This window comes from Indicator indicator, chromosome 12, assembly GCF_027791375.1.
Source record: "Indicator indicator isolate 239-I01 chromosome 12, UM_Iind_1.1, whole genome shotgun sequence".
NCBI lineage: Eukaryota > Metazoa > Chordata > Aves > Piciformes > Indicatoridae > Indicator > Indicator indicator.
In genome coordinates this window covers 3,820,454-3,960,902 of record NC_072021.1, presented here as the reverse complement: position 1 = coordinate 3,960,902, position 140,449 = coordinate 3,820,454, and the positions used below count along the sequence as shown (strand labels likewise).

General features: G+C 48.6%; 1 protein-coding gene across 1 annotated transcript; it reads left to right on the top strand.

The window, feature by feature from the left end:
- Window positions 1-27,130: 27,130 nt before the first annotated feature.
- On the top strand, window positions 27,131-112,532 carry CPQ (carboxypeptidase Q). Its single transcript, XM_054385595.1, has 7 exons — window positions 27,131-27,585; window positions 33,737-33,944; window positions 45,394-45,601; window positions 86,317-86,428; window positions 88,773-88,864; window positions 94,389-94,590; window positions 112,372-112,532. Exons 1-7 carry the CDS (start codon window positions 27,159-27,161, stop codon window positions 112,530-112,532), a joined length of 1,410 nt encoding a protein of 469 aa, XP_054241570.1. The 5' UTR covers window positions 27,131-27,158.
- The last annotated feature ends 27,917 nt before the right edge of the window (window positions 112,533-140,449 follow it).

Genomic DNA, 140,449 nt, shown 5'->3' with positions numbered 1-140,449 from the left:
GGTTGGAAGGGACCTCAAGGATCATCCAGTTCCAACTCCCCTCCTCTAGTTCGGATCCATTCCCCCCAGTCCTGTCACTACCCGACACCATCAAAAGTCCCTCCCCAGCTTTCTTGTAGCCCCCTTCAGATACTGCAAGGCCACAAGAAGGTCTCCCCAGAGCCAAGCACCACCTAAATTTCTCTTCTCTTGCTTTTAATATTAAGAAGCTGACCTCTCTCTGTATACCTAATGTACAGAACATTCTATCCAACACAGACAGCCACTGCAATCCTGCAGGCTACCAGATGCTTCTCTGCTTCCTCCTGCATCTGCTTACAAGCAGAAGCAATGTGAAGCTTCAGCTCTGTTTCACCACTCACCCTTTCCCCCCACCCTCCACATCCAAATGTGCAGAAGGGGTTTAATGCTTCAGCTCTGACCACTGACTTACAGCACCCTCCATGACAACAACCTGAAGCTTCTTCAGCGTGCAGTAGGCATGACAGCAGCATTTAGCACCTTGCAATCTCTTTGCTTTTCTCTTTGCAGTGCCAAACTGTGCCATTAAGGAAAGATTCTAACAGAGCTATCACCTTGATTATAAAATCAGTGTTCACCAGGCTGCTGCAGACCCATGGCTTCCAGCAGCTCTCTTGAGAAGAACTCAGCAGCTGAATGTACATCTCCCACTCTGAGGCTTCCTAGCACAAGTTGGTCTTTGGTTTTGCTTCCCTTTTGTTTTCTGCCCTTCCTGGATGTGTTTCTAGCAATACTCTGGCTGCTCGTGGATGTTGCTGGGCAGCTGGGAGTCCCTGTGCCAAGCTGTGGATGCTGTGCTGCCTGCCTGCAGCTAGCAGTGGTAGCAGGAGCTCTGGGATGGCTTTTCCTAGAGATCCATGGCTCTGCTCTTCTGGAGCCACTGGAGCAGCTCTGAAATTCCTCAGCAACCTGATAGGGCATCCCCATGTGATTGCTAGGCTTCAGTGTTTATCAAAATGCCATTTTGCTTTGATTTTCCCCTGGTTGCTTCCTCTTAGATTCTTTGCAAGTAATGTAAAGCTTATGTGGAAAGCAGCCTCTTGCTTTATTCATGGAAAAATCACTTCAGAAGTCAGGTTCCTGCTTCCTTTGCTTGCCAGCTTTACGAATTCAATTGTGTGGCTCATGTTTGCAGCCTGCAGAGCTGGCTGCTCCTTCCCTTCCAGCATTGCACTTCGTTGAAGCAGGGTAAATTCAAACCAAAATGGTTCTCTTCCCCCCAAGAGGAGAACAGCAGCAGACTTTGCAGCTTTGGCTGCTCGTCGCTCCTCGTTGTTTTTTTGTTTGCTTGTTTGTTTTCCCTCGGAGCTGTGCATTGAAATGGTGGTGGAGTGCAGCCTGAAATGACAGATGCGATTTTTAAGCAACATATGGAATACAGGAAACTTTGGGAATGAGGGAAGTATCCAGATAGACATCAAACAAACAAACAAAAAAACCCAAACCAAACCTTTTCGTGTGAGGGAGATGATGATAGCCTGCTGAGTGTTGTATTCTTTGCTCAAGTAAGCCAAAGGAGGAGAAGGGAAAAGGAACCAGAGGGGAAAAGCCCTCTGAGGAGATGATGGTTCTTACAGATAGCAGTAATAGAGCAAACCTTTTAAAGCTTGCAATCAGTTACTTTTGTTACTCAGCGCTTGCTAACCCAGCCTGGGGCATCATTTCCCTTAAGCACTTTGCAACCTTGTTGTCCATTTTAATGAGTTGTAGTCCCAGCGTCCTTGCACTGAAGCTCTTTTCTTCGACTCCCAGCTCTGAACCTTGGCGTGAAAACTCGGTGCTGTGAACTTCCAGAGCCTTGCCTTGCCAAAACTTGGATCCCCATGTGGAGGAAGCAGGACTTTGCTGTACAGCGTGCCTGAGAAAAGCTGCAGCCTGCGTCTCCCTCCCCGACACGTCTGCCGGGCCTGGGAGGGTTTGTGGCTGGAGCAGAGGAGTGGTTTTGCTGGGGAGCTGGAGCAGGGGATGCTGACCATGTGCATTTCATTTCCTCCCGGCTCTTGAGCTGCCCAGGCGCTGGGTTCAGCTGCGTGGGTGGGAAGGGGGAGCTGAAACCCAACCCTGCCAGTGGAAAAGAGGTTTCTGCCCCCGTGAAGGAAGTTGCCTACTTTTTATTTTTTCCGTTTGAAAACAAACAAATGATAAAACTTCAGCTGAGTAGAGCTGGGAATGGAAATGGGGGCTCCTGCCCTGGCCCCTGTGAACCAATTTCACGTGTCCATGGGGTGTGCAGTGGATGGAAGTCTGGCAAGCACTCGGTGTGTTTGCAGCATCCTGAGCTCAGTCTAGCAGGGATGGGGTGAGGGAAAGGGAGAGGGCCTGTGTAGGACTAATGACATTAATTTGGGGTTGTGGAAAGAAGGCAGGAAGAGAAACTCTCCTGGCAGCCCACGTTCCCCACTGGAAGTTCCAAGGTATTTTGTTTCCTGGAGTTGTTGCTGCCACACAGAATTTGCTCTGAACAGGGGAATTCTGTCGGTAGGAGAGTGGGCAGGTGTTGGTGTCATGCTCTGAGAGATGCTCATGGTTGCACACAGCTTCCTGGCACAGCAGAGATCTCTGCCACCTGTTGTAGATGCTGCCAGCCAGGCTGGCTGCTGGCCCTGCGGATCTGCGGAGGAGCTGCTGCAGCAAAACAGGTGGAGGTCCCATGGGGCTGGCCCTGCACAGCTGCTGCTGCCCACAGGAGATGCTGGCAGGGTGGAAGGAGGCAGTGACTACAGCGCTGCATTGCACTTGGAATCACAGAATCATTCAGGTTGGAAAAGACCTTTAAGGTCACCAGGTCCAACCATTAACCCTGCTCTACTGAGTTCACCACTAAACCATATCCCCAAGCACCACATTGAAGTGACCTTTAAACACTTCCAGGGATGGTGACTCCACCACCTCCTTGGGCAGCCTGGTCAAACACCTGACCTCTCATTCAGTGAATAAATTTTTCCTAATGTCCAGTCTAAATCTACTCTGGATCCCAGGATGTTAGGGGTTGGAAGGGACCTCTGGAGATCTTCCAGTCCAACCCCCCCTGCCAGAGCAGGACCACAGAATCCAGCACATGTCATAGAGGAATGCATCCAGACAGGGCTGGAAAGGCTCCAGAGAAGGAGACTCCACAACCTCTCTGGGCAGTCTGTTCCAGTGCTCTGGGACCCTCACAGTGAAGAAGTTCTTCTTCATGCTGAGGTGGAACCTCCTGTGCTGCAGTTTCCATCCATTGCCCCTTGTCCTATCCCAGGGCACAACTGAGCAGAGCCTGTCCCTGTCCCTTCCTTCCTGACCCCCAGCCCCAAGATATTGATAGACATTGATCAGATCACCTCTCAGTCTTCTCCTCTCCGGACTAAACTGCCCTGGTGCAGCTTGAGACCATTCCCTCTTGTTCTATCACTGTGAGAATGCTCTGGGTTGTCTTTTGTCCATGAGAGGTGGGAAGAAATGGCTGAGACATGCAACTGAGGCTTTGCAGCTGAGCTGTAGTGTTGCATATTGAAGGAACTTTCCATTCCTGTTCCATGTTTGGGAGAAGTCAGGCTTTCATGGAATCATAGAATGGTCTGGGTTGGGACTTCTGAAGGTCATCCAGTCCAACCCCCTCTGCAGTCAGCAGGGACATCCTCAACTAGATCAGATTGCCCAGAGCCCTTTGACTGCTCCTAAATCCTTCAATGTGTGGTTATGGTGCAGCTTGCAGAGCTCTTGAGGTGTTTTTTTAATTCACATTGCAGCTTAAAAACTGTGCTGGGTTTGGGCTGGGGCTGAGGGCCACTCTCTCACAGCTGAAGGTCAGATCCAAAGAATTCCTCCAGCCTGGCAGTTCAGCCCCAGCCTGGAATGAGAGGAAGCAGGAATGCTTGTGAAAAACTTCCCTGAAAATATTGCAAACTCTGTCACAGTTTGTCACAAATAAACAGAGCCCCAAGTTCTCTGCAGGGGGTGACTTTAATTAATGAGAGATTTCTTCTGGGGCATTATGCAATATTTTTTTTTCCCATGGATCTTTTGTTGTTTGCTTGAATGCAGAGGAAGCTTCTGATTTTCTTTTTTTCCTATTTTTAATCCAAGTGCTGACGTATAAGGAGCAACAATTTCACCCAGACAAGCTACTTGAAGGTTATCTAGTGGTGGGAAACTAAGCTAAGTGAAGGAAAAAGCTCCATGTCCTAGTTACCCACCCACCTTCTCTGGCCAGATGGAGTCCTGGAGTCTAAACAAAGTTTGGTGTCCATTTTCCTCAGCTCCTGCGGTGGGCCAGGAGCCTTCTCTAAACACTGCAGCTCCCCAGAGGCTACCAAAGAGAAATGGGAACAGACTTCGGGATGTTTTTGTGTCATAACCCATAATACCAATGCTCATCTCCTTCCTCCTCCCCTCCCTAAGTATAGGGGAGAAGTCAACAGCCATCACAGCAAACAGGAATGCAAAGCAGTCCAAAGCTCAGCTTCCATCCTCCAGCCCTGTAATTTTTGTTACCACAGAGCTAGCAGAAGGGTCTCTTGTGAAGGGAAGCGAAGCAGAACGGCTCCTGCCTCCTGCCCCAGCCCAAGGGCCAGCTGAGGTACTGCTGACCTCAGCAAAATCCTCTTCTTGGAGAGGAGCAGCTCCCAGGGACAAGGCTCAGAGCGCTGAGGGCACAACTTCACTCCTGCTCAGACTGAAAGGCTTGAAGGAAGGAGAATGTCCTGACCTGAAGGGATCCTGCAGGAAGGCTGCAGAGGGACTTTTCCTGAGGGTGTCTAGAGACAGGACAAGGGGGAATGGTTTGAAGCTGAGGGAGAGCAGGGTGAGACTGGAGCTGAGGAAGAAGTTCCTCAGTGTGAGGGTGGTGAGACTCTGGAACAGATTACCCAAGCAGGCTGTGGATGGCCCCTCCCTGGAGGTGTTTAATGAAGAGGGTGGATGAGGCCTTGGGCAACCAAGGCTAGTTGAGAGGTGTCCCTGCCCATGGCAGGGGGTCTCAGAGATCATCTATTCCATCCTCCCTGCCATGGGAGAATAGATGATCTCTGAGATCCTTTCCAACCTGAGCCATTCCATGATTCCATGAGACTGGAGCTGGAGAAGAAGTTCTTCAGTAGGAGGGTGGTGAGACTCTGGAATAGGCTGTGGCTGCTTCCTTCTTGGGGGTGTTGAAGGCCTTGAGCAGCTGAGTCTAGCTGAGAGGTGTCCCTGCCCATGGTGGGGAGGATGGAGAGGATGATCTTCAGTGCCATGGTCTGGTTGATGTGCTGGTGTCTAGGTCATAAGCTGGACTTGATGAGCTCAGAGGTCTATTCCAGCCTCAATAAATCTGCGGTTCTGTCATCTCTGAGGTCCCTTCCAGCCTGAGCCATTCTATGACCTGGTGCCTCACTGCCTCGTGCTGCTGAGGGAAGCCTGCAGGAACAGTTCAGAGATGCAAGGAATGGTTTGGGTTGGAAGGGAACCTTAAAGATCACCTAATTGCAACCCCCCTGCCAAGGGCAGTGAGGTCAAGTTCCAAGCAATCTTAAATCATCAGAGCTCCATCCTGAAGGAAAACTTTCCCTGAGAATCAGAGTCAGGCAATAGTTGCAAATAAAAACTAATAAAAATAATAAACATTATGGTTCTGGTCCTGCCATCTTCTACAGCTCTACTGCAGAGGCTCAGAGAAGGAGTTTGGAACTTCAGCTAGCTTTGATGGGATCACATGGACTCTCTTGCAATGTGCTCTGGTGGCCAAGAAGGCCAAGGGCATCCTGGGGGGGATTAGAAGGGCTGTGGTCAGTAGGTCAAGAGAGGTTCTCCTGCCCCTCTGCTCTGTCCTGCTGAGGCCACCTCTGGAATATTGTGTCCAGTTCTGGGCTCCTCAGTTCAGGAAGGACCTCAAGGAACTGCTTGAGAGAGTCCAGCACAGAGCCACAAAGATGATGAAGGGAGTGGAAGATCTTCCTTATGAGGAGAGCCTGAGGGAGCTGAGGGCTCTGTAGCTTGGAGAGGAGGAGCCTGAGGGTGACCTCATTGCTGTTGATAAAGATGTGCAGGGGGAGTGCCCAGAGGCTGGAGCCAGGCTCTGCTGGGTGATGCCCAATGCCAGCACAAGGGGCAGTGGTGGAAGTTGAGGCATAGGAAGTTCCATGGAAACAGGAGGAAGAATGTTTTCACTGTGAGGGTGACAGAGCCCTGGAACAGGCTGCCCAGGGTGGGTTGTGGAGTCTCCCTCTCTGGAGATACTCAAGACCTGCCTGGATGTGTTCCTGTGTGACCTGCCCTGGGTGATGCTGCTCTGGCAGGGGGGTTGGACTGGATGATCTCTGGAGGTCCCTTCCAACCCCTGTCACTGTGTGATGCTGTGTGATAGCAGCAGGGAAGCTGGCAGAATGGTGCAGAACAATGCATGGCTTGAAGTGCCTGCTGGTTTCCTTTCACCTTTCCCTCCATTTTCTCTGCTGCCAGGCTGTGTCAAGGGCAATACACAAAGCAGAGCCAAGCTTGAAGACTTCTTCCCAGGAAAAACTGCAAACCAGTACTTCTGGGAAGCTAAGGACTATTTCTCTTCAGCTCCTTTAATTGGGGGAAAAATAAAGGCAGAGGAAATGAAAGCTGAAGTCTGCATTCATTAGCAGGCTGCCCTTACCTGCCCAGGGTGCAAAGCAAAGCTTTAAATGAAGAAAACACCTTTGAGTGGTACTGAAATCCAGGGTGGGCCTCCAGAAGGCTTTAGGGAGGCTGAGGCAAAAAATAGAAAATGCTTTGGTAAATATATACAGGTCACCAAAATGAGAATTGAGGGAATGCTTCTACACAAAGGGTAGCTGGTGTGCAGGTAATCCCTGCAGGCTGCGCTTGTGTGCTCCCACTTCAAACACCTTTTGTGTTTGGACCTGTGCTGGCAGAGTCTCAAAGGCATCTCAACCTTCCTTCCCTCCCCCTTCCCACTTTGCATAACAATTACTCTGGGAATATGCTGCTGATTTCTTATTATCATTTTAATACAGTCACATCTGAGAGACTTCAGTAATGTCTGGAGCTCCACCAAAGCAGTCCTTGATGCTGAGGGAGCTGGGGGTGTTCAGCCTGGAGAAGAGAAGGCTCCAGGGGGACCTTAGAGCTTCCTTCCAATAGCTGAAGGGATCCTCCAGGAAGGCTGCAGAGGGACTTTTCCTGAGGGTGTCTAGAGACAGGACAAGGGGGAATGGACTGGAGCTGAGGAAGAAGTTCTTCAGTGTGAGGGTGGTGAGACTGTGGAATAGGTTGTGGCTGCCTTCTGCGTGTTCAAAGCCAGGTTGGATGAGGCCTTGGGCAGCTGAGTGTAGTTGAGAGGTGTCCCTGCCCATGGTGGGGAGGTTGGAGTAGATGAGCTCTGAGGTCCCTTCCAACCTGAGCCATTCTGTGATCCTATGATGAAAACCCATGCAGCCTAAACAGACTGGAAAAACAAAGCAGAGGGATAACATCACCTATCACCCCCATTGTGTGCAAGGAGAGGTGTGGTACCAAACAAGTGTCCTGCCAGGAGAGATTCAGGATCTGTTCAGGCAGTGTCCTGTGCCTGCCTGCACACCCACCATTTGCTTTATGCACTGTGTAAGAGAAGGTAAAAGATGCCCAGCAGCCAGAAGCCTCATCTGTCCTCACACACTTCATTTCATTCTCTTTCCCAGGAGTCAGATCCTGGTTTATTCCCTGCAGCACCAAGCTATAATCAGATAATTCTGACTGGTTTTGAACATTAAGTTCTTGAATGTTAAGTTCTGAACTCTGACACTTTTCCTAGCAATGTAATTCATAGATTTACAGAATGGTTGATGTTGGAAGGGACCTTCAAGGTCATCCAGTTCCAACCCCCCTGCCATGGGCAGGGACACCTCCCACCAGCCCAGGTTGCTCAAGGCCTCATCCAGCCTGGCCTTGAACCCCTCCAGGGAGGAGGCATCCACAACCTCCATGGGCAACCTGTTCCAGTGTCTCACCACCTTCACTGTCAAGAATTTTTTTCCTAATCTCCAGTCTCAATCTGCCCTCCTCTAGCTTCAATCCATTCCCTCTCCTCCTATCACTCCCAGCCCTTGTCAAAAGTCCCTTCCCATCTCTCCTGTAGCCCCCTTCAGGAACTGGAAGGCTGCTCTAAGGTCTCCCTGGAGCCTTCTCTTCTCCAGGCTGAACCTCCCCAACTCTCTCAGCCTGTCCCCACAGGGGAGGTTCTCCAGCCTCAGATGGTCTCCACAATCACAGCAACGTTGAGGTATATCCACACAGAGACCTTCAGGCACCTGCACAGTTCCACGGAGTTCAGAAATATGCAAAGTGGAGCACAGAGGCGATTCCTGCAGGGGAGGATCAGGGTTTTGCCCAACACTGCAGCTTGTAAAGTCTGGGAAACTGAGTACAGGTCTCCTCAGTTCCAGCCTCTCCCTGCTTTACAATTGTAATGCTAAGGAGGAACAGCAATCTGTAAGTCCTGAAGCTGCAAAGGAAAGAGAACCCAAAGTATGCATTTGGTGAATGATGCAAAATATGAGAAAGCAATGCAGGAGCTGGGTGTGCTGGAAATACCTTTCCCCAGGCTAAGTGCATGTTGATGTGTTTCAAACCCCTAAACAGATCTGTGCATGTGCTGGCAGCAGAGGCTTGGGGTGGAGCTTTGGGGTTTGTTGTTACGGCTTTTTACTTGCTCTTAGTGCTTCTCAGGAAAGGGTAGATTTAGGCTGGACACCAGGAGGAAGTCCTGCACAGTGAGAGTGGTGAAACACTGGAACAGGCTGCCCAGGGAGGTGGTTGAGGCCCTGTCCCTGGAGACATTCAAGCTCAGACTGGATGTGACCCTGTGCAGCCTGCTGTAGTTGGAGGTGTCCCTGCTGAGTGCAGGGGGATTGGCCAAGATGACCTTTGAGGCTCCCTTTCAAACCAATGAAGTCTGTGAATCTGTGAAAGACACAAACAATGGGGTCTCTTCCTTCTGACCTTGGATTAACATCAGCCATGCCAAGATATCTCCATCCTTCTGACTGTTTGATGATAGGGAAAAAAGATGGCTTGTTATCACCCACCCTTCTGCCTCCCTGGCCAGGGAAGGATTAACAAAGGAACCCAACTCAAGAAAAAATAATGGGAAACCAGGTTTTGGGAAGTGATTTAATTCTAGAGGGATGAAACAAAGAGAGGAGAAATCAACCAAAATCCTAAAGTCAAATACTGCAAGTCCAATTTTACATGAGCTTGTCCATGTCTTCTGTCTCCCACTGGAAGCAAAGAGGAAAGCCATGCATTGGTGGTTAAGTTCAGGGTGCTGGTGGGTGCCACAGCCAACCTTTGATGGAGTATTTTCTTGCATGACTTACAGTGACACATTGATAATTACTCAGTGACTGTGTAGAATCTCTTTCCAGCTGCAGGGGGACACTCAGGGCATCGTGTGAAGAACAGACTGGATGCACATGAAAAAGACAGATGGACAGGCAGACATCTAACAGCCACTTACTTCTGTAACTTTGTTTTATTTTGCTACCATCCATGGAACAGAATCTTAAGGACTGTGACAGTTTGAAAGAAATGTATTGCTGCACACTACCGGCATGCTCCCATGATCCAAACAGCAGAGGACACAGCCCCAGCTCCAAAAATCATAGAATCACAGAATGGTTTGGGTTGGAAAGGACCTCCAAACGTCATCCAGTCCAACCTCCTTGCAGTCAGCATGGACATCCTCCACTAGATCAGGTTGCCCAGAGCCTTGTCCAGTCTGACATTGAAGATCTCCAGGGATAGGGCCTCAACTAACTCCCTGGGCAACCTGTTGCAGTGTTCCAGCACCCTCACGGTGCAGAATTTGTTCCTAACATCCAATCTAATTCTCCTCTCCTCTAATTCCCCCTCATTCTATCACTGCAGGCCTTTGCAAACTGTTCCTCTGCAGCCTTCTTGCAGCCCCCTTCAGGTACTGGCAGGCTGCTATTAGGTCTGCCCAGAGCCTTCTCTTCTCCAGGCTGAACAGCCCCAGCTCCCTCAGCCTGTCCTCTTAGCAGAGGTGCTCCAATCCCCTGATCATTTTCATGGCCCTCCTCCATCATGTCCATGTCCCCACTGTGTTGAGGGCTCAAGAGCTGGATGCAGTACTCCAGGAGGTGTCTTACCAGAGCAAAGTGGCAGAAAGGTACCCTCCAGAGCGTGCAGTGAAAAATACAAGTGAAAAATCAGAAATGAGTCACCTCAAACAAACGGGTGGAGAGTCAGGCTGGCAGGGACAGCTGTTATCTTCTAATAACATGTGTTTCAAATGCCTTCTCAAGATACACCCCCATGAAGCTCATTAGGTTTAGTCTTTTTACCTAGGCAGAAAGTTCATGAATATTGGCGTATCATGTTGAACATTAGAGGGAAATTCTTCACTGTCTTCCTCCTGCAGCAGCCTTTTGGCACTGCACCAAGGGCTTTGATCCTAAAAACGCTTTCCCTCTAACCACCTGGGTAGCCCTGTTGACTTAAACAGAACCAATCAAGAGCTTCAGTTCATGTGTTTGCAGATTAAGACTAGTGTTTGTATTTTCAGATCATATCTACAGAAGAAATTGCACTGATTTACCTAAGTGTTTTCAGAAACACACCTTTATTGAAACGAGTGTGATGTTACCCGGGCAGGAGGCTGCCAGCCGTGCGGGGTGCACTGGCCCTGCCCGGGTGCCCAGCAGTGCGACGGCAGCAGTGGCTCTCAGCGTGCTGGAGGCCACCAGCAAACAACATGGGAAAAAAGAAAGGAAAAACCTTTTCCCTGTGAGGGTGGCAGAGCCCTGGAGCAGGCTGCCCAGAGAGGTTGTGGAGTCTCTTTCTCTGGAGACTTTCCAAACCTGCCTGGATGCGTTCCTGCGTGATCCTGCTCTGGCAGGGGCGTTGGACTGGATGACTTTTCGATGTCACTTCCAACTCCTAACACTCTGTGATGGCATTGCCATGCTCTGCAGTACCCAGGGAGAATGCCTCTGCCCGCACGCAGCAGCTGGAAATCCTCCCCGCGTTCAGCTGCTTGCTCTTAAGCCCGCGCAGCACTAAGGCAGCGCGCTCCTGTTGTGCCTGTCAAGGGCCGGTGATGGTGCATGGATGCCGCTTTGTAGGCCTCCTCCTCGACAGAGCAAGCTCAGGTGGCAGCGCCCGGGCCTGGCTGTCTCGCCTCCCCTCAGCAAGGCCGAGGAAGCTCCGCGGCCCAACCCGCCCGGCCTCGGTCCGTGAGGCAGCTTCCGCTCAGCTCTCAGTACAAGGATCACCAACCAGACCCGGCGCCCCCCTGCTCCTCTTCCATCTCCTCTGCCGCCGGCTCCTCCTTCCCGCGTCCCCAGGCGGCCGGGCGCAGGCGGGGGCTGTGCTGGTGCGGCGCGGCCGGATCTGCGCGGGGCAGGTGCGTGTTTGCTGGGCTCCCCTCCTCCTCCTCCTCCTCCTCCTCCTCACAGGGAACCGGGCTCACAGGGGCTGCTGCGCGGGAAGCGCTCGCCCGGCTGCCGGCCACGACCGGAGCGGGGTTGGCGGCGCCCCTCCGCCGGGCTGCAGCGCTCGCCTCGGGTCGCGCTTCCGGCGGGGGGGTCCCGGCTCCAGCTGCAGCTCCGCCGCCGGGGCAAGGGCAAGCACGCAGGCTGCCGTCACCGGGGCCTCGGCCGGGCTCAGCGCCGTCTCTTCCTCTTGCCAAGGCCTTGCTTTCAAGGGCTGCAACGTGTGCTGAGGTCGCTCCTGTAATGGGGCCTTGCTAGGCCGCAGACTTGGATGGTGCCCTGCCCTGCCTCGGGGGCTGGAGCCTGCCGGCCTGGCAGTGGGACATGGGCTGTACCTTGCGCCCATCTTCTCGCCCTTGTCAGGAGTGGGACAGGCTCCAGCTCGGTCGCCCATCAGCCACATGGGCATGCCATGGTGTGACCAGAAATGCTTGCTTACCCCATCAGCTCTCTCAGCTTCAAACCAGGTCGAGCCTCGGTTGTATCTGGCTGCCGTGCACAGGCTTGGGGGACGCATGGTCAGCACCAGGTGAGGCTGCTGCCATTCATAAATTCAAAGAATAGTTTGGGTTAGAAGGAACCTTGAAGATCAGGGGGTTCCAACCCCCTGCCATGGGCAGGGACACCTCCCACCAGCCCAGGTTGCTCAGAGCCTCATCCAGCCTGGCCTTGAACACCTCCAGGGAGGAGGCATCCACAGCCTCCCTGGGCAACCCGTGCCAGTGTCTCACCACCCTCACTGCAAAGAATTTCTTCCTAATCTCCAGTCTCAACCTGCCCTCCTCAAGCTTCAATCCATTCCCTCTCCTCCTATCACTCCCAGCCCTTGTCAAAAGTCCCTTCCTGGCTTCCTCGTAGCCAATTCAGGTACTGGAAGGCTGCTGTAGGGTGTCCCTGGAGCCTTCTCTCCAGGCTGAACAGCCTCAGCTGTGACTGGCTGAAGGCTGTGCCACTGCAAGTGGAGCAACCTCCTCAACACCAGATGGGTGCATTAGATGTTTCGTTATGTTTTATGGCACACTTCATAGTGAAGAGGTCCCAGCATGTAAAGTGGTTTAGTTCTTCTAAGTAGGAAATTCTAGTTTCTGCTACCCATGAGATTTGTTTTGATGGGACTTTTTTTCTTCAAAGACTTTCATCTTTTTTTCAAATTGGTGCCAAGAGGGAGAAGTGTATAAGAAGAGAGGCATTTTTGTGTGTATGCAAGTTTGGTATATGTGTGTATGTGCATATACATATTTAATAAAAGTACTGAAATATATATGAGGGACAGGAAAGTAAGATACCAAAAACCCCATGAAAAGCTACAAGTTCTGCAAGCTGAATCAGATTTTACTAAGGAAACAGATGGGGTGAAGCCTTTTGAATCTAGTGGTTGTATGACAAGTTCCATGCCTGCTCAGAAATACTGGAAAGAAAGTTCAAGATAAAAATCCTGCAGTTCTTCTTGATATTTTTTTTTCCCTTTCAAACTGCAGATATTTTTTGGTACCTGACTTTCCAAAGTGCTGCATGAACACCCTAAAGTGCCTTAGGGAGGGCCACACCGGAAATCCTAATTCTGTGGTTTGTGAGCCTTATTTCTTTCAATTCTGCCTATCTGTGGTTTTCGTTCTGTTCAAAATTAGATTAATTTTTTACAGTTTCTGGAGACAGCTCCACATCTGCTGGCCCTTTGGTACCAAAAGCCTGTTGTAATCTGTGGATGGAAGGGAAGCCTGTGGGTGTTTCATAAAGCAATCCTTGGTATGGCTGTAGAACAGATTCCCTGTGTGGGAATGAAAGAACTGCTTCCATCTACATCTGTCTAGAATGCTATCAATCTATTTTAGCTTAAGAAATTAGTAAGATTTAAGCTAAGCTGACAACAGTTGGCCTTGGTTTTGCTCTGAGAATTGTTCTGCAAGGATAAAAGTTTTTTATCACTTAAAAATCACTTTCCAGTCTTGTCTGGTGTTCCCTCTGTTTGACTATTAATGTGAATAAACCTCAAACAATTATTTCCTGAGAGAAACCCTACAAAACCTGCCAGATGCATGGGAGTTCTTACATCCCTTGTTTTCATCCTTGTAAATATTAATTCATTTTTCAGACATATCCTCTCTATTTTCATAGAATCATACAATCACAGAATCATAGAATGGCTCAGGTTGGAAGGGACCTCAGAGCTCATCTACTCCAACCTCCCCACCATGGGCAGGGACACCTCCCAGCTAGACTTAGCTGCCCAAGACCTCATCCAGCCTGGCCTGGAACACCTCCAGGGAGGAAGCAGCCACAGCCTCCCTGGGCAGCCTGTTCCAGATTCTCACCACCCTCATACTGAAGAATTTCTTCCTCAGCTCCAGTCTAACCCTGCTCTCCCTCAGCTTCAAACCATTCCCCCTTGTCCTGTCTCTAGACACTCTTAGGAGAAGTCCCTCTGCAGCCTTCCTGCAGGATCCCTTCAGCTATTGGAAGGCAGCTCTAAAATGCCCCTGGAATCTTCTGTTCTCCAGGCTGAACACCCCCAGCTCCCTCAGCCTGTCCTCATAGCAGAAGTGCTGCAGCCCTTGGATCATCTCTGTGCCCCCCTTTGGACTCACTCCAGCAGCTCTGTGTCCTTATGCTGGAGACACCAGAACTGGATGTGGTACTCAAGGTGGGGTCTCTTCCTGCTGAGGTGTGGAGTACTTTAATGTTTGAAAACTGAGCACTTTGTCCTGTCATTTCTTCCTTCCATTCCAGTTGTGGGAGGATGAAGATTCAGGATGACAGTACATCTAGGAGACAGCAGCTGCAGGGGGGAAATATTTTGCTTTAAAAAGTACTTTGTGTGTAGGAATGTACGAAATGATTACAGTCTTGAAGCTCCACAGCTCTTTCTGTTCTGTCACAAGTGGCATTGCAGGGAGCTTTCACATTTGCTTACCAAATGCCTGCAGCAATCCCAAAGCAGTGAAATAAAGGTGAGGTCTTTCTTCAGCTGACCCCCAGACACTGTCACATTGCCACTGCAATGGCAACAGTGAATTTTTAGTTCTGATTTCTGATCTCCTAAATGCCAATTACTTCATCAAGTCACTTTTCTGACAGGATCTGTCGAGAATGCTCTTTTTTGGCTCAGTTTCACAAGAGAAGAGGAAAAAAAAACCCAAACATGTCAGCTTGAGAAAAATATTAACTGTGTTAGCCTGTAGTTTAAAAAAATTGGTAATTTCATAGAACCATAGAATGGCTGAGGTTGGAGGGGTCCTGAGAGATCATCTACTTCAACTTCTTCCTAAGTTCCAGACTAAATCTCCATTCAGCTTCAAACCATTCCCCCTGGTCCTGTCTCTAGACACCCTTATGAAGAGTCCCTTTACAGCCTTCCTGTAGGGTTCTGTAGGATCCCTTCAGGTAGCTCTGAGCTTCCACCCAGAATCTTCTCTTCTCCATGCTGAACACCCCCAGCTCCCTCAGCCTCTCCTCACAGCAGAGCTGCTCCAGCCCTTGGATCATCCTTGTGGCCTCCTCTGGACTCACTCCAGCAGCTCTGTGTCCTTCTTCTGCTGGGGACACCAGAACTGGAGGCAGGATTGGAGGTGAGGTCTCAGCAGAGCAGGGTCAAGGGGCAGAATCCCCTCTTGCCCTGCTGACTCAATCTTTCTAGAGGCCTGAGTTCTGTTTTTTGAGACAGAATGGACCCATGCTGGGGGAGGTTGTTTTCTAAAATGTAACTAATTTTTTTTTTATGGTCAGTGTTCAGATACCCAGTACGTTTGCATTCCTTTTTTATTTCATCTTGATATTAATAATAGTAATATTTTGTTGGAGGCTAAGAGAACGCTTCAGGCAGACCTTAGACTTACATTCCAATTCCAGAGTCTCACTACCCTTGACCTTAAGAACTTCTTCCTAAGATCCAGTCTAGCCCTGCTCTCCCTCAGCTCCCAACCATTCCCCCTTGTCCAGTCTCTAGAAACCCTCAGGAGAAGTCCCTCTGCAGCCTTCCTGTAGGATCCCTTATGTCTGAGTTGTTGTGCTTCTGAAAACCCTCTAGAGATTACTTACCCAACAATTACTTCAAGACAACCAAACTGAACAAGTGATTACAATCAAGCTGAGTTTGTTTGCCTTCTAGGGCATCTCACAGTGCAGCACAAAGGTAGAAATTGTTTGCTCTGTGATTTTGGGGCAGCACTGAATATCTTACCCATGATTAGTAATGCACTTTTCTGACTTGCCTAGTTGTCAGAGGAGAAAATATTAGTAGCCCACTGCAGTAGATGATCAATCTGCGGGAAATTAGCAGCTTACAATTCTTTCTGCTTCCAAAGCAATCAAGAATTCCATTAAGCTCCAGCTCCAAGAAGTGCTTTCACAGTCTGCCACAGAAGAGCACTCGTGTTTTGTATAGGAGAACACGACCAGGGAGCACTAGGAGGTGAGCCCTGTGATTCAGAACAGCAAAAAGCAACAAGATCAGAGACACTAATCTCAAAATCTGTGAAGAGCAGAGGGAAGAAACCATTACAGATAAATCAAATTTGTTCTTTGGTCTTCAAAAGTTACAGATAAAAAAAAAAGAAAAGTGAATGCTTTCCCTGGAGTCTCTTGGCTCAGATCTCATTTTAAGGCCTCAGAAAAGCACATTTCTTTCTCAAATGTCTGCTGGCACACACATCACATTAGACAAGCCTCTTTTGTGGGGGCTACTTAAAACATAGAATTCCTTCTGATTCCCTTTCTTACCTAAATTCACAGTCAAGTGCCTTCTCTGGAAAAAAAAAACAACACTAAAATTAAAGGCACAGATCTCAATATACATGGAACAGCTGGAAGGTGGACAAATTGGGGGAGAGCAGAGGACTTCTCATTGCCTTTCATGCAGAGTGTTCCAGCAGTGCATTTAAGGAGAGGATCATGCAGCATAACCAGCAGCTTGCAGGAAAAAAAATCCAGAGAAAACAACACACAGACTTAATCCCAGAAGTGTTTTCTCAATCAGGCTTCACAAGGGTGAAAACAATTCTCAGCTGCACAAGATGCTACTTCTGTGGGGGTCACTAAACAGGTCTGGGCAAATCCTGAGCTGGTGGAAACTGTCAATATTGTAACAGAATGCAGGGTGATCAGTCAGGCAAGTCTGAAAAAAGCTTAGTTGTTTGTATTTCCTGATGACCTGAGATTAACCTCCTCTCACTACAACATGAAGAGCATTGATTTAAAATTTATCTTAGAGAACTGAGATGAATTTGACTGGAATTTTTCTTTTCTAAAACAAGTTTATCATCTTTTGAAGTCAGGTTTCAGGACCACAGGTCTTTTATCATAACCTCTGGTTGCAATGGGTTACAGGGGAAAATTTTGCCCAAGTATATAAATAACTTGTTAGAGCTTTAATCCATATGTCTGTGCATTAGATACTTCTAACAAATCCCTTTTGGCAGCAACAGCACCAAAGGGATTTTCATGTTTTGCTCTCACTCACTGTGGAGCAAAGTCATCAGACAGATCTCTGTTAATTACAGATTCACAGCTTCACAGATTGCATTGGGTTGGAAGGGACCCTCCAAGGGCATTTTGGCCAAAGACCCTGCAGTCAGCAGGGACACCTCCAACTAGAGCAGACTGCCCAGGGCCACATCCAGTCTGAGCTTGAATGTCTCCAGGGATGGGGCCTCAACTACCTCCCTGGGCAGCCTGTTCAGTATTTCACCACTCTCACTTCTTAGGAAGAAGTTCTTCATTGTGAGGTGGTGAGACTCTGGAACAGGCTGCCCAGGGAGGTTGTGGCTGCCTCACTCCCTGGGGGTGTTCAAGGCCAGGTTGGATGAGGCCTTGAGCAGCTGAGTCTAGTTGAGAGGTGTCCCTGCTCATGGTGGGGAGGTTGGAGTAGATGATCTCTGAGATCCTTTCCAACCTGAGCCATTCTATGATTTTAAAGGATGAATTTCATATTTTTTTTTCCCTAAAGCCCTGATTCCAGCAGGATCAGTGTTGAGAGAAGGGAGTTTCATAATTCATTAAACCACTTTCCTTCTCACAAATACTTTTTTTTTGCCATCTCAGAAAGCTCCCCCATGTAGCTCCTGAAGGTGTTTTGTCATTTGGACTCTTCTCATGTATTCTGAAGCTGCTGGTGGTGTTTGTGCCTGTTTGTTCCATGGTATCTCTGCAAGTGCAGCTGTGCAACAACAAAGCATTTGTTTCCACTTGGACAACATCATCTAAAATCTATTCTGATATTTTTCTAAAGAGTTTCCCTGATGAAAATCTTCTTTAAAGCCCATCTTTGTGGAAACTGTTGGTTTGAAAACTCTTGAAAGATGCAGATCAAGACCAATGGCTGATTGAACCTGAAAACTCTACTGTAGGCATATTCTACCTTTAGCTTTATAGATAATTCACTGGGTAAGTATCTTACTCATGCTGCGTTTCCTGGTGTTCAGTCTGCGTATTGAGAAGCCAACACGGGCCTCTAAAAGATGTTTTAGACTTGATTCTGCTTTGAACATTCCCTGGGATTTACTCTGTCACTTCTTGGCTGCTTCAGAGAGAGAGATTTCTTCTGTTCAGGCATCTGCTTAGAATGGTATTGTGTAGATTCATAGAATGGTTTAGCTTGGAAGGGACCTTAAAGATCATCTCCTTCCAAACCCCTGCCATGGAAGGGACACCTTCTGCTAGCCCAGGTTGCTTGAGACCTCATCCAGCCTGTCCTTGAACACCTCCAGGGAGGGGACATTCCTCACTTCCCTGGCCAACCTGTTCCAGTGTCTCACCACCCTCACTGCAAAGAATTTCTTCCTCATCTCCAGTCTCAATCTGCCCTCCTCAAGCTTCAATCCATTCCCTCTCATCCTATCACTACAAGCCCTTGTAAAAAATACACTTCCCAGCTTTCTTGTAGCCCCCTTCAGGTACTGGAAGGTTGCTCTAAGGTTGCTCCAGAGCCTTGTATTCTCCAGCCTGAACAGCCCCAACTCTCAGCCTGTCTCCATAGGGGAGGTTCTCCAGCCCTCTGATCATCTTTATAGCCTCCTTCGGACCTGCTCCAGCAGCTCCATGTCCCTCTTATGCTGGGGGCATCAGAACTGGAGGCAGTGCTGCAGGTGAGGGCTCAGCAGAGCAGAGGGGCAGAATCCCCTCCCTGTGCTGCTGCTCTCCCTGCTTTGGATGCAGCTCAGCACACAGCTGCCTGCTGGGCCACACAGGGTAGAAATCCCCCACACAGAGCATAAATCAGCTGTGAACTTTATCTTTTGCTGAACGGGGAGCTCTGCCTGCAGTGTTCATTGGGCACATTAGGAGTTCTGTTTGAATCCTTACCTTTCTATAAAAATTTCACTTCTTGTTCTGTCCATGTACGTCAGCAGTACTGCCCTGGACTTACGTGGCCAGCCCCTGCTAGGACACACTTAGGATTTAGAAGGGTTTAGATTCATAGAATGGTCTGGGTTGGAAGGGACCTCTGAAGGTCTCCAGTCCAACCCCCTCTGCAGTCATCAGAGGCATCCTCAACTAGATCAGGTTGCCCAGAGCCCTATTAAGCCTCACTTTAAATATCTCTAGGGATGGGGCCTCAACCACCTCCCTGGGCAACCTGTTGGCAGCATTCCACCACACTCATGATGCAGAACTTGTTCCTAACATCCAGTCTAAATCTGCTCTTCTCTAGTTTGGCATATTTGCAGTTGTAGCAAGTCAAGGCAGTTCTTCTGAAGTCGATAGACAGCTCAGGTGTTTTAGACGTTTTGGTCCAAGTAATCTGATTTAGTTTGTATTCAAAATCTTGTATCCATATCATGTTGTACTCTTCCTACTCTTAGCTGTAAACTCAAAAAGGCTCCTTTTAAGCACTTCATAATTTAAATGAGAGAGGTTGTGGAGTCTCCTTCTCTGGAGACTTTCAAAACCCACCTGGATGTGTTCCTGTGTGACCTGCTCTGGGTGATCCTCCTCTGGCAGGGGGCTTGAACTGGATGATCTCTGGAGGTCCCTTCCAACCCCTAACATTCTGTGGTTCTGAGACTGTTCCCAAAGCCAAGATTTTCCTCCTGATTAAAACATTCTCCCACATGAGGCATCTTGACAACTATGGAAAAGCAGGCTCTGAGGAATGTCTGCTTCACTATGCAAGATCATAAAGCTTTCCCCCCTGCCCCTGTATCTTTCTAAGGGATGGAAGAACTTCATGACTTTATTTTTAGGCAGAAATCTCCTCCTCATTGTGCAAGTCCACCTAGCCTTCCAGCCATCCTACTCCGCAGCTGTCACAACAAAGTTGCTTTCAGACGCTGTTAAGTGTATCAGACATCACTCTGCAGCCTGTGAGTTTGCTGCCCTGGGGCTTTTCAGTCTATTCTCATGTTATCAAGCCCACCATGTGATTCCAACATTTTTCTACATTCCTTGGAGGAAAATCAAGTGATACATGGTTAGGAAATGCATAGATACTCTGCAGATTTAGCAGATCTCGAGCAATTAAGTGGTTAATGTCCTGGGTTTATTGTTTTTTTTTCCTCATTTCCCATAACCATCACTCTCTGTGAACTCTCTATCCTTTTGTCTGTATTTTCAACTGGGATTTGGGGAAAGCTTTGCCACACTGGAGAAGAAGCATTGCCTTAGTTTTGTTTATCCTATTTCTGTTCTCTCAGCTCCTCTTTCAGTTATCCAATTGCTGCTGACACTGTTCTCATCTGAGACCTTTTTTTCTTTTTCTAATCCTCTTTCTCCCATGATTTTGCATCTGTTGCATTTAAGTAATTTGTATTATAAGGATTTTGATGGTGGCAGCACCACTTAGCCTGGTTATAGACTGGGTGTGCTAAAGCTCTTTTATGTAAGAGCATGGTGATACCAAACTGGGAGGCTTGGCTGAGACACCTGAAGGCTGTGAGGCCATTCAGAGACTTGGACAGACTGAGAGCTGGGCACAGAGGAACCTACTGAGGGTCAACAAGGAGAAGTGCAGAGTCCTGCACCTGGGGAGGAAGAATAAACTGCAGCAGGACAGGTTGGGAGGGGATCTGCTGGAGAGCAGCCCCAAGGAGAAGGACCTGGGAGTGCTGGGGGACAACAAGTTCTGCATGGGACAGCAATGTGCCCTGGGGGCCAAGAAGGCCAATGGGGTCCTGGGGTGCATTCAGAGGAGTGTGTCCAGCAGAGCCAGGGAGGTTCTCCTCCCCCTCTACTCTGCCCTGCTGAGACCTCACCTGGAATATTGCATCCAGTTCTGGGCTGCCCAGTTCAAGAGGGACAGGGATCTGCTGGAGAGAGTCCAAGGGAGGGCTGCAAGGATGCTGGAGGGACTGGAGCACTGCCTGGGGAGGAGAGGCTGAGAGCCCTGGGGGTGTTTAGTCTGGAGAGGAGAAGACTGAGAGGGGATCTGATCAATGTCCATCAATAGCTGAGGGCTGGGGGTCAAGAGGGAGGGGACAGGCTCCCTGGGATAGGACAAGGGGCAGTGGATATAAACTCCAGCACAGGAGGTTCCACCTCACCAGGAGAAGGAACTTCTTTACTAGAACTGGCTGCCCAGAGAGGTTGTGGAGTCTCCTTCTCTGGAGACTTTCAAGCCCCATCTGGATGTGTTCCTGTGTGACCTGCACTAAATTCTATGGTCTTGCTCTAGCAGGGGTTGGACTAGAAGATCTCCTGAGGTCCCTACTGGCCCCTAATATCCTCTGATTATAGGCGATGAAGATCCTAACGATCTTGCCCTTTGATGTTAAAGACAGTAGTTAGCTACAGACAAATGGATCAGGCAGTAGGTGGAAGCATCCCTAAAGTAGCTTCTTGGCTAACATGAAACACACCTTATGACCCTGCACTGCCAAAGTGGCATCAAGCTGTACATTGCATTATTTTTCATACTCCTTGGAGCTGGAAAAGACTCATTTCCTGCCTTTATTTTCTGTTTCCCTTCTGTACATCCAAAACCTTTCTCCCTTGATTTTTAAAATCCTTCCAGCTTGTATTAATGGCTTCTTTCACATTTGGAGTCACAAGTTCAGATTGGAAGGCATCTTTTGAGCTCAGTCAGGGTCAACTGCAGCAGGTTACCCAGGCCTGTACCCAGTCAGGTTTAGAATATCTCTCATATGGACACTTCACAACCCTGCTAGGTGACCTGTTCCAGTGTTTGACCACCCTGACAGTAAACAAGTGCATTCTTCTGTTCAGATGGAGTTGCAGGTGTTTCAGTTTGTGCCCATTGCCTCCTGTGCTGTTGGTGGGCACCACTGAAAAGAGCCTGGCTCTGTCTTCTTTGTCTATAGCTGTTGATGAAAACCCTCCTGGGTCTTTTCTTCTTTCCCCAAGGAGATGTATTCTTTGAAATATTCTGCTAGGATTTTTGTGGGGAGAGATCTCTGTCTTCTGTGGACTGTGTCCAGACCACATCCTTCCTTTGTGTATGGCTCTAGCTCCTGCCATGGCTGGATGCCCCCTGCCCTAAAGCTAAAAGAAGTGTCAGCATTTTGCATTGCTGCCTTTTAGCTTTGTCCTTATCTTGCACCATAGTGTTTCCATGGTTCCTAAGTGCAGTCTTTTCATGCTGGAAAACTAGGAGCCTGCCTAACTCTTTAAGTTGGGGATGATCAAGCCCTTGCACCTTGCAGAAGCTTCGGGGGAGACCAAATTCCTCTGACATAACCACATGTGTCTGATATGTGAGTGGCTTCCAGTTCTGCACAGAATAGGAAGAGGAACAGTGGTGGCTCCCACTTTTTCTTGTTGTGTCAATGATTAGAAGTCAGTTTGAAGAAGTGAAAGGTTGTAGGTTTTATGTGGTCTTGGCAGCTTCAGGTTTTAGGAGAAAAGCCTAAAGGCTGAGGCTGCAGGCAAAGCAGGAGTGGGACCGTTCTGTGTCCTTGCCACAGAGAAATGGAGTAGAGGGATTGTAGCCCTCTAATGAGCATCCTTGCTTCACGAAAGGGTAGGGAGACTCCCAGAGGCCTATTCCTACTTTAAAAAAATCTTTGTTTTGTACTAAAGAGCTATGGAATGAGGTGCACCACTAGGGCTGGGAGAATCATAGAATTGTTTCAGTTGGAAAAGTCCTCTAAGACTATTCAGTCCAACCGTCAACCCAACACCACCAGGGCCGTGAAACCATGTCCTGAATTGCCATGCCCACACATTTCTTGAACACCTCCAGGCATGGTGACTCCACCACCTCCCTGGGCAGCCTGTTCCAATTCCTGACCACTCTTCCAGCAAAGAAATTTTTCTCCAACCTAACTGTTCCCTGGCACCATTTCAGGCCATTTCCTCTTGTTCTATCACCTGACACTAGGGAGAAGAGACCAACCTCCTCCTCACTGCAGCCTCCTTTCAGGGAGCTGTAGAGAGCAATGAGGTCTCCCTTCAGCCTCCTCTTCTCCAGACTGAACAACCCCAGATCCCTCAGCTGCTCCTCACCAGACCTGTTCTCCACCAGCTTTGTTGCCCTTCTCTGGACCTCCTCTACTTCCTCAATGTTCATCTTGGAGTGAGGGGCACAAATCTGACCCTGGGATTTGAAGTGTGGCTTCTCCAGTGCCTGTTGGGAAGAGTGGACTGTGCTTCTGAAAGGGTGTTTGCAGTGAATAATCAAATGGATCCAATCATTGGGAGTGTCCAGTTTTTATATATTTTATTTTAATTTTTCATTTGGGAAAGTGAAACATCTCCCTGTGAGGACAGGCTGAGGGAGCTGGGGCTCTTGAGCTTGAAGCAGAGGAGCCTGAGGGCTGCCCTCATTGCTGGTGATAAAGATGTGCAGGGCAGTGTGGGGAGGATGGAGCCAGGCTCTGCTCAGGGATGTCCAAGGACAGCACAAGGGGCACTGGGGGCAAGCTGGAGCAGAGGAGGTGCCATGGGAACAGAAGGGAAAACTTTTTCCCTGTGAGGGTGGCAGAGGCCTGGAGCAGGCTGCCCAGAGAGGTTGTGGAGTCTCCTTCTCTGGAGACATTCAGAACCCAGCTGGATGTGTTCCTGTGTGACCTGCCCTGGGTGATGCTGCTCTGGCAGGGGGGTTGGACTGGATGATCTCTGGAGGTCCCTTCCAAAACCCCTAACATCCGTGATTCTGTGTCTGTCACTGTGAAGTTCATTTGCTGAGTCTTAACTGGTGAGATGTACAAAAACCAGTAGCCTCTGAGTTGATTCACTGGGGTGATCGTGTTGCAGAGCCTGGGAAAAGAAATGTGCTAATCTTTCCCTCTGTTAGCAGTGCAGTCCAAGTGTCTATGATGTTACTTTACCTACCAGGGAATGAATTCTGAATGGTACCAACTTTTGGACAGATTTTGGACATGTTTATTTGAGGAAGAGACAAAAAATGGCATCCAAATTCTTGTGTCTTCGCCCAGGCTTTGAATTCAGTGCTCCTCTTCCAAGGCAGTGCAGGGAGAGAGCCACAGTGTGTGGCAGGGCTGTGTTACAGCCACAGACGCTGGGGAAACATCCCTGGTGTTCAGGGGGCACCTCGAGTGTTGTGTCCAGTTTGGGGCAGCATAATCCAAGAGAGATGTGGAGGTGCTGGAGCCAGGGCAGAGGAGGGCAAGGAAGCTGGGAAGGGCCTGGAGAAGAAATCTGATGAGGAGCAACTGAAGGAGCTGGGGATGGTTAGTGTGAAAGAGAGGAGGCTGAGGGGAGACCTCATTGCAGTATACAACTCCCTGAAAGGACCTTGTGGAGAGGTTGGTGCTGGTCTCTTCTCACAGGGGATTAGTGACAGAACAAGAGGGAATGGTCTCAACCAGGGAAGGTTTAGACTGGACAGTAGGAAACATTTTTTTCTCATCAAGAGTGTTCAGGCACTGGAATGAGCTGCCCAGGGAGGTGGTGGAGTCCCCAAGCCTGGATGTGTTTAAAGGTGGTTTGGATGTGGTGCTTGGGGATGTGGTTTAGGGGTGAGCCTTGTGGAGCAGGGTTAATGGTTGGACTTGGTGATCCTGAGGGACTTTTCCAGCCTGAACATTTCTGTGATTCTGGGGCAGTTCCTGGAAAAGGTGCAGCTCTTCAATGCAGCTCCTCTGGAGGAGCCTTTGGAGTGAGGGTGCTGCTGGTTCAGAATGAGGCCAGGGAGCACAAGGGAAGCATTAAGAGAAATGTGCTAGCTGTGGTTCAATTCTCCATTGAAAACCATACATGAAGCTGGTGCCTGGGGGCTCTTGGAGGTGACCAGTGCTGGTTAAACAATCCTCATGGGTTTCCTGCTTAACAGCTAAGCTGTCAGCTTTGCAAACCCTTAAACAAACAAAGCTCCAACCAAACCTGTAGTTTTTGAAATTCACTCTACAAAAGCTGTCATCTTTGAATTTGTCTTGTGGCAGAAATCAGGTTACCTTGCTTGCTTCTGTGTGGATGATGAGCTTGGCAAAAACCCAGGGACCAAGCATGGTCATCCTTGAGCAAATGCCTGGTGTCTCTAGAAGAGGAGGTCTAGAAGCATGTAATTAACTGGTCCAAAAGGAAAGAGCATGGGAAAGGTACAGAGCAGAGCAGTAAAAATACACCAATGCCCTCTGTAGTGTAACCACAAACAGCAGCTCAGACTGTAAGAGGCATTTTGCAGTTCTCTGGCAGTGTCCTCAGATCACCCAAGTCTTCTGCTGCTGGTTGGGTGAGACCTTTGCCCTGTGTGTCTCTGTGTGATAGATGTGTTCTTCAGAGATGAAATCACAGATGAGTTTTGTCATTCTCTTGGGAACGTGGCACTTCACTGTGTGTAGAATTTGTTACTGCCTTGATCTCCAGTTCAGGGGGCATTTCTCCTCCCCCTCTGCTCTGCCCTGGTGAGACCACGTCTGAAATACTGTGTCCAGTTTGGGGCTCTCCAAGAGAGACAGAGACCTGCTGGAGAGAGTCTGATGGAGAGCTACAAGGATGATTAGGGGACTTGAACATCTCTGCTATGAAGGAAGACTGAGAGCCCTGGGGCTGTTTAGTCTGGAGAAGAGATCAATGGCTATCAATAGCTGAGGGGTGGGTGTCAGGATGAAGGTGATGGTCTCCTTTCCATGGTGCCCAGTGATAGGACAAGGAACAACAGGCACAAGCACAGGAGGTTCCACCTCAACATGAAGAGAAATTTCTTTATGGTGAGGGTGCCAGAGCCCTGGAGCAAGCTGCCCAGAGAGGTTGTGGAGTCTCCTTCTGTGGATGTGTTCCTGTGTGACCTGCCCTGGGTGATCCTGCTCTGGCAGGAGGGTTGGACTGATTTAAATTCAAAGGAAAGTGAAACAATTACACTTCATTTTGTGTGTGGCAATAAAGAAATTGATCTTTTGGCTTTGGATAACCATACTTCCTGTGTTAGAACACAGCATTGCAACTACTCCAGCTGATTCCAGAAGGGTGTTATTGTCAGTTTTTATTAATAGTGTAGCCAAGCTGGGGAGAAAAATTGATCAATGAAAACTTTTAATAAGGTGAATAAACTGTTAACAAAGGTAAACTCTTGGTGTTGAGCACATGGCCAATACCCCTGGCACTGCCCTTTTCTACAGTCCTTAAGAGATACACCAGTCAGTGGGAGATTGTGGGGACATTGCATCCAAAAGGGATAAGGAACTGTGGGAATATTGCATCCAAATGGAATAAGGAACTGTGGGGACATTGTATCCAAATGAGATAAGGAATTGTGGGGACATTGCATCCAAATGGATAAGGAACTGTGGGGACATTGTATCCAAATGAGATAAGGAACTGTGGGAATATTGCATCCAAATGGAATAAGGAACTGTGGGGACATTGTATCCAAATGAGATAAGGAACTGTGGGGTCATTGCATCCAAATGGATAAGGAACTGTGGGGACATTGCATCCAAATGGGAGAAGGAACTGTGGGGTCATTGCATCCAAATGGGAGAAGGAACTGTGGGGACATTGCATCCAAATGGATAAGGAACTGTGAGGACATTGTATCCAAATGGGAGAAGGAACTGTGGGGACATTGCATCCAAATGGGAGAAGGAACTGTGGGGACATTGCATCCAAATGGATAAGGAACTGTGGGGACATTGTATCCAAATGGGAGAAGGAACTGTGGGGACATTGCATCCAAATGGAATAAGGAACTGTGGGAATATTGCATCCAAATGGAATAAGGAGCTGTGGGGACATTGCATCCAAATGGAATAAGGAGCTGTGGGGACATTGCATCCAAATGGAATAAGGAACTGTGAGGGCTTTGCATCTAAATTCCTCCAACATCTTTCTTGTGCAATGAAAAGTGCTTCCCTGGTTATGGAGATAGGGATTAAGAAGGCCTTTTATTCATGAAAGGTTTAAGAAATGGTTTTTTGGATGTATTTTGTGTGAAGACATTTGATTTGGCAATTCTGGCAAGTCTTGCTCCTAACAGAAACTCCTTCTGGATGGCCACAGGCCTGGGTTTTGCTGCAGTGAAGGATGTGGTTATTTAAAGAGAGGCAGCATTCCAAGGATGTTTCTGAAGAACCACAACAAAGACTGTGTCCAGTGCTCTGAGTATCTTACTCATTTGCTTTCAATAATTGTGTCTCTGAGTTTACTTTCCTGCCAGTTCTGATCAAAGTGTTTTCATGATAAGCTGATTTCATTTCATTTTGCTCTGCCTGCCAATCCAAATAACAAGAAGCATTGCTGATAGCTGTATGATTTTTATTATTTTCTTTTAAATAATTATGTTGGGTTGGTTTTTTTAATTCTTTTTGTGTCTCCAGCAGGCCCTCTGTGGAAAAGAAACAGAAGGAAAAAATGAAGTACATATTGCTGATATGTTTCATGACTTTCTTACCACACTGTGCTGGGAAGCCTGTGAGAAGAGGTGTCAGTTACCCAAAGACATTTGAAGACATAAAAAAGGAGATAGCTGGCTACAGAGATATTGCTAAAGCTATTATTGACCTTGCTGTCCATGGAAAAGCTCAGAACAGATCCTATGAAAGACTGGCAGTTTTTGCTGATACCATAGGGCCTAGACTCAGCGGTTCGAAAAATCTAGAGGCAGCCATCAAGTACATGGTCAGTGCCCTGCAGGAGGACAGGCTGGAGAATGTGCACCTGGAGCCTGTGAAAGTGCCACACTGGGAAAGAGGAGAAGAGTTTGCAGTGATGCTCAAACCAAGGAATCACAGCATTGCTGTTCTGGGACTTGGGAGCAGTGTTGCTACTCCTCCAGAAGGTAACTCTTTGTTTTGGAATGAAGTGTCTCTTGCCTTTGAATCACAGAATGTTGGGGGTTGGAAGGGACCTCCAGAGATCATCCAGTCCACCCCCCCTGCTAGAGCAGGGTCACCCAGGGCAGGTCACACAGGAACACATCCAGACAGGGCTTGAAAGTCTCCAGAGAAGGAGACTCCACAGCCTCTCTGGGCAGCCTGCTCCAGGGCTCTGCCACCCTCACAGGGAAAAAGTTTTCCCTGCTGTTCCCATGGTACCTCCTCTGCTCCAGCTTGCCCCCAGGGGCCCAGAATTGGACACAATATTCCAAATGTGGCCTCGCCAGGGCAGAGTGCAAGGGCAGGAGAACCTCTCTCAACCTCCTAACCACAGCCCTTCTAATCCACCCCAGGATGCCCTTGGCCTTATTGGCATCAAGGGCACATTACTGGCTCATGGGCATCCTTCTCTCCTCCAGGACCCCCAGATCTTTTTCCCCTTTACTCCTCTCCAAGAGATCAGCCCCCAGCCTATTCTGATCCAGGAGGTTGTTCTTTCCCAGAATAATTGTTAGGTAGGCTCAGCAAAATTAATGCTTTCTTTATATCTCAAAATCTTAGTTTAATTGCAAATCACAGGATGGCTTAGGTTGGGAGGGACCTCAGAGCTCATCTAATCCAACCTCCTCACCATGGACAGAGACTCAGCTGCTCAAGGCCTCATCCAGCCTGGCCTTAAACACCCCAAGGGAGGAGGGAGCCACAACCTCCCTGGGCAACCTATTGCAGAGTCTCATCACCCTTGTGCTGAAGAACTTCTTCCTAAGATCCAGTCTAAATGTCATGATTTATAAGATTCTCTTTTAGTAGATACTGACGTGGGGCTATTCAAAGCCCAGATGGCAACCTTCTTCTGTGACTGCTCTCCATAAAGAGCTATAGGCTTAGCCCTAAGCTGCTTCAAAGGAATTCTTATTCCTTTATGAGGAAATAAATTTAGCTTAGGAAATAAAATGTCACACAATACTCAGCGTTTCCCCCTGAGTTGTAAATTTGTGTGGCAGTGAACTTTCTGTTGGAAGTGAGACAAATGGTGTACAAAAACTGCTTTGGCTGGAAAGATTCATACAGCCCTTCAAAACACAACCAAGTCACAGTGGGGCGTTTCAGATACATTTGGAATAAATCTTCCTTGCTTTGGGAAGCTGCTCCTGTACATTTTGTCAGGTATTTCTGTCACATTGAGGTAAACACATGTCTGAAATGCAAACCAGCTGAAACTGAAGTTCTTCCCCATGAGGGTGGTGAGACACTGGCACAGGTTGCCCAGGGAGGTGGTGGAAGCCTCATCCCTGGAAGTTTTCAAGGCCAGGCTGGATGTGTCTGTGAGCAACCTGCTGTAGTGTGAGGTGTCCCTGCCCATGGCAGGGGGGTTGGAACTGGCTGATCCTTGAGGTCCCTTCCAACCCTGAAAATTGTGTAATTCTGTTTATCCAGCACTGATTTATCCTGAGTCATATTAAAACCCCACTTTATTCTTCCTCACCTTTTTGCTTTCCCTGATTCCTGGCATGTTTCTGAAGAGGTTTCTGTGCTGGTGCTGGAAGGCTGCCTGGCAGTGAGATCCCTCCCAGAAGAGCAGACTGTTCCTTACACTCACTGCAATCATTCTGATTCAATGCCTTGCCTTCTGACTTTATCCTGCAGTTTCTGCTGGGCTCATCTTGCTCTGTGCAAGCTGTGACAGGTGGTTGTGTTGAGGAGGTTATGTAGGGTAGCTGGTCCCTGGTGAGCTCTTGGCTCTCCTTCTTCCCGTGGCTGGAGCTGCTGCCTGCCTGCCGGAAATGCCTGGGGAGGGCTGCTGCTTGCCAGCCTCTCCAGACCACCAAGCTGCAAGGTGTGCTGCTCACAAAAGCACCTGTCCTGAAGCCAGCACTCACCCCAAGCACAGAACACAGAGTTGTGCTGCTTTCCAGGCAGGGGGAGTGGTGGGCTGCTGAACTGGCCTCCAGCCACCCGCCAGACCCTGCTGCCAAGGGGCTCCTTGGCCTGGCCTGGCACAGGGAAGGCCTTGCTGCAGGAGGCAGAAGGTCTCTGTTCAGCAAGGCTGGGGCCCATCTCTCTGCTCCCCTACTCCCACCTATGGGCTCTTTTGGGGGTGGTGGACTGTGCTGGGCCTCAGTGAGAGAGAGGCAATCCATAGGCCACCGTCAGTGCCTGGAAGGAGCTTCTCTGGCATCTGTGTCTTTGCAGTATGGGCTGAGCTGCCCACCAGTGCTTCCCTAGAGAGCTTCAAAACCTGCCTGGATGTGTTCCTGTGTGACCTCCCCTTAGTGATCCTGCTTTGGCAAGGGGGCCTTGACTCAATGATCTCTGGAGGTCTCTTCCAACCCCTAACACTCTATGATTCTATGCCTATTGAAATCACCACCTCCTCACTTTTGAGGAATTCCTTCCCAGCTCCACTGCCTCTGCTCTGAGCAGCAGTTGTCACCATGCCCTGTTCTTGCATGGAGAGGTGGCTGCCCTGAATCACATTGGAACCAGCTGAACAGCCTCCCTCAGTAAGGGACTATCAGCAGCTCTGATGTGTCCTGTTTGGCCAAGGAGCTGTGGGAATGTGAGTCATCCTGTGGTTAAAATGAAGCAGCTAAATATGAGATGCTGGATGCTGATTCTCCTGGCATTGTGCTGCTGTTGCTGCATGGGATCAAACCAGAGACATCTGCTGCTGCTGGGCTGAGCTTTGCCAGAGGAATGCATGAAAGGCCAAGGACTGGCTTTCAGGTGTCTCCTCCATGATCTGGCCCTTGGTGCCTGCATTCTGCCAGAACCTTCAGAGCTGCCTCTGGAGTGGGCTGTGCAATTGATCCCTGCAGGTGTTCAATACTAGCTTGATATATATTGTGTGGTTTAAAGCAGTGTTCCCAGCAAGGTGTGTTTCAGACACCTTGGTTTGCAAACCACTTCTCTGTACAGCCCTGACAGATCCCTTTCTTGGCACCACTGATGCCTGCTTAGAGCCAGAGGACAGCACTGCCTGGACATTTTGTCTTTTAAGGTATGAGAATGAGATGAAAGAAGGTGACTCCTCTGTCCCAGCAGGAGGTACCTGAGACCATTTATTGCTTTCTCATCCTCTCAGTTATGCCCTGTGTTCCTCCCTTCCCATTACCTTGTTCCCCCAAGCCTGGGATGTGATGAAGGCTGCAGAGGGATTGTTTCCGGAGGCCTGCAGTGGTAGGATGAGGAGCAATGGTTTGAAATGAGAGAAGAACAGGTTTAGGTTGGATGTTAGAAACAAGTTCTGCACCATGAGGGTGCTGGAACACTGCAACAGGTTGCCCAGGGAGGTGGTTAGAGCCCCATCCCTGGGAGATATTCAGGGTCAGGCTGGACAAGGCTCTGTGCAGCTTCATCTAGTGGAGGATGTCCCTGCTGACTGCAGGGGGGTTGGACTGGATGAGCTTTGGAGGTCCCTTCCAAGCCAAACCATTCCATGATTCTGTGAAGAGTGACCTGGATTTCCAGAAGTCAGCAAATTGAAAATGGTCCCCTCCTCGAGGAAGAGGATTCCAAGGCAACAACCAGGGCTGAATGGGCTCAGTGTAGGGAGCTGACAGACTGAAGGTTTACCATATTTAGTATCCTTCTCTCATTTCCAGTGGCTCAACACTGCCAGACTTCAGAGCTCTGTAGAGAGCCTGTGTTGGTTTTGGGTAGGACTGATTATATCCCCAAACTCTGAGGGAAATAGATATAATTGTTGCTTTGGCAACCCCATAATTGAAAGAAAGTGGCACTTTAACAGATGTTTGACCATAAAGTATCAAAGAAGTCATTTTTTGCATCTGTTTTAAATTTCACTCTTGGGTTTTTTTTCTCCTGGTGGGTGACCCTGCCCTTTCATTTTAAAGGAATAGTGACAAGTAGAACCAATTCCACAGTGCAGCCTTCCTGAGATGACTCCTGGGCAAAGGAACAGTCTCTGGTTCCTGTGTGCTGTGTCTTGCAGCAAAGCTGAAGGAATATAAATATGAAGATGATGTTCTAGCAGACTTGTCCTTAGTTTTTGTGTTTGACTCGTGGGTTTTTTGTTGAACTGGCAATGAAATTTGCTCCAGGCTTAGACTCATAGAATCATGGAATGGTCTGGGTTGGAAGAGACCACCAAAGGTCATCTAGTCCAATCCCCTCTGCAGTAAGCTGGGCTGGACTGGAGGTCTTGCTGGTGTGAAGCTGGTGGGAGTTTTGCCATGTAGCTAATCATAGCACCATAGAATGGCTTCATTTGGAAGGGACCTCAGAGCTCATCTACTTCAACCTCCCCACCATGCCCAGGGACACCTCTCAACTAAACTCAGCTGCTCAAGGCCTCATCCAGCCTGGCCTGGAACACCCCCAGGGAAGAGGCAGCCACAACCTCCCTGGGCAGCCTGTTCCAGAGTCTCACCACCCTGCTACTGAAAAACTTCTTCCTCAGCTCCAGTCTCACCCTGCTCTCCCTCAGCTTCAAACCATTCCCCCTTGTCCTGTCTCTAGACACCCTCAGGAAAAGTCCCTCTGCAGCCTTCCTGCAGGATCCCTTCAGCTATTGGCAGGCAGCTCTAAGGTCCCTCTGGAGTCTTCTCTTCTCCATGCTGAACACCCCCAGCTCCCTCAGCCTGTCCTCACAGCAGAGCTGCTCCAGCCCTTGGATCATCTTTGTGGCCTCCTCTGGACTCACTCCAGCAGCTCTGTGTCCTTCTTCTGCTGGGGAACACCAGAACTGGAGGCAGGATTGGAGGTGAGGTCTCAGCAGAGCAGAGTCAAGGGGCAGAATCCCCTCTCTTGCCCTGCTGCCCACACTCCTCTGGCTGCAGCCCAGCACACAGCTGCCTGCTGGGCTGCAGGAGGGCACTGCTGGCTCCTGGGGAGCTGCTCAGCAACCAACATCCCTAAGTAGTTTTTTTTCTTCAGAGCTGCTCTCAGTGCCCTCTGCACCCAGCCTGGATTTGTGCCTGGGGTTGGCCTGACCCAGCTGCAGGACCTTGCTTTTTGACTCGTTGAACCTCTTGCAGTTGGCACTGGCACACTTCTTTTGGGCGGTTTGGGATTTTTGGGTTTTGTTTTGTTTGTTTGCTTGGGGTTTTTTTGTACTGTAAAATTCGTCGAAACTGCAGAGATTTAATTTCTTTTCATTTATGGATTAACTCTTTCTGTAAGCATTTCGGTCTAAAAATCTGTATTTCCAGTTGTCTTATGTTAAGCTAAGTTGTTTAGCAACATATCAAAACAATTCCATGAAAAGATTCCTCTCTGTTTTATTAATCCCATAGGCAGCTTTTGCAAATGTTTTTGTACTTGAGATGAGTGCAGTGAGGCATTCAGGCACTGGCAGAGAATCCTTGTAGCCTTCTTGCCCTTCAAGTTATGTTTTAATACAGACCTGTCTCCTCCAATCCTGCCTCCAGTTCTGGTGTCCCCAGCAGAAGAAGGACACAGAGCTGCTGGAGTGAGTCCAGAGGAGGCCACAAAGATGATCCAAGGGCTGGAGCAGCTCTGCTGTGAGGACAGGCTGAGGGAGCTGGGGATGTTCAGCATGGAGAAGACTCCAGAGGGACCTTAGAGCTGCCTGCCAATAGCTGAAGGGATCCTGCAGGAAGGCTGCAGAGAGACTTTTCCTGAGGGTGTCTAGAGACAGGACAAGGGGGAATGGTTTGAAGCTGAGGGAGAGCAGGGTGAGACTGGAGCTGAGGAAGAAGTTCCTCAGTGTGAGGGTGGTGAGACTCTGGAACAGATTACCCAAGCAGGCTGTGGATGGCCCCTCCCTGGAGGTGTTTAATGAAGAGGGTGGATGAGGCCTTGGGCAACCAAGGCTAGTTGAGAGGTGTCCCTGCCCATGGCAGGGGGTCTCAGAGATCATCTATTCCAACCTCCCTGCCATGGGAGAATAGATGATCTCTGAGATCCTTTCCAACCTGAGCCATTCCATGATGATTTACAGAACTGTGTTCTTGGCTCAAGGTGCCATTACAGCTGTGCAGTGCCAATCTTGATGAAGCATTTCATGTACTCTTCCTTTCCAAGTCTTGAATTAAATCTGGTTTCCTGTGTTCTTCCCAGTCCATTCCTGGCTGCCTGTGAAAGACTGCAGCAGAGAGTGGTGAAGCCACTGGGGATGCTTTCTTTCAGGAATTACAGCAGAGGTCATTGTGGTCACCTCCTTTGATGAACTACACAGAAGAGCTCAGGAGGCCAAGGGGAAGATTGTTGTCTACAATGAACCTTTCATCAGTTATGGTGAAACTGTGAGATACAGATCGCAGGGAGCGGTGGAAGCTGCTAAGGTGGGAGCTGTGGCATCCCTCGTTAGATCTGTTGCTGCCTTCTCTATAGACAGGTGAGCAGTTTTCTCTTTCCTCCCTTGGACTTGCATTTATGATGGGAAGGTGTCCTCATCATAAGAAGGGCACAGAGCTGTTGAAGGAGGCCACAAAGATGATCCCAGTGGTGCGGCACCTCTGCAAGGAGGACAGGCTGTGGGAGCTGGAGGTGTTCAGCCTGGAGAAGACTCCAGGGGCACCTCAGAGCTGCCTTCCAGTAGCTGAAGGGATCCTCCAAGAAGGCTGCAGAGGGACTTTTCCTGAGGGTGTCTAGAGACAGGACAAGGGGGAAGAAGTTCTTCATTCTGAGGGTGATGAGACACTGGAACAGGCTGCCCAGGGAGGCTGTGGCTGCCTCCTCCCTGGAGGTGTTCCAGACTGCATGAGGCCTTGAGAGGTGTTCCTGCTCCTGGCAGGGAGGTTGGAGTAGATGATCTCTGAGGTCCCTTCCAACCTGAGCCATTCTATGATTCCCTGATTTCAGCCTTTAGTTCACATGTCAGTGTTGTTCTCTATGACTTAAGACTTGCCACCTACAAGGGGGTGTTTGGTTTTGAAACCATTGGCTGCACAAAAAGTTCTTTTCCTGTGTGCTTTGTCATTCTTTCCCAAAGTTTTCATTTTTTCTTGTTACTGCTCCAAATTTTGTATAATATTTTTTTGTAAAGAACTTCCTGCATTCTCCAGGCTGCCAGAAATATTGTAAGATCAACCCAAATCAAATGTGTTTGTGAGAACATGTAGTGTGGATCAGTGTGGATAGGAGCTGGTCAGTCTGTATGGTTGACTAGAATGTTGATTGTACAAGGGGCTTTTTATTGATCATTTTGCTAGCACAAGGCTGACTTGTACTAGATGAAGGAGCAGTCTGCTTTGGATAGGATTATTAGCAGCAGGCTTTGTGATTCATAGAATCATAGAATGGTTTGGGTTACAAAGGACCTTTAAGATCATCCAGTTCCAAACCCGTGCCATGGGCAGGGACACCTCCCACCAGCCCAGGTTGCTCAAGGCCTCATCCAGGCTGGCCTTGAACACCTCCAGGGAGGAGGCATCCACAGCCTCCCTGGGCAGCCTGTGCCAGTGTCTCACCATCCTCACTGGGAAGAATTTCTTTTAATCTCCAGTCTAAATCTGCCCTCCTCAAGCTTCAATCTATTCCCTCTCCTATCACTACAAGCCCTTGGCAAAAGGCTTCATGGCGTTCTCTGGACCCACTCCAGCAGCTCCATGTCCCTCTTATGCTGGGGACACCAGAACTGGAGGCAGTGCTGCAGGTGGGGTCTCAGCAGAGCAGAGGGGCAGAATCCCCTCCCTGTGCTGCTGCTCTCCCTGCTTTGGATGCAGCTCAGCACACAGCTGCCTGCTGGGCTGCCAGGGACCACTGCTGGCTCCTGGGGAGTTTGTCACCAACTGACACCCCCAAGGCCTTCTCCTCCAGGCTGCTCTCCAGCCACTCCTCACCCAGCCTGGATTTGTGCTTGGGATTGCCCTGAGCCAGCTGCAGGACCTTGCACTTGGCCTTGTGGAACTTCCTGAGGTTGGCTTGGGCCCAGCTCTACAGCCTGTCCAGGTCCCTCAGGATGGATCCCTTCCCTCCAGCCTGCCATCTGCACCACACAACTTGGTGCCATCAGCAAACTTGCTGAGGGTGCCTCAGTGCCACTCTGTCACTGACAAAGATGTCAAAGAGCCTTGGTCCCAGCACCAACCCCTGTGGGACACCACTCGTCACTGGTCTCCATTTGGACATTGAGCTGCAACTCTCTGGCTGTGGCTATCCAGCCAATTCCTTGTCCAGCCAGTGGCCACTCCTCAAGTCCATACTTTCCCAATTTTCCAATACTTGCTGGCAATGCTGAAAATCAGGAGTTTGCCTCCATTGTGTGGGTCTGATGCTTTCACTGAGAGCTTTCTTGGCTCATTATCTCCCACTGACAGATTGCCTCTTCTGCCTGTGCCTTCTTGTGGTTTTTAAGTGTTTTTTTTCCTCCCTAGCATGTGAGTTTTAGGCACAGAAGGTGAAGTGGTGACTGTGTGTGTTGAAGAGTTGTTTTCTTTCACTGGGGAGAAGAATGCAGTTGTGGTCAGACTAGTTTAGAATAGATCTCTGAGGGAATTGGAAGACTGCTGAACCTCATTCTGCTCTTCTTGATCCTGTGTGTGCTTCCTCTTGACACTGCAGAATTGTCTGCCCTGGGTGATCCTGCTTTTGGCAGAGGGGTTGGACTGGGTGATCTCTGAAGGTCCCTTCCAACCTCTAACATTCTGTGATTCTGTGTTGTAAAAATAGGCTCCTTCTGAGCAGGCAGCACCTTCTTGCTGCTTTGTGGAGGCTTGGGGAATGTGTGAGCCATTAAAGGAGCAGGAATCTGGATGATAAACTCTAGAGATGGAATGGTAATGCTGTAACCTGACTGGAGGGATCAGGACTGGGGAGGGACTTTTTAGGCTGTCAGGTGGTGATAGGACTGGGTGGAATGGAATAAAGCTGGAGGTGAGGAGATTCAGGCTGGATGTGAGGAAGAAGTTCTTCCCCATGAGAGTGGTGAGAGCCTGGAATGGGTTGTCCAGGGAGGTGGTTGAGGCCCCATCCCTGGAGGTGTTTGCAGCCAGGCTGGATGAGGCTCTGGCCAGCCTGCTGTAGTGTGAGGTGTCCCTGTCCATGGCAGGGGGGTTGGAACTGGATGAGCCTTGTGGTCCCTTCCAACCCTGACTGATTCTATGAAGAATCACAAACTGATAGTTTGTGAACATTTTTTACTTGTGGGATGGGTATGGTGGCAGGAATTGCTCACAGGAAAACATCTTCAGGCATGGGGCCTCAACTATCTCCCTCCCAACATCTCAGTGGGAGCCTGTGCTAAGGCAATGTCCTGTGGCAGTAGGGTACAGCCAGATTGTCCTCTGTTCCACTGAGTGACCAGGCAGCAAAGGTGGTATGAGAAGAAGAAATGAGAGCAGACCATGTCTTCTAAGGCTCTGGTGAGCTCAGGAAAGAGTCGAGCTGTGTTTCATGGTGCTGTGCATGTTGTCTTGCTGCCCTCAGAGAGCTGAAGTGGTGCTGTGCTGTGAGATTTAGTTAGGGGCTTTCCCTCCAGGAGGTGTGGGTTCATTGTGGGCTGGCAATTCAGTGATTGTGACTTTGCTCCCTGTGTTCCCTGAAGGCCAACACGCCAGACTGCATTCTGCTGTGCAGCCTTTGTGCTCACTTTGGGGCAAATCCTAGCTGTCAGCAAGGGTACTTGGATGGCCTTGGAAGAAGTGGAGCCTGTGCTTTAGGAGTTGGTTGCACTGTACTGTGGGCTCTTGCTGTTTGAGCAGTGCTTAAGGAGTCCAATTTCAGGTAACTGTAAGAGTGAGAAATCTGGAGATGATTTCTATGTCTCATGGGATTTTTCTTTCTTTTTCTTTTTTTGGCCTCCCTGTTCTGAACTGCCTAACTCTTTGTTTCCAGTAGATAAGACTTGGTATCTGAAACCTCTGGGTGATTTCCTTCATCTGGTATATTTGCTTTCTTACAAAGCCAGTAAAATGCTGATGAGACTGACAAGAGCTTTCTCTACCTTCTCCTAGTGGTGGCTGCTCCTGTTGGGGAGTTGGTTCATGTAACTGGGAAGACTTTCATCTGTTTAGTGGCAGTAATGTAAGCAACGTCCTGGAACTTTAGTAGAGGTGGGAAAAGGGCTAGGAAAACAGATTCTGTTATCCAGAGAGATGCTGTGGGGATAATGGTCCTTTGGAAATCCTTGGTTCCTCACCAGCAGCTACCCAAGGCAAACTTTTAACACTTCAGTATTCAAGTGGTGCTGTTTTTTCTCTTCTGGCTCACCCACTCTCCTAACATAACTGACTCAGGGGATTTGTTGGTGGCTAGATGGCCACCCATGTCATGGACAACATGGGTTCTCTGATTCGGGTACCATGAGCACCACTGCTTAGGTTTGGTAACATTCTGGAGTTCATAAGGGCTAAAGGAAAAGTTTTGGTCTGCCTTTGCCTTTCTGGTTCGGGAGTATAAAGATGCTGAGCACATCAAACTGCCAAGCTTTGAGTTTCCTGTGCTGATCTTTAAGGAGTTACAGCTGTGCTTGCTGTGGGCTGAGCACTGGGAACTTTAGCAGTTTTCTGTGATTTCCTGTTTCTCCCTAATCAGCTTTGCCTTTCTTCAGTGCTCACAGTCCCTCCTGAGTCTGAATGAGCTGCTGTGCCTGTGAAAGCCCTGGCAGCAAGTTCAGAACCATCTGACATGATTGTGATGTCCTCATCAACTGCAGAATCTGTTTTAGTGCTCTCACAAGTGTCAGGGTAATCAAGGAAACTGAGTGAGTGTCTCACTAGTACATGGTGACCATTAAATGTAGAGGATTGAAGGAAAAGCAGATAACAAAATGCAGATAAAGATTACAGACACAGAGATTGCATTGGGATGGAAGGGACCCTCAAAAGTCATCTTGTCCAACCCCCCTGCACTCAGCAGGGTCACCTCCAACTAGAGCAGGCTGCACAGGGACACATCCAGTCTGAGCTTGAATGGAGCCTCAACCACCTCCCTGGGCAGCCTGTTCCAGTGTTTCACCACTCTCACTGTGCAGAACTTCCTCCTGATGTCCAACCTGAATCTGCCCTGCTCCAGTTTCAAACCATTGCCCCTTGTCCTGTCTTCAAAAGTCTTTCTAAACAGTCCCTCCCCAGCCTTCCTGTAGGTCCCCTTCAGATACTGAAATGTAGCTCCCTGGAGCCTTCTCCTCTCCAGAAGGATCTGAGTAATAACAATGGCAGCGAATTCTTTTCACAAGGGGTGTATTTATTTTCAACTGCTGATAAGGTCTGAGAAGTCTGTAGGCTGTAATTTCATGTCTCTGTAATTCTCTGTGTGTGGGTTTGGGGGTTTTTTTTTTTGGTATAAATGCAGCACTAAGAGCCTCATCTGGAGCATTCATCTCCAGAGCACACGAGCATGTGGCTCTGCACAACCAGAATGGTTGTGCCAGAATGGCACAGCATTGGTGGTTGGGGTACCCTAGCATAGTACTCTGCTTTTTCAATGAACAAAAAAACCCCAAACCAAACATAAAAGAGAGTCAAGGGTCTGTTTCTTGGATGTGTTCTGGAATTAACTCCATTGATATGGAGTTACACAACAAATCCTTGATTCAACCTGTAGCACACCTGTCAGTTCTGGTACCCCAGCATAAGAGGGACAGGGAGGAACTGGAGCAGGTCCAGAGGAGGCCATGAAGATGATCAGGGGGCTGGAGAACCTCCCCTGTGGGGACAGGCTGAGAGAGTTGGGGCTGTTCAGCCTGGAGAAGAGAAGGCTCCAAGCAGATCTTAGAGCATCCTTCCAGTACCTGAAGGGGGCTACAGGAGAGATGGGAAGGGACTTTTGACAAGGGCTGGGAGTGATAGGAAGAGAGGGAATGGATTGAAGCTTGAGGAGGGCAGATTGAGACTGGAGATTAGGAAGAAATTCTTTCCAGTGAGGATGGTGGAACACTGGAACAGGTTGCCCTGGGAGGCTGTGGATGTCCCCTCCCTGGAGGTGTTCAAGGCCAGGTTGGATGAGGCCTTGAGCAGCCTGGGCTGGTGGGAGGTGTCCCTGCCCGTGGCAGGGGGTTGGAATTTCAATGTCCCTTCCAACCCAAACCATTCTATGACTCCATGAATCTGCTCTGCTGAAGCACCTTGTACAGAGGTCTGCTGTATAGATTCCCCTGGCAGTCAAATTTATTAATTTAATGTTTTCTAATTGCCTTTCCGGTTTCTGCTTCCCACTGCCTGGTTTTTCCTACTTCCTGGATTACTCAGGATACCTTCTCTGAATCTTTGGTATTGTTCTTAGCCTGATGATATTACTAAAACTCTTCTGTACCATGAATAGAATGTTTGGCAGGTAGCTATTAAAGTTTTATTTCTGAAGCCTGCTCTATCTGCTGTAAAACATCTGAACTATTCTTTTTTGAAGCTTTGCTGCTGATTTCCAGAAGTGAACAAGAAGGCCAATGAGATCCTGGGGTGCAGCAAGAAAAGTGTGGCCAGCAGAGCCAGGGAGGTTCTTCTCCCCTCTGCTCTGCCCTGCTGAGACCTCACCTGGAATATTGCATCCAGTTCTGGGCTCCCCAGTTCAAGAGGGACAGGGATCTGCTGGAGAGAGTCCAAGGGAGGGCTGCAAGGCTGCTGAAGGGACTGGAGCACTGCCTGGGGAGGAGAGGCTGAGAGCCCTGGGGGTGTTTAGTGTGGAGAGGAGAAGGCTGAGAGGGGATCTGATCAATGTCTATCAATAGCTGAGGGCTGGGGGTCAGGAAGGAAGGGACAGGGACAGCCTCTGCTCAGTTGCACCCTGGGATAGGACAAGGAGCAATGGATGGAAACTCCAGCACAGGAGGTTCCACTTCAACGTGAGGAGGAACTTCTTCACTGTGAGGGTCCCAGAGCCCTGGAACAGGCTGCCCAGAGAGGTTGTGGAGTCTCCTCTGGAGCCTTTCCAGCCCTGTTCCTGTGTGATCTGTGCTGGATTCTATGGTCCTGCTCTGGCAGGTCCTCCTGGCAGGGACCTCTCCAGAGGTCCCTTCCAACCCCTACCATCCTGTGAACACAGGTTTGTGGAGGGACTCTGGCTGCATTTGGGTGCTTCAGTGCCTGCCTCACGCATACAAGAAATAGTTTTGATGTCTGTCCTTATGTCATAGAAAACAAACAGGCAGAGCAATGGAGGAACCACATGGAAAATATCTTTAATGTGCTAGTCCACTGTTAATATCAAGAGAGGATCTGGAAATGCCAAAGCTTCCTCTTGTTTACCTTGTTAGCTGAGCAAACATGGATGGTTTGCTCCAACCTGCTGTGATTTTTCTTCACGAGAACACTCGTGTTCTTTTTCCTGTTTTTTTCTCCACTTCCCACAGTCTTGCTCGTGGCTTATCCATATGGCAGAGTATTTCTGTGATTTCATTAAACGTTGTCTTCACAGGGGCTGGCCTCTCCCTGCTGTGCTAGCTCTGTGTCAGGTATTGAAGTGTGATGAGCTGGAGCTGTTTGTGTACTGAAAGCCTTTCCTTTGGCACACAGATTTTGACTTGCCCTTTTGGGAAGTCAGAGCAAACGATTCCACAGTTGGTGTTTAGAATTGGTTTGTAAGTGTAGCCTGCTGTGGAAGGCCAACAGCAATAACAGGCTTTGCCCTGCAGAAGAGGTATCTTGTGCCTTCTAAGTGTAACCTTTTCAATTAATAGTTATCTCCACCTTTGTATTCCCCTTCAAATCCAATCAGTCACCTGAGCCTCTCTCATGTCCATCTTGTTGCATCAAACACTAATCCTTGGTCTTGCCTGCAGGGTAGAGCTAAGTGGTGAAATCCTTCTCCATCTGGTTTATTAAATGAGAGGTGCCAACTGCTGTCTCTGCTCTGGCAGTAATGCCAGCTTTGATTACTTGCCTCTTCTCCTTTCCTTCAGGCACCTTGCTTTCTCTCATTTTGCTCCTCTCTTTAGGAGGATGGTGCAAATCTAAAGCTGTAACTTTCTGCCAGCTTTCCTTTCTAAACCTGACCTATGATTTGGTATTTATAGACCATTTCCATATGTTGGTAGCTGGGTAGATGAGCAGGGTCTGTGGCTTCTGCTAAACTGTGTCCCCATTACCTTCCTTTGCTAATCACTGTCCACAGTATTCCTGCACTGGCTGTCTAATGGGAGCACTGCAGATACTCTGAGACAGGAGATTAACCAGCCCCAGGGCTCTCAGCCTCTCCTCCCCAGGCAGTGCTCCAGTCCCTTCAGCAGCCTTGCAGCCCTCCCTTGGACTCTCTCCAGCAGATCCCTGTCCCTCTTGAACTGGGGAGCCCAGAACTGGATGCAATATTCCAGGTGAGGTCTCAGCAGGGCAGAGCAGAGGGGGAGGAGAACCTCCCTGGCTCTGCTGGCCACAATTTTCTTGCTGCACCCCAGGACCCCATTGGCCTTCTTGGCCACCAGGGCACATTGCTGTCCCATGCAGAACTTGTTGTCCCCCAGCACTCCCAGGTCCTTCTCCTTGGGACTGCTCTCCAGCAGATCCCCTCCCAACCTGTCCTGCTGCAGTTTATTCTTCCTCCCCAGGTGCAGGACTCTGCACTCATCCTTGTTGAGCCTCAGTAGGTTCCTCTGTGCCCAGCTCTCAGTCTGTCCAAGTCTCTGAATGGCCTCACAGCCTTCAGGTGTCTCAGCCAAGCCTCCCAGTTTGGTATCATCAGCAAACTTGGTGAGCAGACACTGTCTGTCTGTCTGTCCCTCATCAATGTCATTGATGAAAGTGGGCTGCTGAGTTGATCTGAGAGACCATCCAAGGCTATAACCCCCCAAACCCATGAAGGTTTTTTCCCCCTTCCTTTATTTACTTTTTAATCTCTCAATCCAGGAAAACAGAAATGGTTTCCTGCAGTGTCTGAGGGAATTCTAACATTTCAATATGGCCAAAAATACAGAGTGAATGAGCACACCCCTGAGAAAACTTTAGCAGAGCTACTTGGAATAATTAGTGCAGCTGCAATTTAGCATTTTAGAAGCACAACTCTATTTCAGTGCCTAAAATTAGGTTTCAGTCATGTAAACCTTTGTAGGGTACTTCTGAGTGGCAGTCAGTGATGGATTGCCATCCATCCAACCCTTTCCCATATAGCACAGCACCTTTTATTCCTTGCCTCTGTCAGTGGTACTTAGTGGAATGACTTAAAAGTTAATGAAAAGAAGGCAGAAACCAGATAAGTGTAAAAAGATGGCAGGTAACTGGAAACACCATCATCCTGCTGAGAAAGGAGAAGAGAATGCAGCTTGCTCCTCTAAGGGTCTCCCCCAGACCCTTAATGGAAATGGAAATAACAGTGACATTGAAGCACCCTCAGCAAGTTTGTGGTGACACCAAGCTGTGTGGCCTGTTTGACAGGCTGGAGGGAAGGGATCCATCCAGAGGGACTTGGACAGGCTGGAGGGCTGGGCCCAAGCCAACCTCATGAGGTTCAGTGAGGCTAAGTTCCAGATCCTGAAGCTGGGTCAGGGCAGTCCCAAGCACAAATCCAGGCTGGGCAAGGAGTGGCTGGAGAGCAGTGTCAAGGAAAAGGACTTGGGGGTGTCAGCTGATGACAGCCTCAAGTCTCACTATCCTTGTAGTGAAGAACTTCTTCCTCAGACCCAGTCCAACCCTGCTCTCCCTCAGCTTCAAACCATTCCCCCTTGTCCTGTCTCTAGACACCCTCAGGAAAAGTCTCTCTGCAGCCTTCCTGTAGGATCCCTTCAGCTATTGGCAGGCAGCTCTAAGGTCCTCCTGGAGTCTTCCCCAGGCTGAACACCCCCAGCTCCCTCAGCCTGTCCTCACAGCAGAGCTGCTCCAGCCCTTGGATCATCTTTGTGGCCTCCTCTGGACTCTCTCCAGCAGCTCTGTGTCCTTCTTCTGCTGGGGACACCAGAGCTGGAGGCAGGATTGGAGGTGAGGTCTGAGCAGAGCAGAGTCAAGGGGCAGAATCCCCTCTCCTGCCCTGCTGTCCACACTCCTCTGGCTGCAGCCCAGCACACAGCTGCCTGCTGGGCTGCAGGAGGGCACTGCTGGCTCCTGGGGAGCTGCTCAGCAACCAACATCCCTAACTCTTTTTCTTCAGAGCTGCTCTCAATGCCCTCTGCACCCAGCCTGGATTTGTGCCTGGGGTTGGCCTGACCCAGCTGCAGGACCTTGCTTTTTGACTTGTTGAACCTCCTGCAGTTGGCACTGGCACACTTCCTAAGCCAATCAAGATCCTTCTGGATGGCCTCCCTGCCCTCCATTACCTTGTGGCTTGCTAACCCTGTGATACATTTTTGTCCTATTCTCTGCTTTCCAAATAAAGAAGGTCTGGGGTGGGTTTTTTTTTTTTTGGGGGGGTTGTTTTGTTTTGTTTTGGGTTTTTTTTTTTTGTTGGTTTGGGTTTTTTGTTTGGATTTATTTATATCCTTGCTACAGGCATACAATAGAACAGCTGTTAGCAGTGAGGGTTTTTTAATGTGCCCTGTGTGCTCACTAGTCTCTGGTGATGGAGGGGTCACTGAAGTTACAAATACAATTTGTACTCAAAGCTGAGAAGCCAAGAGATCAACAATAAAAAACCCACCCCATGAAGGCAGAAGCTTTGCAGCTGCTGGCAGTCAGGGTTGTCACTGGGGTCCCTCCAGGAGCTCTGGGCTAACAGACCTCTGGTGGTGTGCAGCCAGCAGCTGTGCTCTCCCAGGACAGGGATGTGAACACAGGAGGAGGGAGCTTGGTTCTTCACTAGGAGCAGAAGGAGGCCAAACAGGTGGAGGCAAGAAATGGTTCCCTCAAGGTATTGTCAGCTGCTGGAGAATCATCCTCGAGTCTGTTAGATGCAGAGAGTTCCTTTTCCAGTTGTAGAGCAGCTGAGCAAAGCTCCATTTCCTACAGGTGCTTGAAAAGGATGCTGCAAGCTTTTGTGCTTTCCTAGCAGTTGGATAGTCCCAGGGTGGAGTTCATTGGACTTGCTTCATTTGATCATTTTCCCATTCACAGTTGTTTTCTGCTGCTTGCTTGACAAGCCATGGCTCATCTGCACTTAGCTTTTAAATACTTCTGTGGTTGTAGGATTCCCTTGGTGTGTGTGGCACTGAATGTTACAGTGAGACCTGAACACGTCTGTGAGAGCTGCCCTCTGTGCCCTGGCACAGAGCTAATGACCTCAAAGCTGCTTTGCTTCTTTGGTAAGGCCTGATTTTAATGAGTGCCAAGAGCTGATGAGGTGCAGGTTTCTGAATGGTAAATGGAGTCCATGTGGTTACAGAGTAATCACAGAATCATGCAAACACAGAATGGCTCAGGTTAGAAGGGACCTCAGAGATCATCTACTGCAACCTCCCTGCCATGGGCAGGGACACCTTTCAACTAGAGTCAGCTGCTCAAGGTCTCATCCAGCCTGGCCTCTCCTCAGGGAGGAGGCATCCACAGCCCCCCTGGGCAGCCTGTTCCAGAGTCTCACCACCCTCACACTGAAGAACTTCTTCCTCAGCTCCAGTCTAACCCTGCTCTGCCTCAGCTTCAAACCATTCCCCCTTGTCCTGTCTCTAGACACCCTCAGGAAAAGTCCCTCTGCAGCCTTCCTGGAGGATCCCTTCAGGTACTGCAAGGCAGCTCTGAGGTCCCCTCAGAGTCTTCTCTGAGCTGAACACCCCCAGCCTGTCCTCATAGCAGAGCTGCTCCAACCCTTGGATCATCTTTTTAGCCCTCTGGACCTGCTCCATCATGTCCAATGTCTCTCCTGTATAGGGGCCCTCTTAGGTGGACACAGCACTGCAGGTGAGGTCTCAGCAGAACATTATATATATAAATATATATATATATATATATCTTATTTGAGAGTGTACTGGGGACAGTATTAAAAGTATTTTTTCCAATTCTCTAATGGTAACAAGTTCAGGAGTTCAGTGGTTGGCAGTGTTTGTGTTTCCTCAGCCCACACACAGGGTGGCAGAGTTACCAGCCTGCTGTGCCCCAGATTCCCACTGCTTGCATCTCCGTGGAAGATGCTGAAATGATGTCACGAATGTCTCTGAGGGGCTCCAAGATCATTGTGCACCTGAAGATGGGGGCAAAGACCTATCCAGACTCTCCTTCCTTTAACACTGTGGCAGAGATAGTTGGAAGCAAGTACCCAGAGCAGGTGAGTGAGAAGCTGAAAATGAATAAATGTGTTTTGTTCTTTAAAAGCAGGAAAAAGATGACCCCAAGGAACAGCCCTTCCTGGGAAGTCCCTCAGAGTAGTAACTCTTACCCACCCACTCTTCTACATTTCAGACGTCCCTGCTCTTGGATCTTTTTCAGGTAGCAGATTTGAACCCACGAGGATGAGTTCTACCTTAGCAGGATGTATTTTAGAGAACTGAAAGAATGTCTGTGTTCTAAGAACAGAAACTCGACCAAGCTGCACACATCTGAACCTCCTCCTTTTTGTTTCCCCATCTTAAAGCTCATTTTAAATAGCCCCACAGGCATAGACTAACAAAACCAGACTGTATATAAGCAGAGGTGCTTAGATATCTTAGCACTCAAAGAAAGGCACTTGTTGGTTTAAATAGAATCATAGAATCCTAAAGTGGTCTGGGTTGAAAGGGACCACCCAAGGTCATCCAGTTCAACCCCACTGCAGTCAGCAGGGACATCTTCCACTGGATCAGGGTGCCCAGAGCCCTATTGAGCCCGAGCTTGAATATCTCCAGGGTTGGAGCCTCAACTACCTCCCTGGGCAATCTGCAGTGTTCCAGCACCCTCACGGTGCAGAACCTGTTCCTGACATCAAATCTAACTCTGCTCTTCTCTCATTTCAAACCATTGTCCCTCATCCTGTCCCTGCAGGCCTTTGCAAACAGTCCCTCTGCAGCCTTCTGGTACTGACAGGGGGATCCTCAGTGCTTGCATGAACATGTGGGTTTGGAACCTTGATCAGTGGGCAGGGAGAAAATAACAACCCTCATGGTTGGTTTACATCATAGAATCACAGAATGGTCTGGGTTGGAAGGGACCTCAAGGATCATCCAGTTCCAACCCCCCTGCCATGGCCAGGGACACCTCACACTACAGCAGGTTGCTCACAGCCACATCCAGCCTGGCTGCAAAAACCTCCAGGGATGAGGCTTCCACCACCTCCCTGGGCAACCTGTGCCAGTGTCTCACCACCCTCATGGGGAAGAATTTCTTCCTAGCATCCAATCTGAATCTACCTATTCCTAGTTTTGCTCCATTCCCCCCAGTCCTATCACTACCTGACACCTTAAAACATCCCTCCCCAGCCTTTTTGTAGCCCACTTCAGATACTGGAAGGCCACAGGAAAGTCTCCTCAGAGCCTTCTCTTCTCCAGACTGAACAACCCCAACTCTCTCAGTCTGTCCTCATAGTAGAGCAGCTCCAGCCCTCTGCTCATCCTCCTGGCCCTTCTCTGGACACCTTCCATCCCCTCCAGATCTTTCCTGTACTAGGGGCTCCAGAACTGGACACAGAGCTCCAGGTGGGGTCTCACCTACAAGTCTAGCTTCATGAAACACATTTATCAAGCCAAAGACCATAATGCCCCAACTTTGGAGTCAGAGTGCAGTTAATTTGGTTTGACCATCTGAATCTCCAGCCATGCTTCCAATCAGCTCATAGAATTATGCTGATGGCATAACTCAGGCTATCTTTGCTGAATTAGCCTTGCTGTATTGCAAAATTTGACATCTAAGTTCAGGTTACGAAGTGTCCAAATGTAACTGCCAAAGATCATAGAATCAGAGAATGGCTCAGGTTGGAAGGGACCTCAGAGGTCATCTACTCCAGCCTCCCCACCGTGGACAGGGATGCCTCTCAACTGGCTGCTTGTCTGTGCTTCAGTTTTCTCTTTGCTGTCTGTTTCTTTAAGTAAAGAAATGGGCTGGAATCTCTTCCCTTCTTCCAGTGAGAAGCTCAGTTTTGGAACACTGAATAAAGAGTTCTTGACAAGCCCCCTGCTGATGTTAATGCAAGTGGTAGTGGACACACTTTGAAAATGTAACCAAGAAACAGAAAAATACAACAAGTGAATGTTTGGATTTTTGTAGTACTCAGCTCCTCTTGGAGCTTTCATGGGTGCTTGACCACACTCATTCCTCTGTGTTCCTCTGCTAAAAATGGGAACCATCTCACTCTTAGAGCAATAAAATGCATTGCAGACCCAAACTCTTACAATGCCCTTTTAGCCAAAGTGTTTCCAAATGCAGGGGAGGAGAAAGGTGCCATTTCCACCAGCCAACAGTTGTCAATTCAGAGTTGTGAAGTGAAACAAAAGGTAATTTGGATCTCTGAACTCTGGGGGAGAAATCAGCAGTGGGTGGAATTTCTGTTGCAAAGCTCTAAAGCAAACCAGTTTGAAATTAGGCTGAAGGCTGTGAAATGTAACTGGTCACAGGTACTGCAGCAAGTGACAGCATTTGAAAATGGAACTTAAATCACAGAGTCACAGAACGTTAGGGCTTGGAAGATCATCCAGTCCAACCCCCTGCCAGAGCAGGTCACACAGGAACACATCCAGACAGGGCTTGAAAGTCTCCAGAGAAGGAGACTCCACAACCTCTCTGGGCAGCCTGCTCCAGGCCTCTGCCACCCTCACAGGGAAAAATTCTTCTGTTCTGTTCCTGTGGCACCTCCTCTGCTCCAGCTTGCCCCCAGTGCCCCTTGTGCTGTCCTTGGACATCCCTGAGCAGAGCCTGGCTCCATCCTCCCCACACTGCCCTGCACATCTTTATCCCCAGCAATGAGGGCAGCCCTCAGGCTCCTCTGCTCCAAGCCCCAGCTCCCTCAGCCTGTCCTCACAGGGAGATGTTCCACTGCCTGCAGCAGCTTTGTGGCTCTGTGCTGGACTCTCTCAAGCAGTTCTCTGAGGTCCTTCTTGAAGTGAGGACCCAGAACTGGACACAATATTCCAGATGTGGCCTCAGCAGGGCAGAATAGAGGGAGAGGAGAACCTCTCTTGACCTACTAACCTTTAGGGTTGCTGAAGGATCCTGAAGCAGTCTGGTGAGAAGTGATACAGTTCAGGGTGTAACTGCACAGTAGGCATGTCTGTGCTTATCTGTATATTGACCAGAATTTACTTATAAATAATTCATTCATTCCTCCCCTGAGACTTCAGTGTATTTATTAAAAATAATCACCCAGAAAACTTTCTGTCTGAAAATTTTATCTCTTCCAAGCAATGCTGAATATTAATATTAAAATCCTTTGAAGAAAAAAGAACAATTTCTGGGGGTTGATTTTGGTTTTTTTTTCTTTCAGTTTGTTTTTATTGTCGCTGGGGTTTTTTGGGTTTTTTATTTGGTTGGGTTTTGGTTTGGTTTTGTTCAGTTGGGTTAGGTTTGGTTTGGTTTGGTTTGGTTTTAACCTGGGTCTTTTTTTTTTTTTGGTGCTTTTTCTTTTGGTCTTGCTTTATTTCACCAGTCTTGCCATATGTCCAGTTCACTTTTAAAGTAGTTTATTTCAAGTGATGTCACATATAGCAGTGGTGAAAGAAGAAAAGGAAAGCTAGAAAAATGTTAAGGAAATTTACAGATTCATAGAATGGCTCAGGTTGGAGAGGACCTCAGAGGTCATCTACTCCAACTCCCTCTGCCATGGGCAGGGACACCTCTCAGCTAGACTCAGCTGCTCAAGGCCTCATCCAGCCTGACCTTGAACACCCCCAAGGAGGAGGCAGCCACAGCCTCCCTGGGCAGCCTGTTCCAGAGTCTCATCATCCTCATACTGAAGATCTTCCTCAGCTCCAGTCTCACCCTGCTCTGCCTCAGCTTCAAACCATTCCCCCTTGTCCTGTCTCTAGACACCCTCAGGAAAAGTCCCTCTGCAGCCTTCCTGCAGGATCCCTTCAGGTACTGGAAGGCAGCTCTGAGGTCCCCTTGGAGTCTTCTCTTCTCCAGGCTGAACACCCCCAGCTCCCTCAGCCTGTCCTCACAGCAGAGCTGCTCCAGCCCTTGGATCATCTTTGTGGCCTCCTCTGGACTCACTCCAGCAGCTCTGTGTCCTTCTTCTGCTGGGGACAGCAGAACTGGATGCATTGTTGGAGGTGAGGTCTCAGCAGAACAGACTCAAGGGGCAGAATTCCCTCTCTTGCCCTTCTGGCCACACTCCTCTTGATGCAGCAGGAAAAAAAAAGGGAGTTAAAATACTTCTGAGATATTTTCCTACAGGCCTTCTATATTTTAGACTCAGTGTTCTAAAAGCCTTTTCAATACATGCTTTGTTTTTCAAAATTGCTCCTCAGAACCGTCTGACTTGCAAGCCTTTGTTTGGGCACCTGTGCTTAGCTTCAAAACATTGATCTGCCAAACTTACAGCAGTCAAAGAGTTGTCATTACTGCTCTTTGAGGCATCCAGCTGCTGGGGATGCATTCTTTTCCAGAAGCAATGATGTGTTCAGGAGGTGTCGGGATGTGGCACTTTGTCTTAGTGGTGTTGGCTTGATGGTTGGACTCAGTGTTCTCAGAGGTCTTTTCTATGATTCTGTGATTTTTTTCCCCACTGTAATCTTTCAAATATCCATTGGTTGCTCTTTGTGTTGATTAACTATACCTAAGTTAATAGTTGGACTCAATGACCTTTAAGATGTCTTCCAAACACAATGATTCTATGATTCTGTGATGCTGTTTATTTTATTGGCCTCAGTGGAGCCAAGACCTACCCCCAAGCAACAGAATTTGATCTGCTGCCTGGGTCCTCAATACAAATTTGCAGCATTGTGTTAATCTCTGGGGCCTCCAGCACAGGAGAGACATGGACCTATTGGAGCAGGACCAGAGGAGGCCACAGTAATGATAGGAGGGCTGGAAGTCCTCTGCTGTGAGGCCAGGCTTTGAGAGAGTTTGGGTTGTTCAACCTGGAGAAGAGAAGGCTCCAGAAAGACCTTCTGGTAGCCTTTCAGTGCTTAAAGGAGCTGATCAGAAGGCTGGGGACAGACTTTTGAGCAGGGCGTGTTGTGACAAGACAAGGGGTGATGGTTTGAACTGAAAGAGGGAGAAGGAAGCAGTTTTTGTCCCTGGAGGTGGTGAGACCCTGGTCCAAGTTGTCTAGAGAGATGGTAGATGCCCCATCCCTGGCAACATTCCAGGTCAGGTTGTCTGGGGCTCTGGGCAGCCTGCTGTAGTTGTCCCTGCTGAGTGCAGGGGGGGTTGGACTGGGTGACCTTGAAGGATCCCTTCCAACCCCAACCCATTCTGTGATGCTGTGACGTGAGTGCAGATGTCCTGTTGCTTTAGGAGGCATCTCTGCACCCAGGGTGTGCAGGTACTTTTGCAAAACTGACCCACTGATATTTCAGTTTCCTGTTCTGCTTTGTGCTTCTGTTTGGCCAGCCAGTAGCAGTCAGCAAATGCTGTAGCCTTGATTGCTCCGAGTAAGAAAAATGCACTTTGAAACCTCCCCTAGGTTGGAAGTTTGCACTGCCAAGGTTTTGAGTCATGTAGAAAGTGTCTGAACAGAACAAGAGGTTTGTCATGGCTGTCAGTAAAGTTCAGTGCCTCACCAATGTCTCTCTTCTCCTTGCCTTTCCATTATCCCTTCTAAGTTAGGGCAGGACTGCTCTCCACAGACAGGCTGGTTGTATGAAGTTCACCAAGGCCAAGTACCAGCTCCTCCACCTGGGTCACAGCAGCCCCATGGCAAGCTACAGACTTGGGGATGTGTGGTAGGAAAGCTGAGGCTTGGAGAGGGACCTGGGGGTGTTGGTTGACAGTCGACTGACCATGAGCCAGCAGTGCCCAGGTGGCCAAGAAAGCCAAAGGCATCCTGGCTTGGGTCAGAAGCAGGGTGGGCAGCAGGGACAGGAGGTGACCATCCCCTGTGCTCAGCACTGGGGAGGCCACACCTGGAGTGTTGTGTTCAGCTCTGGGCCCCTCACTGCAGGAAGGACATTGAGGGGCTGGAGGGGATCCAGAGAAGGGCAGTGAGGCTGGAGAAGGGCCTGGAGCCCCTGGGCTATGAGGAGGGGCTGAGGGAGCTGGGGGTGTTCAGTGTGGAGAAGAGGAGGCTGAGGAGAGACCTCATTGCTCTCTCCAACTCCCTGAAGGGAGGTTGGAGTGAGGAGGGGACAGCCTCTGCTCCTTGGTGACAAGAGACAGGAGCAGAGGAAATGGTTCCAAGCTGGCTGAGAGCCATTGGAATAGTTTGCCCAGGGCAGTGCTGGAGTCACCATCCCTGGGGGTGTTTAAGCAGGCTGTGGGCCTGGGATGTGGTTTAGGATTGACCCTAAACAAGGTGGAAGGTTGGACTGGGTGATCTTTTTGGTCTCTTCCAACCAGATGCTTTCTGTGATTCTGACCCTTGCTGATATCAGGGTGGGCATGACCATGACCACCTGAGCAGAGGTCCACCATCCTCACTGGCAGTCCCACATTTAGTGCTTACTGAGGCCTGAATACCTTTGGATTGTCCAAAGGTGAGCCTGTCCCTGTAAGATGATGATTATTAGGGAACATTTCTTCACTGGAAGGATTCTCAGCCATTGGAATGGTCTGCCCAGGGCAGTGCTGGAGTCACCATCCCTGGGGATGTTCAAGCAGTGTGTAGACCTGGCACTCAGGGACATGGATTAGTGGAAGGTGGAAGGTTGGACTGGATGATCTTGAAGCCATCTTCCAAGCAGATATATCCTGTGATTCAGGATCAAGCTTTTCTCCATATAAACAGGTTGGAAGCAGTAGGACCAAACGTGTTAGGACTTGATGCCATGGCAGCCTGTCAGAGCCGATCCCATTCTCACGGTGCTTAGGAGGGTGGAAAACCTGTGGTTTGTGGGACTTGAGATATTTCATCCTGTCTGACTGCTGACAGCTGAACCAGAGAGTCTGTGAAATAAGAGAGGTGGAGCAGCAGAAGCTGCTGGGGTCCAGCCTACTGCAGGCTAGTGACGCTTGCAGTCCGTTCTCGACTTTTATCTTGCAGGAGTTTTTGAAGCACCAGGTTGAAGCTGAGCCCCTGTTGTTAGCATCCTTCTGTGCTGTATTGGAGAGATGCTTCACTTACAGCCTGTGAAGCTGCCACTGGAGAGGGACTGAGGCATTCAGAATGTAACTAATGTGGTTTTCATTTGCAGTTCAGGCAGAGCTGGCAGTGAAACATGTTTGTCTTCTCGTTTCAATACAGATGTAACATGATTGGGCTGAAAGTGTAGAAGCAACTGTTCCCTTCTCCAGGGCAATGCTATAAATAGCAGCTGGTTCTTGTTAGTCTGGCTTCAATGTACCTAACCTGCCAAACACGGAACCACAAAATACTTGATGAACTCAAAGTGATGCTGCCTCCAGTTCTGGTGTCACCAGTGTCAGAAGGACACAGAACTGTTGGAGAGAGTCCAGAGGAGGCCATAAGGATGATCCAAGGGCTGGGGCACCTCTGCTGTGAGGATAGGCTGAGGGAGCTGGGGGTGTTCAGCCTGGAAAAGAGAAGACTCCAGGGGGACCTTAGAGCTGCCTTCCAATAGCTGAAGGGATCCTCCAGGAAGGCTGCAGAGGGACTTTTCCTGAGGGTGTCTAGAGACAGGACAAGGGGGAATGGTTTGGAGCTGAGGGAGAGCAGGGTGAGACTGGAGCTGAGGAAGAAGTTCTTCATTGTGAGGGTGGTGACACTCTGGAACAGGCTGCCCAGGTGGCTGCCTCTTCCCTGAGGATGTTCAAGGCCAGGCTGGATGAGGCCTTGAGCAGCTGAGTCTAGCTGAGAGGTGTCCCTGGGCATGGTGGGGAGGTCGGAGCAGATGATCTCTGTGGTCTCTTCCAAGCTAAGCCATTCTATGATTCTGTGATGCAAAAGTATGAATTAGATAAAACTCTTGTGCAATCCCGACTTTCAGCATCTTCCTGTGCTGTGGCTTTCTTGGTGTGCAGTGCAGATTTATTCAGCTTACTGAGTGATGGAAACCCAGGTTCCTAAGGGCCCTAGAAAGTACTTAAATGTAATGGTTGCTCATTATTCTGTGATATGGCATAAATACTGCAGAGCACAAACAGAAGAGCTCAAAAGTGGCTCTTTTGGAATGCTGAGGAGCTTTTCCAGGAATTGACTCTGTGCAGCACTTTTGCCTCCTGTTTTTAGGGACTGCCATGTCTCCCAAAATGTCTCATTTGAAAAGTGACTCTCTTTGGAACACAGAGGCATCCAAAAGGGTGACAAACTGTTAAAAAATGGTCTATAGCTCTGAGCACTTTAAAAGTAGCAGTCCTGGGAATGACCTGTGGAGCAGCAATGGTAATAGATTATGAAGTCCTTCACCAGGCTGTGGCTGATGTCACAGAACCTGTTCTGCAAAGGAAATTGCAGCTTATCTCCTCCTGTTCTTTTTACTTCCAAAATCCGCCCTCCTTTGGGATTTGTGCTATTGGGCAAAGCTCCAGGGAACAAGAGAACATGAAAATTGTCCAGGTTTCTGTGCCTGTTAGGCATTCATGCACATTAAGGGAAGAAGTAATTTCTAATCCAGAAAGAAACCCTGACACCCAAGGAAAACAATAAAACCAACCCAAAAGTTGCCTGCAGATGTGAAGTGCTCACAACAGTGTTGCTTGATGGCCTGGCATCACTTGTACATATGTGAACAAAATGTCTCTCCATTAGCACTGTGATGTGCCTCCCAGATAGCCCTGTGCTCAAACTAAATCGTGTAAACAACAGAGCCTGGACTATAAATGTTTTAAGAGCCTGATGCCATCAAGTTCTGGCTCCATGATCACGTTTTCTCCGTGTGGATATGGCTTTGCTGTTCATTGCAAAACGCTGAAGGCTTTTATGGTGGATGAGGAGCTAGCTGGGCTCCATCAGAAATGTGGCCAGCAGGTGGAGAGAGGTGATTCTGCCACTCTGCTCTGCTCTGCTCTGCTGAGACCTCACCTGCAGTGCTGTGTGGAGTTCTGAGGCCCCCAACACAGGGGAGACATAGACCTAATGGAGCAGGTCCAGAGGAGGCCACCAAGTCGATCAGAGGGCTGAAGCAACTCTGCTATGAAGACAGGCTGAAAGAATTGGGGCTGTTCAGCCTGGAGAGGAGAAGGCTCTGGGCAGACCTCAGAGCTGCATTTCAGTATCAGAAGGGGACCTACAGGAGGGCTGGGGAGGGACTGTTCAGAAGGGTCTGTGGGGACAGGATGAGAGGCAAGGGTTTGAAACTGGAGCAGGGCAGATTCAGGTTGGACATCAGGAGGAAGTTCTGCACTGTGAGAGTGGTGAAATACTGAACAGGCTGCCCAGGGAGGTGGTTGAGACCTCATCCTTAGAGACATTCAAGCTCAGACTGGATGTGGCCTTGAGCAGGCTGATGTAGTTGAGGTGTCCCTGCTGAGTGCAGGAGGGTTGGCCAAGATGCCCTTTGAGGGTCCCTCCCATCCCCATGCAAGTTGTGAGTCTTTAAGTGCACTTCTGGGAGCCTCTCTCCTGTGACTGTGAGCTCATGGCTATCACTACTAGAATTTGAGAAAATTTAGAAGAATTTAGGAGGTGCCCATGGAGGGTGAGTTTTCAGAATGAGCCCATCACTGCGTGAGGGGAAAGAGAAAGCAGCAACTGCAACAGGAAGCCTCTGATGTTCAAATCTAAACTTTGAGCCCTGTAACACTTGCTCTAGCCAGCACTTCATTTTGAAGCTGGCATGATGGCAACATGGGACTGAGTATCAGCAGCAGATCAGCTCACCCCATGAGAAGAAGTGGCGTTATTAGCAAATGCTGTATTTTCTTGGAACTTTCTGAGTCAATACTTGCTGAAGGAAGCACTTTCTGTCTGTTTCTTTTCTTGCTAACAGGACTTTGTAGTCCTACAGGATCCTACAGGAAGGCTGCAGAGAGACTTTTCCTAAGGGTGTTTGGAGACAGGACAAGGGGGAATGGTTTGAAGCTGAGGCAGAGCAGGGTTAGACTGGAGCTGATGAAGAAGTTCTTCATTCTGAAGGTGGGGAGACTCTGGAACAGGCTGCCCAGGGAGGCTGTGGCTGCCTCCTCCCTGGGGGTGTTAAAGGCCAGGCTGGATGAGACCTTGAGCAGCTGAGTCTAGTTGGACACCTCAATACAGGAGAGATGTGGAGGTGCTGGGGTGAGTCTAGAGGAGGGCAAGGAAGCTGAAGAAGGGTCTGGAGAATAAATCTGATGAAGAGCAACTGAAGGAGCTGGGGGTGGTTAGTTTGGAAAAGAGGAGGCTGAGGGGAGACCTCATCACTAGAGCTATCTGGAAGGACCTTGTGGAGAGGTTGGTGCTGGTCTCGTCTCATAGCTAATTAGTGATAGAACAAGAGGGAATGGCCTCAAGCTAAGACTGGGTAGGTTTAGATTGGACAGCAGGAAATTTTTTTTTCCCAGCAAGAGTGGTCAGGCACTGGAATGAGCTGCTCAGGGAGGTGGTGGAGTCCCCAAGCCTGGATGTGTTTAAAGGTGGTTTGGATGTGGTGCTTGGGGATGTGGTTTAGGGGTGACCCTTGTAGAGTAGGGTCAATGGTTGGACTTGGTGATCCTGAGGGGCTTTTCCAGCCTGAATGTTTCTGTGATTCTATAGTTGAGAGGTGTCCCTGCCTGTGGCAGGGGGGTTGGAGTAGATGATCTCTGATGTCCCTTCCAACCTGAGCCATTCTGTGATTTCCTTCTTTATACATGCAAAAAAGAACATTCCTCAGAGCCTACATTTGCTTTTCCCACCAGATTTTTCTTCTGTCATTTATCCCCCAGACTGGTTTACAAATTGGAACGAAAATAAACTAAATTGTGTTTTCTGCTCGTAGTTACAGAGTCCCTTGACATCTGATTTTTATCATAGCACTCAAATTTACAACCATCATTGTGAAATATGAGTCTCAAGAACAGTGTATCATGTCCTGGTAGAAATTACTCATAAAACCTCCCCCTGTGGCCCATTTCATCTCATCATGCATACATTATCACATAGAGGGTGGAGAATGGAATAATGTCCTGATGGAAGATGAAACAGCCTGGAAACGAAAGTGCTTTAGAAATGGCACCAGGTCAGTGCTTTTTCCTTGCCACAGAAGCAAATAAAATTAGGATTTTTGTTGTATTTTAAGTATTTCAAGACAGCAAGGAAAGATATTAATGCTGCCTCCGTACTTATATGTCACTTAAAATTCACAGTCACAGAATGCTAGGGGTTGGAAGAGATCTCAAATGATCATCCCAGTCCAACCCCCCTGCCAGAGCAGGCTCACCCAGGGCAGGTCACACAGGAACACATCCAGCTGGGTTCTGAATGTCTCCAGAGAAGGAGACTCCACAACCTCTCTGGGCAGCCTGCTCCAGGGCTCTGTCACTCTCACAGGGACAAAGTTTTCCCTTCTGTTCCTGTGGCACTTCCTCTGCTCCAGCTTGCCCCCAGTGCCCCTTGTGCTGTCCTTGGACATCCCTGAGCAGAGCCTGGCTCCATCCTCCCCACACTGCCCTGCACATCTTTATCCCCAGCAATGAGGGCAGCCCTCAGGCTCCTCTGCTCCAAGCTCCAAGTCCCAGCTCCCTCAGCCTGTCCTCACAGGGAGATGTTCCACTGCCTGCAGCAGCTTTATGACTCTCTGGTGGACTCTCTCAAGCAGTTCCCTGAGGTCCTTTTTGAAGTGAGGGGCCCATGTTCCAGCTGCTAGGCTTTATTTCAGTTACATGCTTGGTCTAATGATCATTCTGCATAATTTCTGCTTTTGGTGATGTCAACTGACAAAAGATATTTTTTTCCTCCTTTGGGTGTGCCAAGTTTAATGTGCTGCTTGTCAGAGAGAGGTATTTAATGCAGTAATGTTCCTTCACTGTAATGGAATTTGATGCTGTGAGGTGTGTGGATGATTTTCAGACACCCCCTTTTGTGGTGTGCTGCTCAGCAGGGCAGAGTATGTTCTACCATCCCATGGTGTGGCTGTCAGCCAGCTCCTTGCCAGGAGAGCCATCACTGAGCTCTAAAACGTGATGTCCTCCATCCTCTTCTTGAAATCAGGAAGAGAACCTGAGGTCACGTCATTCTCTGAAGGAAAGGAAAACCAAGATCTTGCACTGTTGACAAGTATGCTCCTCCCTGTCTTATCTTACAAGCAGATACTGCAGCTCGTGGTCTGTTCTCCTTTGTAGGATTTGGTTTCTTGGCACTGTGAACCTGAATTCTTGGATGTGTGTTCTCCACTTCTGCCTGACCCAGTCCACTGACCTCAGTTTCTATGCTGAAGTGCTCCAGGGAGCTGTGAGCTTAGCTGGAATTACTGTTCAGACGATTCTTTCTTTGTCTGTGTCTTTGCACGTTCTGCAAGTGTTCTGCAAGCCTTTCTGGAGGACTGCAGCTGTGCATATAAATAGGCCTATTAATGAGCCTCTTAATAGCAAGCCCAAGTTGATTGTTTTTGTTTTTTTAATTTGTTTTGTTTTGTATGTTTTTTTTCTTTTTCTTTTCTCATTCATTAGTTTCCAACCTTCAGAGAAGTTTGACAAAATAATTGGTTTGCATCCCTTACCCACTAAGGCTGCTGCATTTTCTTTTTCATTGATTGATTTGGTAGCTTAATTTAAAATTGCCTAGATAACTTTAAATTCATGCATTCACAGAATGGGTTGGGTTGGCAGGGACCTTGAAGGTCATCCAGTTCTAACCCACCTGCCGTGGGCAGGGACACCTCCCACCAGCCCAGGCTGCTCAAGGCCTCATCCAGCCTGGCCTGGAACACCTCCAGGGAGGAGGCATCCACAGCCTCCCTGGGCAACCTGTTCCAGAGTCTCACCACCCTCACTGGGAAGAATTTCTTCTTAATCTCCAGTCCAAATCTGCCCTCCTGAAGTGGTGAGACACTGGCACAGGTTGCCCAGGGAGGTGGTGGAAGCCTCATGCCTGGAGGTGTTTGCAGCCAGGCTGGATGTGGCTGTGAGCAACCTGCTGTAGTGTGAGGTGTCCCTGGCCATGGCAGGGGGGTTGGAACTGGATGATCCCTGAGGTCCCTTCCAACCCTGACAATTCTATGATTCTGTGCTGGTCTCTGGAGGTCCTTTCCAGCTCCTGACATTCTGTGATTCTGTGCTAGTATTTTAGAGTCTTGCCCACCTGTGCTTTATGGAGTAGAACTGCTCCCTTCCCTGAGACCTCATTCCAGAGGATTTCATGTGAGAGCAGGTAGGTTTTGAGTATCTCCAGAGAGGGAGACTCCACAACCCCCTGGGCAGCTTGTCCTAGTGTCTCTTCTAGGCTTTCTTGTAGGCCCCTTCCAGGTACTGGAAGGCTGCTCTAAGGTTTCCCTGGAGCCTGAACAGCCCCAAGTCTCTCAGCCAGTCCCCAGAGGGGAGGTTCTCCAGACCTCTGATCATCCTGGTGGCCTGGGCCTGCTCCAGCAGCCCTTATGCTGGGGGTACCAGATGCTGACATCCTGCATGGGTCACCAAACACTGAGTTCCAGGAAAGATGCAGCTAAGTGGAAAGAAACACAAATAACCTAACTTGGCTAGGTGGGCTAAATTTCAACAAAATTGGTAAAGATGATATTCTAGATTATATGAAGATTTATATCCTTTTCTCTCTGCACTTTGTTATGCACAGAATTTTCTGCTGGAGATCAAGCCCAGCCCTGCCTGCCCCTGCTAAACACCCAACAATGCCTGAGATTATTCATTGCACAAAGTCAACTTTGGCAAAAGTCAAATTCCTTCCATTTTCGTTTATCTGCAACAGTTTTTTTTTTTTTTTTTTCCTGTGAATTAAGAAGGACTTGGGAAATGTTCACAGCTTCAGTGTGACTTTCTGAGTCTGGTGGTTTCTGCACCAGGGTGAGGGAATGAAGAATTGATTGCGAACGTTGCCAGGATCACAGAGATAAAGTGCTAAATACTCTGGAGGAGAGAAAAACAATTCAGAATAATCTGGGCAGATTCTTGGGTGTCATCAATACTCATCAGGATGAAATGTGAGCTGCTTTTCTGCAGCAGGCAGAAACTCAACCTACAGCATGCCCCTGGCAGGAGGGTGGGCTCAGACAGGGTCCATATTTACTAAGCACAGCTGCAAGGTGGGAATTGGAGCATAAAAGTGAAGGGATGACTTTCAGCTATTCCTTGGAAGGGCTGTCCTGCCCTCTCAGCAAGTGTGCTGCAGACAAATTCACAGGTTGGGGCATTGAAGAACACCCAAAGAATCTGTGATGTTCAGCCAGACCTGGACAGGCTGGGGAGACGAATGAAATCCAATAAAGGTAGAGGCTGGCATCTGGGAAGGAACAACCCCAGGGATCAACATAGGTTGGGGACTGACCTGATGGAGACCAGAGAAGGGGAAAAGGACCTGGGGGTCCTGGTGGAAAACAGGATGCCCATGAGCCAGCAATCTGCTCTTGTGCCCAAGAAGGCCAAGGGCATCCTGGGGTGGATTAGAAGGGCTGTGGTCAGTAGGTCAAGAGAGGTTCTCCTCCCTCTCTACTCTGCTCTGGTGAGACCACATCTGGAATATTGTGTCCACTTCTGGGCCCCTCAGGTAAAGAAGGACCTCAGAGAGCTGCTTGAAAGAGTCCAGCACAGAGCCACAAAGCTGCTGCAGGCAGTGGAACATCTCCCTGTGAGGCCAGGCTGAGGGAGCTGGGGCTTGGAGCTTGGAGCAGAGGAGCCTGAGGGCTGCCCTCATTGCTGGGGATAAAGATGTGCAGGGCAGTGTGGGGAGGATGGAGCCAGGCTCTGCTCAGGGATGTCCAAGGACAGCACAAGGGGCACTGGGGGCAAGCTGGAGCAGAGGAGGTGCCACAGGAACAGAAGGGAAAACTTTGTCCCTGTGAGGGTGGCAGAGCCCTGGAGCAGGCTGCCCAGAGAGGTTGTGGAGTCTCCTTCTTTGGAGACATTCAGAACCCAGCTGGATGTGTTCCTGTGTAACCTGCCCTGGGTGACCCTGCTCTGCAGGGGGGTTGGACTGGATGATCTCTGGAGGTCCCTTCCAATCCCTAACATTGTGTGATTCTGTGTACAGAGGTGAGTGGAGGCATCTAGGCAATCTTTCCTGAGCAGAAAAAGCTTAGGCTCCTGGGAGAACATCTGAGCTTTGGGCATGCTGTCTTTGCTGCAGTTTGTTTCAAAGCCTCTGCACTAAGGCTTTGTTCTTCTAGTTATCTCTGTAGCATATTTAAAGCTCTTTCAATGACCTTTCACCAGAGGGTTCTGCAGTGTCCCAAAGCCCCAATGTTTGCTATTTAAGATCCAGCCAATAATTTGTAGATGGGGAAAATACATCATTTGTGTGTCTGTCAGCTTAAATCACTTGCTGCTAAATTCAGTGTTGTAAAAGGATAAAAGCATCCAAGTTTGTGGTGAAAGCAGAAATAAATATCTTTTTTTTTTTTTTTGTTTTGTTTTGTTTTCTTATAGGAAACTTTGCCCTAATTGGGAAAGACTCTTTCTGTTTTATAGGAAATCCAACAGATTCCACCCAAGCTTTTCCCTGCTTAACTGGGAATGCCTCTCATTAAGATGATCTTTGAAAGCCAGTAAGGAATTGAGGAAAGAGCTGCTAGCTTGCTGTAATTTTAGCTGTTTAAATCTAGTGGCATTGAAGCTCTTTAAATTGTTAGAAATATAGGTTAAGAGGTTTGAAAGACCCTTCTTTGTGATTGCATTTTCATTGGAATGGGGAGCTCTTAGAAACAGATTAAGCTTTCTTCTCTCAGGGTGGTGGAGAAAGGTATCAGCATATTTTCAGTACCTTATTTTGCTCCTTTGAATCCTTCAGAATCTTTTATTGAATCTGTGCAGCTGAGGACTGATTTATTTTTTTTATTATTTTATTTTATCTTATTTTATTTATTTTATTTTATTGTGTTTTATTTTATTTTTTACTTTTATTTTTTACATTTTACTTTATTTTAAAATTTTTATTTATCGATTTAATTTTTATTTTTTAAATTTTATTTTATTGATTTTATTTTTATTGGTTTTATTTTTATTTTTATTATTTTTATTTCATTGATTTTATTTGTTATTTTTGTTTTATTATTTAATTGTATTTTATGATTATTATTTTCTCTTCCTTCTCTAAAAGCACAAATTTTATTGTAATGTGCATCGTAACTGCTAACAGCTGTGTGAGATCCCACCTGGAATACTGCCTCCAGTTCTGGTGTCTCCAGCAGAAGAAGGACACAGAGCTGCTGGAGTGAGTCCAGAGGAGGCCACAAAGATGATCCAAGGGCTGGAGCAGCTCTGCTGTGAGGAGAGGCTGAGGGAGCTGGGGGTGTTCAGAATGGAGAGGAGAAGACTCCAGGGGGACCTTAGAGCTGCCTTGCAATAGCTGAAGGGATCCTCCAGGAAGGCTGCAGAGGGACTTTTCCTGAGGGTGTCTAGGGACAGGACAAGGGGGAATGGTTTGAAGCTGAGGGAGAGCAGGGTTAGACTGGAGCTGAGGAAGAAGTTCTTCAGTGTGAGGGCAGTGAGACTCTGGAACAGGCTGCCCAGGGAGGTTGTGGCTGCCTCCTCCCTGGGGGTGTTCAAGGCCAGGCTGGATGAGGCCTTGAGCAGCTGAGTCTAGCTGAGAGGTGTCCCTGGGCATGGTGGGGAGGTTGAAGTAGATGAGCTCTGAGGTCCCTTCCAATCTGAGCCATTCTGTGATTTTATGATTCTGTGGTTTAAAACAGGGTTGTTGAACCAAGCAGACCCAGAGACCAGGGAATTATCCACCCTGGTGAATAAATGCAATGGTGTGCTAGATGGATGCTGCGCTGGCCTGGGGTATGACAGTGGAGATAATGTGATGTCTCAGCACCTAACTGAAAGCATCCCTCTCTTGTGGTGTAAAGCAAATACACCTTTGTCCCCTTCTCTCTCAGTGAATGAGATGCAGTTAAACTCCATCAGCTGATAATCTACAGAAATGATTTATCAGAAACAATTAGCAGAATGCTGTGCAATTGCTCTACAGCTGACCTACAGAAACAGTAATTAAGAGACCTTAGTTTATCTACCACTCTAGACAGACCTGTGAAGAACTTCCATTTTTTTCCCAGAGCTCTCCTTATTTTCCATTCAGTGGCTGCAGGTTTTATCAAACCTCATTCTCTGCCAAAAAAAAAACAACAAACAAACCCAACAAAAACCCAAACTATTCTCTGGTACAGGTTTAACAAAGATGTATCTTCAGCAATTTGGTTCTGCAAGTGAAATTAGAAATCAATATTAATATACAAGATCAATATTTAAGGAGTGGTAAGTCTAGGGGGGCTACAAGAAGGCTGCACAGGGACTGTTCACAAAGGCCTGCAGGGACAGGATCAGGGGCAATGGCTTCAAACTAGAGAAGAGCAGATTGAGATTGGATGTTAGGAACAATTTCTACACCATGAAGGTGCGGGAACACTGCAACAGGTTTCCCAGGGAGGTGTTGGGGCCTCATGCCTGGAGACAGGGTTCTGTGCAACCTGATCTAGGGGAGGATGTCCCTACTGACTGCAGGTTACAGCACTGGGCAGGAGAGGCAAACCTCTCAAGGTTACCTTGAGCTCAGAGAGCAGCCACTTGAAATTTGTCATTGAAGGGAATGTGCCTCACAGGGCTGGCACTGCATGGATTACATCCAGGAGTCAACAAGCTTAGAAACAACCAGTGGCAAACCTCCACCTCCAACTGCCTTCAGTTTCACCCAGGACTTGTCCTTGTAGAGTCACCAATCCCCAGCCCAGACTATCAATGCTGGGAAAGGATTGTTACAAGCAGGAGCACAGGAGAATCCACCTCAACACCAGGAGAAACTTCTTTATGGTGAGGATGACAGAGCCCTGGAGCAGGCTGCCCAGAGAGGTTGTGAAGTCTCCTCTGGAGACATTCAAAACCTGCCTGGATGTGTTCCTGTATCACCTGCCCTGGGTGATCCTGCTCTGGCAGGGGGGTTGGACTGGATGACCTTTAGAGGTCCCTTCCAACCCCTAACATTCTGTGATTCTATGACATCCACAATGTCTATTGCGATCTTCTTTGAACCTCAGAAAAGGGGTCTGAAGGTAAAGGATAAAAAGAATAAACAGAAGAGAAATGAAGGAAAAATGGTAGCAGAGATAGTAAAAAGTTGACTCTAAACCATGAGCAAAGCAATGAAAGAATTTTGTAGTACTCATTCTTATGCATAACAAATGGCACAAGAATATTTAATTGTGATGGCTAAAACCACTCTGAGGGTGACCTCTCTCTCACAAATTTACAAACCCAAGGGACAGGTGAGTTCAAGATACCATCATGGAACCACCTGTTTCAACCTTGGACCTGGAGGTCCAATCTTCCCCACTGGGACACCCTCCCCAGAAGAGGAGCTGCACTGCAGTGCTAGCTTTGCATTGCTGGGGCTGTTCAGTTTCCAGCTCATTTCCCTTCACATCCTGTGGTTGTAAAGCAGCAGCCTTCTCCCAGACCTCACCCACACCATCTGGCTTGCTGCAGTCACTTTTTGAAGTGATGTGGAGCCTTTCCTCCTTCTCCCATTTGTTTGAAGTTAAGTGCAGGAGTTGTTCTGCTGTGTGCTGCAGTCAGGTTCTGGCACTGTGGCCTGCAGAGTAGGAAATGCTGGAAGCCTTTGTGGTGGTTGATAAAAGGAATCAGCTGCTGGGCAGGCTGCAGTGCTGGGAAGAGGCAGGAAGTGCTGAGCAGGTCCCCAGCCTGTGAGCTCTGTGGCTCTTTTGCTCAGCCATGAATGGGTGGTCAGTTTGTGGGCTGGCAGCACAGTTTGGAGTGAAGAGCTGTGTTGGCATCTCCATTCTGTTTCTTGCTGTCAACCTGATCTATTTGTGTGGTGCTTAAATTGAGCCTGCTCTGCCCTTCCCCTGCCTGCATGTGGTGAATGAAGCACAGAATCACAGAAGGTTAGGGGTTGGAAGGGACCTCTAAAGGTCATCCGGTCCAACCCCCCTGCCAGAGCAGCACCACCCAGGGCAGGTGACACAGGAACACATCCAGGCAGGTTTTGATTGTCTCCAGAGGAGACTTCACAACCTCTCTGGGCAGCCTGCTCCAGGGCTCTGTCACCCTCAGAGTAAAGAAGTTTCTCCTGGTGTTGAGGTGGATTCTCCTGTGCTCCTGCTTGTAACAATCCTGCTTGTAACAATTGATAGTCTGGGCTAGGGATTGGTGACTCTACAAGGACAAGTCCTGGGTGAAACTGAAGGCAGTTGGAGGTGGAGGTTTGCCACTGGTTGTTTCTAAGCTTGTTGACTCCTGGATGTAATCCATGCAGTGCCAGCCCTGTGAGGCACATTCCCTTCAATGACAAATTTCAAGTGGCTGCTCTCTGAGCTCAAGGTAACCTTGAGAGGTTTGCCTCTCCTGCCCAGTGCTGTAACCTCTTCTCTGATTTATGGGTTGAAAGGAAATTGGAGAAGCACTCTAGGGGTAGTTTCTTCTTCAGGTATTTATGTGTTAAAGCAACTCCTAAGAAAGGGAATGTGCCAGCTGCTGTTGTGAACCTCTCACTTCCAAGCAAAACCAGAGAGGGACCACTCACAGGCTTCTAGGAGCTTGTCTGACAATTTAACCTTCTAGAATTGGCAGGGTGAGTGTCCAGGCCAGAAGATGAGCCCCTTGTGTTGCAATGTTAATGGTTAAAGGAGGGACACCATTCACTGCTTCCTGACTTCCCTGCTAAAATGCTTCCTGTCCTTCCTGAAGCCATCTCCATGGGTGGGAATGAAACTCCTGTAGTTCAGTTCTCTCTTCCTGCTTTTCAGCAGCCTTAGATTTGTGGAGTGAGCTGGTAAGGCCACAAGGACTCAAGCACAGATAACATGAGGTTAAGAAAAGTCCATGTGTTCTTTCTTCCTTGGCACATGTTTCTATAGCAATGGGACCAAGACTGTATTGATCTTGTGCTTAGATGAGATCAGTTAATGAGTCAAGAAGAGCTACATGAAGGTGAACTTGAGACAGGAGAATCCTGATGGGACAAAAAGACCTTCTGAGCAATGTGCAAACCTGGGACTTCTGTCTCCTGCTGGACATTATACTGATGAGGCTTATTTAGTTGTATGCAAGGTGTTGATCCTCCTCTATTGCTCTTCAGTTGTGTGGGGCTGTGCTCTCTGAACTGCAGGGCATGCCCACAGCAGGTAGGACAGTAGCTGAACTCAGGGTAAGAAGCAGCAGAATGGCATCTGGCTGATGTTTCCTCATTCTGTGGAATGGCTGTGGAAGCCTTTCTTCTGCCATCTTCCTGCCAGTAGCGTTTAAAGATCACATTTCTGTTTGCCTGTGCAGAGAAGTGACCATGGTGGTGCAGAGCCCAGAGCAGCCATCCCTGGGAGGGCTCATAGGTGGGACCCAGCAGGTGAAAGGAACACAACTGTGTGCAAGTTCTCTTCTTGATGAAGTCATTACCTTAGTAAGTTTGCAGGTTACACCAAGCCTGATGGCTGTGTGGATCTGCTAGAGGGTAAGGAGCCTTTACAATGGGATCTGGCGAGGTGAGACCCATGGGCTGAGGCTGGTTGTATGAGGTTCACCAAGGCCAAGTGCCAGCTCCTCCACCTGGGTCACAGCAGCCCCATGGCAAGCTACAGACTTGGGGATGTGTGGTTGGAAAGCTGAGGCTTGGAGAGGGACCTGGGGGTGTTGGGTGAGAGTTGTCTGACCATGAGCCAGCAGTGCCCAGGTGGCCAAGAAAGCCAAAGGCATCCTGGCTTGGGTCAGAAGCAGGGTGGGCAGCAGGGACAGGAGGTGACCATCCCCTGTGCTCAGCACTGGGGAGGCCACACCTGGAGTGTTGTGTTCAGTTCTGGGCCCCTCACTGCAGGAAGGACATTGAGGGGCTGGAGGGGATCCAGAGAAGGGCAATGAGGCTGGAGAAGGGCCTGGAGCCCCTGGGCTGTGAGGAGGGGCTGAGGGAGCTGGGGGTGTTCAGTGTGGAGAAGAGGAGACTGAGGGAGACCTCATTGCTCTCTCCAGCTCCCTGCAGGGAGGTTGGAGTGAGGAGGGGGCAGCCTCTGCTCCTTGGTAGCAAGAGACAGGAGCAGAGGAAATGGTTCCAAGCTGGCTAACAGGAAATATTTTTTCACTGGAATGGTTCTCAACCGTTGGAATGGTCTGCCCAGGGCAGTGCTGGAGTCACTATCCCTGTTTAAGCAGCGTGGGGACCTGGCACTTGGGGTTTAGTGTTGACCTTTCAGTGCTGGGTGGAGAGTTGTACTGGATGATGTTGAAGGTCTCTTCCAACCAGATATATTCTGTGATTCTGGGATTCCTGGGGATTCTCTTGGATTCTGTAGTCCATGTGGCTGCCCAGCTCATTGTGATGCTAGCAAATTCTGGCTTAAGCTGAGTTTGCCAAAAGATGCAGCAGGCCAGATCCATGACTCATGATGAGTTGTTATGTTTTTTTTTTCCCTCTCTTTCTTTCTTCTGCAAGAAATTCAGCAGCTTTTCAAAGACACAGCAAATACCAAATGGCAGCAGCCTGTGTGCTCACTGCCCATGCCAGAGATCTGCTGACTGCAGTAGTTTTCTGCCTACTGCAGAATTGAGATCTGATGTTGGACCTTGATTTGAATGCTTTGCATGACTTCACTGTCCAGTTAAAAAAATGTCCTTTTCAAAACCTCTGCAGCTCACTTCTCTGCCAGTGAACAGGAGAGAGCTGCCAGGATATGTGAATATAGATGATGAAGTGGATTCTCCCAAGGGAAAAAAAAAAATCTGACTTCATATCCATTGATTAGAATTTCAACTTCCCCTTCTGCTGACATCCTGCTTGTCCCAACCAATCACAGAATCACAGACTGGTCTGGGTTGGAAGGGACCTCCAAAGGTCATTCAGTCCAACTCTCCTGGAGTCAGCAGGGACATCCTCCACTAGATCAGGTTGCTTAGAGCCTTGTTGAGCCTGACCTTGAATATCTCCAGGGATGGGGCCTCAGCTACTTTCTTTCTTCTCAGTGTCATGAAGAGGGCTTGAAGGAAGAGACTTTTCTCTTTTTATGTGGCTGGGAATGTGTTGGTATGCTAAGGAGGATCTTAAGTACCAAGGAGAACTTATTCTAGGTTGCTTTTTATTTTAAATCAATCAATAAATGTGGAATATGCTGAATCTCCTTTTTGATTGCTGAAAGTTGTGTCACACATCCTGGCTTGCATACTCGAGCAAGCTTTTGGGCTGGAAATGAATTCTCTGCTCAGTCCAAGGAGAGTTGGCAAACTTCAGGAGGAGGTTTTGCTGTGTAGGATGCTTTGTTTCTGGGTGTGACAGCACTGCCTGACATGCTTGGGGATGGAGTTAAGTTGTTTTTGGTGATCTAATCAGGAAGCCATCCAGTGAACGCTGTCAGAACTGGGCATGGCCCAGAGCACATCTTTCTAAAACAACAGCTCAAGAACAACTCAGTGTGCTTTGGAATTCTAATCTGGCTGAGTACCTCAGGAGAGATTTCTATTTCAATTATATCTAATAACCAGAATTGCATCTGAAAACTCTGTTTTGATTTGGATTTATACAGCTATTTATTCAAGAGGCAGTGTGGAGGAGAAGGTGCAGTGACTAAAGCAAATAGATTCACTTGCTCTTTGTTGAGGCATTTTATTTTTTTCTCCCATACCTGCACCATTGGTAACCTACCCAGTTCATGTTGTGCATTGTTTCCAGAGAATGGTTAGAGTTGGAAGGGACCTCCAAAGGTTATCTGATCCAACCCCCCTGCAGTCAGCAGAGGCATTCTCCACTAGATCAGGTTGCTCAAAGCTTTGTCCAGCCTGGCCTTGAAGATTGCCTGGGATGAGGCTTCAAGCACCTCCCTGGGCAGCCTGTTGCAGTGTTCCAGCAAACTCATGGTGCTGGATTCTGTTCTTCTGCTCTGCTCTGCTCTGGTGAGACCTCAGCTGGAGCACTGCGTCCAGCTCTGGAGCCCTCACTATAGGAAGGACATGGACCTGATGGAGCAGGGCCAGAGGAGAGTCACAAAAATAATCAGGAGTTTGGAGTACTTCTGCTATGAGGACAGGCTGAGGGAGCTGGGAGTGTTCAGCCTGGAGAAGAGAAGGCTCCAGGGAGACCTAATAGCAGCCTGCAAGTACCTGAAGGGGGCTACAAGAAGGACGGACAAAGACTGTTTGCAAAGGGCTGCAGGGACAGGACGAGGGACGAGAGCAGATTTAGATTGGATGTGAGGAACAAGTTCTGCACCATGAGGGTGCTGGAACACTGGAACAGGTTGTCCAGGGAGGTGGTTGAGGCCCCATCCCTGGAGATATTCAAGGTGAGGCTTGACAGGGCTCTGAGCAGCCTGATCTAGTTGAGGATGTCCCTGCTGACTGCAGAGGGCTTGGACTGGATGCCGTTTGGAGGTCTCTTCCAAATCAAACCATTCTATGATTCTGTGATTCTAAAGATAAAAGAAATTGTTTTAACCCCATCACCAGCTCATTCCTGCCTGCTGTAAGTGGCTTGCTGTGTATCCAGGAAAAACTGCTCAGGAGAAAAGAGTCTGTGACTTTTATTGAGTGCATTTTATGCAGCAGTTACTTGGCTAGACAGAATGATTAATAAATTACTGCCTTAGTAACTTGAAGCAAATCACTTTTGCTGTAACTGAATTACCAAAAAGATCAAGCAACAGCAACAACAACAACAAAAGGTTTGTAGAGGGAAATTAAATATTTTGAGCAGTGCTTTCTTTCCTTGCTAATGCCCTCTTTTTTATGTGGAATAAATCATTTTACTGTGTCTTAGTGGGGAGGGACTTGGGATATCAGACAGAATATGAAGCACTAGATTTATTGAGGTGCCACAAGTGATTGTGCTGGAGAAACGCAGCCCCTTCTTTCTTTATCAGTCCAGGTTTATCACTGGAGTTGCCTTCTGTGCTCTTGGCTACTCTGCTATGCTGTGACAGCAAGTCTGCAGGAGCAGCTCTGTGAAGCCAGCCAGTGAAGTGCACCAAGACCCAGCTGCACCAATATGGTTACATTCAGTCTGCTCCAGCTTTAGTCCACAGATGTTCATGGCCCTGGCAGTGTCTCCATGAAGTTGGGGGAACTGAGGCAGATGCCCAAGAAGCAGCAGTTAGGTAATTCCATGACAGAGATCTTACACCTTACACCTGCAGCATCAGGCTGGTTTCACAGCTTCACAGATTGCATTGGCTTGGAAGGGACCCTCAAAGGGCATCTTGTCCAACCCCCCTGCACTCAACAGGGACACCTCCAACTAGAGCAGGCTGCCCAGGACCACATCCAGTCTGAGCTTGAATGTCTCCAGGGATGGAGCCTCAACCACCTCCCTGGGCAGCCTGTTCAGTATTTCACCACTCTCACTGTGCAGAACTTCCTCCTGATGTCCAACCTGAATCTGCCCTGCTCCAGTTTCAAACCCTTGCCTCTCATCCTGTCCCCACAGACCCTTCTGAACAGTCCCTCCCCAGCCCTCCTGTAGGTCCCCTTCAGATACTGAAACGCAGCTCTAAGGTCGGCCCAGAGCCTTCTCCTCTCCAGGCTGAACAGCCCCAATTCTTTCAGCCTGTCTTCATAGCAGAGGTTCTCCAGCCCTCTGATCATCTTGGTGGCCTCCTCTGGTCCTGCTCCATGTCTGTCTTGTGGGGGGGGGGGGCCCAGAGCTGGACACATCAGTGCAGGTGAGGTCTCAGCAGAGCATAGGGCCAGGATCTCCTCTCTCCATCTCTGGCAATGCTGCTTTGGATGCAACCCAGGCTGCCATTGACCTTGTGTGCTGCAAGTGCCCATTGCTGGCTCACATCCAGCTTCTCACCCACCAGCACCACCAAGTCCTTTCCTGCAGGGCTGCTCTCAATCTCATCATCCCCCAGCCTGGACTGATATGTAAGATTGCCCCATCCTAGGTGCAGCACCTTGCAACTCAATGACTTAAAGAGTCTCGTGATCCTTATTTCTTTTTCTTCCCCTAACTGAAGTGTGAAGTTTCTCAGACAAGGACATCCTTCAAAGATTTCCAGGTACCCACTAAGTGCCTGATGTAGAGTGACTTGTGTGCCTGTGTTTGGGAGGCAGAGCAAGGTTTCATTTCCTGCCTCAGCTTGTGTCCTGTGTTTTTTGCCAAGTTTCCTCTCTGCTTTTAGCAGTCTCAGCTGATGTTCCTTTGTTTGCACAGAATCCTTAACATTTGTCACGCTGAGGGTTGATTTGTGTTGGTTTTTTTTTTTTTTTTCTGCACACACTTGTCCAGGGATTGTTGTGAACACACTTGTAGGAGAAAGCTGACTTCATCTTGAGCTGTGCTTTGTGTGCTGCTTTGAGCAAGTCAACAGGGTTCATACAGTTTACTTCTGTGCTCAGCAGTTCCGGCAGAGAAACCAAACAGCCCTCTCTGTTTAGACTGCCTCCGTTCTGTGGAGCCTTTGTAGCCCTGCCAAGGTTCTCCACATCACTGAGCCTCCCCAGGAAAAACACAGAGACCACTTCACTTTGTTCACAGGGCCCCAAGAGCTGCTCACAGGGTGGGATCTGGGGGGGGGGGTTGGGAGAGAGCAGGGTTCTTTCAAGAATGAATTGCACTCAACCAGTCCGAGTTGTCAGAGGAGTAAATCAAAGGGATTATTTGTTTTGACTGCTGCCTGATGTGTTTTTGCCAATCTTATGCTCAGTCAGAAAGTTTTCAAAAGCCCCTTTAATTAAGTGTGATATTTTTATAAGCAAAAAAAACCCAACAAAAAACCAACAAACCAGGCAAAAGAATCTGGTTTAGCTTTTACTGTGCCCTCCATAGAGGAACTTTTAATCATCTGAACCATGCTTTGGCTTCTTTCTATTCTTGTCTTTCTAACAGGACAACAGTCACAGCTTAAAAATGGGGTGAGAGGATCATGGTTTGTATAACAGAAGGCTTGAGCAGGGGGGGCAGAAGATTGTACCTATATCTGTGAAGCTGATCATGGGAACTGCTCTGCTTCTCTAAACTGTTTATAAAGAATTCAAAACAAAAATGACAGCAATGCAGATGCCATCATATTTGGGGGTTGGACAAGATGAACTTGGAGAGTCCCTTCCAACCCAATGCAATCTGTGAATATGAAGTGGGCAAAGCATGATTTTAAGTGGGGGTTAAAAAAAAAAACCAAACCCAACCCAGCATTCTTTTTTCACTTTTCTGAGCATTTGAAAGGAATTATGGAAGCATTTAACTTTAAACTGTAGAACTCTTTGCAAAATATCCTTTCAAATAACCACTGAGGAAGCTACTTCTCATCCCAAAACGATTTCCTTATGTGAAATTACTTGGGAGAGTGAAGGAGAGAAAATAGGGCCTGAAGTGTTGCTTTCAGCATTGCTAAACTGGCAGCAGTTGTGCTGAAACAGACAATGTTAATAGCTCAGAATTCATATTGCTGAGCTACAAAAGTAATTGATTCTTTGATGAGGAACTTCAGAAAGGTTCAACTGAATTAGTTACCTAGGCAAGGGAAATTTATGCCACTCCATAGTGTTTGGTGAAGAGACTGCATGAGATAAACCACTTAGGTGTCTGTGTCATTTTTATTCATAGGTTCATAGAATGGTTTAGGTTGGAAGGGACCCCAAAGATCACCCAGTTCCAACCTCCCTGCCATGGGCAGGGACACCTTCCACTAGCTCAGGTTGCTCAAGGCTTCATCCATCCTGGCCTTGGGCATCCTCTGTGACCTGAGCTAGATTGCATGCTCCTGCTCGGCAGGGGGGTTGGACTTGATGATTTCTTTGGGTCCCTTCCAACCCCTGACATCCTGTGATCCTGTGATCCACAACCTCCTTGGGCAACCTGTTCCAGTGGTCTCTTCACCCTCACTGGAAAGAATTTCTTCCAGCTCTCCAGTTTAAATCTGCCCTCTTCAAGCTCAAATCTGAACAGCCAAACAGGACACCAAAGCAAAACCAGAGGGTAGTTACTCTCCCAAAGATTTGCCAGGTGAAGCTAGGGGTGAGAGAAGAGCTGGGTGACATGCAGGGAGCAATTAAAATACTACTGTGTAAAAGCAGAGATTTTGAAAGAAAAGTTCCAAAGTTCAGAGCAAGTACAGAGAGCTGCTTGGGGGAAGTGGAGGGAAGCTGAGGGATTAACCCCACTAAGAGGATTTTGAGGCATGGGGAGTGACATGGTTGGGCAGTAGAAGGAGAAATCCTTTTACTCTGTCATGTTGAACTGAGGAATTAGGGACGCCAGAGAAAAGGAGGTTACAAAGGGGAGGTAGCAAAAAGGGATGGAGACAGGAGGTGTGAATCACAGTGTGTGCACTGGGAATTGAAACATGAATGACTTACTGTGTCCAGTTCTGGGCTCCTCCATTCCAGAGAGATGTTGAGGTACTGGAACGTGTCCAGAGAAGGGCAATGAAGCTGGGGAGGGGTCTGGAACACAAACCCTGTGAGGAGAGGCTAAGGGAGCTGGGGGTGTTTAGCCTGGAGAAGAGGAGGCTCAGGGCAGACCTCATTGCTGTCTACAACTGCCTGAAGGGAGGTTGTAGCCAGGTGGGGGTTGGTCTCTTCTCCCAGGCAAGCAGCACCAGAACAAGAGGACACAGTCTCAAGATGTGCCAGGGGAGGTCTAGGCTGGGTGTTAGGAGGAAGTTCTTTACAGAGAGAGAGATTGGCCATTGGAATGTGCTGCCCAGGGAGGTGGTGGAGTCACCAAGATGTTCAAGAAAAGCCTGGATGAGGCACTTAGTGCCATGGTGTGGTTGATTGGATAGGACTGGGTGATAGGTTGGACTTGATGATCTTGGAGGTCTCTTCCAGCCTGGTTGATTCTATGATTCTATGACTTCAGAGGGTAGTGAGGGACAGCAGAGCCAAGATTTTGAAATCCTGAGAGAGAAATGAGAAATGGCAGATAATAAATTTGAGAGGCTCTGTTCAGCTCCTCTGAAACCCAAGTCTGTTTGCATAGCCAGCATTTCTTGCAGGTCATAGAGGTGTCTGCCACTCTTCAGATATTTTGTTCTTGATGGTGGCATCTGGGTTTAAATTCTCCCTATGTGATTATTTATTTTCCCAGTCCTTTCTGTGACCAATATTTCAAGAACAGGTAATTCCTCTTCATCACTTTTTTCCTAGCTTAATACAGAACTTTTCTGGAGTAGAATTTCTAAAGCTGCCACACCACTATATACTACAGTTCACAGAGTGCTTTGGGTTGGAAGAGACCCTCAAAGGGCATCTTGTCCAACCCCCCCTGCAGTCAGCAGGAATACCTCCAACTAGAGCAGGCTGTCCAGAGCCACTCTGATGTCTCCAGGGACAGGGCCTCAACCACATCCCTGGGCAACCTTAGTTCCACTATCTTGCTAAACAAACTTCTGCTTTAAAAAAGCAAAGCAAATTCCAATGCATGGATAAATAACCTTTGCTCAGCTGTCTGCTTGCTGGAGAGGCCTTGGGATATGTGCAATCCAAAAAGGAAAGAGAGCTACAGGATTGTGAGCTGTCAGATCCATACCTCGAGCCTTGCAGCTGGGAACTGTTGCTTGTGCTCAGAGTTGAGGTTTTGGGGTTTTTTTCCTTACTCAGTGAACATGCCCAGGGAGGTGGTTGAGGCTCCTTCCCTGGAGATATTTAAGGTGAGGCTTGACGAGGCCCTGGGCAGCCTGATCTAGTTGGGGATGTCCCTGCTGACCGTGGGGAGGTTGGACTGGATGAGCTTTGGAGGTCCCTTCTAGCCCAGACCATTCTATGATTCTGTGACAGAAGCATGTCAGAGCTGGTGGGGAAGGCTTTCAGTTGGTTAATGTGGGATTGTCTCTGTGACCTGGAAAGTTCGGGAGAAGAGCAGAAAGGGAAAAGAAAGGAGTTTGTAAAATAGCTGCATGGGCAGGCTGCAGAGGAGAGAGAGAATTTGGTGAGTGCCCAGTCAGGGAATCAGCCCCAAGGCAGCAGTGGCAGCAATTGCAGAGCTGTTGGGAGAAGGCTCCATTGCAGCTGTTTAGTGTAAGGCACATCTGGCACTGGCTGAACGTCTGCTGGCCGTGCACTTGCAGCCTTGTAGATCTTTGCTGCTGCTTTAGTATTCACAATGTGTAGTTAGTGTGTTTTCCTCCTGCTCATCCAATCCTTTGATCTCTTCTGTTTGGATGAAAATTGAAACTAGCCTGGGCTCTCTTCAGCAGCTTTCTGGAGATAATGTGTTCCACTTTCTGAAACAATTCATGTTCTCCCAATGTACAGTTTGCTGACCTGGTTTTAGGTGACCTCCAGAGTAAAAGCCAGCTCTCAGACAAGGTATTCTGCCTCTGCCCTGGTGAGACCTCACCTGGAATATTGCATCCAGTCCTGGGCTCCCCAGTTCAAGAGGGTCAGGGATCTGCTGGAGAGAGTCCAAGGGAGGGCTGCAAGGATGCTGAAGGGACTGGAGCACTGCCTGGGGAGGAGAGGCTGAGAGCCCTGGGGCTGTTTAGTTTGGAGAGGAGAAGACTGAGAGGGGATCTGATCAATGTCTATCAATAGCTGAGGGCTGGGGGAGGGAGGGGACAGGCTCTGCTCAGTTGTGCCCTAGGATAGGACAAGGGGCAGTGGATGGAAACTCCAGCACAGGAGGTTCCACCTCAACATGAGGAAGAACTTCTTCACTGTGAGGGTCCCAGAGCCCTGGAACAGGCTGCCCAGAGAGGTTGTGGAGTCTCTCCATGCCCTGTGTTCCTGTGTGACCTGTGCTAGACTGTATGGTCCTGCTCTGGCAGGGGGGTTGGACTCGATGATCTCCAGAGGTCCCTTCCAACCTCTAACATCCTGGCATCCTATGACTTGTCCAAAATGAATACATTTTGCTGAGTCATAGGAAAGCTACAATAAAATTCTTTTAAAGACAGTTTGTCCAACTTGGGGATCAATTGGATCCTAACTGTGTATTTCCATCCAAGTGTCTCATGGAAAAGAGAGATGAATTGACTGTCTACTGTCTAAGACTCATGAGGATACTGGCAATGAGAGGACATTTGCTAGTCCTTGGTACTCATTGCTGGTCATTCACATGGTTAATGCATGGAGCAAGTTCTGCAAACCAAAAAAAATAGTAAAATACAGTAAACACTGGTTCTGATGGATGCAGCCAGACTAATCACAGTTGTATTTAAAGTGGATTAGCTACAAGAGTTTAGACAAGATACAAAAAACTGTTTCGTGGCTGCTGTTTCTTGGCCCATATCTGGCTTCAAAGGCATTTAGGCAGGGTCAGTATTTCCTTATGCTATAAAAGCCATGAGAAAAAAGCTGTGTCCCTCTCTGCTTTCCTGCTCTGTTGATAGGAGTGTGCTTACTTGCACTCAAGTCATGGATTCACAGAGTGGTTTGGGTTGGAAGGAACCTTCAAGATCATCCAGTTCCAACCCCCCTGCCATGGGCAGAGACACCTTCCATCAGCCCAGGTTGCTCAAGGCCTCATCTAACCTGGCCCTGAACACTTCCAGGGAGGGGACATCCACCACCTCTCTGGCCAACCTGTTCCAGTGTCTCACCACCCTCACTGCCAAGAATTTCTTCCTATCTCCAGTCTGAATTTGCCCTCCTCAAGCTTCAATCTATTCCCTCTCATCCTAACACAGCAGCCCTTGTCAAAAGTCTCTTACCAGCTTTCTTGTAGCCCCTTTCAGGTACTGGAAGGCCACTGTGAGGTCTTCCTGGAGCCTTCTCTTCTCCAGGCTGGCATGTTAATTTCTTTGAATGCCACTGACATCATGTGTTGCCTGGATTCAAAAGGTGTTTTGTCTCCTATGTCCAAACAAAAATCAGGTATCTAGTTCACTGGAATTTCAACTGATTGCATGGTCACCATCAAATATTCCTAATCTGGTAGTAAGTAATATGCTCTGTAATTTCCCTTCTACTGAACACTGCTTGGAGAAGTTTTCTTGCTCTAGCATGAAGAAAATGCTTCAAAAAACATAAAATAGTAGTCTGGAGTCAAGAAATATGATTTCTTATCTATCTAGTAAATAGTGGAGTTATGAAAAATTCACAGCTTCACAGATTGCATTGGGTTGGAAGGGAGCCTGAAAGGACATCCTGTCCAACCCCCTGCACTCAGCAGGGACACCTCCAACTAGAGCAGGCTGCCCAGGAACACATCCAGTCTGAGCTTGAATGTCTCCAGGGATGGAGCCTCAACCACCTCCCTGGGCAGCCTGTTCAGTATTTCACCACTCTCACTGTGCAGAACTTCCTCCTGATGTCCAACCTGAATCTGCCCTGCTCCAGTTTCAAACCCTTGCCTCTCATCCTGTCCCCACAGACCCTTCTGAACAGTCCCTCCCCAGCCTTCCTGTAGGTCCCCTTCAGATCCTGAAATGCAGCTCTGAGGTCTGCCCAGAGCCTTCTCCTCTCCAGGCTGCACAGCCCCAATTCTTTCAGCCTGTCTCATAGCAGAGGTTCTCCAGCCCTCTGAGCATCTTGGTGCCCTCCTCTGGTCCTGCTCCATCAGGTCCATGTCTGTCTTGTGCTGGGGGCCCCAGAGCTGGACACAGCACTGCAGGTGAGGTCTCCCCAGAGCAGAGCAGTGGCCCTGAGTTGAGGGGGAAGGCAAAGACTGCAAATGCAAAAGCACTGAGGTCAGATTCTTTAACACCTTTTTAATCCTGCCTTAGACAATGTTATCAATGGGAATTTCCCTCAAATGCAAGGAAATCCACTTCTGTGGTTCTGGTTTCTGCAGTTTTACTTCAGGAAAGGAATTTGTCATGCTCCATGAACTTTAATCTTGCAGCACTCTGTGGTATTGTGGATGTTCATGCACTTTCTCACCCTGAAAAACATGTGCCTCTCATTTGAGGCATAAACTGTTGTTGAGTTAAGCCTTTGATCTGAGATTAGAGTCTAGAAACTTAAAATTTAATAACCTGTGGGACATTTAAGGGTGCTTGAAATGTGGCATGTCCTGTGATCCTGTGAGAGCAGGCAGTGGTGCTTGCCAGCACTGTGTGGATGTCAGAGCTCCTGTGGGCATTCATCCCTCTGCCATGTGGGAAATGGTGGAGTGCAGTAAATTAGTTATACCAGCTTAGAGCTGCAGGAAGGGAAAGAAAAGAAAAGGGATGTGAGAGACTCAGCCTTTCAGAGGAAGGTCAGGGATTCAAATCTAAGGGAAAGTGACAGGGAGTATTTGCTGGCAGTGACAGATTTTGAGTGGCCTAGGGACGTAAATGTGGTGTCATTCATGTCATCCCACATAAAAACCCACACCACAAGCTAGCCTGTACAACCTGGGCCTAGCTGCTTTTCTGGTTGTTTCCTTTCTGTTTTCCTATCTGTAGCTGGACATGGGGAAAAAAACTCTGCTGTGAAGGTTTTCACAAGCTCAAAAAGCTTCCCAGCACAGGGCCCTCAGCACAGGAAGGACATGGACCTGATGGAGCAGGTCCAGAGGAGGGCCCCAAAAACGATCAGGGGGCAGGAATACCTCTGCTATGAGGACAGGCTGAGGGAGCTGGGGGTGTTCAGCCTGGAGAAGAGAAGGCTCCAAGGAGACCTAATAGCAGCCTGCCAGGACCTGAAGGGGGCTACAAGAAGGCTGCAGAGAGACTGTTTGCAAAGGCCTGCAGGGACAGGACAAGGGACAGTGGTTTGAAATGAGAGAAGTGCAGATTTAGATTGGATGTGAGGAACAAGTTCTGCACCATGAGGGTGGTGGAACACTGGAACAGGTCCCCAGGGAGGTGGTTGAGGCCCCATCCCTGGAGATATTCAAGATGAGGCTCAAGAGGGCTCTGGGCAACCTGAGCTAGTTGAGGATGTCCCTGCTGACTGCAGAGGGGCTTGGACTGGGTGAGCTCTGGAGGTCCACAGAATCACAGAAACCATCCAGTTGTAAGAGACCTCAAAGATCATCCAGTCCAACCTTCAACCCATCACTGAAGGGTCAGCACTAAACCATGTCCTTAAGCACCAGGCCCACAGGCTGCTTAAGCACTTCCAGGCATGGTGACTGCAGCACTGCCCTGGGCAGACCAATCCAATATCTGAGAGCCCTCTCAGTGAAGAAGTTTCTCCTAACATCCAGCCTGAACCTCCCCTGGTGCAGCTTGGAACCATTTTCTCTGGTCCTGTTGCTTGCCACCCACCCAAACTTCACTCTTTTCTCTTCTCTTCTCTTCTCTTCTCTTCTCTTCTCTTCTCTTCTCTTCTCTTCTCTTCTCTTCTCTTCTCTTCTCTTCTCTTCTCTTCTCTTCTCTTCTCTTCTCTTCTCTTCTCTTCTCTCCTCTCCTCTCCTCTCCTCTCCTCTCCTCTCCTCTCCTCTCCTCTCCTCTCCTCTCCTCTCCTCTCCTCTCCTCTCCTCTCCTCTCCTCTCCCTCTCCCTCTCCCTCTCCCTCTCCCTCTCCCTCTCCCTCTCCCTCTCCCTCTCCCTCTCCCTCTCCCTCTCCCTCTCCCTCTCCCTCTCCCTCTCCCTCTCCCTCTCCCTCTCCCTCTCCCTCTCCCTCTCCCTCTCCCTCTCCCTCTCCCTCTCCCTCTCCCTCTCCCTCTCCCTCTCCCTCTCCCTCTCCCTCTCCCTCTCCCTCTCCCTCTCTTTCAATTTGGATGTCGATTCTACTGTATTCTATTCTATTTCTGTTCTATTCTACTCCATTCTACTCTATTTCTATTCCATTCCATTCCATTCCATATGCCTAAAGTGAAAAGTACATCAATCCAAAGTCTGTAGCTGATGAATCAATCCTTTTCTTCATACTCCTTTGGTGAGTGCAGCTGAAGGATGGTTCTCTCTGCACATCAGGTCAGTTGCTGTTTCAGCTTTCCTACAGGGACATTGCAGAGATTCTTTGCTCATCTTAGAACTAGAGAAACAGCAGCTACATCACCTTTGTGCAGGGGTGAGTGATACCTGGGTTTTGTTCAGAGGTAGCTGTCATTATGCTTTTTTCCTCTTAAACCATCATGAGACAGTCTGAAATACAGAAATGAAAATCCTGAGTTTCAAAAGACAGCCTTAACAAGTGTGCTCTTACTTCTGCAATGGTTCAGCTCAAGACATAGGGAGTGAAAGATTGTAGGGATTTAAATATGGAAATGCTGAGTTCTAAATGCGACATGAAGGTGGCAGGCATTCCAAGACTTGGTTATCTCCTCAATGTTCATATCCTTTTTATGTCTCATTACCTTTGCTGCACTTCCCTTATCAGTAATCCTTTCTTTTCAGACTAATTTCCTCCTTCACTCTCCTATCTGCCATAAATGATCCCATCCCATGCTACTCAACTACTCAGTGCCTTGGAGATTCCCTTCAACAAGGGAAGTTTGGTTGCAATACTTTCTGAGGACGCTTCATTTGCAATCCCTTTTCCAAAGCAGAGATTCAGCTTCCAAGAGCTTACTGTATCCTGTGCCACAGAAACTCTTGGAAGGTTAACCAGCAGTAATGGGGTTGGATTCTTCTGTGACTAAAGGAGTCACTTCTGTTTCAGAAGCAGGTCTATCATTTAATCAGAAGCCTGGGAGTTAAGTTTTTGCTACACTGCCTATTAAGTAGAAAAGACAGTTTTTGTTTGAATCTTTTTCCTTCTCTCTCTGAACTTCACTGTCTCTTTAGGGCTATAAATTACTTGAGACAGCTAAAATGATTAGCTAAGAACCATTCCTAATGTGCATGAAATCTAATGAAAGGAGCTGCACTGTGGAGACACATTATTAGGACACCAAAGCTTAAAAAGTCATTTGAAGAAATACTCTTCTATACACAAAGTAAAAGCCACTAAATGTGGTAATGTCCCTGCTTCACATTTGGGGCATGATTTAATCCAACTGCACTTGAACTGAAGGCAGGCAGTGTTCTCTGCAGGGCAAGTGCAGAAGCTCACAAATTTTTTTTTTTTTTTTTTTTTTGCACATAGTTGTAGCCGAAAACAAGTATTTGAGAAATGGGCAGGGTAGACTTTCAGGAGGAGTTTTTGCAATTGAATATCTCTGATACAGCTCTGTCCTTGAATTCAGCTGCTGAAGTGGAACTCATGAAGTTCCACAAGGCCAAGTGCAAGGTCCTGCAGCTGGGTCCGGGCAATCCCAAGAACAAATCCCAGGCTGGGTGAGGAATGGCTCAAGAGCAGCCTGGAGGAGAAGGCCTTGGGGGTGTCAGGCTCCCCAGAGCCAGCAATGGTCCCTGGCAGCCCAGCAGGCAGCTGTGTGCTGAGCTGCATCCAAAGCAGGGAGAGCAGCAGCACAGGGAGGGGATTCTGCCCCTCTGCTCTGCTCAGACCCCACCTGCAGCACTGCCTCCAGTTCTGCTGTCCCCAGCATAAGAGGAACCTGGAGCTGCAGGAGTGGGTCCAGAGGAGGCCACAGAGAAGATCAGGGGGCTGGAGAACCTCCCCTGTGGGGACAGGCTGAAATAGTTGGGTCCGGAGAATACAAGGCTCCAGGCAGACCTCAGAGCAGCCTTCCAGTACCTGAAGGAGGCTACAGGAGAGCTGGGGAGGGACTTTTGCCAAGGGCTGGGAGTGATAGGATGAGAGGGAATGGATTGAAGCTTGAGGAGGGCAGGTTGAGACTGGAGATCAGGAAGAAAATTTTTGCAGTGAGGGTGGTGAGACACTGGAACAGGTTGCCCAGGGAGGCTGTGGATGTCCCCTCCCTGGAGATGCTGAAGGCCAGGTTGGATGAGGCCTTGAGGAACCTGGTGTGAGGTGTCCCTCCCCATGTCAGGGATGTTGGAACTGGATGATCTTGAAGGTCCTTTCCCACCCAAACCATTCCAGGAATCTATGAGTTCCACTCAGCAATGTTTAAACAGAACTGGACAAAATATCTTTTTTTTTTTTTGCTGGTAGTAATGAAGACAGAATTTTAAATGCAGGAGAGTTTCTATTCAAAGTCATGTGTATATGATAAGTGTATATCTAACCTTGCATGTTAGTCTCTTGATGGTGGGCACTCAACTTCACCAGTTTTGTCTCCCCACATGTGGAGAAGCTGAGCTTGAACTAATGGCTGTGTGGATCCAAAGCACAGTGTGCCTGCAAGAGCTCTTTAAATGCTTATCTTTATTATGCAGTGCTTGAGACATTCCCTTCCAGTCTCTCTCCTGCTGTTGGAAGGTCTGGGTTGGATTCCAGAAAGGAAGATGATGTGTGAAGCATTTGTTGCAGCCTGTGTGCTGCTCCAGCACTTAGGATACAAGTTCTGATTGTTTAGATTCAGGGAGGCCTTTGGTAACAAAACCAAGCAATTGATTTGCAGAGTCTTACTGCAGGAAGCAAAGCAGGAACTGTTGGAAATAGTTTAAAACCTGAGGAATGTTGGTTTGTCTACAGGAAGATGATTCTGCCCAGTCATGTAATATCCAATAGGAAGTGTTAGTAACTCTTGAAGTTTTCATTTATTTTGCTCTGTGAGTTGAAGGTTTGAGGTGGAGTGGGGAAGAGAATGGGTCAGGGCAAAAAAACACAACATTTTGTTCCAGGTGATAGAACTTTGTCCTAAAAAGAGGGAAATAAACAGCCTGCAGACTCACTCCTTTAAAAGGGGAAGGTTGCTGGAGGCCCCAGTGCCAGCTTTGCTGTGTGGGTAAGCAGTAGCAAAGCATATTGCTTAGTGTCCAAGGGCCTGAGATTTAACAGCTCGAAGTGCCAGGTGCTACACATTGGCCACAACAACCCCATGCAGAGCTACAGGCTGGGGACAGAGTGGCTGGAGAGCAGCCAGGCTGAGAGGGACCTGGGGGTGCTGGGTGACAGCAGCTGAACAGGAGCCAGCAGTGTGCCCAGGTGGCCAGGAGAGCCAATGGCATCCTGGCCTGCATCAGCAATAGTGTGGCCAGCAGGAGCAGGGAAGTCATCCTGCCCTGTGCTCAGCACTGGTCAGACCACACCTTGAGTACTGTGTCCAGTTCTGGGGTCCTCAATTCAAGAAAGATGTTGAGATGCTGGAATGTGTCCAGAGAAGGGCAGCAAGGCTGGGGAGGGGTCTGGAGCACAGCCCTGTGAGGAGAGGCTGAGGGAGCTGGGGGTGTTTAGCCTGGAGAAGAGGAGGCTCAGGGCAGACCTCATTGCTCTCTACAACTACCTGAAGGGAGGTTGTAGCCAGGAGGGGGTTGGTCTCTTCTCCCAGGCAACCAGCACCAGAACAAGAGGACACAGTCTCAAGCTGTGCCAGGGAAAGTTTGGGCTGGATGTGAGGAAGAAATTCTTCCCAGAAAGAGAGATTGACCATTGGGATGAGCTGCCCAGGGAGGTTGTGGAGTCACCATCCCTGGAAGTGTTTAAAACAAGCCTGGATGAGGCACTCAGTGCCATGGGTTAGTTGATGAGATGGTGTTGGGTGAGAGGTTGGACTTGATGATCAAAGGTCTCTTCCAACCAGGTTGATTCTATGATTCTGTGTGTCACCACTTTCCAGAACACATTCACAAGCACTGTTGCAGATGATTCTAATACCTCCTAAAAGTACCAGCCCAGATTTATGTGTATCTGTGTATGTGAACACTTCATTTCATCATAGCTTTGAAAGCAAGTTAAGCATAATGGGTTTGGAGTTAGTCCTGCCAGCTGGTTTATTTGCCCACCATGTGCTGCCTTTCTCTTCTCCCTTGTCCTCGTGCTGTTGACACAGTGCAATGCAGAAAATCTTTAGGTCCTTACAGACTGAATCCATCAGGCAGTTCAGAGTTGTCATGGTACCCAAATGGGCAGATTACTCACAATGTAATCCCTGTGCTTAGCAGCACAGGCCTGAATCTGGTGCTGGATTCCTCTGCCTGAGAAGCTGGGATTAAGAGGTTCCTTTTTCAGTCATGGTTTAGTTAGCATCAGAAATTTTGTTTGGAACTGGGTCAAATAGGAAATTGTGAAGTGAGAGTGTTTGTGTGAGTCAAGAGAGTAATGAATATCTAGCCAGAAAGGGACTTGGGGCAAGGGCTTGTAGTGATAGGATGAGAGGGAATGGATTGAAGCTTGAGGAGGGCAGGTTGAGACTGGAGATTAGGAAGAAATTCTTGGCACTGAGGATGGTGAGACACTGGTTGTCCAGGGAGGCTGTGGATGTCCCCTCCCTGGAGGTGTTCAAGGCCAGTTTGGATGAGGCCTTGAGCAACCTGGGCTGGTGGGAGGTGTCCCTGCCTATGACAAGGGGGTTGGAACTGGATGATCTTGAAGGTTCCTTCCAACCCAACCCATTCTATGATTTTTGAAGTGATGGAGTAGGTGTCCTTTCCCCTGTGGAGTTCAGATGTCCTTTATTCTGCAGAGAGCTGTGCTTTCACAGAATTAACCAGGTTGGAAAACACCTTCAAGAACATCAAGTCCAACCTATCACCCAACACCTTTTAATCAACTAAACCATGCCACTGAGTGCCTCATGCAGGCTTGTTTCAAACACTTCCAAGGACGGTGACTCTACTACCTCACTCAAACCCTTTTCTGTTCCTTTCAAAATTATTGTTCTTTGCAAATTCCTTATCGAGTGGGCAATGAGTCCTCATCACTTGGCTGCAAAGTGTGGTGGTGTTTGAGCTCTGTCCCCCACAGGCAGGTAGCAGTGGGGCTGCACCTGGCATCCCAAGCTCTCAAAGCAGAGCTTGTTCATGCCCTGACCTCACCACCTGCAAATGTGTATTTGTGTGCCTGCTTCATCCTCCCTTATTACAGAACAGCAGCAAAGCAAGGAGTACTGCAGGGAGCACTTCTTTCAGCTCTCATCTCAGAAAGCTTCCTACCTCCAGAGCTGCCATGGCTTTTATTAAATGGGTCATACAAGCAAAGAATGGTCCAGGTTGGAAGGGACCTCCAAAGCTCATCCAGTCCAAGCCCCTGCAGTCAGCAGGGACATCCTCAACTAGCTCAGGTTGCCCAGAGCCCTGTTGAGCCTCACCTTGAATATCTCCAGGGATGGGGCTTCAAACACCTCCCTGGGCAACCTGTTCCAGTGCTCCACTACCCTCATGGTGCAGAACTTGGCCAGAAGTTCTCTGGCTTCAAGCTGTGTTGCTGTTGTAGCAGAGGGCTGCCACTGACTAAGCCCTTCTCCTGCAGGGCAGCCCCCCAGGAGTCCCTGGAAAATGTGCTCTTTGCAGTCTTTGCAGTGATGAATGGTAGGCCTGGGAGGATCATGGCATTAAATTGCAGGAATATCTCCTGAGTAAATCTGAGGCTTTTATAGAGGGGCCTGCTGTCCAAATTTATGCACTTTTGAAAGAGGGGAGGTTTGGGAGTAAAGGTTGTAGTATGTCTGTCTGCTAGCAAGAAAATCAGCCTGTGCTGGCAAGCAGGCACCTGGTGAGTAAAGTTTGGAGAGGACAAAAAGGGAGCTGAAGCTTCTGAGGAGGAAAGAGAAGCTGCTCCTTTAGATTGTGATCACAAGCTTTCCCAGCTTCTAAGGCATGACACTGCTGATGTGTCTGATGTGTTTATAAACATTTGATTGTGTGTTTTCTGAATTTAAAGAGGTTTGGTGCATTCTGGCTGCACATAGCCTGGCTCTGAGTAGTGACTGATTTCATTTGACATAAAGGAGAGTTGTAGTTGTATTTCTCTGCTCTGCTGAGACCTCACCTGGAGCACTGTATCCAGCTCTGGAACCCACAGCACAGGTAGGAGGAATGGCTATTTTTGAGCTTTGGAATGTATCTGGAGATACACAGACTATTATCCCCAGCTGTAAGTACAAAATTTATTTTGCAGAAAGCTCATCTGGGTCTTGCTACCATGTAATTTTTAGTTTTACAGTTCCTTTAGACATAAAGATAGTTAAAATACCTTGTCCTTGCTGTAGCACATGTGGGATCCAGTGATAAATTGCAGCTCCTTTGTGACAGGTATTGTAGATATAAAGTAAACCAACAACCTCTGTCTGGGAACACTTCAGTCTAAGTTCATATTTCTTCTTTATGCACCTGAAAATAGGGCTAATCAAATTTCATGCCTAAGAGCTTAAACAGCTGGAGTATGAAAAGAAATCTTCACCCTTCTGCAATGTAGTTGTCCTGTCTCTCTGGGAAGCAGACACTTTGTTAATGTACAAGACAAATCTCTCCTGGAAACATTTGGCACAGCACATCAAGTTGAATTTAGGCTGTGGTTAGAAGCAGTAGGATGCATTTGATCATCTCACAGAACTGCAGAATTACAGAATGTTAGGGGCTGGAAGGGACCTCAAAAGCTTATCCAGGCCAACCCCCCTGCCAGAGCAGGATCACCCAGGAACAAATTCAGGTGGGTTTGGAATGTCTCCAAAGAAGGAGACTCCACAACCTCTCTGGGCAGCCTGCTTCAGGGCTCTGTCACCCTCACAGGGAAAACATTTTTCCTCCTGTTTCCATGGAACTTCCTATGCCTCAGCTTCCACCACTGCCCCTTGTGCTGGCATTGGGCATCACCCAGCAGAGCCTGGCTCCAGCCTCTGGGCACTTCCCCTGCACATCTTTATCAACAGCAATGAGGTCACCCTCAGGCTCCTCCTCTCCAACTACAGAGCCCTCAGCTCCCTCAGGTTCTCCTCATAAGGAAAATGTTCTACTCCCCTAATCATCTTTGTGGCTCTGTGCTGGACTCTCTCAAGCAGTTCCCTGAGGTCCTTCCTGAACTGAGGGGCCCAGAACTGGACTCAGTATTCCAGATATGGCCTCAGCAGGACAGAGCAGAGGGGCAGGAGAACCTCTCTGGACCTACTGACCACAGCCCTTCTAATCCCCCCCAGGATGCCCTTGGCCTTCTTGGCCACCAGAGCACATTGCTGGCTCATGGTCACCCTCCCATCCACCAGGACCCCCAGGGCCTTTTCCCCTTCACTGCTCTCCAGCAAGTCAGTCCCCAACCTATCCTGATCCCTGGGGTTGTTCTTTCCTAGATGCAAGACTCTACCCTTGAATAACTACAGAACAAGACTTTAGCTGAAATGTTCTCTTCCTCCTGTTCTAAACATGAAAGCCAAATTGGTGACAAAATCATTAAAATACTTAAATGCTGGACTGTCTTTTCTGAGTCAATGTTTTCACGTGGATTTGTTTTCTCCTAATCACTTTTCCAGGTTGTATTGATCAGTGGACATCTGGATAGCTGGGATGTTGGGCAGGGAGCTATGGATGATGGTGGTGGAGCATTTATATCCTGGGAAGCATTGTCACTCATTAAGGATCTAGGTAAATACTGAATTTGAAATTATTTTTACTGCACTGTGTTTGCAGGACATTTGAAAGGTTGTCTTAGAAAGCAGATTTTCTGTTGTAGCCAATTCTCTGAGCACAGATGTTCATGTTTGGTATGAACATATTGCAAATTTGACTCTGAGATTCACAGCTTGCACTGGGTGGGAAGGGATCCACAAAGGGCATCTTGTGCAATCCCCCTACACTCAGCAGGGACACCTCCAACTAGAGCAGGCTGCCCAGGGCCACATCCAGTCTGAGCTTGAATGTCTCCAGGGATGGAGCCTCAACCACCTCCCTGGCAGCCTGTTCAGTATTTCACCACTCTCACTGTGCAGAACTTCCTCCTGATGTCCAACCTGAATCTGCCCTGCTCCAGTTTCAAACCCTTGCCTCTCATCCTGTCCCCACAGACCCTTCTGAACAGTCCCTCCCCAGCCCTCCTGTAGGTCCCCTTCAGATACGGAAATGCAGCTCTGAGGTCTGCTCAGAGCCTTCTCCTCTCCAGGCTGCACAGCCCCAATTCTTTCAGCCTGTCTTTAACCACAGAGGTTCTCCAGCCCTCTGATCATCTTGGTGGCCTCCTCTGGCTGTGCTCCAGCAGGTCCATGTCCCTCTTATGCAGAGGGTTTCATCACTGGACAGACCCTGCAGGTGAGGTCTCCCCATGCTGGTGTGTGTGCACTTTGGTGGAGGAATTCATCTGGGACTTTGATTCCTGTTTACTTTGTTGGAGATTTTTTGGGGTTTGTTTGTGGTTTGTTTTGTTTTCCTGCTCAGGGTTTATGAACACTCAGATGAGTTTCAGGGTTGTCTATAGAGCAGGCAGAACTATTTCAGAGCTTCTCAGACTGTCTTCTTGATTTCCAAGGAGGTTTTTCCTGCTTCATCAGCTGGAATCTATTTTTCCTCAGTATTCCCTTTTTCCAGAGCTGTCACCTGTGGTCAAGGGGAATGCAACATCTATTCTTTAACAACTAAGCTCAGCTGCTGCTCCTGCTCTTAGCTCTGGCAGGCTTTCAGTCATGAACAATCTTTCCCTGCTGCTGATCAGAAGGATCTGTGCACTTGGAACAATCTCCTTGTTTCTGGAAGAGCTCTTTGTAGGTGAGCTCTGCTATGTGATTAGCCACTCTCATACTTAAGTGGTGAACATCAGACACCCCTGTGAAGTGCTGTTCCTTTATTTTGCAGGTTTTTTTGAACCCCTTCTCTCTCATTTCCCCAGCATCCAAACGGTTGGAGTATCAGTTTGTGACTGAAAACAGAGAGCAGCTCTTTTGAAGCAAACTAAAGATAATTTTTCTATGGAATTTTTCTACAAATTCTCCTACAGAGGAATCCAGGCCTTCTCTTTCTTGTAGAGTTTTTTTAAAGTTTTCTTCTATGATTCTTGGAAAATTGTTTTATTTCCTCCTTCAGGAGCACCAAAATCTTCTGTGTTTGCTGGCTCTTCCTTTCAGAATAAACAAACAAAAAAAACCTTCTGTGTTTGTTGACTCTTCCATTCACCATAAACTGCTCTCTGTCTCTGAAGGGCAAGTTCATGGTGGCATGGGATAATTGTTGCTCACTTGTTTTCCCACCATGCAGGGATGAAATGCATCACTCTCTACTTGTTCAAATATTTCATAGGATCACAGAATCACCTGGGTTGGAAGGGTCCTCCACAGCTCATCTAGTTCAACCTCCTCTGCAGTCAGCAGGGACATCTTGTAGCCAGATTTTCCTCATTTGCTTTGCTTTTCTTCCTTCCCTATGTCTTTCACAACCAATATGGTGGGAACAGTAGGGAAATGATTTCTGTTCCTAGCTTTCCCAACTATAAGGAAAAGAATTACTCACTATTCCATAGTACAGCACATCCTGAAATAAAATGTCTTTATATATGACTGGAGAATGTTATTAGTTATTACTCTTAAAAAGGACACGTTCTGGTTGAACAGAAAAATACTTGACCTTCGTGTCCTGATTTGGGTAGGAATTTTTCCTCCACTGAAATGTGAACTCACTGGCCCAAAACTGACACCGTACACAATTTTAGAGAAGCACATCACCTTGAGAGGGGAAGATTGCTCTGTTCCTATGTCCAGGGCTGGAGAACCTCCCCTGTGGAGACAGGCTGAGAGAGTTGAGGCTGTTCACCTTGGAGAAGAGAAGGCTCCAGATTGAGACTGGAGATAAGGGAGAAATTCTTTGCAGTGAGGGTGGTGAGAGACTGGAACAGGTTGCCCAGGGAGGTTGAGGATGCCCCTTCCCTGGAGGTGTTCAGTGCAAAACAAATGCTCAGGTGTGTGGGAATTTAGTACTCAGAGCAGTATTTACCATTCTGTTTTAGGCCTTCGCCCCAAAAGGACACTGCGTGTGGTGCTGTGGACAGGAGAGGAGCAAGGAGGAGTAGGTGCCCAGCAGTACTATCAGCTGCACAAGGTGAGTGATGTCTTCAGATGGTTTGCTTGACAGCTCTTTTCTTCCTGATCCTCTCACTTGCATATTGTTTTTTTCTCAAAACGTTCAGGTTAATGTCAATCTGAAAACAGTGATTCCAGTTCTGCCTGAATGTCTGTTTTTGGCTTTTCATCTTAAATGTAAACTTCATTTTGCATTCAACAGCAAGTGACATGTTGTTCCACTTGACCTAAGATATTGTCACAAACCTGCTCTGCAACAGGTATTTCATGGTGCTGTCTGCTATAGCTTTCATAGATTCGTAGAATGGTTTGGGTTGGAAGGGACCTTAAAGATCATCTAGTTCCAACTAATTCCATGGACAGGGACAGCTTCCACCAGCACAGGTTGCTCAAAGCCTCATCCAACCTCACCTTGAACACCTTCATGGAGGGGGCATCCACAACCTCTCTGGACAACCTGTTCCAGTTTCAAGCATAGATCCCTATCTGAGAGTGACTGTCCAACAATCTGTGTGTGCTGGCAGTGTAAATAAACTTTCCTTGCCCTACATATTTCTGCTTCCTTGTTTTTTTCCCATCATATTTCACAATGTAGACCATAAAATAAGACAAAGAAAAAAAATCTTTGCTCTCTTATCTCAATGGAATTGGAATAAACTCCCAGGGGAGGTGGTGGATTCCCCTCCATTAGACAGTTTCAAGGCCAGCTCTTTTAAACTATACTCTTACCCTGAAAGTTTGGACTAGAGGATCCCTCAGGTCCCTTCCAGCCTGGTTCAATCTCTGAATGGTGCATAATCTACAATACTCTTTGCCAATTATTAGTTTTATGGGATCTGGAACATTTTTAAATGATTGATTCCTGCTGCTGCAAGCAACACACAAACTGTCTGTCTGCTGCAGTCTTCTGCAACAAATGCCTTTTCAAAGTACATCATGAGCTAAAGGTCAGTTGCATAAAACTATTTTGGAGATAAGTCTTTGAAATGTGTGTGTCTAGAGTCCCAGAAAAATTATGTTGTACCAGTATCACTTGGTTAAAGTAGTTCTCTCTTAATTTTTTTCCCTCCTACAGTAGCGTTACTCTCAGCAGTGGCTCACATATCCAGGGCAGAGGCAAGCTGAATGTGAAAAGAAGTCAAGATTAAGCTAGAATGAAAGGGAAAAGAAGTCAGGATTAGACTAGAATGAAATGCTCTGGAATCCAAGCATGGGAAAGAGCTGTTTCTCACGTGCACAAGTGCTGTAGGGATGCTCTGTGTCTAGTCCACACTGCTTGTGAGAAATAGATCATCACATCTGTGTTGGACAAGGAGCTCCATCCTATGGTGCTGGCATCTGCAACACATCAAACTGTCTCATGTGCATCTCATCTTTTGCCAAAATCATAGAATCACAGAATGGTCTGGGTTGGAAGGGACCTCCAAAGGTCATCCAGTCCAACCCCTCTCTGCAGTCAGCAGGGACATCCTCCACTAGATCAGGTTGCTCAGAGCCTTGGCCAGCCTGACCTTCAATATCTCCATGGATGGAGCCTCAACTACCTCCCTGAGCAACCTGTTGCAGTGCTCCAGCACCCTCATGGTGCAGAACTTGTTCCTCACATCCAATCTCAATCTGCTCTGCTCTAGTTTGAAGCCATTGTCCCTCATCCTGTCCCTGCAGGCCTTTGCAAACAGTCTCTCTGCAGCCTTCCTGTAGCCCCCTTCCGGTACTGGCAGGCTGCTATTAGGTCTCCCCTGTGACTTCTCTTTTCCAGGCTGAACATCTCCAGCTCCCTCAGTCTGTCCTCATAGCAGAGGTACTCCAAGCCCCTGACTATTTTTGTGACCCTCCTCTGGTCATGATGGACCTGCTCCATCAGGTCCATGTCCTTGGTATAGTGAAGGCTCCAGAGCTGGACGCAGCACTGTGAGTGAGGTCTCAGCAGAGTAAAGTGTCTGCATTTCCTGGTTGTCTCTAGGAATTCTATTCAGAGTTAATATTAAAAAGCAGGCTTCAGGATCAAATAGGGAAATGGAAAGGAGGCTGGGTGCTAATTGCTCTCTACAACTACCTGCAGGGAGGTTGTAGCCAGGTGGGGTTTGGTCTCTTCTCCCAGGCAACCAGCAGCAGAACAAGAGGACACAGTCTCAAGCTGTGCAGGGGGAGGTTTGGGCTGGATGTGAGGAAGAAATTCTTCCCAGAAAGAGAGATTGGCCATTGGAATGGGCTGCCCAGGGAGGTTGTGGAGTCACCATCCCTGGAAGTGTTTAAAACAAGACTGGATGAGGCACTCAGTGCCATGGGTTAGTTGATTAGATGATGTTGGGTGATAGGTTGGACTTGATGATCTCAAAGGTCTTTTCCAACCTGGTTAATTTTGTGAGATTCTGTGATTCTATGCTTTCAGCAGGCATGACACCCTTCTGTTGGTTGTTGCTCATCTTTCCCCCCCTGCCATCTGATCTGGCAGAATTATAAACTGCTAGGAGTCTAGCACACTACATTACTCAGAACAGCAAAATAAAGCAGATGAATAGTGTACATCATATTTAGCATGGAAAATAACTTCACCTTTTTGTGATTTACTGGGACAAATTTCTGGCAATTAGGATAGGGAGGCTGGAACGTTGCTTGCTGATGATAATGAGTGCAAGTTAACTAGGAGTGGTATTTAAAGGTGCCTTGTGAAATGAAGGATGGTCTCTGTGACTCATCTACATGGCTGGGCTTATTATGGCTTTAGTTAGCTACAAGCCAGTGGAAATATGAGTGCAGTAACTCAGCACAGACAGACATGGATTGCCTTGATGTGGTAAATTACCTCCTCCTGTCAGTGGCCATGTGGCAAGGGAGAAGAAATGAAGACAATATAGTACTGGAAAAGTACAAATCCTCTCACTTTTGTAGCCTATTTATTATTTCTTTCCATTTAATTTGAGGTCCTTCTCCCTCATCTGTCATTGTAAGTTGGCACTGCTAGGGAGTGGGTAAGTTCCTGCAGAAATAAGAGAGAGCAGCAGCAGCAGTAGCAGTGTGGTTTCAGTATGGTGCCAATACTTAACTTATTTCCCTGCATAATGTCATTAGTTCTATCACTTGGGTATTCCTGTAGAGCCCACTCTTACATTTTCTGATTATTAGAACTAGAGAGAGGTTGTTTTGACTGTTCAGAGCTTGATGAGAATGCAAGAGCTGCCATTCTGGGTCAACCAACAGCTCTTCTGACACTGTCTCCTGTTTCTGATAGCATCCAGGAAATAGCTGCTTAGGAAAAGAGTATTTGCATGGATCCATAGAATGAGTTGTGTTGGATGAGGCCTTGAGCAGCTGAGTCAAGGGACCTCAAAGATCATCCAGCTCCAACCCTGCTGCCATAGGCAGGGACACCTTACACTACATCAGATTGCTTAGAGCCCCATCCAGCCTGGCCTTAAAAACTTCCAGGGATAGGGCTTCCACCCATGTGCTTTATTGTTGCTCCTACTCAGCTTCTGCCCAGGGCAGTGCTGGAGTCACCATCCCTGGGGATGTTCAAGCAGCATCTGGACCTGACTCCTAGGGAAATGGTTTAGTGCTGGGTAGAAGGTTGGACTTGATGATCTTCCAGGTCTCTTCCAACAAGATAGATTCTGTGATTCTGTTCTGTGCTTCTGTGGTTCTGTGACTCTGTGATTCTGTTCTGTGATTCTGTGGTTCTGATTCTGTGACTCTGATTCTGTTATTCTGTGGTTCTGTGGTTCTGTGACTCTGATTCTGTGGTTCTGTGACTCTGTGATTCTGTGGTTCTGTGATTCTGTGATTCTCTGATTCTGTGGTTCTATGATTCTGTGGTTCTGTGGTTCTGTGATTCTCTGATTCTCTGATTCTGTGGTTCTGTGATTCTGTGGTTCTGTGATTCTGCGGTTCTGTGATTCTCTGATTCTGTGGTTCTGTGATTCTCTGATTCTGTGATTCTCTGATTCTGTGGTTCTATGATTCTGTGGTTCTGTGATTCTGTGGTTCTGTGATTCTGTGGTTCTGTGATTCTCTGATTCTGCGGTTCTGTGATTCTCTGATTCTGTGATTCTGTGATTCTGTGGTTCTATGATTCTGTGGTTCTATGATTCTGTGGTTCTATGATTCCGTGGTTCTGTGATTCTGTGGTTCTATGATTCTGTGGTTCTGTGATTCTCTGATTCTCTGATTCTGTGGTTCTGTGATTCTCTGATTCTGTGGTTCTATGATTCTGTGGTTCTGTGATTCTCTGATTCTCTGATTCTGTGGTTCTGTGGTTCTGTGATTCTGTGGTTCTGTGATTCTCTGATTCTGTGATTCTCTCATTCTGTGGTTCTGTGATTCTCTGATTCTGTGATTCTCTGATTCTGTGGTTCTGTGATTCTGTGGTTCTGTGATTCTCTGATTCTGTGGTTCTGTGATTCTCTGATTCTGTGGTTCTGTGATTCTCTGATTCTGTGGTTCTGTGATTCTGTGGTTCTGTGATTCTCTGATTCTGTGGTTCTGTGATTCTCTGATTCTGTGGTTCTGTGGTTCTGTGGTTCTGTGATTCTGTGATTCTCTGATTCCGTGGTTCTGTGATTCTCTGATTCTCTGATTCCGTGGTTCTGTGATTCTATGATTCTCTGATTCTGTGGTTCTGTGATTCTCTGATTCTGTGGTTCTGTGATTCTGTGGTTCTGTGATTCTGTGATTCTCTGATTCCGTGGTTCTGTGATTCTCTGATTCTCTGATTCTGTGGTTCTGTGATTCTATGATTCTCTGATTCTGTGGTTCTTTGATTCTGTGGTTCTGTGATTCTCTGATTCTCTGGTTCTGTGGTTCTGTGATTCTCTGATTCTGTGGTTCTGTGATTCTGTGGTTCTGTGATTCTCATAAGTTTTGCTTCAAAGATGTATCCGAAGAGGCCCTTCTGAATGATTTCTGTCATGGTATTTATGCAGGACTCACTAGGATCAAGTTAGTTGTTGGCAGTTCAGCAGCTCACCAAAATGTGTATTGTCTTCCCCAATTCTCTGGTATAAAGAAGATTTACATTTTGAGACATTCTTTCTGTTGTATTGGTGGTGATTGCAGGAAGGCTGCAGAGGGACTCTTCCTAAGGGTGTCTAGAGACAGGGCAAGGGGGAATGGTTTGAAGCTGAGGGAGAGTAGGTTTAGGCTGCATCTTAAGAAGAAGTTCTTCAGTATGAGGGTGGACAACCTGGAACAGGTTGTCCAGGGAGGTTGTGGCTGCCTCCTCCCTGGGGGTGTTGAAGGCCAGGTTGGATGAGGCCTTGAGCAACAGAGCCTAGCTGAGAGGTGTCCCTGCCCATGGCAGGGAGGTTGGAGTAGATGAGCTCTGAGGTCCTTTCTGACCTGAGCCACTCTATGAACTTGAACTCTTTCAGCTTTTTCACACAGAAGGATCAACTCCCTTCATTTAAGCTTCTAGCACACCACCAGAGGAGGCATTTCTGGAACAGCTCTGTGTGGGTGTGCTCACCCTGGCCTCTGGACTGCAGCACACGGCACCAGCACAAAGAGCAATCACCAAGCAATCTCTTCTCTCTTTCCATGCTCAGGAAAACATCTCCAACTTCGATATCGTGATGGAGTCTGATGAGGGCACCTTCAGGCCATCTGGCCTGGGCTTTACTGGCAGTGCTGAAGCTCGGGACATCATGAAGGAGGTCATGGCTCTGCTGCAGCCCATCAACGCTACAGACCTTTACGATGGCGCCGACGGAACCGACATTGCCTACTGGATGAGAGCAGGGGTGCCTGGTGAGCATGGCCCTGCCTTGCACTGGCAGCATCACAGCATCACAGGATGGTAGGGGTTGGAAAGGACCTCTGGAGATCTTCCAGTCCACCTCCCCCCACCCTTGCCAGAGCAGGAAAATAGAATCTAGTGCGGGTCACACAGGAGCACGTCATAGAATCACAGAATTGTCAGGGTTGGAAGAGACCTCCAAGATCATCCAGTTCCATCCCCCCTGCCATGGCCAGGGACACCTCACACTACAGCAGGTTGCTCACAGCCACATCCAGCCTGGCTGCAAAAACCTCCAGGGATGAGGCTTCCACCACCTCCCTGGGCAACCTGTGCCAGTGTCTCACCACCCTCATGGGGAAGAATTTCTTCCTAACATCCAATCTGAATCTCCCCATTTCTAGTTTTGCTCCATTCCCCCCAGTCCTATCACTCCCTAACACCCTCAAAAGTCCCTCCCCAGCTTTCTTGGAGCCCCCTGCAGACACTGGAAGTCCACAAGAAGGTCTCCTCAGAGCCTTCTCTTCTCCAGACTGAACAACCCCAACTCTCCACAGCCTCTCTGGGCAGCCTGATCAGATAGGTGGTTTGGAAAGAGGAGGAAATGCTTTCTCCCAAGAACAAAAATTTGCTGTAGGGAAAATGCAGGAATGTTAAAAGGTGACCAACAGAAATAGGCCATCGAGCAGTGCTGCTGCCAAACGGTGTAGATTATGCAGAGCATAACAGGCCTGAAATCTTCTTTTCGGCTTTAAGGATTTATAATAATTAATCCCAGCCTGCTGGTTTATAAATAGTAAACTAAGGCAGAGGGGAATTCTCCAATGCAGAGCAAATCATCCTTTTTTTATGAATATTTTAACTTTGAAATGCAAGGCTTTTCCTCCCTGGTCTGTATGCCATAGAAGCAATCTTTCTGAAGCCTGACATTTAAAAGGCTCTGAGCAACCTGATCTAGCAGAGGATCACAGGATCCCAGGATGTTAGGGGTTGGAAGGGACCTCCAGAGACCATCAAGTCCACCCCTCCTGCCAGAGCAGGACCAGAGAATCCAGCACAGGTCACACAGGAACAGATCTAGATAGGGCTTGAAAGTCTTGAGAGAAGGAGACTCCACAACCTCTCTGGGCAGCCTGTTCCAGTGCTCTGTCACCCTCACACTGAAGAATTTCCTCCTCCTGTTGAGGTGGAACCTCCTGTGCTGTAGTTTCTATCCATTGCCCCTTGTCCTATCCCAGGGTGCAACTGAGCAGAGCCTGTCCCCTCCCTCTTGACCCCCATCCCTCAGATATTTATAAACATTTATTAAACCCCCTCTCAGTCTTCTCTTCTCCAGATTCTAAAAGCCCCAGGGCTCTCAGCCTCTCCTCTCCTGTTAAGCCAATACCAAAGAATTCCTGCAGCATAAATGAACAGGGATTCTTTTTTTTCCCCCCTTGAACCCCAGTGGGAAGGAATTAGCTCCACCAAGATGATTTTACCTGCTTTAGATTGTGTTTCACCCTGGAGCAGGGAGAAGTCTGAAGCATCTCGTGAGCTTCATGCTTTGCAGCATTCTCACTGCTCGAGTGAGCCCTTCTGGTGTCTAATGACATTGGAACAAATGGAACACTCTCTAACAGCTTTGATAATAGAGGCCAATTTAAACAGGCAGTCAACTGTTGACACTTCATCAATTGCGTTGGAATTATTTTTTGTGAAAATACACTTGATGGCTTTGTTTCTGCAACACTGAGGAAATGTGGTCTGCTTGAGCAATGACAGTGTTGCTATCAGAAACAGTGGTTTCTGATAGAATTTCTCTAGAACGTTTTCTCCTTTTCAGTGTTAAATAGGTTGTGGGATTTGTCTTTTTAGAATCATAGATTCATAGAATGGTTTGAGTTGGAACGGACCCTCAAGATCATCCAGTTCCAACCCCTGTACCCTGGCAGGGACACCTTCCCCTAGCCCAGATTGCTTAAGGCTCAGCCTGGCCTTGAACACCTCCAGGGAGATGGCACCCACAACCTTCTTGAGCAACCTGTTCCAGTGTCTCACCACCCTCACTGGAAAGAATTTCTTCCTAATCTCCAGTCTGAATCTGCCACCTCAAGCTTCAATCCATTCCCTCTCATCCTATCACTCCCAGCCCTTGGCGAAAGTCCCTTCCCAGCTCTCTTGTAGCCTCCTTCAGGTACTGGAAGGCTGCTCTAAGGTCTCCCTGAAGTCTTCTATTCTCCAGCCCCAACTCTCTCAGCCTGTCCCCACAGGGGAGGTTCTCCAGCCCCCTGATCATCTTCATGGCCTCCTCTGGACCCACTCCAGCAGCTCCATGTCTCTCTTATGCTGGGGACAGCAGAACTGGAGGCAGTGCTGCAGGTGGGGTCTGATCAGAGCAGAGGGGCAGAATCCCCTCCCTGTGCTGCTGCTCTCCCTGCTTTGGATGCAGCTCAGCACACAGCTGCCTGCTGGGCTGCCAGGGACCACTGCTGACTCCTGGGGAGTTTGTCATCATCTGACACCCCCAAGGCCTTCTCCTCCAGGCTGCTCTCCAGCCACTCCTCACCCAGCCTGGATTTGTGCTTGGGATTGCCCTGACCCAGCTGCAGGACCTTGCACTTGGCCTTGTGGAACTTCCTGAGGTTGTCTTGGGCTCAGCTCTGCAGCCTGTCCAGGTCCCTCAGGATGGATCCCTTCCCTCCAGCCTGCCAGCTGCACCACACAACTTGGTGCCATCAGCAAACTTGCTGAGGGTGCCTCAGTGCCACTCTGTCACTGACAAAGATGTCAAAGAGCCTTGGTCCCAGCACCAACCCCTGAGGGAATCTACTTGTCCTTGCTCTCTCTTTGGAAATTGAGCCTTTTCTCTAGAATTTTTCTTCTTTTCAGTGTTATATTCTGGGATTTTCATTTTTAGATGTAGTTAAAATTCTTCTCCTGCTGCTCCTTTTGGCCTGGAAGACCCACAGAGGACAGCAGTAGGTGTGTTGATATCTCCTTCTGCAACAGGCAGAGAGCCCTTGGCCCCTGTACTCCACTGTTTCCAGCATGTTTCTCTTTGCTGGCTGTGCAGTGAAATGTTATTTGTAGGGTTACTTAAACACCTCTGCACAAAACCAGTGGTGACTATTGTGAGGTTTTAGGGTGAGAGAGCACAGGAGAGTTCAGAGTACTTTGCAAACCACGAAGTGAACCACCACCTCTAAAGCACAAGCAGGGTGAGCTGCACCAAACACAGCAGGTTAATGAAACACTTCCCTCAGATTGGATTGTTTGGAGAGAGGAGCAGATTTAGATTGGGTGGTAGGAACAAGTTCTGCACCATGAGGGTGCTGGAAAACTGCAACAGGTTGCCCAGGGAAGTGATTGAGACCCCATCCCTGGAGATATTCAAGGTGAGGCTCAACAGGGCTCTGAGCAACCTGATCTAGTGGAGGATGTCCCTGCTGACTGCAGGGGGTTGGACAAGGTGAGCTTTGGAAGTCCCTTCCAACTCAGACCATTCCAAGAGTTCAGTGAGGAATGTCTGTAGCTGTGTTTTTCCAGTGAAAGGCAGTTTTCAGCTCCTGGAAATATTTGTGTAACTTTTGTTTTCCTTTCTCATGAAGCACAAATCAAAAGGAAACAGAGCCCTTGTGGGCTCGCATTTCATGCTGTGCTTTTACACTTTGAGCTGACCATTGCTTCCCAGGCTGCTCCTTTAGTCATTATGCAATTATCTTCCACAGCTTCTTTTTTAAGGATTCCATGAGGTAGTTGTTTTTAGGTAGGAATACATCTAAACTGTAGCACTTGAAGCCTTTGCTTTCCAAGGCAAAGTGATCATTAAGTTTGGCCACAACATGAAGATAGAGGTATGGAGATCCCAGGAACCCAGGATGTTAGGGGTTGGAATGGACCTCTGGAGATCATGGATCACAACCTCCCTGCCAGAGCAGGACCACAGAATCTAGTGCAGGTCACACAGGAATCCATACAGATGGGTCTTGAAAGTCTCCAGAGAAGGAGACTCCACAACCTCTCTGGGCAGCCTGTTCCAGTGCCCTGGGACCCTTACAGTGAAGAAGTTCCTCCTCATGTTGAGGTGGAACCTCCTGTGCTGGAGTTTCCATCCATTGCTCCTTGTCCTATCCCAGGGTGCAGCTGAGCAGAGCCTGTCCCCTCCCTCCTGACCCCCAGCCCTCAGATATTTATAAACATTTATTAAATCCCCTCTCAGTCTTCTCCTCTCCAGACTGAACAGCCCCAGGGCTCTCAGCCTCTCCTTATAGGGTAGCTCTGCAGGATGATGAGGAGATGAGTTGCTTGGCTTTGGTTGGTTGGTTTCTTTGCCTGCTTTTTCACTACAGGCTTTTTCAGTGTCTGAAATGATTAAAAAAAAACCATTCAGCAGCCCTGCTAGACCAGGGCTTGGGTATTTTTACTGGAAAAGTGAGGGATCTGCTGGTCACAGCAATGCTTCAAACATGGTTTAAACCAGTTCCTGAGGTAATAGGTCCTGCATCTGAGTTGGGGCAATCCCAAGCACTGATATAGGCTGGGCAGGGACTGGCTGGAGAGCAGCCCTGAAGAAAAGGCCTTGGGGGTGCTGGGGGATGAGAAGCTCACCAGGAGCCAGCAGTGAGCACTTGCAGCCCAGAGAGCCAAGCAGAGCCTGGGCTGCAGCAAGAGAAGTGTGGCCAGCAGGGCCAGGGAGGGGATTCTCCCCCTCTGCTCCACTCTGGAGAGACCACACCTGGAGCTCTGTGTCCAGTTCTGGAGCCCCTGGTACAGGAAAGATCTGGAGGTGCTGGAAGGTGTCCAGAGAAGGGCCAGGAGGATGAGCAGAGGGCTGGAGCTGCTCTGCTATGGAGACAGACTGAGAGAGTTGGGGTTGTTCAGTCTGGAGAAGAGAAGGTTCCCATGAGACCTTCTTGTGGCCTTGCAGTATCTGAAGAGGGCTCCAAGAAAGCTGGGGAGGGACTTCTGAGGGTGTCAGGGAGTGATAGGACTGGGGGGAATGGATCCAAGCTAGAGGAGGGCAGATTTAGATTAGACATTAGGAAGTTTTTCCCCATGAAATTGGTGAAACACTGGCAGAGGTTGCCCAGGGAGGTGGTGGAAGCCTCATTGCTGGCAGTTTTCAAGACCAGGCTGTGTGCAACCTGCTGTAGTGTGAGGTGTCCCTGCCCATGACAGGGGGGTTGGAACTGGATGAGGTCCCTTCCAACCCTAACAATTCCATGGTTCTAATAGCACCATGGCCAGGTCAGGCTTCCTGCAAAGCTTCAGAGGCTGAGAAGGGAGGCTGGAGTGATGATATTTGTGCTGTGGCACCCAGTGAACACTAGTTCAGCTTTAGGTGTTAGGGGAGAGGAGCACAGGAGCTCTCCTGTTTCTGCAGAGGGAAGGCTGTTGTGGCACAGTGTTTCCTGGAGAGCTGGTTCAAGGATGCTCCTTTCTGGGCTCCTCAGGGAACTCGTCTGGTAAGAATTGAGCTGTGTGTGAGGTTGAGGTGACCCAGGACATCACACCACTCCCCAAGCACATGTGGTGACTCCTCTATTTAAAATTCAACCAGTGACCTTAAGGTGAAACTCCTTTGTGACAATCTCAGCCTGAACCTTGGTGGTTGCTTGTGTCTCTCTGCCTCCACAGTGATCACATCTTCCTTTTTTTGTGTGTGTTGCACTGCACAAGAGGAGGAATTATTCTTCCAGGAACTAATACACCAGGAGTTCATCTAATTTTAATGTTTCTTCAGAAGTGAAAAATTCAGTGCTAACCCAGTCCATTAGTCTTTTCCTCAGGGGTGGCAAATAAATGCTGTCATGTATCAGTTCTCTCATTTTTATCTTTTCAGGGTGCTCCTTTACTACCTTCATCTAAAAGCAGATCTGTTGGGGCCCTCGATTTTGACATACATTTCCTTTCTTATCACAGAAGAGGTTAAATCTTTTCAGTGTCACCCTTTTTCTGGAGCATGCTGCCCCTTGTCCCCCCATCCCCATCATCCCTTCTAGCACCACCCTTGTACTGAAGAACTTCTTCCTCAGCTCCAGCCTAACCCTGCTCTCCCTCAGCTTCAAACCACTCTCCCTCATACTGTCTCTAGACACCCTCAGGAAAAGTCCCTCTGCAGCCTTCCTCTAGGATCCCTTCAGGTACTGGAAGGCAGCTCTAAGGTTCCCCTGGAGTCTTCTCTTCTCCAGGCTGAACACCCCCAGCTCCCTCAGCCTATCCTCACAGCAGAGGTGCTCCAGCCCTTGGATCATCTTTGTGGTCCTCAATGCCCAGTTTCATTTTCCTGTGCCATGAGCAGTACCAGCTGCCCATTCTCCCCATCCCTGCTGACAGGCAGAGACCTGAGAGTTCCTTTAAACTGCAATTAGTTCCTTACTCTTCTTCCTTTACTCTTTATAGCCAGCAGCAGAGCACTTGCAGAGTGTTTTCTCCCAAGCAATCAAGTTTTACCTGGAAAGGAGGCTGGAAAAGCATCCTGACTGCAGAGCACATTGCAGGTTTGAGTCTAGTATGGATCAGAAAGCTTTTTACTGACAGAGCCTTAGATATTACTCAGCAAACTCAGCCCTTCCTCAAGCAGCAAACACCTCAGGCTTTCATTTGCAGGTGACATTTTAGGTGTAAATGTCTGAGGCTTCTGAAGAAGGCTTTTGATAGCAGAGCTTAGCTGAACAAACACAAAGCTCAAAAACCATTTGTAGGGACATCTTCCTCACAGCAGAAAGTTCAGGATGATTTCAGTCACAGTCTCTGCAGGACACTGTTAACATTTATCTACTCCAAAACTGGAACCCTTCTACCTGTTTGTCTTCAAAACTGATTCCACAGATGTGACCTGCAGTGCTGCTGACTTTCTGAAGGCCAGAATTATGGAGCACCAAGTTGTTTTCCCCTTTTATCTCCTGTTCCAGTGATGTAATCCCAGTCAGTTCAGCCATGGACTACACCAGTGAAAAACACAAGTGTGAAAGAAGCTGAATTTGTAATTTATAGTGATAAATCCTCAAGAAAGGAACACAGGCAGAACAGGAATGCAAGAGAGAAGGTACAGGATTATGGTCCCAGCTCTGGAGAAAGAGAAGACTCCAGGGGGCCCTTAGAGCTGCCTTCCAATGTGCCCCAGGCTGTGCTTCCACCTCCCTGGGTGTGGGCTCCTGGGCTGGTCTGTGGCAATGGGAGCACTGCCCTGGGCCTTTCTGGAGCAGCTCTAGGAGCTGTCTGTCCAGCACAGCTCAGGCAGGAGCACAGGACACATCCTGGGGACAGGGGACACTGATGGCTGCTCTGGCCACATGGCAGTCACAGCAAACAACCACTGGGCCATAAGCCTTGGATCAGAGCAGAGACACTGCAGAGACAACATGGATGGAGCCTCCCTCCCAGGTGCCAGAGCTGGGTGGGATTTTGTCTTATTGCAGTGCTGCAGACATTGCAGTAGGAGCTGATCTGAGGAGAGAGCTGGCACAGAGCTGCTGGAGAGAGTCCAGAGGAGGCCACAAAGATGATCCAAGGGCTGGAGCAGCTCTGCTGTGAGGAGAGGCTGAGGGAGCTGGGGGTGTTCAGAATGGAGAGGAGAAGGCTCTGGGGGGACCTTAGAGCTGCCTGCCAATAGCTGAAGGGATCCTCCAGGAAGGCTGCAGAGGGACTTTTCCTGAGGCTGTCTAGAGACAGGACAAGGGGGAATGGTTTGAAGCTGAGGGAGAGCAGGGTGAGACTGGAGCTGAGGAAGAAGTTCTTCATTCTGAGGGCAGTGAGACTCTGGAACAGGCTGCCCAGGGAGGCTGTGGCTGCCTCCTCCCTGGGGGTGTTCAAGGCCAGGCTGGATGAGGCCTTGAGCAGCTGAGTCTAACTGAGAGGTGTCCCTGGGCATGGTGGGGAGGTTGCAGTAGATGAGCTCTGAGGTCCCTTCCAACCTGAGCCATTCTGTGATTCTATCAATCCAGAGCAACCTCCAACCATTTCTGGGTGGGTGAGCAGGCCATGGCACATGGATGTTGCCATGTCATTGGCACCCATGCACACCACCAAGGCAGTTTGCCACAGCTGCTGCATGAGCAGGGGCACAAAACATTTCAGCAGGTTGCTCCCAGGAATGTTGTGAACTTCAGCCTGGAGCAGAAGGAGGCTGTTTGTGGGGATGAGCTGCAGAACAGAGAGCCAGAAGTGGGTCCAACATCAGAGCAAGCAGGGATAGACTGAAGCTGAGGAAGAAGTTCTTCATTCTGAGGGTGGTGAGACAATGGTTGCCCAGAGTGGTTGTGGCTGCCTCCTGCCTGGGGCTGTTCAAGGCCAGGTTGGATGAGTCTAGTTGAGAGGTGTCCCTGCCCATGGCAGGGGGTTGGACTGGATGATTTTTAAGGTCCCTTCCAACCAGGGCCATTCTGTGATGCTATGAAAGTAGCAGTGTCTGTGGAAAGAGCTTTCTACAAATGTGCTTTATGGATGTGTAAACAACTCTGTCTGCCAGAGCAAAGCACTATGCAGCAGTTCATTCAAATTCTCCATCCAAAGAGCCAAAAACCTAATTCATCATAGAATGGCTCAGGTTGGAAGGGGTTGGCCCTACCCAGGTGCAGGACTTTGCATTTTGCCTTAATGAACCTCACCCATGCATTGCAACTTCTGTGACACACAGGGGCAGGACATTTTTCTGATGGAAGGTTCTTATTCCTAAGCTGTAAGATGCAGCAAGGTTACTCCAGATGTTTGCTGCCTGGTTTAATGCTGTGTGCAAGGGTCACTTAGAATAGTGAACCTGAATTGCCCTCAGGCTCAGAAGGCCAAACTTGGCTCTAGCCATGGGTCAAGGCAAGCAGCAGAGAGCAAAGATCTGTAGTCCATTAAGGAGCTATTTCAGCTATGTTTATAAACAGACAAGATTTCAAAGAACCACAGAGCTGGCAAGGAGGTCCCTAGAGAGCCTCTGAGTGTCCTCTCTTCCAGTAGTGTCTCACCACTGCCTGTGTCAGTTCTTGCACATCTGTGTTGTTCTTGAAGACCTGCTCTAACAGAAACATCACAGACCAGCCCCTCTGTCTCAGTGCTGTTCTGAGAGCATCTCTCTTATTATGAGGAAAGGCTGAGAGCCCTGGGGCTGTTCAGTCTGGAGAAGAGAAGGCTGAGAGGGGACCTGATCAATGTCTACAAATATCTGAGGGGTGGCTGTCAGGAGGATGCAGCCAGGCTCATTTCAGTGACACCCAGGGATAGGATGAGGGGTAATGGACACAAACTCAGTCACAGGAAATTCCATCTCAACATGAGGAGAAACTTCTTTGGTGTGAGGGTGCTGGAGCCCTGGAACAGGTGGCCAGAGAGGTTGTGATGTCTGCTTCTCTGGAGATCTTCAAAACCCACCTGGACATGTTCCTGTGCTAGGTCACACTTGGCTATTTCAGGATTTCAGGACCTATTTGCAGTTGTAGCAAATCAATGTAGTTCTTCTAAAGCTGGTAAAAAGCTTAGGTGTTTCTTTGGAGTTTTAGACGTTTTGGTCCAAGTAATCTGATTTAGTTTGCATTCAAAATCTTGTATCCATATCATGTTGTACTCTTCCTCCCCTTAGCTGTAAACTCAAAAAGGCTCCTTTTAAGCACTTCATAATTTAAATGAGAGAGGTTGTGGAGTCTCCTTCTCTGGAGACTTTCAAAATCACCTGGATGTGTTTCTGTGTGACCTGCCCTGGGTGATGCTGCTCTGGCAGGGGGCTTGAACTGGATGATCTCTGGAGGTCCCTTCCAACCCCTAGCATTTTATGATTCTGTGAATGCTAGTGATCATTATTTACTCCCTGCCTCTCTATTCTGTTTGGTGCTCTGGAAATCCTAACCAAACCTGCAAGCAGATGAGACAAGGCAGCAGCAGCCCTTTGCTTCCAAATGACAGAGGCTCTGAAATGCAAGGTCCTGCAGCTGGGTTGGGGCAATCCCAAGCACTGACATAGGCTGGGCAGGGACTGGCTGGAGAGCAGACCTGAAGAAAAGGACTTGGGAGTGCTGGGGGATGAGAAGCTCAAGAGGAGCCAGCAGTGAGCACTTGCAGCCCAGAGAGCCAAGCAGAGCCTGGGCTGCAGCAAGAGAAGTGTGGCCAGCAGGGCCAGGGAGGGGATTCTCCCCCTCTGCTCCACTCTGGGGAGACCACACCTGGAGCTCTGTGTCCAGTTCTGGAGCCCCTGGTACAGGAAAGATCTGGAGGTGCTGGAAGGTGTCCAGAGAAGGGCCAGGAGGATGAGCAGAGGGCTGGAGCTGCTCTGCTCTGGAGACAGACTGAGAGAGTTGGGGTTGTTCAGTCTGGAGAAGAGAAGGCTCTGAGGAGACCTTCTTGTGGCCTTCCAGGATCTGAAGAGGGCTCCAGGAAAGCTGGGAAGGGGCTTTTGAGGGTGTCAGGGAGTGATAGGACTGGGGGGAATGGAGCAAAACTAGAAATGGGGAGATTCAGATTGGATGTTAGGAAGAAATTCTTCCCCATGAGGGTGGTGAGACACTGGCACAGGTTGCCCAGGGAGGTGGTGGAAGCCTCATCCCTGGAGGTTTTTGCAGCCAGGCTGGATGTGGCTGTGAGCAACCTGCTGTAGTGTGAAAATATCTCCAGGGGTGGGACACCAACAGCTCCCTGGGCAACCTGTTCCAGCACTCTCATGGTGCAGAACTTGTTCCTCACATCCAATCTCAATCTGCTCTTCTCTAGTTTGAAGCCATTGTCCCTCATCCTGTCCCTGCAGCCCTTTGCAAACAGTCTTTCTGCAGCCTTTCTTGCAGCCCCCTTCAGGTACTGGCAGGCTGCTGTTAGGTCTCCCTGGAGCCTTCTCTTCTCCAGGCTGAACACCCCCAGCTCCCTCAGCCTGTCCTCATAGCAGAGGTGCTCCAACCCTCTGATCATTCTCATGTCCCTCCTCTGGACCTGCTTCCAGCCACAATTACTCTTGAGCCTGAACTGCCTGCATCATGGAGGGATCAGGTCTGACAGGGCAACTCTCCCTTTCTTGCTGTGCTGGAGTGTGAGAACCACAGGCTGGAGATGTCAAGGCTTCAACACTCCACTGCACCTGCATCTTTTCTTGGCCTGGACAATTGTATCCCTTCTACCTTCTAGCTAAGAAACAGCTAAAACTAATGGGCAGGTTTTAGACATCTTGATTTTGAAAACATCCCTAAGTATCCACATCTGATTTTGAATCCCCAAGCTGTGTGAGGTGGGAAGTATGGAGGAAAGTTAATTGGTCTGCCTGCCTCTTGCTTTAGTTCTTCATTACTAGGGGCACTTTTCTTGTCCACTAAACCCTGCTGGCCTGATTTGAGGGCAGATGTTCCCATGCAGTCATGATTAAAAGCACATGCATTTGATGCTGCTGAAGCCTCCAAGTGCTCTGCATTGATGTCTTTTATTTCAGCGTGCTTGGGGGAAAGAAGGGATCATCAGACAGTTAAAAATGTCATTGGCTTGCTTGCTTCCTTTCCATGCAGCTCCTCTCTTCCAGCCAGACAAGTAGCTGCTAAGCCATCTACTAATCCCGGGATCCCAGGATGTTAGGGGTTGGAAGGGACCTCTGAAGACCATGGAGCCCAACCCCCCTGCCAGAGCAGGACCACAGAGTCTAGCACAGGTCACACATCCAGTCAGGGCTGGAAAGTCTCCAGAGAAGAAGACTCCACAACCTCTCTGGGAAGCCTGTTCCAGTGCTCTGAGACCCTCACAGTGAAGAAGTTCCTCCTCATGTTGGCCTCCTGTGCTGTAGTTTCTATCCATTGCCCCTTGCCCTATCCCAGGGTGCAACTGAGCAATGCTAATACTGATGCTAGACCAGCTCTGAGCCACAGTGCAGTGTTGCTGAGAACATCATCTTAGTACCTCTAAAAACTTTTTCACTCCATCCCCAACCTAGTGACAATTTCATTTCGCTGTCCCTTGGCCCAAGTAATGACTTCAACTTTCTAATTAGAGAGCAAGTGGGAGGGGACTGTGTGTGGTCTCTGGAGCCTGAGTTAAGAGAGTGCTAAGAAACCCTCCTGCAATCATTTCCCAGGCAGGAGAGCTCCTGCCTGCTGAGCCAGCTGCCTGCCTTTGGAAACAGACAGCACTGCTGTGTCTGCTCTTCCTCATGTCTTGGCTTCCCCTCCCCTCTGCAAGTCTTGGCTTGGGCTCCTCTCTCATCTGCTCAGGTGTAGAGCATCCTTCCTGTGGAAAAGAACCCCAGACAGCACTGAATGCCTGTCCTCACTGTGGATAGGGTTAGTCCTTGCCTTTTGCTGCTGTTCCCCAGTCATTCTTTTCCTTTGTGCTGTGCAGTGCATTGCAAATTCACTGAGCCAGGAAGAGTGTGATTGCTCTTTCAAGAAGAGAGTGTCTGACTGCTCCAGTCACTCAAACAGAGAGCTGCAAAGGCACTCTGGCTACCTGCTCTAATTGCAGATAAGCCTTAGGCTCTTAATACACAGCACAAGACTAATTGTTGTAATAATTATTGTTGCCTTCTCTGCCACACCCATGATTTTTCCAAACCCAGAGCCACCTTTGGAGTCACAGCATGCACCTGGCTGGCAGCCTGGGAACAATTTGGCTGTGCTTACCTGGAATGAGTTCCTTCTTTAAAATCTCACTAGTCTGTTTTTTGACCCTGAAAAAAAATTTGTATATATATATATATATGTGACAAGAGGCAATTTCCCCTTCTTCACTCAATGCATTCTGGTTTCAATGGCTGCCTTTCTGAGGAGGTGCAATTCACCTCTTCTGGGGAATCTGCCTCTGGCTTAGGCTAAGCTTTACAGAATCACAGAATGTTGGGGGCTGGAAGTGATCTCAAAAGCTCATCCAGTCCAACCCCCCTGCCAGAGCAGGGTCACCTAGAGCAGATCACACAGGAACACATCCAGGTGGGTTTTCAATCTCTCCAGAGAAGGAGACTCCACAACCCCCCCGGGCAGCCTGTTCCAGTCTTCTGTTACCCTCACAGGGAAAAAATTCCTTCTCCTGTTTCCATGGAACTTCCTATGCCTCAACTTCCACCTCTGCCCCTTCTGCTGGCATTGGGCATCACCCAGCAGAGCCTGGCTCCAGCCTCTGGGCACTCCCCCTGCACATCTTTATCAACAGCAATGAGGTCACCCTCAGGCTGCTCCTCTCCAAGCTACAGAGCCCTCAGCTCCCTCAGGCTCTCCTCATAAGGAAGATGTTCCACTGCCTTCATCATCTTTGTGGCTCTGTGCTGGACTCTCTCAAGCAGTTCCCTGAGGTCCTTCCTGAACTGAAGAGCCCAGAACTGGACACAATATTCCAGATGTGGCCTCAGCAGGGCAGAGCAGAGGGGCAGGAGAACCTCTCTGGACCTCCTAACCACAGCCCTTCTGATCCCCCCCAGGATGCCCTTGGCCTTCTTGGCCACCAGAGCACATTGCTGGCTCATGGTCACCCTCCCATCCACCAGGGCCTTTTCCCCTTCACTGCTCTCCAACAGGCCTTCTTGGCCACAGGATCACAAGCTTGGGCTACCCAGGGCTACTGAGACCTGCCATTTTTGCTTCTTTTGTGTCAGTCCTTGTAAGAGTGGGAAGTGGAAACTGACAGTTTTTAGGTCAGGATGTAAAAGTAAAATAAACAGTAACCAGAGGGTAGAAATTATGAATTCATATGTGCTGCATTTCAGTATCAGAAGGGGACCTACAGGAAGGCTGGGGAGGGACTGTTCAGAAGGGTCTGTGGGGATAGGATGAGAGGCAAGGGTTTGAAACTGGAGCAGGGCAGATTCAGGTTGGACATCAGGAGGAAGTTCTGCACAGTGAGAGTGGTGAAATACTGAACAGGCTGCCCAGGGAGGTGGTTGAGGCTCCATCCCTGGAGACATTCAAGTCAGACTGGATATGTCCCTGTGCAGCCTGCTCTAGTTGGAGGTGTCCCTGCTGAGTGCAGGGGGTTGGACAGGATGTCCTTTCAGGCTCCCTTCCAACCCAATGCAAGCTGTGAAGCTGTGAATTTGGCTCCTGAAAGGTTTTCAGTCATTCATGCATTGATTCATAGAATCATAGAAACATAGAAACATAGAATCACAGAATGGTCTGGGTTGGAAGGGGCCTCTAAAGGTCATCAAGTCCAACCCCCCCTGCAGGGACATCCTCCACTAGATCAGATTGCCCAGAGCCCTGTCAAGTCTCACTTTGAAGATCTCCAGGGATGGGGCCTCAAACACCTCCCTGGACAACCTGTTGCAGTGTTCCAGCACCCTCAGAGTAAAGAACTTCTTCCTGCTATCCAATCTAGACCTGCTCTTCTCTAGCTTGAAGCCATTGCCCCTTGTCTTATCCCTTCAGCCCTTTGCAAACAGTCTCTCTCCATTCTTCCTGTAGCCCCCTTCAGGTCCTGGCAGGCTGCTATTCGGTGTCTGCAGAGCCTTCTCTTCTCCAGGCTGAACATCCCCAGTGTTTCCTTGTAGCAGAGGTGCTCCAACCCCCTGAGCATTTTTGTGGCCCTCCTCTATCTGTTCTCTATTAAAATAATTTGGTAATTATCTTACTGTAGGCTGCTGAGAGCTGTTAGCAATGCCTCCTTTCTCCCCCTTTGCATTAGTCTGTAGGTGGTTCAGTGTAGCACCTTGAACATCTTTTGAACATCTCTGCTGTGAGGAAGAACTGAGAGCCCTGGGGCTGTTTAGTCTGGAAAAGAGAAGGCTGAGAGGGATCTGATCAATGTCTGTCAATAGCTGAGGGGTGGGGGTCAGGATGAAGGTGATGGTCTCTTTTTGCTGTTGCCCAGTGAGAGGACAAGGAACAACAGGTACCAGCTGGAGCACAGGAGGTTCCACCTCAACATGAGGAGAAGCTTTGTATGGTGAGGGTGGCAGAGCCCTGGAGCAGGCTGCCCAGAGAGGTTGTGGAGTCTCCTTCTCTGAAGACATTCAAAACCCACCTGGATGCATTCCTGTGTGACCTGCCCTGGGTGATGCTGCTCTGGCAGGGGGGGTGAGCTGGAGAGGGACTTTTTAGGGTGTCAGATAGTGATAGGACTGCGGGGAATGGATCCAAGCTAGAGGAAGGGAGATTTAGATTGGATGTTAGGAAGAAGTTGTTCCCCATGAGGGTGGTGAGACACTGGCACAGGTTGCCCAGGGAGGTGGTGGAAGCCTCATGCCTGGAGGTTTTTGCAGCCAGGCTGGATGTGGCTGTGAGCAACCTGCTGTAGTGTGAGGTGTCCCTGGCCATGGCAGGGGGGTTGGAACTGAATGATCCCTGAGGTCCCTTCCAACCCTGACAATTCTATGATTCTGTGCTGGTCTCTGGAGGTCCTTTCCAGCTCCTGACATTCTGTGATTCTGTGCTAGTATTTTAGAGTCTTGCCCACCTGTGCTTTATGGAGTAGAACTGCTCCCTTCCCTGAGACCTCCTTCCAGAGGATTTCATGTGAGAGCAGGTTGAATCCCCAGCTGTCACTGCTCCTCTGCTGCAATGGGGGAGAGGTGAACGTGTTGCAAAAGTAACTGTGGTAATCCTGAGCTGTAATTTAGGCAGCTTAGTGAATCCAGAGGATGAATTCTCCGATGCATTATTAAGCCAAACAGGAAATAATGCATGCTTCAGATTGTCTCCTTCACATTTAATTAGCCACTGAAACAGCCAACTGAAAGCTTTCCCTCTGCCTTGTTGTTTGATTCATGAATTTTGAAGACTTTTGAGAGCATGACTCAGGGAGGTGACACAGCAGGGCTCCTGGTGTCATTTATAAGCCCTGTACTGGAAACTATTTCAGTGTCTGTAGCCTTGAAATTCAAGCAACTTAGCCCTGTAATTTCATCATTTGAGACTAAATGACAGGAGAGGGGAATGCTGCCAGTGCCCCCCTCAAACCAGCATCAGCGTTCTCCAGTGCTTCTGCTGAATTGTGGAGAATGAATGAACTAATTAGCATTAAAGGCAGCTATCAGCTAGAGGTTAGCCTGTGAAAGAAGAGGTTAATGTGGGCACTAAAACACAGGCAAGGCAATAATTGAGTGTTCATGACAGGAACAGTTCTGCAGGCTGTGATTAAGGGAGGCCAGCTCACAAAACACCTGTGCAGCACCCAGCACAACAGGCCAAGCTCTCCACAGGGCTGGCAGCAGCAGGGATGGTGTGGCACAGGGGAAGCCTTCCAGCCAGCCTGCCTCAAACAGCTCCTGTTGCAGCAGGTTTACTCCCTGACCACTTGAGATTTGTTACTTTGCCAGGTTTTAGACAGATTCCAAATGAAAAACAAAAACAAAAACAAAAACAAAACAGATTAAGAAATGATGTTCCTCTCCACATCTTTCATCTGTTTTTTTTCCTTTGGTAACTCTGTGGCACATATGCTTTGAAGGAAAAATTGTGGGCAAGGACTGGCTTGAGAGTGGCTCAAGAGCAGCCTGGAGGAGAAGGCCTTGGGGGTGTCAGTTGGTGACAAACTCCCCAGGAGCCAGCAGTGGTCCCTGGCAGCCCAGCAGGCAGCTGTGTGCTGAGCTGCATCCAGAGCAGGGAGAGCAGCAGCACAGGGAGGGGATTCTGCCCCTCTGCTCTGCTCTGCTCAGACCCCACCTGCAGCACTGAACAACCTCGTCCAATCTGGCCTTGAACACCTCCAGGGAGGAGGCAGCCACAGCCTCCCTGGGCAGCCTATTCCAGAGTCTCACCACTCTCATGCTGAAGAACTTCTTCCTCAGCTCCAGTCTCACCCTGCTCTCCCTCAGCTTCAGACCATTCTCCCTAGCTCTGCCTCTAGACACCCTTAGGAAAAGTCCCTCTCCAGCCTTGCTGTAGGCTCCCTTCAGAAGCAAATTCCAGAGCATTCCCCAACACAAATAGCATCAAGGAGAGGTTCATCAGAGCATTGGGATGAAGAAGAATGGAGGAAGCTCTGCCACCTGTGGGGTTTCTGTAGGGATTGTTCTTCCTGGATTTTGGTAGTCTTAGAGGAAGTTGGCTGTCTGCTGTCACTGCAGAGAAAAGTATCCCAGGGGAAGGTCAACTGTTCCCCAGTGTGATTTTTTGCTGCCTTGTGCTCATTCAAGTCAATTAACCCGAAGGCTTCAAACTGCAAATACCACAGCTCAGTGCAGCTCTTCTAGGGAACATAGAATCAGAGAATCAGAGAATTGTGAAATCAGAGAATCACAGAATCATAAAATCATGGAATCATGGAATCATAAAACCATAGAGTCATGGAGTCATAGAATCATAAAACCATAGAATCATATAATCATGGAAGCATAAAATCATAGAATCATAGAATCATGGAATCATAAAATCATAGAATCATAGAATGATCTGGGCCACCATTTTTCCTTCATTTCTCTTCTGTTTATTCTTTTTATCCTTTACCTTCAGACCCCTTTTCTGAGGTTCAAAGAAGATTGCAGTAGACATTGTGGATGTCATAGAATCATAGAATAGTTTGGGTTAGAAGGGACCTCCAAAGGTCATCCAGTCCAAGCCCCTCTGCAGTCAGCAGGGACATCCTCCACTAGCTCAGGTTGCCCAGAGCCCTGCTGAGCCTCACCTTGACTATCTCCAGGGATGGAGCCTCAACCACCTCCCTGGGCAGCCTGTTCCAGTGTTCCAGCACCCTCAGAGTGAAGAACTTCTTCCTCACATCCAATCTCAATCTGCCCTTCTCTAGTTTGAAGCCATTGTCCCTCATCCTGTCCCTGCAGCCCTTTGCAAACAGTCTCTCTGCAGCCTTCCTGTAGGCCATCATCTGGCTGCATGTGGAGTTGATCCTGGACAGCCCAGGAATGGATTCCAGTTTATATTCCTCTTTAAGTATTTGTCTTCCTCTGATGGACCATTGCCCATTTGCCTCTGTAGGTGCCAGCTTGCGTGATGACCTCAGTAAATACTTCTGGTTTCATCATTCTGAAGGGGACACGATGACAGTTCAGAATCCAAACCAGATGAACCTCTGTGCTGCTGTTTGGACTGTGGTCTCCTATGTAATTGCTGACATGGAGGAGATGTTGCCAAGGTAATAAAACAGCAAGAAAGAAGATTTCTCTTGTTTCCTAAAGACTGGCAGTCCACTAAGGCATGGTGGGCCACAGCTGTGGGCACTTCTGCTTTTCCCCCTGATTTTGTGCAGTATTATGTCTGTTTTTTCTCAAATCATGTGCTCTTTTCCACTTCCTTGCTGGTTTGTTTTTCTTTTTTTTCCTTTCATTTGGGATTTTTCACTTGAAATGTCTTCTTTGAATGACTTCTGCAATGCCTGATGAAGGGATGATACCCCTCTGACCATCTGGATGCAAAGGGATGCTGTGCGGGGGGGGGAAATAGAGCAAATAAAATTGTTGCATCAGAATAATTAATGTGTTGAGTTTGTATTCAGGTTTCTGCCTTTCATTCTCTGCATTAGAATGGAATCAATAACACAACCTTTTTTGTTTTTCTAATTTACTCTTTTGCTGGATATAATAACATTAATCAATACTGTCAATATAATAATATTAATAATACTGTAGTTTGTGTACAGTTTTTAGGTTAGAGGACAAATTAAGAAATTAATCTTGGCTGCTTTCATGGTAGTATAGGATAAAATGGTCAAATAATAGTTAAAATGCTAAAATAATAGGGGCTCTTAATAGGTCAGAGGATGGCTCATGTTGGAAGGGACCATAGGGATCATCTAGTCCAACCCCCCTGCCATGGGCAGGGACACCTCTCAACTAGACTCATCCAACCTGGCCTTGAACAGCCCCAGGCAGGAGGCAGCCACAACCACTCTGGACAACGTGTTCCATTGTCTCACCACCCTCAGAATGAAGAACTTCTTCCTCAGCTTCAGTCTATCCCTGCTTGCTCTGATGTTGGACCCACTTCTGGCTCTCTGTTCTGCAGCTCATCCCCACAAACAGCCTCCTTCTGCTCCAGGCTGAAGTTCACAACATTCCTGGGAGCAACCTGCCACTGTGCGTTATGAAATGTTTTGTGCCCCTGCTCATGCAGCAGCTGTGGCAAACTGCCTTGGTGGTGTGCATGGGTGCCAATGGCCTTGAACACCCCCAGGGAGGAGGCAGCCACAGCCTCCCTGGGCAGCCTGTTCCAGAGTCTCACTGCCCTCAGAATGAAGAACTTCTTCCTCAGCTCCAGTCTCACCCTGCTCTCCCTCAGCTTCAAACCATTCCCCCTTGTCCTGTCTCTAGACACCCTCAGGAAAAGTCCCTCTGCAGCCTTCCTGTAGTATTCTTTCAGTTACTTGAAGGCAGCTCTAAAGTCCTCCCAGAGCCTTCTCATCTCCAGGCTGATCAACCTCAGCTCCCTCAGCCTGTCCTCATTCAGGTCCCCCTGTTAAATCTGAGGAAAGGCTGCTTGGTGTGAGACTCAGATAAACCAGGACACAGAGGACAGGAAGGCAGGCACAGCACAGCCAGATCTCCTGTGTCTCTGCAGGCCCCTCCTGGGGACAGCTGTGTGTTCTTTTCTCTGTGCTGGAGGAGGTGCCATAGAGATGTGCAGTGAATTCTGCAGGGCAGGTTTTGCTCTGAAGTGCCATGGTGTTTCACAGGTGGCATCACAGCTGTGATTTGTGACCTTCCCCACCTGCCAGCTGATATCCAAAGTGTAAGAGGAGATTTTGATGCCAGCTGCTGAAGCCATTCCCTGCTACTCGTGTCTTGCAGGGATGCTCTCCCCTGCTGGAAGCCAGGCAAGAGGATTCACAGATTGCACTGGGTGGGAAGGGAGCCTCAAAGGGCATCTTGTGCAACTCCCCTGCACGCAGCAGGGACACCTCCAGCTAGAGGAGGCAGCCCAGAAACACATCCAGTCTGATCTTGAATGTCTCCAGGGATGGGGTCTCAACCACCTCCCTGGGCAGCCTGTTCAGTATTTCACCACTCTCACTGTGCAGAACTTCCTCCTGATGTCCAACCTGAATCTGCCCTGCTCCAGTTTCAAACCCTTGCCTCTCATCCTGTCCCCACAGACCCTTCTGAACAGTCCCTCCCCAGCCTTCCTGTAGGTCCCCTTCAGATACTGAAATGCAGCTCTAAGGTCTGCCCAGAGCCTTCTCCTCTCCAGGCTGAACAGCCCCAATTCTTTCAGCCTGTCTCATAGCAGAGGTTCTCCAGCCCTCTGAGCATCTTGGTGCCCTCCTCTGGCTGTGCTCCATCAGGTCCATGGCCCTCTTATGCAGAGGGTTTCATCACTGGACAGACCCTGCAGGTGAGGTCTCCCCATGCTGGTGTGTGTGCACTTTGGTGGAGGAATTCATCTGGGACTTTGATTCCTGTTTACTTTGTTGGGGATTTTAGGGGTTTGTTTGTGGTTTGTTTTGTTTTCCTGCTCCAAGTTCATGAACACTCAGATGAGACTCAGGGACATCTGTCGAGAAGGCCCAGCTGGTGTTGGGGAATATTTTAAAGGGGATGATTTCTGCTCATTTCTTTGTGGTGTGATCCTCCTTTCTGCTTTTAAATTCTACCACTTGCTGATGTGAAGAACTGCTGCAATACAATCAGCAGCAAACAGCTAACGTGAGGAGCAGCATCAAAGCCACTGGCAGGCGGTCACTGGAGCTGTGAATCACTTCTGCAGCTGATCACTAGCTGAGTGATGAATCATCTGCTTTTACAGGACTAATAACCGTCAGATCTGTTTGCCATGACAGTAGCAGGTTTGTGTCAGATTTATTAAATACTGCAGTTTTCCCTCCAGATAATCTCAGGAACATAAAAGGTGCCTGGGGGTGCTCTGCTTTTCCTTTTTAAAGAAGCAGTATTGAAATAAAGGTAGCATGGGGTGCAGCACGAAAAGTGTGGCCAGCAGGGCTAGGGAGACTCTCCTCCCCTCTGCTCTGCCCTGCTGAGACCACAGCTGCAATCCTGTGTCCAGTTTGGGGCTCCCCAGTTCAAGAGAGACAGAGACCTGCTGGAGAGAGTCCAAGGGAGAGCCAGGAGGATGCTTAGGGGACTTGAGCATCTCCCCTGTGAAGAGAGCCTGAGAGCCCTGGGGCTGTTTAGTCTGCAGAAGAGAAGGCTGAGAGGGATCTGATCAATGTCTATCAATAGCTGAGGGGTGGGTGTCAGGATGAAGGTGATGGTCTCTTTTTGCTGGTGCCCAGTGATAGGACAAGGAACAACAGGTACAAGCTGGAGCACAGGAGGTTCCACCTCAACACATGGAGACACTTTGTATGGTGAGGGTGCCAGAGCCCTGGAGCAGGCTGCCCAGAGAGGTTGTGGAGTCTCCTTCTCTGAAGACATTCAAAACCCAGCTGGATGTGTTCCTGTGTGACCTGCCCTGGGTGATGCTGCTCTGGCAGGGGGGTTGGACTGGATGATGTCTGGAGGTCCCTTCTCACCCCTAACATTCTGTGCTTCTGGGATTCTAAGACAGAGGGTCTATGTGTACATTTCCTTCCAATAAGTCAAAACACTCTCAGCTTTGGACTAGATTGCTTTGTGCCTGCAAAGTTGTGAGCTGAGACGTGACAGAACAGCAGTAATATATCAATCTGTGTCCAAAATTATACATCTCATAGAAACATTTTCTTTAAGGTATTAAAAACCCTCTGGCATCTGCTGAGGAGGGAACCCCCTGGGTAGCTTTCCTGCTTGCTACAGCTCAAAGCTTTCAGACATAGTTACAGAGGCTAATGGATAATCCACCCAGCAGCCTAGACTCCAGCTGCTGAAAAGTCTCTTTTCAGTGCTGCCTAATGCAACAGAGGTAATTCTGCCAGTAATAAAAGGAGAACTGCAGGACAGGAAATCCAGTTGGTGCTCTTCTTTTCATGTGTCAAGACATTATTGGAGTTCCACTGTCTTGTTGAATCACAGAATCACAGAATGTTAGGGGTTGGAAGGGACCCCCAAAGATCATCCAGTCCAACCCCCCTGCCACAGCAGGATCACCTATACCAGATCACACAGGAACACATGCAGCTGGGTTTTGAATATCTCTGGAGAGGGACACTCCACAACCCCCCTGGGCAGCCTGTTCCAGGGCTCTGGCACCCTCACAGGTAGAAAATTCTTCCTCATGGATCAATGGAACCTCCTATGCCTCAGCATTCACCACTGCCCCTTCTACCATTCCACCATTGCCCTGCACATCTTTATAAACATGAAGGAGGTCACCCCTCATGTTCCACTCCCCTAATCATCTTTGTGGCTCTGTGCTGGACTCTCTCAAACAGTTCCCTGAGGTCCTTCTGAGGGGCTCAGAACACAATATTCCAGATGTGGCCTCAGCAGGGCAGAGTAGAGAGAGAGGAGAACCTCTGTGGACTTCCTAACCACAGCCCTTCTGATCCCCCCCAGGATGCCCTTGGCCTTCTTGGCCACCAGAGCACATTGCTGGCTCCTGGTCACCCTCCCATCCACCAGGACCCTAGGGCCTTTTCCCCTTCACTGCTCTCCAACAGCTCAGTCCCCAACTTATAGTTCCCTATGGGGTTGTTCTTTCCCAGGTGCCAGACTCTCCCCTTGCCCTTGGTGAATTTCCTTCCCTTTCTCCCTGCCCAGCTCTCAGCCTGTCCAGGTCAGGCTGAATGGCAGCACAACCCTCCTGTGTCAGACACTGCTCCCAGTTTGGTGCCAGCAGCAACCTTGCTGCCAGTGCTCTCTGTGCCCTCATCCAGGTCATTGATGAATATATTGAACAGTCCTGGTCCCAGCACTGACCCCTGAGGGACTCCACTAGACACAGGCCTCCAACTGGACTCTGTCCTATTGACCACAACTCTCTGACTTCTTCCCTTCAACCAGTTCCCATCCACCTCACTCCCTGACCATCCAGACCACACTGCCTCAGTGTAGCTGTGAGGATGCTGTGGGAGGCAGTGTCAAAGGCTGGACTGAAATCAAGAGAAACCACAGCCACTGCTCTACCATCATCCATCCACCTGGTTATGTCCAATGATTCAGTTCTAGGTGATCCCACAAGACTTTGACCTCTCCTAAAGTAATTAAAGGCAAAGAAAAGACAGCTGTTTCCTGGAGCAAGAGCTGAAGCAGTGCTTCAGCTGCAAACATCCCCACTTATTTACTTAGTATGCTTCCCCCACCACCATTTGAGACACTTCCATTTACCATGAGTAAATATCAAACTGATCTTGATATCTGTATCTGTCTCATGAAATATACATCCCAGCTAAATGTGCCCAGATGATTAATTTACTGCTGTGTCGCCATTAGCATAAAAATCTCATCACTGCACAGGCTGGAAATGTTCCCCACTAATTGCTGGTTGAAGTGAACAATGTTTTTCTGCATGGAAATTAATGGTGCAAGCATCACAGCTCTTGGATGGGGAACTTCAGGACTTTCTGGAAGAGAAGCATTTCATTTACCTATTTTTTTCCCTCTTCTTGGCTAAATTATTATTATTTATTAATGTGATCAGGAGAGCCTGATCATATTTTTCCTGTGCATGGTCCATTTTATCTTTGAGGAGGTACCAAGGAGGGGGTTTCATGTTCCTTGCCACACCACTAACAGAGGCCTATGGCATGTGTCCTACCACAGAATCATAGAATGGGTTGGGTTGGAAGGGACCTCCAAGGGTCATCCAGTCCAACCCTCCCTGCAGTCAGCAGGGACATCCTCCACTAGATCAGGTTGCTCAGAGCCCTGTTGAGCCTCACCTTGAATATCTCATAGGGTGAGGCCTCTACCACCTCCCTGGGCAACCTGTATGCAGGACTAGAGGGAATGGAGCAAAACTAGAAGTGGGGAGATTCAGACTGGATATCAGGAAGAAGTTCTTCCCCATGAGGGTGGTGAGAGACTGGAACAGTGGTAGAAGCTTCATCCCTGGAGGTTTTTGCAGCCAGGCTGGATGTGGCTGTGAGCAACCTGCTGTAGTGTGAGGTGTCCCTGCCCATGGCAGGGGGTTGGAACTGGATGATCCTTGAGGTCCCTTCCAACCCTGACAAGTCTATGATTCTATGATTCCACCACCCTCATGGTGCAGAACTTGTTCCTCACATCCAATCTCAATCTGCTCTTCTCTCATTTCAAGCCATTGTCCCTTGTCCTGTCCCTGCAGGCCTTTGCAAACAGTCCCTCTGCAAACAGTCCCTCTGCAGTCCCTTCCTGTAGCCCCCTTCAGGTCCTGGCAGGTTGCTATTAGGTCTCCCTGGAGCCTTCTCTTCTCCAGGCTGAATGGATCCTTTCAATAACTTTGCCACAGAGCCAGAAGGGGCTCTGCTTGGAGAGACAGCAATACTGATGCCAGGCTAAGACCCCAGCAGAGCTGCATCCTGTCTGTCAGTGCAGGAAAAGCATGTAGGAATTTACAGTTAGTGTGTATCTACTTCTTGAATTCTCATGTTAAAGGTTCAAGTTTCATTACAGAGGCTTAAAATAGCTGCAGTGCAGAACTCAGCACTGGGAATCACTGCTGAAGGGAAGCATGCATTCCCTTATGGATATTTATAGCTTCCTCTGCTTCTGTCAGGAGCAATTTAGAGGGGGAAAGCTGTCACCATTTTATTTCCATTCAGAAGCTCTGTAATGATTTATGCCTGCTAAACTTTTCATGGTTAAATGCCTTATGACTCATTTTCTGGTAATCCCTTTTCTTAAACTCATCTTAGTGATGACCTAAAGCTTGGTAACAGCCACAGGAGAAACAGCTCAGCAGTTTTAGCTTTCAACTGTGGGTGGTTTGTTATCTGCTTTTGGGCAGTCACAGAATCACAGAATGTCAGGGCTTGGAAGGGACCTCTAGAGATCATTGAGTCCAACCCCCCTGCCAGAGCAGGACCACCTAGGGCAGACCTTCCACCAGCCCAGGTTGCTCAAGGCCTCATCCATCCTGGCCTTCAACACCTCTAGAGAGGAGGCATCCACCACCTCTCTGGGCAACCTGTTTCAGTGTCTCACTGTACAGCATTTATTCCTAATCTCCAGTCTAAACCTACCCTCCTTGGCCTTCTTCCTAACCATTGTGGTTGAAAGAGACCTTTAAGATCATTCAGTCCAAGCATCATCCCAGCACTGCCAAATCACCTTCCTGGAAGCAGAAGGACGTGCACCAGAATGGCTTGGTTGAACAGAACAACTCAATCTATGTCAGAAAAAAATAGCAATACATAAAATAGCCATTGTGAACCCAAATTGTTAACTTCCCATGAAAGTCACCCCCTTCCTGTCTGACCTACTTGTCAGACATGCAGGAGAAGGAAGGTCCCTTCTGAGGTTTGTCAGCTCTGCAGGATGTGCCACAGAGGAAGGACACGAAAACGAGCAGGGGGTTGGAGCAGCTCTGCTGCAGGACAGCAGCAGGTGTTCAGCCTGGAGAAGAGAAGGCTCCAGGGAGACCTAACAGCAGCCTGCCAGTACCTGAAGGGGGATACAGGAAGGATGGAGAGAGACTGTTTGCAAAGGCCTGCAGGGACAGGATGAGGGGAAGTGGCTTCAAACTAGAGAAGAGTAGACTGGATGTTAGGAACAAGTTCTGAGGGTGCTGAAACACTGGAACAGGTTGTCCAGGGAGGTGGTTGAGGCCCCATCCCTGGAGATGGTGAGGCTGGACAAGGCTCTGAGCAACCTGATCTAGTGGAGGATGTCCCTGCTGACTGCAGTGGGATTGGACTGGATAACCTTTGGAGGTCCTTTCCAACCTAAACCATTCTGTGATTCTGTGAATTCAAGACATTCCTTCCAGCCTGTCTCAATCTCAGCATTGCCATGCTTGCCTTTTGTAGAAGGACACACTCCCCACATGCAGATTCATAACCAGAACCCCACCTGACAGGTCCTCAGAGCACTAAACCCAGAGCAGATGGATTTAGATCTCCATCCTCAGCAACCTGCCTTCCTTCTGATTGCTGCAGTAATACACACCTCCCAAAACAGTTCTGTTTCCTAGACTATATTCATCACTCACAGAAGGCTGAGCATATAGATAAACAGGTTGCCCAGGGAGGTGTTGGAGCCTCATGCCTGGAGACAGGGCTCTGGGCAACCTGATCTAGTGGAGGATGTCCCTGCTGACTGCAGAGAGGCTTGGACTGGGTGACCTTTGGAGGTCCCTTCCAACCCAAACCATTCTGTGATTCTGTGAAGGTCAGTGACCAGAGCTGGGGTCAATCACCTGCTCAGGTGAGCTTTGTCTATAGCACTAATGTAGGATTGCCACAGAAGATCTTTCTGCTGATTCCCTGGGTGCAGCAGAGGTCCTTTGCATCCCTGCTCCTCTAGGACTAGAACGAGAGAGGAGTATTCATGTCTGGTGACCCTGTGGAGGTGAATACCTTTTTTTTTTTTTCCACTCCACTGCTAGAAGTTCAGAAGGAGCCCAGGCTCAGAAGCTCCTTTTTCCCCTCCCTAACAGACTGAATTTCACTTCAAACTGCAGTGTCTTTCAGGCTTGGATTTGCAGTGGATTTGTCACATTGTCACCACACTGTGCAATCACCAAACTCTGATACTTTTCATGTTCCATATCAGTGCCTTTCAGAGCTGTGTCTAAACAAGCAGGCCCCAGGAATGGCTGTCAGCAGAGCACTTGACAATATCTTCAAAGCAGAAGAACTTGGGGTAAACATTTGCTGTGTCTGCTCTATTAGGTGTCAAGGGAAACTTTTATGCCTCCCTCATCTGTGAAGGGATGGATGGGGAGAACACGACTGCTCTGCCTTTCTGCAGCTCTTGGTGCTGCAGCTACAAGACTTCTAAATTGAGGTGTAAGATTATGGGAGACAGCAGGATTTGGGCAACCTTCAGGGAAGCTGCAAATGTTGCAACTTTGTTTATTCACAGAGCAGGGGATGAGCCTTTCAAAGAGAAGTGTAAGAGCTTGGCACTTCTTGCAGAAACATTTTGATGACCAGCTAAAGCTTTGAAAGACCTCTGCTGCCTTGTTGTTGTAAACTGACAAAGTGAAATTCAGGTTTCTTTTGCTGGCTTTCTTGGGGGCTTTTTTGGTTTGGTTTGGTTTGGTTTTTTTTTTTTTTTTTTTGGGGGGGGGGGGTGTTGTATTTTTCTTTTTTTGTTTTGTTTTGTTTTGCTTTGATTTTTTACCTTGCCACTCCATGGACAAACCTCCGTCAGCCCAGTTTAAAATAACCATAGGAAGAGGTCCCAGAGTTTTGTTAATTTACACAGGCTTCAACTATCATAGAATTGCTTGGGTTGGAAGGGACCTCAGAGCTCATCTACTTCAACCTCCCCACCATGCCCAGGGACACCTCTCAACTAGACTCAGCTGCTCAAGGCCTCATCCAGCCTGGCCTTGAACACCCCCAGGGAGGAGGCAGCCACAGCCTCCCTGGGCAGCCTGTTCCAGAGTCTCACTGCCCTCAGAATGAAGAACTTCTTCCTCAGCTCCAGTCTAACCCTGCTCTCCCTCAGCTTCAAACCATTCCCCCTTGTCCTGTCTCTAGACACCCTCAGGAAAAGTCCCTTTGTAGCCTTCCTGTAGGATCCCTTCAGCTATTGGAAGGCAGCTCTGAGGTCCCCCAGAGTCTTCTCCAAGCTGAACACCCCCAGCTCCCTCATCCTGTCCTCACAGCAGAGCTGCTGCAGCCCTTGGGTCATCCTTGTGGCCTCCTCTGGACTCACTCCAGCAGCTCTGTGTCCTTCTTCTGCTGGGGACACCAGAACTGGAGGCAGGATTGGAGGTGAGGTCTCAGCAGAGCAGAGCCAAGGGGCAGAATCCCCTCTCCTGCCCTGCTGCCCACACTCCTCTGGCTGCAGCCCAGCACACAGCTGCCTGCTGGGCTGCAGGAGGGCACTGCTGGCTCCTGGGGAGCTGCTCAGCCACCAACACCCCCAAGGCTCTTTCTTCAGGGCTGCTCTCAATCCACTCTGCACCCAGCCTGGGGTTGTGCCTGGGATTGGCCTGACCCAGCTGCAGGACCCTGGACTTGTTGAACCTCCTGCAGCTGGCACTGGCACACTTCTCAACCCTGTTGAGGTGAAGCAGCAGAGGTTGCAGCTTCAGAGAAGCATTGGTCACCTTGGTAGGCATTTCTTTAAGGACATTTGCAGATGGTGCTGGGTGTTCTGCACTGCAGCAGAGCCTGCAGTCCCATGAGGCTCTTTCTTTTTCCTAATGTGATCCTTATTTGTATAAAACCCCTCCTGTTGCCATTAATCTCCAACATTCTAACAAGCTCTAACTTCACTGCCATGCTGTAAAAGTTTCCTTTCTGGCCACATTATTTTATTTTTTTTTCCCCTTTAGAATAAGCTCAGTCTGGTGGTTTGAACTTAAAGACAATAAACCAGGAACTCCCAAGTTCTAATTCTTGCCTTGGTAACCATCTTGCTGGGTGGTCTTGGCACACCCTCAAGGTTCTGTGCAGGTTTAATTTGTCAAAAATGGAATAAGCCCTGGTCCATTTCCTAGCTGGGAGGCATGGGATGCTGTTTGTTTCAGTGAGGTATCCTCTGTCTCCAGTCACAACCTGAAAAGAGTTGAATTTGGGGCATCTTCTAATTTCCACTCCTTAGATGAATTTACCTTGCAGCTGAATAATGATCAGGTTTGGCTGAAAGCTGAATCCCTGTTGTGGGCTGTCCTCACAGGGGCTGATTCACAGCTCGGAATGGAAAATTCATCACAATTTGGTGAGGTCTTATTGTGACCTCAAAACAGATGAAACCTTGGAGTCATGGAGTATTTTCTGGTGGTAAAATTGGGCTTTCTGCTTGTTAAATTGTAGGTGGTTCCCCTTGGAGGTTCTCTGCAGAGAGGCTTCTAGAAAATAAGATCAGGGGGAGCAGGAGATTTGGAGAGAGAGGCCCAGGTGAAACTCATGAGGTTGAACAAGAGCAAGTGCAGGGTCCTGCACCTGGGCTGGAGCAATCCTCACTATCAGTACAGGCTGGGGGAGGAGGTGATAGAGAGCAGCCCTGAGGAAAAGGGCTTTGGGGTGCTGATGGATGAGAAGCTGGACATGAGCTTGCAGCACAGAAGGCAAATCACATCCTGGGCTGCATCAGAATCAGCATGGCCAGAGATGGAGAGAGGGGATTCTGACACTCTGCTCTGGTGAGACCTCACCTGGAGCATTGTGTTCATCTCTGGAGCCCTCAGCAGAGGAAGGACATGGACCTGATGGAGAGGGTCCAGAGGAAGGACATGAAAATGGTCAGGGAGTTGGAGCAGCTCTGCTGTGAGGACAGGCTGAGGGAGCTGGGGGTGTTCAGCCTGGAGAAGAGAAGGCTCCAGGGAGACCTAATAGCAGCCTGCCAGTACCTGAAGGGGGCCAGAGGAAGGCTGCAGAGGGACTGTTTGCAAAGGCCTGCAGGGACAGGACGAGGGACAATGGTTTGAAATGAGAGCAGAGCAGATTGAGATTGGATGTGAGGAACAAGTTCTGTACCATGAAGGGGCTGGAACACTGCAACAGGTTGCCCAGGGAGGTGGTTGAGGTCTCACCCTATGAGATATTCAAGGTGAGGCTCAACAGGGCTCTGGGCAACCTGCTCTAGTGGAGGATGTCCCTGCTGAGTGCAGAGGGGTTGGACTGGATGAGCTTTGGAGGTCCCTTCCAACCCAAAGCATTCTCTGACAACAAAAACTGCTGGGTACAGAAACCATCCTGAGCAGTAAGGCCATGAGCATGCAGATAGGAGTGCTGGGCCTGGCATTTTGGGGGGTTTTGGGGTCTGTTTGTGTTTGTCTGTGTGTTTCATAGGACCTTTTTGAGGGGTTTGTGTTTGGGTTTTTTTTTTTTTTTCTGTGGGTTTTTTTTTTGATAGTTTTGTGTTGGTTTGGGATTTTTTTTTGTTGTTTCAAGAATAAGTAATAAGAATTTAGTAATATTAACTTGGTGATATTAATTAAGTTGATTAATTTAGTGATATTAATGCAGTAATATTAATTTAGTGGTGACAATTTAATGATATTAATGCAGCAATATTAATTTAATGATAATGATTCAGTATTAATGTAGTAATTTTAATTTAGCAATATTGATTCAGGGGTATTATTTAATGATATTAATTTAATGATATTAATTTAATGATATTAATTTAGTGATATTAATTTAGTGATATTAATTTAGTGATATTAATTTAGTGATATTAATTTAGTGATATTAATTTAGTGATGCTAATTTAGTGATGTTAATTTAGTGATGCTAATTTAATGATGTTAATTTAGTGATATTAATTTAGTGATGTTACTTTAATGATATTGATTTAATATATTAATTTAGAGATGCTACTTTAATGATATTAATTTAGTAATATTAATTTAGTGATACTGATCCAATGATATTAATTTAGTTATATTAATTTGGTGATGCTACTTTAATAATATTAATTTAGTTATATTTAGTGATATAGATCCAATGATATTAATTTAGTTATATTAATTTAGTGATGCTACTTTAATGATACTAATTTAGTTATATTAATTTAGCAATTTTAGTAATATTGATTCAGTGATATTAATTTAGTGATATTGATCCAGGGATAGTAATTTAGTGAAAATAATTTAATTATATTAATTTAGTAACGTTGATTCAGTGATAATAATTTAGTGATATTAATTTAGTGATACTGATCCAGTGATGGTAATTTAGTGCTATTAATTAATGTTAGTTCAGTGATATTAATTTAGTTCTATTAATTTAGTAATATTGATTTAATTATATTGATTTAGTGATATTAATTTAGTGATCTTAATTTAATTATATTAATTTAGTAATATTTCTTTAATTATATTGATTTAGTTATATTAATTTAGTTATATTAATTTAATTATATTTAGTAATATTTCTTTAATTATATTGATTCAGTGATATTAATTTAATTATATTAATTTAGTGATGCTAATTTGATGATATTAGTTTAGTAATGTTAATTCAGGGATATTAATTTAGTGATACTGATCCAGTGATAGTAATTTACTGAAATTAAGTAGTATTAATTCAATGATATTAGTTTGGTGATAGTAATTCAGTAATATGCATTTAATGATATTCATTCAGTGACAGAAATTTAGTGATATTAATTTAATTACATTAATTTAGTGATAGTACTAATACAGGGATATGAATTTAGTGCTAGCAGTTCAGTGACATTAATTTAGCAACATTAATTTAACTTTAATCCACAGTAACTTTCTTATGGCTGCAGGAAATAAACCCAGCTGGAGAGAAAGGAGAGGAGATTCAGCAGACAGAAATGGGTCCAACCCATCTTCAGTACCCTGAACATAAATCTGTGTGAACCTTACATCTTCTGCTTCTGCTCCTGCTGCTTCCTGAGCCTTTAGCACTCATAATTAGGAGTCACCCCCCACAAAACAACTTTACAAGGTAGTGAAGTGCCAGAGGATTTCCCTCTGTGTTCACTTGTATTACAAATTAATCCACTACCCTCTCACTTCTCTTGGTGGATACAATTAACAACTCTGAAGGCTTCTCAGGGTGTAAATCCAGTTAAAATGTGAAGGCTTAAGAAGTCCTTTACCCAGTACTCAGTCTTCCAACCCCCCACTACATTGATTATTCATTTTTTCAGCCACCAACCCTGGCTCTGGATTTGATGGCTGCTATTAAGTGCCTCTCTTTGCCAAAAGCCATTACACCAGAACGTGACTGTGTAAAACTGTTCTTCTGGGTGGTCCAGAGTGACTGTGCATGTCCCCTCTCTGGAGGTGTTTGAGGCCAGGCTGGATGAGGGGGCATCTACGACCCCCCTGGGCTACCTATTCCAGAGTCTCACCACTCTCAGAATGAAGAACTTCTTCCTCAGCTCCAGTCCAACCCTGCTCTCCCTCAGCTTCAAACCATTCCCCCTTGTCCTGTCTCTAGACACCCTCAGGAAAAGTCTGCAGCCTTCCTGGAGGATCCCTTCAGCTATTGGAAGGCAGCTCTAAGATCCCCCTGGAGTCTTCTCTTCTCCATGCTGAACACCCCCAGCTCCTTCAGCCTCTCCTCACAGCAGAGCTGCTCCAGCCCTTGGATCATCCTTGTGGCCTCCTCTGGACTCCCTCCAGCAGCTCTGTGTCCTTCTTCTGCTGGGGACACCAGAACTGGAGGCAGGATTGGAGGTGAGGTCTCAGCAGAGCAGAGCCAAGGGGCAGAATCCCCTCTCCTGCCCTGCTGCCCACACTCCTCTGGCTGCAGCCCAGCACACAGCTGCCTGCTGGGCTGCAGGAGGGCACTGCTGGCTCCTGGGGAGCTGCTCAGGAACCAACACCCCTAACTCTTCTTCTTCAGAGCTGCTCTCAATCCACTCTGCACCCAGCCTGGGTTTGTGCCTGGGATTGGCCTGACCCAGCTGCAAGAAGGAAAAAGAAGGGGGAAAGGAAAAAGAAGGGGGAAAGGAAAAAGAAGGGGGAAAGGAAAAAGAGCAGCTGTGTGGAGCTGTGGCTGGGAAGTGCAGTGTGGGACCCTGCTGTAGAAGGGCTTTTCATCTTTGCTTTGCCTTGTGCTGAGGATGGTTTCACACACTCAGTGCTGAGCCTTTGGTCAAGGTCCACTTTACAGCCTGACATTGATGGTCTTCCCATGATTTCCCCTCAGCAGGTTTTCTTTGCAGTGACTCTTCTCTACAAACTTCTTTGGAGCTTGTAACTCAGCAGTGGGATAAGGCTTGGCTTTCAGTGTGCTTGCACAACTTTCAGGCACCAAAAAAAAAAAAAAACCCGAAAAAAAAAAACCACCAGACTTGCCCTCTAATGTGTCTTTGAGGAGAAAACCACGTTCCTGCCACTGCTGATGATTTATTTATGTTGCATGCAGTGAGTCTTAATTGAAGAAGGAAAGCAAGCAAACCCCGACTGTTTGGCTGCTTCCTGCAGCCTTTTGAGGTCAGCAGCTTTCTGGAACCCCAGCAGCAGCCTGGGAGTAGCAGGTGAAAAGAGAACTGCTGCATGGAGAGCCTAGGCAGGGCCTGTCCCACTGCTGTGCTGTTTGCCTTCCCTCTGCCACTGCGAATTCGATATCTCAGCGTCACGGCCAGACAAGGCTTACAAAATCCAAAGGCCAGTTCTGCCTCACCCTTCTTCATAGAGGATGTGCCTGGACTCACCTCCCTGCCCTGCAAAGGCTTTTGTCATAGAGTGATAGAAAGGCTCAGGCTGGGAGTGACCTCAGAGCTCATCTACTCCAACCTCCCCACCATGGGCAGGGACACCTCTCAACTAGACTTGGTTGCTCAAAGCCTCATCCAGCCTGGCCTTGAACACCCCCAGGGAAGAGGCAGCCACAACCTCCCTGGACAGCCTGTTCCAGAGTCTTACTACCCTCCTACTGAAGAACTTCCTCAGCTCCAGTCTAACCCTGCTCTCCCTCAGCTTCAAACCATTCCCCCTTGTCCTGTCCCTAGACACCCTCAGGAAAAGTCCCTCTGCAGCCTTCCTGGAGGATCCCTTCAGCTATTGGCAGGCAGCTCTAAGGTCCCTCTGCAGCCTTCTCTTCTCCAGGCTGAACACCCCCAGCTCCCTCAGCCTGTCCTCACAGCAGAGCTGCTCCAGCCCTTGGATCATCTTTGTGGCCTCCTCTGGACTCACTCCAGCAGCTCTGTGTCCTTCTTCTGCTGGGGACACCAGAGCTGGAGGCAGGATTGGAGGTGAGGTCTCAGCAGAGCAGAGCCAAGGGGCAGAATCCCCTCTCTTGCCCTGCTGCCCACACTCCTCTGGCTGCAGCCCAGCACACAGCTGCCTGCTGGGCTGCAGGAGGGCACTGCTGGCTCCTGGGGAGCTGCTCAGCAACCAGCACCCCCAAGTCTCTCTCTTCAGAGCTGCTCTCAATCTGCTCTTCACCCAGCCTGGGGTTGTGCCTGGGGCTGGCCTGACCCAGCTGCAGGACCTTGCATTTGGACTTGTTGAACCTCCTGCAGTTTTTATGTCAGGTTGATATTGAATCCTGTGGATTGCTACCTAATAGATGAATGCAAACAATGGGGAATAAAAGTCCAGCAAGGATTGTTTTTTACACTTTAATCTTCTGATTGAAAGAAAATGATTGCAGGTTTTTGTACCTGATTGAAGCAAGAAGGTCCTGGACAGCTGAAGTGAGGCATTTCCTGGCAGGGCCAAGGTGTGTATCTCTGGGATAAAAGGAAGCTGTAGGTTTTCCCACTAATGAATTTTTCTGAAGATACATCTTACCACAGATCTCCCCTTGATGTTGTGAGGATCCAGGAATTCAGGCCAACATAACCAGCCAGCCAATCTGCATTTTAATGAATGGCACAGTTAATAAGTAAGAAAAAAAGATCAGAGAGCTTAGAGTAGGGAGGCCTCTGAAAGTCTCTCACTGGTAGTTAATAAAGAGAACTAAAAAATCAATGCAGGGCTTTCCTGGAAGCCAGCAGAAAGCCATTAAATTGGGAGTGGTGGGATTTAACACACACACTTGGAAGCTTTCAGGCAGAGAGTCACAGGTTGCACAGGGATGGAAGGGATCCTCAAAATTCCTCTTGTCCAACTCCCCTGCACTCTGCAGGGATGTCTCCAACTAGAGCAGGCTGCCCAGGGCAGCATCCAGTCTGAGTGGAATCCTTTGCTTCATAGAATCAAAGAATAGTTTAGTTTGGAAGGGACCTCAGAGCTCATCTACTGCAACCCCACTGCCATGGGCAGGGACACCTCTCAACCAGACTCAGCTGCTCAAGGCCTCATCCAACCTGGCCTTGAACACCCCCAGGGAGGAGGCAGCCACAGCCTCCCTGGGCAGCCTGTTCCAGAGTCTCACCACCCTCAGAATGAAGAACTTCTTCCTCAGCTCCAGTCTCACCCTGCTCTGCCTCAGCTTCAAACCATTCCCCCTTGTCCTGTCTCTAGACACCCTCAGGAAAAGTCCCTCTGCAGCCTTCCTGGAGGATCCCTTCAGGTACTGGAAGGCAGCTCTAAGATGCCCCTGGAGTCTTCTCCATGCTGAACACCCCCAGCTCCCTCAGCTTGTCCTCACAGCAGAAGTGCTCCAGCCCTTGGATCCTACTTCTGGGTAAAAAGTTGGTCAGAACTTGTGTGAAGCAAAGCAAGGCTGGATGAGGCAACCTGGGCTGGTGTGAGGTGTCCCTGCCTGTGGCAGGGGGATTGGAACTGGATGATCTTGAAGGTCCCTTCCAACCTAAACCATTCTGTGATGGTTCTATGATCTTGGACCAATGTGGTTTACCACTGGAAGTGGTTGTCCCAGAAGACCAATCACAGCCTGGGCTGCATCCAAAGCAGCATTGCCAGCAGAGCCAGAGAGGTGATTCTGACACTTTGCTCTGCTCTGCTGAGACCTCACCTGGAGTACTGTGTACAGGTCTGGAACCCTCAGCACAGCAAGGACATGGACCTGATGGAGAGGATCCAGAGGAGGGCCATGAAAATGATCAGGGGGTTGGAGCAGCTCTGCTAGGAGGACAGGCTGAGGGAGCTGGGGGTGTTCAGCCTGGAGAAGAGAAGGCTCCAGGGAGACCTAATAGCAGCCTGCCAGTACCTGAAGGGGGCTACAAGAAGGATGGGGAGAGACTTCCAACCCCTAACATCTTGTGATCCTGTGACTGTTTACAAGGGCCTGCAGTGACAAGTGACAATGGCTTCAAACTACAGCAGAGCAGATTTAGATGGGATGTGAGGAACAAGTTCTTCACTATGAGGGTGGTGGAACACTGGAACAGGTTGCCCAGGGAGGTGGTTGAGGCTCCTTCCCTGGAGATATTCAAGGTAAGGCTTGGTGAGGCCCTGAGCAACCTGATCTAGTTGAGGATGTCCCTGCTGACTGCAGAGGGGTTGGACTGGATGAGCTTTGGAGGTCCCTTCCAACCCAGACCATTCTATGATTCTGAGTGACACTGGCTGGCAGAAAGTGGTGCACAATGATGCTGAATTCCTGTTCAAGGGAGTTGTTTGCAGTCCTTAGCCCCAGTCCTGAGGTAACCTGTGTGAGATCAGACCACCCTGATCTACCCATTCCTAAGCTGCAAACTATTCCTTTGTTTGTTTCTTCTGGCAGCAGTGGACACAGCCTTGTGCAGCTTTCTACACAGAGCAATGGAAGCGAGTTGGAATGGTTGCTCCAAGTTAAGCTTTGATTACTGTTTGGCTTTTTTAATAGAAAAATGCTTGCCTGTAGTCTTTGAGAATTGATTCTCATGATATTGGAGCTGCTGTGGCTCCCCCCCCCCCCCCCCCCCCTCCCGTTTTGTACCCTCAGCAAGTTCTGATGATACCAGCCTGGGGGTGGCTGACACCTATCAGGCTGTGCTGCCATCCAACCAGAGCTGGACAGGCTGAGAGCTGGGGGCAGGCAAACCTCATCAAGTTCAGTAAGGACAAGGGCAGGGTCCTGCAGATGGGGAGGAACAACAGCAGGCACCAGGACAGGTTAGGAGCTGCCCTGCTGGAGAGCAGCTCCATGGAGAAAGACCTTGGAGTGCTGGTGGACAGCAAGTTCTGCATGGGACAGCAATGTGCCCTGGTGGCCAAGAGAGCCAATGGGATCCTGGGGTGCAGCAAGAAAAGTGTGGCCAGCAGGGCTAGGGAGGTTCTGCTGCCCCTCTGCTCTGCCCTGCTGAGACCACAGCTGCAATCCTGTGTCCAGTTTGGGGCTCCCCAGTTCAAGAGAGACAGAGACCTGCTGGAGAGAATCCAAGGGAGAGCCAGGAGGATGCTTAGGGGAGTTGAGCATCTCCCCTGTGAAGAGAGACTGAGAGCCCTGGGGCTGTTTAGTGTGGAGAAGAGAAGGCTGAGAGGGATCTGATCAATGTCTATCAATAGCTGAGGGGTGGGGGTCAAGGGGAGGGGGCCAGGCTCTTACATTCTGTGATTCTCTGACTTCAGTATCTGAAGGGGCCCTGCAGGAAGGCTGGGGAGGGACTGTTTAGAAGGGCCTGTGGGGATAGGACAAGAGGCAGTGGTTTGAAACTGGAACAGGGTAGGTTTAGGTTGGACATCAGGAGGAAGTGCTGCACAGTGAGGGTGGTGAGATGCAGGATTGGAGGTGGGGTCTCAGCAGAGCAGAGTCAAGGGGCAGAATCCCCTCTCTTGCCCTGCTGCCCACACTCCTCTGGCTGCAGCCCAGGACTGTTTCTCTCCCCACTCACCCTGTCCAACTTCTGACAACTTTGTTTGTTTGTTTGTTAATTTGTCACAGCTCTAAGGCATTAAATGCATGAAAGCAGGCAGGCAAACTCCTGGCAGAATGAACCCAAGCTTGTCCTTCCACTCTTTCCAAAGTGCATTCAAAATCAGAGTGATTGGAAAGAATAAACCTTCAGCTGCTTCCCACACCTGCCCTCAGCATGGGAGATCTGCAGGTCCTATTTATCCTCAGAAGCTGTAATTCAGGTAGATACCTGTGAGTCACCAGTACAGCTGTGAGTAGAGCAAGGGCTTTAAACTCAGGGGGGTTGGAACTAGATGATCTTTAAGGTCTTTTCCAACCCAAAATATTCTATGAATCTATGAACATATTCTCTTCCCCCCCCCCCCCCCCCCCCTTTTTTTTTTCCTTATCTTGTTTTGGTTTGGAATTTAATGGCCTGTTAGTGAAATATCCCTACAGGCTGATGGGAAATAAATTAACCTTAAATCAGCTCAAATTCTTGTGTGTGAGTTCAAGGCTGCAGCCTTTGTGGCCAAGAAGGCCAATGGGGTCCTGAGGGGCATTCAGAGGAGTGTGTCCAGCAGAGCCAGGGAATTCTCCTCCTCCTCTACTCTGCCCTGAAGAGGCCACACCTGGAATATTGCATCCAGTTCTGGGCTGCCCAGTTCAAGAGGGACAGGGATCTGCTGGAGAGAGTCCAAGGGAGGGCTCCAAGGATGCTGAAAGGACTGGAGCACTGCCTGGGGAGGAGAGGCTGAGAGCCCTGGGGGTGTTTAGTGTGGAAAGGAGAAGACTGAGAGGGGATCTGATCAATGTCTATCAATAGCTGAGGGGTGGGGGTCAGGAAGGAAGGCACAGGGACAGGCTCTGCTCAGTTGTGCCCTGGGATAGGACAAGGGGCAATGGATGGAAACTGCAGCACAGGAGGTTCCACCTCAACATGAGGAAGAACTTCTTCACTGTGAGGGTCCCAGAGCACTGGAGCAGGCTGCCCAGAGAGGTTGTGGAGTCTCCTTCTCTGGAGACTTTCCAGCCCTGTCTGGATGTGTTCCTGTGTGACCTGTGCTGGATTCTATGGTCCTGCTCTGGCAGGGGGGTTGGACTCAATGATCTCCAGAGGCCCCTCCCAACCCCTAATATGTCCTGTGATCAGCTCAAATTCTTGTATGTGACTGTCCAATTTCAAGGCTGCATCCTCTGGATGACACAGATGTCCATAAATGGATGGCAGGATGCTGTTTGGTTACATACCAGCACTTCAAATAGCCAAGATGTCACAGCTGGACCTGATGGGAATTTTCTGCATGAATCATTTTGGTTTATTTTTTTTCCCCCCCAATGAAAGAGTAATATTTCTGAAAAGAATTCACATTATCACAATATCATCACAGAATGTCAGAGGTTGGAAGGGACCTCCAGAGATCATCCTCCCTCTCTGGGCAGCAGAGAAGGAGACAAGCTCTTCTTGGTGGTGCACAGGAATAAGCCAAGGAACAATGGAGACAAACTCAACCACAGAAGGTTTCAGCTCCACATGAGGAGAAACTTCTTTCCAGTGAGGGTGCCAGAGCCCTGGAGCAGGCTGCCCAGAGAGGTTGTGGAGTCTCCTTCTCTGGAGACTTTCCAACCCCACCTGGATGCATTCCTGTGCAGACTGCCCTGGGTGATGCTGCTCTGGCAGGGGGGTTGGACTGGATGATCTCTGGAGGTCCCTTCCAACCTCTAACACTCTGTGATTCTATGTGCTGCTGTCTGCCTGCCTGCCTGAGCCCTGGGGTGGGTCTGAGCATGGTGCCCTGGGAGCTGAACTCTATTTCTGTGGCCTGAGCAGCCACAAACTTCAGGCTATTCCAGCAGCTAGTTCCTTGCCTGTTATGGACAGATGAAAAAGGAGGCAGAGATGTCTGTCCAGCTAGAAGGACATCCAAATGCAGACTGAACTGCTGCTGGATTTCTTCTGCATGCTATATGCTGGCTAATCTGGATCAAAACCAGGAGGTAATCACAGCAACATTCAGGCTGGAAAAGCCCCTCAGGGTCACCAAGTCCAACCATGAACCCTACTCTGCAAGGGTCACCCCTAAACCACATCCCCAAGTACCACATCCAAACCACCTTTAAACACATCCAGGCTTGGGGACTCCACCACCTCCCTGGGCAGCTCATTCCATGCTGATATCTCTCTGGAAAGATGGAGGGCATGAGATCTCACTCTCCTGAGCATCCCTTAAACTGGTGGGGGAGGGCAGTGGACAGTCCCCTCTGAGCTTCACTAGTTGAAGCATGGAGTCCAGGCTCTCACTTTGGGCTGCCAGAGGGGGTTCTGGCACTGGACCAGGCTGTTGAGATCCTACTCAACTGCCTGGCATCAGCTGCTCTTTCCCCCATGCTGTGCATAATGCAGTGGGGCTGGGGGTGATAGGGAACATCTCTGTTTGGTGCCTGCAGTGGTCATCTGCCTCTTGCTGAGCTTGGATTAATTTGTGTGTACCCCTCACACATGGGCTGCTATTAGCAACACAGCAATTAGTCCTCTTTCATGGGCTGGAATAGACTGGATGGGGCCAGGAGGCTGCAAAAGGTTTTGTTTTTTTTTTAGCATCTTCAGGACAAAAAGGAAAACAAAACAAAACAAAAAGGTGTTAAAGCAGTGGCTGTTACCTGCTGGCAGCTGGTAAGAGAACACAGAGAAGGAAAATGAGCCATGAAAGGCAGGGGAAAATTACACTGGGGTCAGCTGCAAAGGCATGAGGGAAGAGGGGTTATTAAATGGCAGATGCATGAGGGAGCCCAAAGCCTAAAGCTCCCTTCATTATCTAGTTAAAGGCTCCCAAAAAGCTGTGTCTAAAATGTGAGATAGCAGCCAAACAGGTCTGTTTATACAGACTTCTCTGAGCAGTTCTCCACTCAGATCTTTTGCTTCTTCAAAACCTTCCTTTCTCCCTCCTCTTCTGCTTCCTTTCATCTCAAAGGGCACCCTGCCATTTCCCCAGCCTGTGAATAAAGCTCACAGTGATAAAGGGCACGAGCTCAGGCTCCAGGAACAATTAGCCTGCAAGGAAGGAAAAGCCAAAGTGAGGCCTGCCACAACTGCCCTTGGCATCCACTGCTGCTCCTTGCTTCTGCTGAGCTTCCATGAGTGTCAGATTTTCCCCTTGCAATGATGGCACCAAGCTGTGTGGTGCAGATGGCAGGCTGGAGGGAAGGGATCCATCCTGAGGGACCTGGACAGGCTGCAGAGCTGGGCCCAAGCCAACCTCAGGAAGTTCCACAAGGCCAAGTGCAAGGTCCTGCAGCTGGCTCAGGGCAATCCCAAGCACAAATCCAGGCTGGGTGAGGAGTGGCTGGAGAGCAGCCTGGAGGAGAAGGCCTTGGGGATGTCAGATGATGACAAACTCCCCAGGAGTCAGCAATGGTCCCTGGCAGCCCAGCAGGCAGCTGTGTGCTGAGCTGCATCCAAAGCAGGGAGAGCAGCAGCACAGGGAGGGGATTCTGCTCCTCTGCTCTGCTGAGACCCCACCTGCAGCACTGCCTCCAGTTCTGGTGCCTCCCAGCACAAGAGGGACATGGAGGTGCTGCAGTGGGTCCAGAGGAGGCCATGAAGATGATCAGAGGGCTGGAGAACCTCCCCTGTGGGGACAGGCTGAGAGCCCTGGGGCTGCTTAGTGTGGAGAGGAGAAGACTGAGAGGGGATCTGATCAATGTCTATCAATAGCTGAGGGCTGGGGGTCAGGAAGGAAGGGACAGGGACAGGCTCTGCTCAGTTGTGCCCTGGGACAGGACAAGGAGTAATGGATAGAAACTCCAGCACAGGAGGTTCCACCTCAACATGAGGAGGAACTACTTCACTGTGAGGGTCCCAGAGCCCTGGAGCAGGCTGCCCAGAGAGGTTGTGGAGTCTCCTTCTCTGGAGCCTTCCCAGCCCTGTCTGGATGTGTTCCTGTGTGACCTGTGCTGGATTCTATGGTCCTGCTCTGGCAGGGGGGTTGGACTGGAAGATCTCCAGAGGTCCCTTCCAATCCCTAACCTCCTGTGATCCTGTGACTGCAATGCAGAGATGACAAGGTGGCACTTTTGCCTGCTTCTAAGTGACAGTTTGAGTTAAGTTCCTCCCTGGCATATACAGATCTACGTTTCCCCTAACATCTCATTACACTGAAGCATCCCACAGAAAGCTCGCATTTGGGGCTTGTAATGCTAATCCAATAAACAAAGCAATGCAACCATTTCCAGCTAATTATGGCCTCAGCAGCCCCCTGCCTGCTTCCAGGCAGGCATTCATGGGAACCCCTCGTGGGCGTTCAAGCAGTGTGAGAAAATAGCGAGGGCACTGAATCTCCTCTCTGTGGCACAAATATTTCAGGGTGGTGGAGCAGCTCAGAGCTCAGAAATCTCTGAAACATCAACATTTGATTTCCTGCTCGATCTAAGCTGGCCTGGCCTGAGGCTGGGGTCAGCAGCAAACTGCTCTGCTGTTTGCCAGAATGGAGTCTCACAGAGCATGTCTCATCAGCTCCTGCTCCAGCAAGAGCAGAGTGCCTCCTGCGCAGTAAAAAGCAGCAAGCTTTGGCCTATTTCCCTTCTGATACTGAATCACAGAGTCAGAGAATCAGAGAATCATAGAGTCACGGAGTTATAGAATCACAGAGTCAGAGAATCATAGAGTCATAGACTCATAGAGTTATAGAATCCTAGAGTCATAGAATCCTGGAGTTATAGAATCATAGAATCCCTGAGTCATAGAATCCTAGAGTCATAGAGTTATAGAATCATAAAGTCATAGCATCATAGATTACTAGAGTCATAGAATCATAGAATCCTAGAATCATAGAGTTATAGAATTCTAGAGTCATAGAGTTATAGAATTCTAGAGTCATAGAGTTATAGAATCCTAGAGTCATAGAATCATAGAATCCTAGAGTCATAGAATCATAGAATCCTAGAGTCATAGAGTTATAGAATCTAGAGTCATAGAATCATAGAATCATAGAGTCATAGAATCATAGAATCTAGAGTCATAGAATCATAGAATCATAGAGTCATAGAATCATAGAATCATAGAGTCATAGAATCATAGAATCATAGAGTCATAGAGTCATAGAATCATAGAATCATAGAATCTTAGAGTCATAGAATCATAGAATCATAGAATCCTAGAGTCATAGAATCATAGAATCTTAGAGTCATAGAATCATAGAATCATAGAGTCATAGAATCATAGAATCATAGAATCAGAGTCACAGAATCATAGAATCATAGAATCATAGAATCATAGAGTCATAGAATCATAGAATCCTAGAGTCATAGAATCATAGAATCTTAGAGTCATAGAATCATAGAATCATAGATTCATAGAATCATAGAATCATAGAATCAGAGTCATAGATCATAGAATCATAGAATCATAGAATCATAGAATCATAGAATCATAGAGTCATAGAATCATAGAATCATAGAATCATAGAGTCATAGAATCATAGAATCATAGAGTCATAGAATCATAGAATCATAGAGTCATAGAATCATAGAATCATAGAGTCATAGAATCATAGAATCATAGAATCATAGAATCATAGAGTCATAGAATCATAGAATCATTGAGTCATAGAATCATAGAATCATAGAATCATAGAATCATAGAGTCATAGAATCATAGAATCATAGAGTCATAGAATCATAGAATCATAGAATCATAGAATCATAGAATCCTAGAGTCATAGAATCATAGAATTCTAGAATCATAGAGTCCTACAGTCACAGAATCATAGAATCCTAGAGTCATAGAATCATAGAATCCTAGAGTCATAGAATCATAGAATCCTAGAGTCATAGAATCATAGAATTCTAGAATCATAGAGTCCTACAGTCACAGAATCATAGAATCCTAGAGTCAGAGTTATAGAATCCTAGAGTCACAGAATCATAGAATCCTAGAGTCACAGAATCATAGAATCCTAGAGTCATAGAATCATAGAGTCCTACAGTCACAGAATCATAGAATCTTAGACTCATAGAGTTATAGAATCATAGAGTAATAGAATCATGGAATCCTAGAGTCATAGAATCATAGAATCCTAGAGTCATAGAGTCATGGAATCATAGAATCACAGCATGGTCTGGGTTGGAAGGGACCTCCAAAGCTCATGTAGTCCAATCCCCCCTGCAGTCAGCAGGGACACTCTCAAACAGATCAGCTTGCCCAGAGTCCTCTCAAGCCTCACCTTGAATAGCTCCAGGGATGCAGCCTCAACTACCTCCCTGGGCAACCTGTTGCAGTGTTCCAGCACCCTCATGGTGCACAACTTGTTGGTAGAAGGGTGAGTGACAGAAGGAAAGGGTAGGCTGATGATTTCCTCATCCCTGGTTTGTTTTGCTCTTTGCTTCAGCCTGCCCAAGAGGTGCCAGAGTGCTCTGGTCCACAGGGAGAGTTCATAAAGAGGTGGGTGAGCAGCTCAGTGCAACACTTGTACAGAAATGAATAAGGCACTTTAAGCCCTGGCCAGTCTGTTAGGGCTGCTAGGATTGAGCAGGTAAGGGCAGGATGAAGTCAGAGGTCTCTGCAGGAGGATGAGATCTGGAGGTCAGCACAAGCTGAGAGAAGTTCTGTAGCTTGGGAAGAAAAAGGTGGCAGGCAGTGATGGAATCAGGGCTTTCAGCAGCACTAAGCTCTGTTTTAGCAGTGGCAAAGACACAACAGAGATAATTTCTCTTTCCAGAACTATCATATTTCACACTTGGGGCATTTTAAAGGTAGGAAGACAGGCACCTGAAGTGAGGAAAGGGTAGAAGATGGTTCCAGGACCTGCAGCTCCTCCCTTTGCACATGGCAGCATCCTCTGTGCATTACTGGCACAAGCCTCTTCTCGGGTTCCTGCCTCCTCTGCTGCACAGAGTGAGGAATGCTGCTGGAATGAGCAGCTGCTCAGGGTTTATTTTTATCCCCAGAGTTCAGTGTGTGGCCTTGACTGGCTGTGCTGCACAGCACTGAATGCAGCAGGGGGGCAGCAGCTCCCTTTGCAGGTTTTGCTGTGGCCCATGCTGTGTGCTGAAAGAGAAGGAGGGGAAGGTTGTCCATCCTCCTGATGCCCTCTCAAACACCACTCCAGGAGGAGAGAGGCATTTGTCCTGGCAGGAGAGCTTTGCTGCTGTTGGCTGAAGTGTTTTGGTGCTGAAGGCTGTGTCATGGGAAAGGGAAGGTTCCTCTGTGCTGCCCCAATCACAGAACCACAGAATGTTAGGGTTTGGAAGGGACCTCCAGAGATCATCCAGTCCAACCCCCTGCCAGAGCAGGGTCACCCAGGGCAGGTCACACAGGAACACATCCAGCTGGGTTCTGAGTGTCGCCATAGAAGATGACTCCACAACCTCTCTGGGCAGCCTGCTCCAGGGCTCTGCCTCCCTCAGAGGGAAAAAGTTTTCCCTTCTATTCTGTGGCACTTCCTCTGCTCCAGCTTGCCCCCAGTGCCCCTTGTGCTGTCCTTGGACATCCCTGAGCAGAGCCTGGCTTTGTCTTTCTGCACATCTTTATCCCCAGCAATGAGGGCAGCCCTCAGGCTCCTCTGCTCCAAGCTCCAAGCCCCAGCTCCCTCAGCCTGGCCTCACAGGGAGATGTTCCACTGCCTGCAGCAGCTTTGTGGCTCTGTGCTGGACTCTCTCAAGCAGTTCCCTGAGGTCCCTCTTGACCCGAGGGGCCCAGAATTGGACAGCATCCCCGTGACAGAGCATTACAGGAAGCTGGGAGGATCTTTCCACGTTCCCCCCCTTCAGTAAATCACAGCCAGCACTACTCCTGACATCAGGGGGAAGCTCCTGTGTGACACCGCTGCAGTAGATGACTCCACTACCACCTCTTGTCCCCATTTTACTCTCTCTTCGCAGCAAAAAGCAGCAAAATTCTTCAGCTCAGCTTTTGAGTTTCAGGACTGAGCAGCACCTGCAATTTCACATCACTCCAGCTGACTTTTATGTCTCTTGACAGAAATGCCAGACCCTTGTGTGCCACTGCAGGGGCTGCAGGCAAGGAGCGGCGGTCGAGGGAGTTCCAGCAGCCATCCTGAAGTCTGCCAAGCTGCACAGCCTTCCAGGGGAAGAGCAGGTTGTGCTGGGACAGGAGAGCAAATCTGATGTGACAAATCTATTTTGCTAAGCTGAGGAAGCCTTGCTCAACGTGACTGCCAGAGCCCAGGTCAGTTCTCCCTCCAGAGTCAAGGTTTTACCTGGGATAAACCAGACAGTGATGGAGTCTGCTACTCCACAAGGGCTGCTGTGACTAGCAACTGGTTCTCCTCTTCCAGGGGATGAGCTCTGTTTGCTTTTGATGCACAGTTCCCCCTTCAGGTGTGCTTTGCTTGTGCCCATCACATCACTTTACTGCCAGAAAAGTCTTTTCTTTTCAAGTGCACCTTTCCCCTTTCTTTCTCTTCTCTCTACTCATTCAGAAAGCTCTTTCTGGAAGCAGAGTCTGCTCACTGCCCTGTGGAGAGTGAGAATCTTCCCAAGCACCGTAACATCCACATTTCCATTTGTGATTTAAGCCAGAAAAAGCAATCACTGTCCTAAAACCTCATCAAGTTCAATAAGGACAAGGGCAGGGTCCTGCAGCTGGGGAGGAACAACCCCAGGCACCAGGACAGGTTAGGAGCTGCCCTGCTGGAGAGCAGCTCCATGGAGAAAGACCTTGGAGTGCTGGTGGACAACAAGTTCTGCATGGGACAGCAATGTGCCCTGGTGGCCAAGAGAGCCAATGGGATCCTGGGGTGCAGCAAGGAAAGTGTGGCCAGCAGGGCTAGGGAGGTTCTGCTGCCCCTCTGCTCTGCCCTGCTGAGACCACAGCTGCAATCCTGTGTCCAGTTTGGGGCTCCCCAGTTCAGGAGAGACAGAGACCTGCTGGAGAGAGTCCAAGGGAGAGCCAGGAGGGAAGGGAAGGGAAGG

Bases quoted from the DNA above. Each gene is read 5' to 3' on its own strand.
- CPQ (XM_054385595.1), top strand. From the start codon at position 27,159: ATGAAGTACATATTGCTGATATGTTTCATGACTTTCTTACCACACTGT. The intron at 88,865-94,388 runs GTGAGTGATGTC...TTCCATGCTCAG, and splicing joins AGTACTATCAGCTGCACAAG to GAAAACATCTCCAACTTCGA. The intron at 94,591-112,371 runs GTGAGCATGGCC...TTGCCTCTGTAG, and splicing joins GATGAGAGCAGGGGTGCCTG to GTGCCAGCTTGCGTGATGAC.